General features: G+C 46.5%; 1 protein-coding gene across 3 annotated transcripts; it reads right to left on the bottom strand.

Annotated features, from left to right (window-relative positions):
- Positions 1–30,372: 30,372 nt before the first annotated feature.
- Positions 30,373–136,968, bottom strand: TACC1 (transforming acidic coiled-coil containing protein 1). 3 transcript variants are annotated; one of them, XM_066593375.1, is made up of 12 exons: positions 136,828–136,968; positions 83,809–83,885; positions 62,613–63,420; positions 53,936–53,996; positions 51,588–51,741; positions 50,820–50,866; positions 39,492–39,568; positions 39,365–39,408; positions 38,925–39,085; positions 38,726–38,832; positions 37,778–37,898; positions 30,373–33,691 (listed from the first exon to the last, which is right to left on the bottom strand). In XM_066593375.1, the coding sequence occupies exons 1-12, from the start codon at positions 136,890–136,892 to the stop codon at positions 33,623–33,625; spliced, it is 1,791 nt and encodes a 596-aa protein (XP_066449472.1). In that variant the 5' UTR covers positions 136,893–136,968; the 3' UTR covers positions 30,373–33,622. The 3 variants fall into 3 exon arrangements, with proteins under 3 accessions (XP_066449472.1, XP_066449470.1, XP_066449473.1); XM_066593373.1 differs by lacking the exon at positions 136,828–136,968 and adding an exon at positions 93,341–93,784; XM_066593376.1 differs by lacking the exons at positions 83,809–83,885; positions 136,828–136,968 and adding an exon at positions 93,341–93,784.
- Positions 136,969–144,179: the final 7,211 nt, after the last annotated feature.

Genomic DNA, 144,179 nt, shown 5'->3' with positions numbered 1-144,179 from the left:
TCATGCCACACCACGCTCATGTCTATTTAGAATTGCGTCTGCCATGACGAGGGACCGCAGGCACACACTGCAGAGGTTGGCACGGCTAGGCAGCGACCCTCTTTAAAAGTGGCGGAGCGATAGCCCACAATGCTGTACAGAAGCAATGAGAAATAGAATCCTGTGCCACCGCCATCAGGAGCTGCACACGTGGGCATAGCAATGGGGAACCTATGTGCCACACACTATTCATTCTGTCAAGGTGTCTGCATGCCCCAGTCAGACCGGGCTTTTTAATTCATAGACACAGGCAGGTACAACTCCCTATTGTGAAGTCCCTGTCGACCCACAGCATGGGTGGCTCCCTGGAACCCACCGGCGGTACACAGAAATATCCCATTGCATTGCCCAACACAGCTGAGGTAGTAATGTCGTGCGTAATACAGGTGGGCTTCGGCCCACACTGCATGCCCCAGTCAGACGGGTTCTTTAGAAGTGTACAGATGTATTAAAAACTCAGTGTGCACCTACAGCATGGGTGGCTCCCTGGAACCCACCGGCGGTACATAAAAATATCCCATTGCATTGCCCAACACAGCTGAGGTTACGTCAGCTGTAATGCAGGTGGCCTAAAAATTAATTTGATTACACTGTAGGCGAGGGCCCACAAAAATTGCTGTATCAACAGTACTAATGTACATCCCAAAAATTGGCCATGGCCAGCCAAGAGGGCAGGTGAAACCCATTAATCGCTTTGGTTAATGTGGCTTAAGTGGTAACTAGGCCTGGAGGCAGCCCAGTGTAACGAAAAATTGGTTCAAGTTAAAGTTCCAATGCTTTTAAGCGCATTGAAACTTATAAAAATTGTTCTGAAAAATTATTTGAGTGAGCCTTGTGGCCCTAAGAAAAATTGCCCGTTCAGCGTGATTACGTGAGGTTTCACGAGGAGGAGCAGGAGGAGGAGGAGGAGGAATATTAGACACAGATTGATGAAGCAGAAATGTCCCCGTTTTGGATGGTGAGAGAGAACGTAGCTTCCATCCGCGGGTGCAGCCTACGTATTGCTTAGGTATCGCTGCTGTCCGCTGGTGGAGAACAGAAGTCTGGGGAAATCCAGGCTTTGTTCATCTTGATGAGTGTTAGCCTGTTGGCACTGTCGGTTGACAGGTGGGTACGCTTATCTGTGATGATTCCCCCAGCCGCACTAAACACCCTCTCCGACAACACGCTAGCCGCAGGACAAGCAAGCACCTCCAGGGCATACAGCGCTAGTTCAGGCCACATGTCCAGCTTCGACACCCAGTAGTTGTAGGGGGCAGAGGCGTCACCAAGGATGGTCGTGCGATCCGCTACGTACTCCCTCACCATCCTTTTACAGTGCTCCCGCCGACTCAGCCGTGACTGGGGAGCGGTGACACAGTCTTGGTGGGGAGCCATAAAGCTGGCCAGGCCCTTAAAGACTGTTGCACTGCCTGGGATGTACATGCTGCTCGATCTACGCACATCCCCTGCTACCTTGCCCTCGGTACTGCGCCTTCTGCCACTAGCGCTGTCGGCTGGGAATTTTACCATCAGCTTGTCCGCAAGGGTCCTGTGGTATAGCAACACTCTCGAACCCCTTTCCTCTTCGGGAATCAGAGTGGGCAGGTTCTCCTTATACCGTGGATCGAGCAGTGTGTACACCCAGTAATCCGTAGTGGCCAGAATGCGTGCAACGCGAGGGTCACGAGAAAGGCATCCTAACATGAAGTCAGCCATGTGTGCCAGGGTACCTGTACGCAACACATGGCTGTCTTCACTAGGAAGATCACTTTCAGGATCCTCCTCCTCCTCCTCCTCCTCCTCCTCCTCCTCCTCCTCAGGCCATACACGCTGAAAGGATGACAGGCAATCAGCCGGTGTACCGTCAGCAGCGGCCCAAGCTGTCTCTTCCCCCTCCTCCTCATCCTCCTCATGCTCCTCCTCCTCCTCCTGTACGCGCTGAGAAATAGACAGGAGGGTGCCCTGACTATCCAGCGGCATACTGTCTTCCCCCGCCCCCGTTTCCGAGCGCAAAGCAGCTGCCTTTATGGTTTGCAGGGAATTTCTCAAGATGCATAGCAGAGGAATGGTGACGCTAATGATTGTAGCATCGCCGCTCACCACCTGGGTAGACTCCTCAAAATTACCAAGGACATGGCAGATGTCTGCCAACCAGTCCCACTCTTCTGAAAGGAATTGAGGAGGCTGACTCCCACTGCGCCGCCCATGTTGGAGTTGGTATTCGACTATAGCTCTACGTTGTTCATAGAGCCTGGCCAACATGTGGAGCGTAGAGTTCCACCGTGTGGGCACGTCGCACAGCAGTCGGTGCACTGGCAGCTTAAAGTGATGTTGCAGGGTGCGCAGGGTGGCAGCGTCCGTGTGGGACTTGCGGAAATGTGCGCAGAGCCGGCGCGCCTTTACGAGCAGGTCTGACAAGCGTGGGTAGCTTTTCAGAAACCGCTGAACCACCAAATTAAAGATGTGGGCCAGGCATGGCACGTGCGTGAGGCTGCCAAGCTGCAGAGCCGCCACCAGGTTACGCCCGTTGTCACACACGACCATGCCCGGTTGGAGGCTCAGCGGCGCAAGCCAGCGGTCGGTCTGCTCTGTCAGACCCTGCAGCAGTTCGTGGGCCGTGTGCCTCTTATCGCCTAAGCTGAGTAGTTTCAGCACGGCCTGCTGACGCTTGCCCACCGCTGTGCTGCCACACCGCGCGACACCGACTGCTGGCGACATGCTGCTGCTAACACATCTTGATTGCGAGACAGAGGAGGAGGAGGAGGAGGAGGGTGCTTTAGTGGAGGAAGCATACACCTCCGCAGATACCAGCACCGAGCTGGGGCCCGCAATTCTGGGGGTGGGTAGGACGTGAGCGGTCCCAGGCTCTGACTCTGTCCCAGCCTCCACTAAATTCACCCAATGTGCCGTCAGGGAGATGTAGTGGCCCTGCCCGCCTGTGCTTGTCCACGTGTCCGTAGTTAAGTGGACCGTGGCAGTAACCGCGTTGGTGAGGGCGCGCACAATGTTGCGGGAGACGTGGTCGTGCAGGGCTGGGACGGCACATCGGGAAAAGTAGTGGCGACTGGGAGCTGAGTAGCGCGGGGCCGCCGCCTCCATGATACTTTTGAAGGACTCAGTTTCCACAACCCTATACGGCAGCATCTCAAGGCTGATGAATTTTGCTATGCGGACGGTTAACGTTTGAGCGTGCGGGTGCGTGGCGGCGTACTTGCGCTTGCGCTCGAACACTTGCGCAAGCGACGGCTGAACGGTGCGCTGAACTACACTGCTGGATGGGGCCGAGGACAGCGGAGATGAGGGTGTGGGTGCAGGCCATGAGGCGGTAGTGCCTGTGTCCTGAGAGGGGGGTTGCATCTCAGTGGCAGGTTGGGGCACAGGGGGAGAGGCAGGGGTGCAAACCGGAGGCGGTGAACGGCCTTCGTCCCACCTTGTGGGGTGCTTGGCCATCATATGTCTGCGCATGGTGGTGGTGGTGAGGCTGTTGGTGTTGGCTCCCCGGCTGAGCTTTGCGCAACAAAGGTTGCACACCACTGTTCGTCGGTCGTCAGGCGTCTCTGTGAAAAACTGCCAGACCTTAGAGCACCTCGGCCTCTGCAGGGTGGCATGGCGCGAGGGGGCGCTTTGGGAAACACTTGGTGGATTATTCGGTCTGGCCCTGCCTCTACCCCTGGCCCTGGCCACCGCACTGCCTCTTGCAACCTGCCCTGCTGATGCCCTTGACTCCCCCTCTGAAGACCTGTCCTCCTGAGTAAGCGTTGCACACCAGGTGGGGTCAGTCACCTCATCGTCCTGCTGCTCTTCCTCCGAATCCTCTGTGCGCTGCTCCCTTGGACTTACTGCCCTTACTACTACCTCACTGCAAGACAACTGTGTCTGATCGTCATCGTCCTCCTCACCCACAGAAAGTTGTTGAGACAGTTGGCGGAAGTCCCCAGCCTCTTCCCTCGGACCCCGGGAACTTTCGAATGGTTGGGCATCAGTGACGATAAACTCCTCTGGTGGGAGAGGAACCGCTGCTGCCCAATCTAAGCAGGGGCCCGAGAACAGTTCCTGGGAGTGTTCCCGCTCCTGAGCAGGTGTCATTGTAGTGGAGTGAGGAGGCTGGGAGGAAGGAGGAGCAGCAGACAGAGGATTCGGATTTGCAGCAGTGGACGGCGCAGAACTGCGTGTTGACGATAGGTTGCTCGAAGCACTTTCTGCCATCCAGGACAGGACCTGCTCACACTGCTCATTTTCTAATAACCGTCTCCCGCGTGGACCCATTAATTGGGCGATGAATGTGGGGACGCCAGAAACGTGCCTCTCTCCTAATAGCGCAGCAGTCGGCTGCGACACACCGGGATCAGGAGCTCGGCCTGTGCCCACACCCTGACTTGGCCCTCCGCGTCCTCGGCCGCGTCCACGTCCTCTAGGCCTACCCCTACCCCTCAGCATGCTGTATTACCAGTGATTTGATTTCACAGGCAGGAAATAAATTGGCGCAAGACTGCAGGCCAAATATAATTTTTTCCCTTTTTGGAAAACGAAAGGCCCCACTGCCTCTAGTGAATGAATAATCTAAGTTTAATAACTGTGCTGTGTCCCTGCTAATGTGTCACAGAACGTGAGGGTAGCAGAGTTATTATAACTCTGGCAGAGCAGGTATTTTTTTTCCCAATTAAGGAAAGCAAATGGCGAAGCCAGCAGTAAAGCGTAGCTGGGTGCGTATGATTTAGCAATGTTTTTCACGCAGCTCACACGTGTCCACCGCCCGTAAGGACGGACAGAGGCTGGACAAATAGATTTGTTTTCACTTGTTTTTCCACCAAAAGGCAGCACTGCGTATATTCTATGAATAATAACTGTGTTGTGGCCCTGCCTATACAATTCTTTCCCTGCAGTATCAATGGAGGGTGGAATGCTCTGCAGAGGCGATTTTGAGAAGCCCAAAAAAAATGCAGCACAGCTAACAGCAGCCTGGACAGTACTGCACACGGATAAATATGGCCCTAGAAAGGACCGTTGAGGTTCTTGAAGGCTACACTCACTCCTAACACTCTCCCTGCCTATGCAGCACTTCTGTCCCTAATGCCAGGTGCAACGCTCTGCAGAGCCGATTTTGAGAAAAAAAAAATGCCACTGCTAACAGCAGCCAACACACAGCTATCAGTGGCCCTAATAAGGACCTTTGGGGGGTCTTGAAGCCTACACTAACTACCAATTCTTTCCCTACAGCAGCTCCGGTATAAACAGCACTGTCCCTCATCTAACTCACCAGGCATCTGAGGCGAGCCGCGGGAGGGGCCGACTTTTATATTAGGCGAACACCTGATCTCGCCAGCCACTCACAGCAGGGGGGTGGTATAGGGCTTAAACGTTGCAGGGGGAAGTTGTAATGCCTTCCCTGTCTTTCAATTGGCCAGAAAAGCGCGCTAACGTCTCAGGGAAGGAAGTGAAAGTAACCAGAACACCGCATGGTGTTCGTTACGAATAACGAACATCCCGAACACCCTAATATTCGCACGAATATCAAGCTCGGACGAACGCGTTCGCTCATCTCTAATAATAATCCATTGGCTGTAGGCGGCGGCTTAAAGGGAAACTCCAACAGACTCATAAAATGAATTCTACCGTACTACCCCTTGAACTTACCCTCATTATAATTCTGTTCTTCTATACCCCAGCCCCACCCCAGGCCATCTCTAACTTGCTTTGTAGAGAAGAATGATCTAGCTTCCTCCATGGTCATTGTAAGAGCTCTGATAACGTCATATATCCATCCGAAGTTATAGATATACATTACTTCAAATTGTGAGCAGGATGCTGGAGAGCCCTTTACAGATGCAGGAAGATGCCCAGGAGAGGCTGCAGACTGTGCTTGTACAGGAACATGCATGTCGCAGGCAGCGGTGCCTTTCTTACCCCCTCCTCTCAGAGCACAACCATTGGCATCTTACTTCTACTGCTTTCCCATCCCCAGCGAATTCTGACGCTTCCTGAAATATTTAAGGCACTCTGCCCTTCTCTTGAGGGCTGCCTGAGTAACAAGGATCCAAGTAAAGGTGCTCTGTATCTGCATGATTCTCACAGCAACCCAAAATAAACTCCCAAAGTGGAGCCATTCTCAGATCTTCGGAGGACCCAATAGCAGGATCTAGCACCTGGAGTGGGACCTTTTGCCTATGTAATCTGCTTTCCTGAATTCTGCTTGTCCTGACCTCAGCCCGATTCTTGACTACAATTTGTCCGATTGCTGCTTGCCTTGGCCCTCTGCCTGTTTACCGAATGCTCAGCCACCACTCAATTCAAGCTAAGCTCCTCCATATTGTGGGGGGTGCAGTGAGAAGGAGAGGGGGACATGGAACACATGTTGGTTGTCTGTTGTGAGACTCCACCGATCAGCCATTTATTACCAGGGGCTTAAAGGCTCATGACCCTGGGCGTGAAAGTTCAGTTTAAGCCCCCCCTCCCTCCCCATCCCCTTACCCCACACACACGCACAAAGAAAGCGGTGCTGTTCTCAGATCCTCGGAGGACCCAATGGCAGGATAAGTAGTGGGAGCCGAATTTTGTGATAGTACGCCACCTCTAGCATGCATTATGTATATAGAGCATCGTTATGCAAATGTAAAGGTGGAACAATACCTCTATAGCGCAACCTATTAGAAGGCCGCATTCCTGTAAGTCAATGTCACACCTTTCAACAAGCCTTGTAACAATGACTGGGAATATAAGCCAAAACCAGAGTTTTCTCCAGAAGGAAAAGACAGCCATGTACAGACAGAGAGTTTCAGGGTTTTTGCCCCTCATCAGTGTACAGTAGGTTGCTAGCTTGGCTTGGTGAAAAGCCTATAGATGTGGGTCAGGAGGGGTATTGTTTCTCCTTATGGAGACCACCTAGAAGGTGTGAGCAGACTTATAAGGCCATCTATGCTCCTCTGGGAAATTTATGCAAATTTGAAGGTGGAACAATGCCTCTATAGCGCCACCTATTGGAAGGAAGCATTCTTGCAAGGGAATATCAGACCTTTTAAGAAGCCATGAAGAGATAGAGCACAAAGATTCTCAGCAGTCCACTGTGTGATACATTTATTAGTCGGATACAGTGAGCAGCCACACTCAGCAGGCCTCCTCTGTACCGACAGGGTTGTCATGGACATAAAAACGTGAATTACAAAATCTCAATCATTTACGTATTTTATAAGTTACATATTCTGCATACATATACATAGCACTATACATATTACACCAGACCATAAGCTACAAGCAGCAAAAAACAGCCTAAAGGCTCTGCTGACCGCCAGTTCAGAAGAAGACAGGAAGAGGAAACCTGGCACACTGTAATGTACATGCAGCTGGCGGCGTTGTCTCACCGGGCTCTAGGGATCCACATTATTAAGAAATGTTTTTTTAAGGGGGGGGGGGGGGGGGGGGGGAACCTTAGGTTTGAATGAATAATATGTGTCCAGATGTAGCAAAGCGATATTGTCATTTGGCACAACTCATTGCAATATATTATCTCTGGTTTTACCTACAACTGCGAGCAAGCATCGTCTTATCACGATGCACTAAAAATGCAACCCCAAAGAGTTCAATGACAAATTCAACTCTGCTACATCTGTATAGGTATACTTCACATTCTTACACACATGATTCAATACACAGTGCATTATATATATGGTGCTTTAGACTTTTAACGCATCCCCGGTGTAGTTCCGCAAAATCTGTTGGTTGCAGGGTGTAATTCTCAGTGAGCTTCATAGCAGGTGGACATTATATGGCTTGACTATTTCCATATTCAATCACAGGGGTCTCATGAGCAGCAATGCCGAGAAAAAGAGGACGGGGGGTATTGCAGGGCAACTGGCAGAATTTTTCAGGCCGGCACTGTTGCCTTTGGGCGGTCCATTGCAGTCATCGGAGAAACAGCATTCGATTGTAGCACCGTTCCCATTCTGCCGAGCGTGGTCACAGAATGACTTGTAGGAGCAGGACTTGATGATACTGTCTGCAAAGAGAGGACAAGTCATAATTACACATTTTCAGGCATAACCTTTGGATACCTTTACACGGTGCCCAAGTGATCGCTCAAAAGAGCGATTATGGGTGGCTTTCATGCTGTGTAAACATACGACCTGCCAGGGCAAGTGATTGAGAATCACTCATTTGTCGGAATCACTTGCTTTTTAGCTTACCGAAAGACCAAGCGGCCCTTGTAAACAGGCAGTCATTCATCCATGAACAACTGCCTGTTCACAGTGGATGGAGGTGGGCAGGAGGAAGAGATCTCCAGCGCTCTCAGCCTCCATTCAATGAGCGATCATTGTTCCTGTATGAAAGTACAGGAGTGATAAATGGTGGCACGGTTAAGCGCCCAACAGTTGTCCCATGTAAAAGTACCCTAAGTCACATATAAAGCGGCAAGTCGATGATGATATAAGCTAAAGAAGGATGACAAAAGGTGTGAAAGATATCTAATAAGATATTATACATGTTCCCTACAGGTTTCCTGGAGTATGGAGGAGAGTGTTTATCTGAAAACTTTTGGATGGGACATTTCTAAGAAGCCGTTCATATACATATTTGGTTTCAGTTTTTAGATCCTGGGTTTAATGACTATTGGTTTGGTCAGGGGCATAACTAAAGGCTCAGGGGCCCGGGTGCAAAAGTTCAGCTGGTGCCACCCACCCTCCCTCCATCTGTACCCATACGGTTTCATGGCTTATGGGTATCTTTTTGGCCACATACATACTCATGATCTACAATATGATATGATTTACGCTAAACCTTATAAGTGGGTCAAAAGTTTTAGAGGGAGTTTTAGAGTACTAAACTCTAGGCATATGACAACGCCTAGCCTTGAGACAAAAAGGAAAGGTCTGATGAGCACAACAGGCATCCACTGATATCAAGAGCTGTCCCACCCCTGCATGTATCATTTTACAATTGGTGTCCTAGAATACTGAGATATGACTTTTTCCTATGTGGTTCACAATCCCTGTATTTTAGGCTTCATGGCAAATTCTGATTTAGCAGAAGGAACGGCAAAGTTTGTTGGGCACCAGTGGAAGACGCCATAAGTTGGATCTGGCACAGCTTTGAGAATTTTGTTAGAAAATGAAGGACACAAGTGTGAATAAAGACTAAGTTTAATATTTCATAAAAGGCCATCTTATTAAGGGCAGTTTGTTACAAATAACCCCTTTAAAGACTATGGACACCTTTTGGGAGGCAATTTTTTTCCATTTAAATGTATGTATTTTGAGCTGACGATCGTTTTTGCAATAGCGTTTAATTACAAATTTTGCAGTGTTTATCTTCTGCAGCTTCTATGTATCACTGTATATACAATACATTTGAAAAGTAGAGATAAGCAAACGTGCTCGTTCAGGACAATTACTCGATCGAGCATCACTTTTTTCGAGTAACTGCCTACTCGGGCAAAAAGATTCGGGGGGCGCCAGGGGGCGGGGGGCGGTGGGGTGGAGCGAGGGGTAGCAGGGGGGAACAGGGGGGAGCTTTCTCTCTTTCTCCCCCCCCCACTCCCCACCGCAACCCCCCGCTCACCCCCGGCGCCCCCCGAATCTTTTCCCAGTTACTCGAAAAAAGCGATGCTTGATCGAGTAATTGCTCTAAACGAGCATGTTCACTCATCTCTATTGAAAAGTCTTCAGACCCTTTAACTATTTTTACATTTTGTTATGTAGTGACTTTGTGCAAATTTAAAAAATTTCAAGTCCTTCCCCATCATTCTGCACTCAATGCTCCACAATGATAAAGTGTAACAGAATGCTAGAAATCTTTTTTTTTTTTAAATTGACATAAGTATTCACGCCCTAAACTCAGTACTTAGCTGAAGGACCTTTGTCAGCCAATACAGCCTCCAGTCTTCTTGGGTATGATGCCACAAGGTTTGCACACCTGGATTTGGGGATTTTCTGCCATTCTTCTCTGCAGATCCTCTAAAGCTCTGTCAGGTTGGATGAGGGCCATCTGTGGAGCCATTTTCAGGTCTCTCTAGAGATGTTCGATTGGGTACAAGTCAGGACTCTTGCTGGGCCAATTAAGAACCTTCACAGAGTTGTCCCTAAGCCCCTCCTGTGTTGTCTTGGCTGTGTGTTTAGGGTCATTGTCTTGTTGGAAGGTGAACCTTCTGCCCAGTCTGACATCCCTTGGACTCTAGCTCAGATCTTCATTAAGAATATCTCTGTACTTTGCTCCATTCAGCCTATCAGCAACTCTGACCGGTCTGCCTGTCTGGGCCACTGAACAACACCCCCAAAGCATGATGCTGCCACCACCATGCTTCACTGTAGGGATGGTATTGGTTAGGTGGGTGAGCCAGGTCTAGGAAGACTTATAGTTGTTCCAAACTTCTTCCATTTAAAGGGGTTTTTCCCAGGGAAAATACTATTGATGACCTATCCTCAATAGTTGATCAGCCAGGGTCCATCACTTGGGACCCGATCGATCAACTGATTGTACGCCCACTGACAGCCCCGCAATTACACAGGGGGCGGAGCAGCGAAACTCTCTGCACCGATCTGTGTGAAGTGCCCAGTGCTTGTAACTGCAGACATGGCTCGCGTTGATTTCAACCCCTGTGTAATTGCGGCGCTGTCAGCAAAAGCACAATCAGCTGATCAGTCGGGGTCCCGAGTGACAGACCTCTGCCAATTAACTATTGAGGATAGGTCATCAATAGTATTCTCCTTAGGAAAACCCCCTTAAGAATAACGGAGGCAACTTGGCTCTTGGAAACTTTCAGTGCAGTAGAATTTCTTTTTGTAGCCTTCTCCAGATCTGTGCCTGCACGCAATTCTGTCTCTGAGCTCACAGGCAGTTCTGTCCTCCTCGTGGCCTGGTTTTGGCTTTGAAATGCATTGTGAGCTGTAAGACCTTATATAGACAGTGGGGGGTGGGGTGGGGGGTTCTTTTAAAATAATGTCCAATCAACTAAATTTCACACAGATGGACTCCAATCAAGGTGTAAAAACATCTCAAAGATGATCAAGAGAAACTGAAGGCCCCCAGTGATAAATTTCAAGCGTCAAATCAATGGGTCTGAATACTTATGTCAATGCAAAATGTTAGTTTTTCATTTTTAAAAATTTATAAAGATATCAAAAACATTTTATCTTCACTTTGTCATTATGAGGTATGGAGCGCAGAATGATGGGGAAATTATTTTTTAATTTGCACAAGGCCATAACATAACAAAATATAAAAAAGTGCAAGGGTCTAAAGACTTTCTCAGTCGGAGATCTGTCAGTGAGGCTGGACTGAGTGCTTGGTTTCCCTCTGCTCTCTTCTCTCCTCAATGATTTTAAATGCTAATTTATGATGAGAACAAAGTTTATATATTTGATGTGATCATTAATTAGCAGATAAGAAGGTGCAGGCAAGGAAAGGGCAGAGGGAAACTAAGCAGTCAGTCCAGCTCACTGACAGATCTCCTACTGAGACATAGACTGCAGTGGATATGTGAGGGTACACAAGTTGACTGGGCTCAGGATACCCTCAGCAGGCTACCAGTAGAGAGGATCGTCTGATGATCCAAAAAGCACGAGCAGAGCCAACTGTTTAGTTGTCCACTATTCAGAGACAGGTGGTGCCATCGTTACACCCTTGTGTCTGTTGGAACCATTTCCAGGCACTTGGCTGAAGGACATTTAGTCTCATGGCTTCCATTACATGTATGGCCTTTACCACCCACCATCGCCTCAATTTGCAGTGGTGTCATGAACAACGAAACTGGGTGCTACTGAGTGGAACCGGGTTGTCATCAGTGATGAAACCAGGTTTAGTTTGGGCACTGATGATGGCTGGTACATGTCTGGAGACATGGGTGAGCGCCTCAATCCTGTCTTTGCTGCAGAGCGGCACACTGCCCCCTGCTGGTGTGATTGTCTTGGGGGGCCTTCGAATACAACAGACGATCACCCCTAGTAGTGGTATGAGGGACAATGACAGCTCAGCGATATGTTCAGGACATCCTGCAGCCACATGTGTTCCTCTCATGGCGGCTTCCAAGAGGCATTTTCCAGCAGGATAATGCTCGGCCGCACACACAAGGGGGTCACAGGAATGTCCCCTCAACAATGTCACATATCCGTGACTGCCCGGTCACCAGATTTATCACGAAAAGACAACGTATGAGATCATCTGGGTTTCCGACTTTGACAGTATACAAATTTACACGACCTTGAGGCTCAGTTCCAATAAATGTGGACTGTTATGGCACAGGATACCATGCAGAACTTGAATGCCTCCATGCCCGCCCATATCACACCTTGTAGCCAAGCTACCATGTTTCCCCCAAAATAAGACACTGTTTTATATTCATTTTTGCCCCAAAAGAGGCACAGTGTCTTATTTTCATGGGGAAAGCAGGGGTCTTGTAATACTCACCTAGTAGCCGGCATTCGGGTCCCTCGCGCTGGTCTTTGGCGCTGCTGCAAGCTTCTGTGTAGTCCTCAGTGGTGGCAGAGCATTTCTTCCTGGTAGCAGGACTTGAATACTTCGCCTCCAGCAAGCGATTGCTCTGATTGGTTCAGCTGATCAGATCTGTTGCTCGATTAACCAATCACAGCCATTCATTGAATTACATCATTGAATGGCTGTGATTGGTTAATCGAGCGCGGATGAGACGCTCTATGAACCAAATAAAGCAATTGCTACCTGGAGGCGAGGTATTCAAGCCCCGCTACCAGGAAGAAATGCTGTGTCACCGCCAAAGACTACACAGAAGCCTGCAGCAGTGCTGCAGCCCAGAGCGAGGGACCCAAACGTTGGCTACTGGGTGAGGATTGCTTTTTTTCTGTGGTGTAGCTAGGGCTTATTTTCAGGGGAGGGCTTATATTTCCATGACCACCCTGGCCACATCTGGTATTTAAGCTAGAGGTGGTACAGCAGGGTACTAGATCCTCTATGCCCACCTGTATTGCATTTTGCATCCAAGCTAGAGCCGGTACAACAGGGTACTAGAGCCTCCATGTCCACCCGTATCACATCTTGTATCCAAGCTAGAGGTGGTATGACAGGGTACTAGAGCCTCCATGTCCACCCATATCAGATCTTGTATCCAAGTTAGAGGCGCAACAACAGGGTACTAGAGCCTCCATGCCCATCCGTATCTCAGCTTGTATCTCAGCTAGAGGCGGTACAACAGGGTATTAGAACCTCAATGCCCACCCATATCACATCTTGTATCCAAGCTAGAGGCGGTACAACGGGCACTAGAGCCTCCATGCCCACCTGTAACACATCCTGTATCCAAGCTAGAGGTGGTACAAGAGGGTACTAGAGCCTCCATGCCGGTCCATATCACATCTTCCATTCAAGCTAGAGGCAGTACAACAGGGTACTAGAGCCTCCATGCCCGCCTGTATCACATCTTGTATCCAAGCTAGAGGCAGTACAACAGGGTACTAGAGCCTCCATGCCCACGCGTATCACATCTTGTATCCATGCTAGAGGCAGTACAACAGGGTACTAGAGCCTCCATGCCCACGCGTATCACATCTTGTATCCATGCTAGAGGCAGTACAACAGGGAACTAGAGCTTCCATGCCCATCCGTATCACATCCTGTATCCAAGCTAGAGGTGGTACAACAGGGTACTAGAGCTTCCATGCCCACCCATATCACATCTTGTATCCAAGCTAGAGGTGGTACAACGGGCACTAGAGCCTCCATGCCCACCTGTATCACATCCTGTATCCAAGCTAGAGGTGGTACAAGAGGGTACTAGAGCCTCCATGCCGGTCCATATCACATCTTCCATTCAAGCTAGAGGCAGTACAACAGGGTACTAGAGCCTCCATGCCCGCCTGTATCACATCTTGTATCCAAGCTAGAGGCAGTACAACAGGGTACTAGAGCCTTCATGCCCACGCGTATCACATCTTGTATCCATGCTAGAGGCAGTACAACAGGGTACTAGAGCCTCCATGCCCACGCGTATCACATCTTGTATCCATGCTAGAGGCAGTACAACAGGGAACTAGAGCTTCCATGCCCATCCGTATCACATCCTGTATCCAAGCTAGAGGTGGTACAACAGGGTACTAGAGCTTCCATGCCCACCCATATCACATCTTGTATCCAAGCTAGAGGTGGTACAACGGGCACTAGAGCCTCCATGCCCACCTGTATCACATCCTGTATCCAAGCTAGAGGTGGTACAAGAGGGTACTAGAGCCTCCATGCCGGTCCATATCACATCTTCCATTCAAGCTAGAGGCAGTACAACAGGGTACTAGAGCCTCCATGCCCGCCTGTATCACATCTTGTATCCAAGCTAGAGGCAGTACAACAGGGTACTAGAGCCTTCATGCCCACGCGTATCACATCTTGTATCCATGCTAGAGGCAGTACAACAGGGTACTAGAGCCTCCATGCCCACGCGTATCACATCTTGTATCCATGCTAGAGGCAGTACAACAGGGTACTAGAGCTTCCATGCCCATCCGTATCACATCCTGTATCCAAGCTAGAGGTGGTACAACAGAGTACTTGAGCCTGCCTTCTATGGTTCAGCTTTCTGCAATAAATAACCCTTTTGCTCTGACATTGCAGTCATTTACTTACATCAATGTTACAATCACACATAGAAAGTTATATTTGAGTCCGACAACGTCTTCTAGGGGACGGATTGTTTTTTTTACAATAAGTGTATTTAGGAAAACGGTTGATTTAATGAAAGGATTGTGAACTGTCCAGTCACATTCTCCACCGCCAGGCTCACAAATTTGGAAACATCACTTACACGTACTTCATTATCAGCTGAGCTTCATACATCTTATGGTGGGTCTAAAAATAATCTGCAAGTGGCTCCGTCATTAGGAATGTAGGGAATTTCTGAGATAAAGTCACTTTGTACATCATGTGTCAATAGCAGAAAGTAAAAGAACTTTCATTTTTCACTGTATTTAACTCCACTGGACTGCGGCTGATTTAAAAGGGTGGCAAACTGAGAAATTGGCCAGTGCCCACATTTCCTTGAGGGCTCCCAAGAACTGGACCTACTGGAACAAGCTCAAAGTCTAAATCCTTACTGCCTTGGACCACCTGGCTTTTTACCCTAAGCTCCTCCACAATTTAAGCATTGTATGGCGGTATTATTTATTGGCACTTTATGGTAATAGGATGTGGAAAATATATGGCCATATTATGTGGCCACTATATTGTAGTATTATTTTTATGCTCTATGAGGGTATATTTAGGCACTACATGGTGGTATTATTTGGGTATTAAAGGGTGGTATTTTCAGGAAGCTGTATGGAAGTATTATTTGACATTGCATTGTGGTACTACTTAGGCACTGAAAGGAAATTGTCTGCTAAATATATGGTGGCGCTATGTGGTCACTATATAGTAATGTCATTTGTATACTGTATAGATGTAATATTTGGACATTATACACTAAAATTATTTGGGTAATGAATGGTGAGATTTTATGGCAGTATTATTTAGGTACTAAATAGAGACATTGTATGGTGGTATTATCTGGCATTTTATGATACCATTATTTAGGTTTCGAATGATGGCATTGCATGGCAGTATTATCTGGCATTGTATGGTGGTAATATTTAGGTACTGCAAAGAGACATTGTATGGCAATATTATTTGCCATTACATGGCAGTATTATTTAGGTACTCAATTATGGCATTGTATGAAGGTGCTATTTGGCATTGTGGGTTGGTAATATGATAATACTTAGTTATTGAATAGTGGAATTAAATATTTCTGTTATTATATATTAGCTTCCATTCCAGAATATGTGTTAAATCTTTCAAAACCCAACAGATTGGACTTTGTTGGAGTATTCATTCAATTTAGGTGACACTCAAGGGGTATAATAGCCTTATCAACCGGGTTTGCCTAATATTATATGCAATGCATTGGAGAAGAACACAGTGAGAAACACTCAAGTGATGTTTCCAAGCTCTTTCGAAGCACAGCAGTGATAATAATTGTCGTACTATCATACGTAACATAAGTGCAGGATTTTTCTCCAGCAGTTTGTTGCAAATCACAAACAAGGTCTTTTATGATGTCTGTATACATTAGTTTGTTTTACCCCCCACAAGTTGGTTGTAGCAGCCTGTTCTGCTTTTGACCACTTTCATGAGTCTTTTATATTAACTATGTTAACCATGAGAGAAAATGTGCAGAAACAATTAGTAGGTTACTTTTACAGACTTACTTGGTGCCATGATGGTGGAGCAGACTTCTGCATACTGTGGACACACATGGGTACCCTGTTTGTAGCATTCCTCCTCATCGGACGCCACACAGCTGTAACATCTCAAGGTTTTACCTTTACAGAAGGAACATGAGAAAACAACTACTTTAACCTTACAGCATTTTCTTGTGTTTGAGTCATTACACTGGTTATACAGTCCATTGTTAGTGATCAGTCTACCATAGAGGTCCGCCTATGGCTACTTCTCAATGTGCATTATATAAACCTTGTATAGCCCTCACTGGTGATCACATGAAAGGGTTACAGTATTTCTGAATTATTCCCAAAGTTCAAAATAAACATCCAATGTTCTGCAAATGCCAAAGAGTGTGGATTCTTCGGCACCGTTCCTAGAGAGCATTCTTGGTCAGACAACAACCATGGATTTCTAGATACTGGATCTTCTGCTTTCAAAGGGGATGTCTGCTAAAGACATTTTCAAACACTTAATTACGATGTTCTAAGTCATTGGGGATCATCATCAATTACCCAGAATAGCAGTATTGCTGTTTTTGTTCCGTTCCCCTCAAAACAACTCTCTTAATTTATTCTCCGCAGGGATGTGATGGTTGCCTCATCAGGAAGGGTGGAGGAACCCCCTTTCTCCAACTAGGTTCAGGTCCCAGAGGGGGGATCTGCATTTATAAGACATTTATGGCATATCCTGCCCACAATGTTAGAGGTGAAATAATCACCTCCTACTAGCACAGACACATAATCCAAAGGGGATCAATGACTGTAAACATGGCTGTTTACACGCCTATATATATACAACAGTCTTTCTGGACACATATGCATTAACCACAGGGGCTTAAGGTGGTTTCACATCTACGTTGGAACCTCCAGTTGTAGGATCCGTCGCAGATTCGGCACAAAATATAGGAAGAAGCTGAGCAGCAGAGCAGAAAGTGAATGCACCCCATTATAGTCAATGGGGTCTATTAAGCGCTCTTCACTTCTGTCCTAAAACGGAGCCGTTTGGTCACTGGGATTCTTCTTCTCTTCTCCCTGAATGGAGCAGGAAAGCAGGAGCGCAGATGTGAAACCACCCTAAACCAGTTAAGAAGCAAGTGCTGTAAATATATGGCACTTGATCCTGGGCTTTAATACCACACTATAGTAAAAATATGGGATGGGATTAAAGCTTCTGCACTAAAGGGGGGAATGTTTTCCCTTGTAACTGGGGCTCCTTCCGTGGATGCCCCAGCTACAGTGGAAGGGCTTATTCAGACGGGCGTATATCGGTCGGGTTTTCACACCCAGCAGATATACGCTATCCCTCTCTGCAAGAGAAGGTAGGACGAAACGGGAGCTAGTGCACTGAGCTCCCGCCCCCTCTCTGCCCCTCACCACCGTTTGCAATGGGAGGGGGCGGAACTTAGTTCCGCCTCATCCCGCCCCTCCCATTGCAAGCAGTGGGGGGGGGAGAGGGGGCTGGAGCTCAGTGTCCCGCCTCCTCCCCTTGCAGAGAGGGGCAGCGTATATCGGCCAGGCGTAAAAACCCAACCGATATACGCCCATCTGAATAAGCTCGAAAACTGTGGAAAAGTATAAATGTCCCCAAGAGATCTTACATGGCATATAAAAAAATACAAACATATAGTAAGAAAACTACAAAAAAAACCTAAAATCTATACAAATCACCCTACCACTCTATGCCATCCTAAAACGTTGTCATATCCACTCTACTTAATCTACAGAAACTCTATATCAAAACATCGGAAACAAAATGGGGAAGCCGTTCCTAGACTTTATTTAAATATAAATATTATAATTTTAGAAATAAAGAACTATAAATTTAATTTATCTTTTTTACTTTTTGTACACATTACCTCTAAAAAAAAAGCAAAAAACAAATCTGTGAAAAGGTGTTAGAAACAGCCCACGATAAAAAAAAACACAGCAAAAATGATTTTGGCATGCAAGGCAAAAAATAAGACCATAAAACCACCACATGGGTAAAATCACTAAAAAGTGTCTGGTTCTTCAGGACCCAAACACTCTGGTCTTTAAGGGGTTAAAGGTATAACGTGCATATTTTTACCCATTCGTTTTTGGATATATGATAAGAGTGATCATTGCAAATACATGATGTGAACAGAATGCTCCGCTTTTATAGAAATGCTTAAACTCAAGTAAGTTTCCAACTATTGTTTATAGCGCCCCCTAGTGGAAACAAAGATAATGGCACTGTATTCTAGTTTATAGATGATTTCTGTGCATGCAGATCGCACGTAAGAGGGAGTTATCCAATGGAAACATTGCCGTCTATATAAACGCTTCCCATTTCTCACTATATAATGCATTTCGGGGAGAAATTTATAAAGAATTAATCTCTGCAAAAGTTTTAGGCAAGTGTGAAAAAAATTCTGCAAAGTAGGAACGCTTTCAAAAGTAGACGTGTTAATAAATATTTTTGTCAATGAAATGCAAAGTGAATGAACAAAAGAAAATTGTAAATGACATCAATATTTGGTGTGATCACCCTTTACCTTCACAACAACATCAGTTCTTCTAGCTACACTTGCACATGGTTTTTGAAGGAACTCGACATGGAGGTTGTTCAAAACATCCTGGAGAAGTAATCTCGGATGTTCTGTGAATCTCTGCTTGCTAAAGTAAGCATGACGTGACTTTCACCTGCTGCACTAAGTTTCCTTGGCTGATCACTACATCTACAATGTTGCCAGTACCTTTGTGTTTCTTCAAAACCGCTTGAACATCACATTTAAAAATCTCAGTCTGCCTTGAAATCTTTGACTGGGAGAGTGCTTCTTGATGAAGTTTAACTACCTTGTGGTGCTTAGGCTTGCCATAGTGTATAACTAGTGACATGAAACTGTCTTCCACAACCTCACCTTTGTAGCAGAGTTTGGCTGTTCCTCACCCAGTTTTAAGCTTTCTATACAGCTGTTTCTGTTTCAGTTAATGATTATGTTTCAACCTACAAATGAAAATGATGCTCATTATCACCTGCTTTGGATAATTTGCTAATCACACACCTGAATATAAGGCCTCCTGCACACAGGCAGGTCGGACCCCACATGCAGGATTCCTGCAGCAGAGTTCGACCTGGTGCCCCCTGCATACCAGTCTGGTCTCTTCTGTTCAGAGCTGTGGATGTGTTGGCCGGCACTTCGTCGGGCATGCGCAGTAGCCTCCGGTGCCCTGCGCTGACACGGATTCCGTGATACTTCCTCAGTGCTCACTGCAGAAGTGTCGTGGGACGGATGGTCAGCTTCCATTGACTTCAATGGAAACCGGCCATGCATAGCCCGCACAACATCGCAGCATGCTGCGATTTCTCACCCTCAAGTGGAAAATTGCAATCGATTTCCGCTTGTGGGCAGGAAGTCATGGATTGTCATTGCATGTTATGGGCTGGATTTGCTGCAGAATCTGGAGTAGGAATCCCGCTCTGGATTTCGCAATGCAAATCCGCCCGTGTGCAGGAGGCCTAATCCTACAAAATCCATGACTCAGTGCAAGTGTAACTGGAAAAACGGATGCCGTTTGGAACGCAAAGTGCAGTCATACAAATATTGATGTGATTTTCATTTCTCTTCATGTTCATTCACTTTGCATTTTGTTAATGGACAAAAACTATTAACACTTCTATTTTTGAAAGCATTCTTACTTTGCTGCATTTTTTCCATACCCGCCTAAAACTTTTGTCCAGTACTGTAAACATATAAGGGCACAGACAAGGTGTGATGAATTGCATATAAAACAGTAAATGCAAATACAATTAATCGCACCATGTCTGTGCCCCTTCTTCAAATATTTCCTATTACAGCCAAGAAGTTTCAAAAACTCACTGTAACATAATTTATTTTTTAATCAAAAATTAATCGCACAAAGGGATACGTTGAGGACTATAGGGGAATTTCTGGATGTGGTCTTGGACACCATGGACCAACCTAGTCCTTAGACGTGCAGTATTGTGTGGTGGTCTTTGTATCTGAATGTAGCACAATTACTGAACCTCATATTAGGGTTATAGACATCACACACCCCATTAAGTATAACCCCCTCAGCCCTCAAAGATGCCATCTACAGCCTAACTATACACATTCCAATGCGAATGATCATCCCAGATATAATTACATCAATTGCAGCTCAGGGATATTTTGCAAAATTCCGAATGACTGCAACTTCTTATCATTCATAATCTCCTACGCAAGAATTCTTTGTGCATTTGTCCAATAGCAGCTGGATAATTTTTAAGCAGCTGTACCAAATCGTTTGTCACCAAATGTAGTGACAGTGCATGCTGGGAGTTGTAGTTTCACAACATGTGGAGAGCCACTGGTTGCAATCTAGGTACACCGATCAACCATAACAGTAAAACCACCTGTCTAATATTGTATAGGTCTGCTTAGATAGCTCTGACCCATCAAGGCCTGGACTCCACAAAACGTCTCAACGTGTCCTGTGAGAACTACTACCAGGATGTCAGCAGCAGAGTCTTGTTGTGCAGCTCCATGGATCGTACTTGTTTCTCTTGATCGGATTGCGATTTGGTGAATTTGGAGGACAATTAATCACTCAAGGAAATCCTGCTGCCATGAAAGGGGTGCTTGTCTGTACAATGGTTAGGTAGGTTGTCCGTGTCCTGAATGCCAGGAAGCAAGCACCCAGCAGAGCATCCAACTGCCTCCGCCGACTTGTCTTCTTCCTCTAGTGCATCCTGGTGTCATCTTTCCCAGGTGACGCACACAGACCCAGCCATCCATATGATTCATCAGACCAGGCCGCCTTCTTCCATGGTCCAGTTCGGATACTTTTGTGCCTATTGTAGGATACTTCAGAATGTAGACAAAAGTCAGCGTGGACACCGTGACCAATCTGTGGCTAAGCAGATCCATACACAGTGTGCTGCAATGTTCTGGCATCTTTCTATCATCGTCAGCAGCAATATTTTCACTTACGAGTAGCTTTTCTGCAGGATCGGACCAGACGCTCTTGCCTTCACACATCAACGAGCCTTGAACACCCATGACTTTGTCACCTGCTGTCCTCCCTTGGACCACTTTTAGTAGTTTACTAACCATCGGGAACACTCCACAAGACCTGCCACTTTGTAGAAGCTCTGACCCGGTTGTCTAGTTATCGAATTCACCCATTTTCCCGTCTTCCAACACATCAATTTTAACAACTGATGGTTCACTTGCTACCTGGTATATCCCACCCCTCAACATATGCCATTGCCAGTGTTATTCACTTCGCCTCTCAGTGCCTTTACTGTTACAGCGGATCGGTGTACATACAGCCAACTTACCAGTGTAGCCAAATTTGCCATCATTTAGTCCACAGTGGGTGCAGATAAACCTATGTATTATCCCTTCTGTCATCTCCTGCAGCAAGAACATGCATTGTAAGGGCTTCCATGAGAGCTAATCCAGGGATCTTCTTATATAGGAGCCAATTCCTTGGTGACTACAGACATTTGCCTGTGGTTATGGCTCCAAAAATCTGAAAAGAGCATAAAAATACTTCACTTACTTTCCAAAGGTAGCATGAGGACCAGGGTGAGGAGGAAGAGGGCCTTCATAGTGTCCGCTGACTGGCACAGGACGTTCTAGGAGAGGAGCTGGAAGCCAGAATCCTGGTGTTAATGTCTCGTTATAGGATTAGACATCTGACCATGACACGATTACATGATAATACCAGCACTAAGAGAAGGACGGAGCTGCGGCCAGCTGTGAGCTCAGAGGGGCAGAGTCTCCAGCACCGAGGACCTTCATCCTTATTAAGAAAAATTACGTCCGTAGTATGATAGCAAGCTGAGAATTCTGATTGGATCTTCATGATATAATATTAACCAGAGTCTAAAGAGTGTTTCACCTATATACTTTACATACTATGGGTCCTACATATGTCACTATAGCGAAGTATATGTACAGTATGTAGAAAATGTGTAAATGGACACAGTATAATCTTTTGTCCTAGAGATCTCGTCCAAAAGACTGAATTAAAACACTATGACCACGTGTCGCGATGCAAGTTCAGGATACGGTGCAGCAGACGGAGTTACAAAAGTACACACTAATGAAGGAGAATACTGTTCTAACAACAAAATGGGCAATGTGACTTTTAACTACAGCTAACTCACTCCAAGGATTAATAACAATGTATTCCATACGAAGTAATACATGCGAAGTAGTGTCAATGATGCAGTGCAAACATCAGTACAGCAACCTATGTAACATAATGCAGTTCATACTGCACGGATAAGCACTTCAATCCCGGCATTCCAGTAAATCACTAATGCGATTTACACAGATTCCGATAACCGTGTCTCTAAGAACCAGAGTTGACTCTTTTTAAGGCCACTAACTCAGTTCATGCTCTTGTATTCAAGCTAGAACTTGCAGCAACTGTTCGAATACCACAAATTCGTCCGCTCACTCACAATTGTGAATTTGACTGATCTGCCTCCCCTCTACTGAACTGCTGTGCAATCTTTCATTTAATGTAATAATCTGTGTGCAATGGTATGTTCCACTGCTTCATATTAACTGAATTGACTGTATTTGTTACCACATGTAACTTTCCCCTATCACCTCCCCCAATAGCATTTCCCCTCTTCTCTGTCTCATCTTAGTGTTTGCTGGGCACATTTTGTTTATTTAAATATGGCAATTAACCTCTTCATTCACCCCCATTCTATCTTGTTCACTAGCCATGCAAAGATGGGGCCAGCTGGTTGACTAGTGAATTGTAACTAGCCACTCCTAGCTGTAGTCTTGAAGCCAGAACTTTAAAGCTAACGATAGCCTCATTGCCACGCATGTGGTGGCACGCATGGGTGTCTTGGACTAAGTGTCTGGAAACAAGTGTCTGATGCAGTCGAATGATGCAGTTTTACAGCGCAGTTCAACAGAGCAAGAGACAGGTAAAATTCACAATCACCCATAGGCTAGAGAAAAATGCTCTCCTCTTTGCACTAACTGCCATCACTATTTTCCTTTTAAGCCTTAACATTTTCTTCCTACGCCCAGCCCCAACACACTCCAACCACATCAGCCCCCCTCCTCTCCTCAGCCATGCACTTTTCACCTTCCTCAGACACCTCCAACCACCCATACCACCAAGAAACACCTCAGCCACCCACACAAATCCCCTAACCATGTGCTCACCCTCGCTACCTGCTACTCCTAGCCATAGGGGACATATCCCCCAACCCAGGCCCACCCCATACTGCTCTCTACCAAAATGCGCCCTATGGACACCCAATCCGCATGCAACAAACACCCAACTATCCACGACCTCTTCACCACCAAACATTTCAATCTGCTCGCCCCCACCGAAACCTGGATACAGCAATCTGATTCTACCTCCTCCACTGCATTGTCCTATGATGGCCTGAAGTTCTCCCACACACCCAGATCAGACAACAGGTGCAGCAGAGGAGTAGGCGTCATCCTCTCACCGAACTGTACCTTTCAGGTCATTCCCTCAGCTCCCTCACTTACCTTCCACTCCTTCGAAGTCCACACTCTGAGACTCTTCCGCCCACTGTCCCTGTGTGTAGCAGTTATTTACTGGCCCCCAGGTCCCACTCACCTGTTCCTAGACCACTTTGCAGCCTGGCTCACCCATTTCCTATCCTGTGAAATCCCAACCCTCATCCTTGGTGATTTCAACATCCCTACTAGCTACCTTAGCTCCTCATCTGCCTCCCGACTTTTAACGCTTACCTCCTCCCTCGGCCTATCACAAATCTCTGACTCCCCCATTCGCAGAGACGGCAACACTCTCGATTTAATCTTCCTCTGTCTCTGCTCTGCCTCTCACTTTACTAACTCCCCTATTCCACTCTCAGACCACAACCCCCTCTCTTTCTGCATTATGCATCTTAGCATCTCCTGTGACCCTCCTATCTATCACACCTCTAGGAACCACCTCCAGAATGTCTGCACCAAACAGTTCACTGAGACCATCTAGTCCTCTCTGTCCCCTATCTCTTTCCTATCCTGCCCTAACCTGGCAGCCGTACACTACCACACCACCCTTAGCTGTGCCCTGGATGAAGCGGCACTGCCCATGACCCAAGCGGTCAACCGCAGATCAGGGCAACCTTGGCTCACATCCCAAACGCGCTTCATCCTGGCAGTGCTCTAGGTGCGCCGAGCGGCTGTGGGGAAAATCAAAGCTGCCCTCCACTTCCTCCACTTCAAATTCATGCTTAAAAATTATAACCTAGCCCTTCACCACACCAAACAAGTTTACTTTACCTCCCTTGTCTCCTCACTATCCCACAACCCCAAACGACTCTTCGACACCTTCCACTCCATCCTCAGCCCCAAAGAACAGCCGCTCGTGACGGATCTCAGTACTGGAGAACTAGTCGCCTATTTCAAAGAAAAAAAAAAAAAAAAATCGACATCATCTGAAAAGAAATCTCCAAAAACTGCATGACTAGCCCCGATCCCAGTCTCCTGAGCACTGCATCCAGCACCCACTCACTTTCTATGTTAGAACCAATGACAGAGAAATAAGCATCCAGGCCGCTTTCTGCTGCTCGCCCCACCGACTGCGCTAGCAACCCTCTCACCTCCTCCTGCCCCTTTGCCAGTGTCTGGCACCATCATAACGCCCAGACAGCATGCCCGCTGCCTTGGGGTTACACTGGACTCTGACCTCTCCTTTACCCCCCACATCCAATCTCTGGTCCAAACATGCCACATGCACCTCAGAAATATTGCTAAAATCCGGCTGTTCCTCACCACGGACACGCTAAAGACCCTTGTGGTCGCCCTCATCCACTCCCGACTCAACTACTGCAACTTGCTATTCATTGGCCTTCCCTGCATCAGACTCGATCCACTCCAATCCATACTAAATGCAGCAGCTAGGCTCATTTTCCTATCCAGCCGTTACTCAGACGCCTCTGCACTATGCCAGTCGCTGCATTGGCTGCCCATCCACTGCAGAACTAAATTTAAACTCCTCAACATCACCCACAAAGCTCCGCATAGCGCCGCGCCACCATACATCGCCTCCCTCCTGGCAGTACACCACCCAGCGCGCTCACTCTGATCCGCTAACACACTCAGATTAAATACCTCTCACATGCTCGCCTCCAGGACTTCACCAGAGCAGCACCCATCCTGTGGAACAATCTACCCCAAGGCATCCGGACAATTCCCGATACACGAAATGTCAGATGAGCCTTAAAACTTCACCTCTTCAGGGAGGCATACCAAATTCCCTGACGTAGTGCCCCTGCCCCTCCCTTTGGCTCCCCACACCTTCCACCCTGCCCATCGTACACAACCTCAACCTCTGCACCTCCTTACCACCCCAACCCCATTTGCTTCCTAATAACTGATTTCCACATGTAATTCTTGTATTGCCTGTGTTCCCCCATGCCTCATCTCCCCCTTGTAGCTCCTGTACCGCCCCCACCCCACTTGTTTCAAACTGATTATATATCACATGTAATTGTTGTATTGTCTGTGTTTCTCCCATGCTTGAAAGCGCTGCGGAATAAGTTGGCGCTACACAAATGAAGATTATTATTATTTAATTGTCTCTGCCCTAACTCGTAGCAGGCCTGCTAGCTAACTCTTTTGGTCCCTCACGGTGTGCACACCTATCAGATGGAGGTTGGCCCCAACAACACAGGAGGATAAAAAGGCTGGACTAGATGGACATTGTCTTCATTCGGCCTTACGAACTATGTTACTATGTTACTTTTAATTCATTGGTGGGAGGTACAATCTCTACTGACTCGAGGCCACAGTCTATAGCAGGGGTGGGCAATTAATTTTCCCATGGGGCCACATGAGAAATTGGAATGGTTTTAGAGGGCCAGACCAACATACGAAGGCTCCATGCACATTGCCTTAATGGGGCCGTATTCCAGCCGCCCGATTTGCGGCCAGAATACGGCCGCCATTGAAAATGAATGGCGCTGTAATACGGCGCGGTGAACACCCGGTGTTTCACCCCGTTTTACGGCGCGGCCCCCGTGTCTGCCAATGGAGAGGGGAGCGGTAAGGAGCACTCCCATCTCCACTCAGAAGTTACAGTGGCATCACTAAGGCCTCATGTCCACGGGGAAAATCGGGCCCGCTACGGATTCTACATGTAGAATCTGCAGCGGGTCCCTCCTGCCCCGGGAACATGAGCGCTGAAAATAACAATAAATAAGAATAAACTTACCTCCCATCCGCTCCGTTTCTTCTCTTCGCGGCGGCGTCATCTTCTCTCGTCGCAGCCGGATCTTCATTCTTCGGCTCGGCGGATGTGCATGATGACGTCGGTGACGTGCCCCGCGCATGCGCCGGGCCGAAGCAAAATGATCCGGCCGCGGCTGAGAGAGGATGGCGCGGCGCCGAAGAGAAGAACCGGAGCGGGTAAGTAAAATGTGATTTTTGTGTCCCGCGGATCCGGACGGCTTCCATAGGCTTCAATAGAAGCCTGCGGGAGCCGTCCCCGCGGGAGACCCGCATAAAAATGGAGCATGGTCCAGATTTTTTCATGCTCCATTTTTTTTAAAATCACTTTTATTGACGATCCGCGGGTATTTATCTACCCGCGGGTGGTCAATGCATCCCTATGGGGTGCGGATCCGCGTGCAGGAGAAGAGTTAAAATCCGCTGCGGATTTTAATTCTTATGTCCACGGGCAAAATGAGATTTAAAATCTGCAGCGGATCTCCCGCGCGCGGATCCGCACCCCATAGGGATGCATTGACCACCCGCGGGTAGATAAATACCCGCGGATCGTCAATAAAAGGGATTTAAAAAAAAATGGAGCATGAAAAAATCTGGACCATGCTCCATTTTCGTGCGGGTCTCCCGCGGGGTCGGCTCCCGCGGGCTTCTATTGAAGCCTATGGAAGCCGTCCGGATCCGCGGGAGACCTAAAATAGGAATTTCAAGGATTTACTCACCCGCAGCGGGCCGCGAAGCTCTTCTCTTCCTCACGGCCGCATCTCCCTTGCTTCGGCTCGGCGGATGTGCCCGGCGCATGCGCGCGGCACGTCGACGACGTGCCGGCGACGTGCCGCCGGCGTAAGGAATTCATCCGCCGGCCGAAAAAGAAGATCCGGCCGTGAGGAAGAGCAGAGCTTCGCCGCCCGCTACGGATAGGTAAATTCCTTTTTATTGTTATTTTCAGCGCTCACGTCCGCGGGGCAGGAGGGACCCGCTGCAGATTCTACATGTAGAATCCGTAGCGGGCCCGATTTTCCCCGTGGACATGAGCCCTTAGTTTCGCTGCTTCCCGTTGCTGACACCGGACTCATTGGTGAGTCACCAGGACACTCTTTGCGGGCCGGTCCGAGCTATTCAGTGGGCCGGATGTGGCCCGCGGGCCGTGCTTTGCCCAGGTCTGGTCTATAGTCTTAGTGCTTTCTGCAGCTTGCCATCCCTCCTCAAACAGTTCTGTTCTTCCAGTCTGGGGCGCCTTCTCTGCGGGTTGAATCATGTTCAGTCTAGATCTATAGTATACCCGTCTTTTTCATATGTGCTGCTTAGCCCAATTCCTCCCATTCTGTATGTGCTTTTTTCATTTTTCTTGCCCAGATGTAGGACTTTGCATTTCTCCTTGTTAAATACCATTCTGTTAGTCGCCGCCCCCTGTTCAGGCTTTTCTAGATATTTTTGAATCCTCTCTCTCTCCTCTAGTGTTAGCTATCCCTCCAAGCTTTGTGTCGTCAGCAAATTTGATCAGTTTCTCATCAATTCCCTCCTCCAGATCATTTATAAAAATGTTGAACAACACTGGGCCTAGGACAGAGCCTTGTGGTCCCCACTTGATACATTCTTCCACTTGGATGTGCAGCCATTTATGACCACTCTTTGAATACACTCACTCAGCCCGTTGTGAATCCACCTAACAGTTGCCTTGTCAATCCCATATTTGGTCATGGTTTTTAATAAGTATGGTATGAGATACTTTGTCAAATGCTTTTTCTAAAGTCAAGATATACTATATTCAACGCATTTCCCTGATCAACCCAGTCGGTGATTCTGTCATAGAAGGGAATTAGATTTGTCTGGCATGACTTGTTTGTTACAAACCCATGCTGGCTCTGGTTAATTACTCCATTTATATCCAAGTACTTGCATACGTGCTATTTAATAATTCGTTCAAAGATCTTTCCCAGTATAGAAGTCAGGCTCACAGGCTTATAGTTTCCTGGATCCACCTTCTTCCTTTTTTTGAAGATAGGGACAACATTTGCCCTTTTCTAATCTTTTGGGACTTCTCCTGTTCTCCAGGAATTTTCAAAGATTATGGCGAGTGGTTCAGCAATTACCTCCGCTGCTTCCTTTAGTATCCTAGGATGTAATTCATTTGGAACTTGAGACTTGAATTCATTTAAGTTAGCTAAGTGTTCCCTCACCATCTCTCTGCTTACAGATAGCCTGCATTCTTTTATTCCCCCCATAGCACAGGGAAGATCAGTTGATGTTCCATCTACTTTCTGAGAGAAAACAGATGCAAAATAGGAATTTAAAAGTTCAGTCTTCTCAATCGGTTTGAATTTTGCAATTGTAGATTTTGCCACTGATCTGCAACAATACAGGTCATTGCTGAGTTTGACTTCTGGAAATCTGCAGCATGAATTGACATGATATGGCTTTAAATATCTGTAGATCAATTTCCATTTCTGCTGAAAATTGCCACAGCATGTAGATTAGTTAAAGGGGTTATTTTGGGATTTAAAAAATTGTTCAGTCACAGCTGAAGGTTTTTAGTGGAGATTGGCTTTAAAGGGGGTGTTCCCATCTGAGACTTTCAAGGCATATCCACAAGATATGTCATGAAAGCCTGGATGATGAGGGTACCACCTCTGGGGCCTGCACCTATCCATAGTTCTGGCCCCCAATTCACAGTCATCGCTGAATGCGATGGCTTAGATATACAGAACTACAGTTTCCGTGATACCCACATAAGTCAATATGAGTTATAGAGACAGCATAGCACAGCAAGCCACACTGTTTCAATAATTTAGGAACTCCAAAATTGGCTTAACGTGCTGTACTCCACGCTTTCCGTAACTCCGATAGACTTCTATAGGAGTTACAAAACAGTGTAGAATCAGAATCTTAGAGTTGAAAGGGACCACCAAAGTGATCAGGTCCAACCCCCTGCTCAATGCTGGATCACCAAATCATCTCAGACAGATGTCTGTCCAGCCTGTTCTAAGACTTCCATTGAAGGAGAACTCACCACCTCCCGTGGCAACCTGTTCCACTCATTGATTATCTTGTCAGAAAGTTTTTTCTAATATCTAATTTGTGTCTCCGTTTCATCCCATTGCTTCTAGTTTTTCAGATAAGAATAGGGCTGATCCCTGTACTTTGACGGCCCTTCAGATATTTGTAGATAGCTATTAAGTCTCCTCTCAGCCTTCTTTTTTGCAAGCTCAACATTTCCCGATTCTTTAACCGTTTCTCATAGGACTTGAGTTGCAGACCGCTCACCATCCTGGTACCTTTTCTCAGAACTTGCTTCAGGTTGTCGATGTCTTTTTAAAATGGGGTGCCCAGAACTGGACACAGTATTCCAGATGAGGTCTGACTAAGGAAGAGTAGAGGAGGAGAATTACCTCACATGATCTAGACTCTATGCTTCTCTTAATACATCCCAGAATTGTGTTTGCCTTTTTTGCTGCTGCACCACATTGTTGACTTATATCCAGTTTGTGATCTATTAGTATAACATAGAAGCATGCTTACCCATTTCCATTTGGTTTTGACCCCAACCACCCCTGGCCAGTATATGTAGCAAATGCAGGGGGTGGTGAAAATCAGAACTACAAACAGGTGCAGGTCCCAGGGGGTAGGACCATCATCTAGCAGATTTTCCTGAAAGCGCATTAAAAAGACATTTGTCCCTTGCTCGTATCGATGAGTGACTAGCGTACTTTGCACCAGTGTTAGCCCACAGAAATGATGCCCATCCTTGATAAATATGCCCCATGTCAGCACCTTTCTTAAGTCTACCAACTTTTCAAAGGGTCTTCGGAGGGGTAGAGGGCCAAAAACATAACTTTGGTGCCCGCCCGAAACAACTTTTTTGGCTTATTAAATTTCCCCCAGTCCATTTCTGATTTTTTTGCGGTTTTAAAGAACGCAAAAATAAATACCCGAAGTCAGATTTGAAACACCTTTTATACATACACAACAAACAAGGAAGGAAAAAAATATACATATATATATATAATGTCTTCATATATTAGTCAACACTTTTCGTCTGTGTGAGAAGTCACTTATCTGCACATATAAAAAAGATTTGCTGCATATAAAATAGACTGCGGTTAAATATATATGTTTATGAAGCCAGATGCTTTTATTCCGGAACAGACTAGACCTTGCAAAAAGTAAACGGTTACTTGGCTTCCACTTCTGGAAAAATATATCCTTTAATATATAATTAATTTTTGCAAACAAGGATAGCAGCAGAAAACTCATGACCCTTAAAGATCATCGTCATTCTTGACGTAAGGCTGGTAGGAGGGGGGCTTAAAAAGAGATGTACAGCTTTAGAAAAAGCCCTCATCCAGAGTCTGTATCTGGTATTGCAGCTCAGCCCTAATGCTTTGAATAGGGATGACTTGCAATACCAAGTACAACCTGTGGATGTGAGTGGCGCTGTTTCTGGGAGAAAACAAAATGATGGCAAGATAGATGGAACGTGGATACAGCTAAATGCTATTGTCTAAACTAGAAAGGCAAAAAAGGATATGAAAAGTCCTTTCCAGGTCGGGTCTATTCACATGCGTTTGCAGTGTACATGGGAGGTATACGGATGCTTCCAACATCAGGACAGTGTACAAGCATACACCTCTATAAGCCCAATGTTTCAAAAAAAAAAAAAAAAAAAATATGCAGTATATGTTTTGTTTGTTTTTTTAGTGGATGAAATCACATAGTAGGCTATTGTATTCCATATGGTCAAGTGAATAAGACCCTATGGATATGTTTAATGTATAGGCCAGGCGCCTTCTTGGAGCATACACCAAAATGGACACTGCAAACCCAATGTAAAAAGGAGCTACATAGAAATAATAAATTAAAGGGGTTTTCCCGCAACTTAAAACTGCCTCACAACTTTGTATTTCCTGGTGGCTGCTGACCAGGTCATGTGACTGCTGCAGCCAAGTGATCATAGCCAGTGATTGGCTGCAGCAGTCACATGTCATGGTCAGCAGCCACCAGGAAGGACAGAGTGGTTGCAAGGCAGTTTTAAAAGTCAGGGGAAAAACCCTTTAAGGATGCATTCATACGTTGTGGAAACGCTGTGGCTTTGTTGCGGAATTTACGCAGCGGATCCGTAACCAATCCGCGGATTAGAGGTACAGTAGAAAATCTGCAGCGTCTTTGTCCTCTACATGTGAGTAAGATGTGCTTTAACCCCATTCACTTTGACAGTAAACTCTTCTACTGTGACTTCTCCGCAGCGTTTCTGCAACGTGTGAACGCCCCCTAAAGGAGGAAAAGTGGGCAAAATAAAATTTAGTGCAAAGTCCAATTTCCAAGCAACAAATCTTAATTAACAAACCTTTCCATCTGCCCTAGTAGATCATCATAGCGAAGGAACCACCACGTTGGACCCCTTGTATTAGTCACAGTGAAAACACGACTCACAGAAGAGCATCTCTCACTCTGGTGGGTCCGGCCAATCCATGTATTGCAATTTCAGGCCATTCATTCAAATGTCTGCCATGTAATAAATTTCCCCAACAGTGCCTGCTGTAGGCGAAATTTAAGGACAACCACAGCTCACCCCGATAGTGGATCACATGGGGTCTCTGAAGTTGGACTTGTAGCCATCAGATGATCAGTGGTCTAAAATGTGGTTCATCTTTAAGAGACAACCCTTATGAAGAGGCCCTGTAAAGGTTTGTAAACATTTTGGAGGGTCTTCTGGTTGAGGACAACATTCGACCCTGCATAAAGATGGTGATTCAGTCCATCCTAGAATAGGTAACAAATATTCCTTTCATAGATGATGGATCAAGATAATAGCAATATTCCATGGATGGCGTGACTGAAGAAAGTAGGCTATGAAAATCCATAAGACCTAAACAGGTTTATTTTTCCTTTTTATTTTTTTTTGGAGGGAGGGTGGGTGTGTGGGGGAGGGGGGGGGGGGGTGATTATCAAGCCCAACTGTCAAAGTAAAAAAAAAACTAACAAATTTTAAGACTCATGAAGACCATGCCATGTGACATTTGGCCTTTTTCTGTGCAAATCATACCCCTTACAATATAAGTGTTTGGCTCTTAAAGGGGTTCTCAACTTCTGAACTTTCCCTGCTGTTTAAGTTCAAAAAGCATCAGTATAATTGGATTCCCTCATTATGGGGCAAACAAATCAGCCCTGCGTTGGCAAAAACAATCCATGGAGTTAGCCCATTTTGGCCCCTTTCCTCTGTGGTCTTGGATACTGTAGGCCTACTGTATAAACTAAATTGTACTTTGGGCAACTCATTACTAGACTCAGAACTTCTTAGTTCAGTCAAGTAATAGTAAGGAGGACCTACAGTTGGTACAAAGTGTCCCAATCCCAACTTTAAAGGAAAACATGACGTTTTCCTTCAAAAAAGCTTTTACATGTTTCTTGTCTTCAAGTTCAAAGTCTGCACGTTCCGAGATCTTCGATGAGCCCCTAAGATTTCTCTTCAAGTTATCTATTGGACCAGCCAATATTGCATAAACGTCATTGTGTTAGCACTACTAAATCCTGCCCAATCCTCTTAGATGATGCCGGGTGAAAAGTGTACAGTGATGTCGAAATTTACATTAACCCCTTGATGATTGAAGGATCAAAGAAAATGGCCTTGCATGGACCCCTGCCCTGATTCTGTAGGTTTTCTTATATTACCAGGACTCTGTGGGATGATAACTTTATATTATAAAGGTCCCTATTAGCATTGCAGATATGCTTTACAGCATAGTAAAAGCTTTACGATGTAGATCATGTTAATGCTGCTGCTTGAGAGGCTGACAAAATCTTATACCCCATCAATTGGATATCAGGAATTGCTCATAATAGGGGCATCTAATGGGCTCCATGCTAGCACCATACTGCAAGTATACCTGGGTTATTGACAAGCACAGTTCCAGAAGCACCCATCATATTGATGCCAACATAAGGATAATAGTGGCACGCCTGGTACGTTGGCAACACACCAGAACAAGGAGGGTCTATTAGTTACTGAAGAAATAACACCAAGGGTGTTGGTCCTGCTGGAATCAAATGTCAGGAACATTTAGTACACGACTCATATGGGAGGAAGGAGGAGTGTTCACAGTCTCAAAGTTACAGGGCTCAAGCAGTTTGTGAGCCATGTGACAAATAGTGGACGAGGAAAGTCATCATGAAGTGGTGGTAGGGACGTTAGTCACTCTTTCCCATCTTGGCGATTAGCTCATCACAGATCTTCGTCAGTTCTTCTATCTCTTGGTTCTGCAAGATAGAAAAAAAACAAAAAACGTTCAGTTCAAGTGTTTAGAATTAACATTGTCAACCTGGACAGCAAAGATGGAAAGGGATAGGCAGTAATTAGCTCAGAGTGGGGGTTATTTCATTACATCACATAACAGTAAGGAAGACCCATCAACCATGTGACATTTTAGGTGAAACTCCAAGGAATTGTTCATACACTATCCTACCATTATTTCATACACTATTATCCTACCACTATCCACCAAGTATTTGGACATCCCTGTCAGTAGAATGGATCGTGTCTTACTAGCATGTCAGGTGTTCTAAACCATGCTAGATGAGCTGTAGACCCTTGGAGGTGTCAGCCATAGTTTGTGACGGGAAATGCGTGCTATTGTATATACGGGCTATGCTGCTGAACACAAGCTGTCCATCATGAAACACAATGTGTCAGCTGTCTACAACGGTGCAAGAAGCGTCATCGTTGGACAGTTGAGAAATAGAAGAACGTTCCATTGAATGATAAATCTTACTACTCCATCTTCACATCAGATGTACCTTGGAGGATGATGGGGAACTCCTTCTGCCTGAGTGTGTTGTGCCAACAGTTAGGTACAGCGGAGGTCCCGTTATGGTCTGGGAATGGTTTACGTGGCATGGTCTCGGTCAATTGGTCATAGTGACAAGAACCATGAACACAGAGGTGTACCCTGACATTCCGGACAATAATGCGCTGCCGCCAATGTGGTAATACTCTGGGAACGGTCAGCCATACTTCCAACAAGACAAAGCGCCTTATCACACATCCAACACTGTTTTACATTGGTTTCAGGGTATGGATGTTCCACGATTGGACTGGCTGCAGAGTCCCGACCTGAACGTCTTTGGGATGAAACGTCAGGGTTAGGAAATATGAACAGCATCTATCATCTTTGGTGCAGCATGCTAGACATTTGCAGGATGACTGGAGGGAAATACCAGCTGAATTGTATCAAACATTACTAGAAAGTATGCCACAGAGAGTATCTGATGTCATTAGGGCCAAAGGAGCCCCACTAACTAGTAACACATGGAAATAAATACAGCTACTAAATCTTGCTTAGTTGTCAACTTACATAGTAACATACTATGTAAGGCCGAATGAAGACAATGTCCATCTAGTTCAGCCTGTTTATCCTCCTATGTTGTTTATCCAGAGGAAGGCAAAAAACCCCAAGAGGCAGGAGCCAATTAGCCCTTTTGGGGGGAAAAATTCCTTCCCCACTCCCTAATGACAATCAGACTAATCCCTGGATCAACCCCTAATATTTCCTACCTGCCTGTATACCCGGATTAGCAATTAAGATTTATATCCTGTAATATCCTTCCTCTCCAGAAAGACATCAAGTCCCCTTTTAAACTCCTCTATGGATTTTGCCATCACCACATCCTCAGACAGAGAGTTCCACAGTCTAACTGCTTTTACAGTAAAGAACCCTTTTCTGTGTCGGTGATGAAACCTAGAAAAGGGTTCTTTTGGTAGGATAGTGTAGTTAGTAAAATGGAGCTACAGGGATTATGTGGCATACAAGGACCATTAACTCTTTCACTCAGGTGTCAAAGGCAAGTTTTCCAGGTGCACTGTACACTATAGGTCATGCTCAGGAAAGGACAACTACAGCTGCTGGGCTGCACTGTAGACATTGCCAAGAATACTTCCCCTTCCCTGACATCACTTCCTGCTCGGCAGCTACTGGTTTCCAGACTTCTTGATGTGCCTGTAGTCTGTATGGTATACTGATAACACGGAAAGCTCATCTCCATTTCTGATAAATCTCCCTAGTTTATGGCCCAAATGCAGGAGGAAGCAGCAATTTGTCAGTATGCTGGAGAAGGGGGTGGTGTTTTGCAAACTGTCATGTCACTGTATTGTGTTTAGTTCTGTCTATGGTGGTAAGAACTATAGTGTGCAGAATACATTAGAGAATTGCTTTTGATGGACCAGTGAGAAAAATATTAATTCCCCCGGTGTTACTGTACATGACCCTTATAACTTCATTCTACTAGATCTGAAAATTTGCATGTTACGTTACAGACCCCAAGCCTAAGGGCTGCACTTGTAATGGGGCTCCAAGAGGTTTATTTAACCTGTTCGATCAAGTTCAAACAAAGTACCCCTGTACTACTGGTGTGTTATATTTGTGGTTCTTCAAAGACAGGTCACGTGTGTATGAGGAGATGTTGGCGATTCCCACTAGAGGATCTGCTTGACACACCGAATATAAAAAACCTGGTATTAGCGTTAGGACTAGAGATAGCACATTACTCGAGCGATTAGTGCCTTTGCCGAGTATATCCCCGCTCGTCTCTAAAGATTCGGGGGCTGGCGGGGGGGAATAGAAGGGAGGAACGGAGGGGAGATCTCTCTCTCCCTCTCTCCCCTCCGCTCCCCGTCGCAACTCACCTGTCACCCCCGGCGGCCCCCGAATCTTTAGATTACTCACTTGAGTAATGTGCCTTAGCAAGTATACTCGCTCATCTCTAGTTAGGACCCATCTGACAGCTTGGTCACCTGGACGTTGGTAGATGGGCCAATGTAATTTGATCAAATTATATACCAAGATCCTTGCATTAGTTAATGTGGTTAGAGTATGGATTATAGGTATGTATACCTCTGATAGTAAATTTATTTTGCGTGCTGCTGCCATTTTAGATTTCTGCTTCTGGAATATAAAAAGCTTGGCAGCTGCGCCACTAGGGGAGACACAGAAGTTTTATTAAATGGTTCTGACAGAGAGCTGTGTGATTGTTAGGCTGCACACTGAGCGACAAATCAACACAGAGCAAGTTGGCTAATATAGCCCTGGCTACTGGTGCAGGAGCCCAAGGAGAGTCCTCCATCATGACAAAGCACTCACAACTTACCAGGACTAATTTTTTTTTGTGGCTGTTAATCAAGAAGTCCCGAGCATGCCGTGAGCGAGTGCTTCTTATCAGCAGTTCCCTAGATACATAGTGAGTGCTCATAATGAAATCGGCACCCGCTAATATTGGCATTCGGGCAACCCAGAGGCTGCCATGAGTACTACCACCGACCAACCCTGTGAAAGGTATACCCACGTCTACGAGTGCAGATAGCCCTTCTGAGCATAACCCGGACCAAGCAAGCCTCCCTTCAGCTGCCTCCATGGACCCAAGGCTTATTTACACAGAGTGATGATCGCTTAAAAGAAAAATCGCTCAGAACAACAGTTTGAGTGACAGTTTTGATCGATCATCTTTGCATAACTAAGGAGCTAATTAGCTACCTTTGAGCTATGCAGGTGAAGCGGGATACAGCTGCGATAGCTCAGAGAACAATGTAGCTGTTTTGAATATGCAAACAGCTGCATTATTCTCAAAGCTTTCAGCTTCTGTCCCGCTGAGAACTGCCAACGGGATACCAGCTGAAAGAATGCTATCAGCACCGCCCGCTGAGATAGCGGGCGGCGAAGATAAGGCTCATCGCTAATTTCTAGTTGGCTAGAAAGGAGCGATGAACGAACAGTGCACAATGGCTGCGCGTTTAGACGCAACGATTATCGCTCAAAAGACGGCTTTTGAGCGATAATTGTTGCGCCTAAATGGGCCTTTAGATATTACTGAGAGATTCCGATAACATGTCCACTTCTGATTTCTATCAGTGCAGTGTTATCATAGAGCCCACTTATAGGTCCAAAATACCAAATACACTGATGCCCCCACCTATGCACAGATCATTACAATTAGGAAGTCAAATTGTATATATTAACGTAATTCGTGATCCAACCAGGTTTTCGGTTCTCCTTTAAAAATACTATAAAAGGGTTGTGCCAAGATGTACAGCCAAAGGTTAGGGAAATCAGCTGATCGCCGGAGTCCCACTCTCGGCATCCCCAGGAAATATCTGATTTTGCTGGGGAAAGCCACGGTCAGCCAGATGTTTCACCTGCAATGGCCGTGGCAGGACAGCAGAGGATCCGCCAGAGCGGAAGCTGCTCTTTAACCAGCTCGCTGTTCTAAAACGAAGAGGGTCTGAACGAGGGACCGTACTCTGATGTTGGTATACCAATTAGGCAGAACCCCTTTAATTATACATTGGACATAAACCTTCTGTTGCAGCGCTCTCTCCAGGGACTCTACTTTCATCTGCTCTTTCCTCAGTCCTGCCGTCAAAGCTGCACTCTCTGCTTTGGCCTTGGTGCGAACCTGTGCAATCTCCTCGTTGGCTCTGAAAGAACAAGCAGAATCCAAATGAAGCTCTGGACTTGAGCAAGATCTTAAGATATCCAGACAAAAACACAAATCAGAACACAACCATAAAAACATCAGGTAGAAGAAAAGGTAGAAGTAAAGTGTACCACTCTAATCTAAGAAGGCGTCACTTGTGATCACTGGAGGTAACTGGACTGTAATCACCATCACTGTGTAGAGCTTCTAGCTGTCTAAATAATGCAGTTGACAGATAATAGAAATATACTATATATTGTACTGAGCCTGTACTATGGTGTAGAGTGTTAAGGCAGCAGAGTGCAGTCCTAAGCTCTCGCTCATGACCTGAAGGTTTGGGAGTTCAATCCCCGCATGGTTCAGATAGAGGCTGACTAAGCAGTTCATCCTTCCGAGGTCGGTTAAATGAGTACTCAGCTTGGTGGGAGGGTAATAAATAAATTACTTGAAAGCGCTACAGAATAAGTGGGCGCTATACAAACCACAAGATTGATTTACATATACATTTTTCAGGGTAAAGAGGCATAACGTATCTTGGGGCTTGTGCCACTAATCTAGACCATAACAATGCCCCTGCTCAAGGAGTACTGCAAATGGGAATTTGCAGTCTCTTTTAGCTGAAACTCCTACAACAGTGTCTTTATTTTCCTCTAAAGGGATGGGTAACCTTGGGGGTTTTTGGATAGTTTTTGTATCCGATCAAGTCATAATGGACCAAAAATGAATGCCAATATTCATGGATGGCACAGAGAAGCTTACTATAATTGAGGCATCCAGTACCGGTTTTGTATGTAGGCAAGTCACTTACAGGGTTGGAGGATCACTCACTTGTTCAGTTTCTCTTCTGCATGGACTTTCAGGGCCTGGTACCTCTGCTCTTCTTGCTTCACTCTTGCCAAGTAATCTTGTGCACATTTCTTCAGAGCCTCTTCATTCTAGAGAAGTAAATTGATACCATCTTTGTTATAAACTTAAGTCAAACGATACAATAACTAAGTGGAAAGTCATAAAAGCCAAAAGGAGTCACCTTTTTGAAGCCTTCTAGGACACCTTTGAGGTTCTCGTATCTCCTGAAGAGGTCAGACAGGGATCTCTCTACTGAGTTTAGGTCAGCGAGGGCTTGTTCCTTCTCTAGGGTAACTTGTTGTAGACTCTTCTGGGAAGTCATCTTACCCTTCTGCTCATCTTCTGCTCGAGAACAGCAGAACATTAGAGAGAGAATGAGACAGAGGCATTTGTACAGAAACACAAAGGGTCAACCTTGTTGGGTGCCAAGAGCTCTGGAGTTTGGGAGGGACTGTATACTGTGCCTAAAGATATAGCCAACACTACTGCCTCTTTTTGATATTTTGCATCCCGTCTAGGTGATGATGGTGGGGATAACCACCATAAAATCCCTTCTTCACAACCAACCAGGCTATACCTCCCTTTTGTAGCGAGGGGTTACCAGTATATTCCATTACTCACCGATCATCTGTGCAATCGTTTTCTCATATTCAGCAACGATTTTCCTGCAAAAACACAAGGAGACCAATGAACACAATGACATATCACCAGTCACATCCCATAGAATACATGTGGACAGTGAGATTACCTCATCTCCAGCACCTCTCCATGGCTCTGCTCATACCTATCCTGCCAGTCCTTGGCTTCAATCTCCTTCATAATGATCTTTAGACAGAGAGATAGGAGCATTATCACCAGGTCAGACGAATATAGAGACATACAACAGTCATATAATGAACTAAGCAGCAATTCCACATATTAGAGTGATATACCCTGAACGGCCACTTTATTAGAGACCCCGGCCCTTTCACAATTTGAACTTCCCTGCATGGAAATTAGACCCGTGACCCCGCAGTGCAGCATGAAAAAAATATCATGTGACAGATTTTCTGTGGATCAGTTTCAGTGTGAAAGCACATTAGATGGGAAAATCCAACAATCTTAGCAAAAGGGGATCCTGTGGACGGAAACAACTTGTCAATGAAAGGGGTCAGAGGAGGAGGTCAAGAATTACTGACGAATGGGTGGTGCACAGGCAAGCAAACTGCAGCCGAATACAGCGCTGCTGCTCTGTGTCCGAATATACAACCCATTGTTCCTTAGCACAAATAGTCTATAACAGCAGGTGACCAGTTCCAGCGCCATTACTGTCGAAGAGAAATAGAAAGACAAGACTCCAGTGGGCAAAAAAGCTCAGATTGAATCACAGATCACTGAAAAAACATCACCAGGTCAGATGAACCCAGATTTCTGTTACACCATGCTGATGGAAGAGTCAGAGTTTGCACAAGCAGCATGAATCAATGAACCCTTCCTGTTGGGCGTCAACAGTTTAGGCTGGAGGAGGTGGAGTAATGGTGTGCTGAATGATTTCTTGGCATACCTTGGGTCCTCCAATTCCTGTAGGTGGACCCAAGGATGAAATGTTGTGCCTCTGAAGGCCAAAAGGAGGTCCAATCTGTTACTAGGTGAAGGTCTCCATGAAAGTGGCCATTTTTTACACTGTGAATCAGTACTTGGAGGGTTCTGCTTTCCAGGGTGACCTTTACAAATAGTGATCTTACCAAATTTTGGAATTGCTGATTAGATAATACGGTCTGTAACAACATGATCATATATGGGTCAATTAGAAGCATGGTAAGTGCATGTGCACAGACAACATGACACACGCATGATCAATGGCTGAAACTACTACAATTAACTGAAATGCTAATTATATTAAGAGAACATCAATAATCATGACCTGAAGGACATACGGATGTGAAGCATGGAGGCCATGAGGGAATGTGGGGGACCACCATCTATGGAGTACCAGTTGTAGGTCCCCATTATGTTTTCTACTGTAGTAACACATGACTGCAGAATACAGAAGCAGCAGATAGTAAGGAGTAACACATAACTTCAGGACCCGGCTGTACAGGGGGTGTGCTTGTAGACTAAAACTAGTGCAACATTGGTGTGCATAGGGGCTGTATACATAAAACGAGTGATCTGTTGCTTCACTTTATTTTTTCCTCTGGATGCTGCGAGGCACAGCTGTACACAACACATGTAGAGTCCCAGGGTTAGAATGAAGCAAATACAGCAAAAGCGATCACATGACTATGACAATACTACAATCGCCATATTCCTGCAGGATGGTGTGCTGGCAATAAAGCCCACATTCTGACCAATGACGGTAATGACGCCTCTATGGATGGACGCTGAATGATAACAGAAATGGGTCCATGTAGTCCTAGATGGAAGTTACCTCCTCTCGGATCAGAGCAAGCACCGCAGCTCGGTCACTCAGGTAGAAGGCGTCCAAGGGATTTTGAGTCCCTAAACTGAGCGAGCTGCTGCACTGCAGAAGACAGAAAACCCCAGGTTCACTCCCTCGGCTCATCAAGACTTCATTTAGAAGGGATTTTCCAGTATCAGATGTTCTGCTACTTTCCAATGTATCTTGTATTTTAGTTCTACACCATTTTCAAGATCTCTGCTTGCTGGCAGTGGTCATCAAGAGCCTTAAAATTTCTACAGACTTAATGCTAAGTGTATCTGTTCTATGCAAATCTTTGCAGGAACCCTCTAGTTTTAGGACAAAATTGTGTCCCAGGACAGGAGGGGGTATGTTACCTGCAGTTCTTTACCCTCCGATAAGCCAGTTTAAAGTGATGTTTTTGGCCATCCAGGACAGCCAACACAATTTTCAGACTACCTAATGCCTCACATTGCTTTGTTAGATTACTAATGCACTATACCTACTCTATGATTGGCCAGAGTTGCTCTTATGATCAGCATTGTCCAATCAGAGACCAGTTCACTGTTTACATTAGGTAGTCAGAAAACGGTTCCAGTTATCTCAGACAGTCAAAAGCAGGATCTGGAACTGGTATATTGGAGGGGCGGCAGGGAACAGCTGCAGGTAACATACCTCTTCCGTGCCCCGATTTGGGACAGAATTTTGTACTGAAACTGGAGAGTTGCTTTGAGAAATACGTATACTCATTGCCAAAAAAAAAAAAAAGAATTCCCTCCCTAGAAGTTTTTGGAATGGAATGAAAATGTTGATCTAAGTAAGGATAATTTATTGTGGAGAACTGACCCCTTGAAGGGAGGCTCTAGTACCCTGCTGTACCACCTCTAGCTTAGATACAAGATGTGATACGGGTGGGCATGGAGGCTCTAGTACCCTGCTGTACCACCTCTAGCTTGGATACAAGATGTGATACAGGCAGGGAGGCTCTAGTACACTGCTGTACCGCCTCTAGCTCGGATACAAGATGTGATACTGGCAGGCATGGAGGCTCTAGTACCCTGTTGTACCGCCTCTAGCTTGGCTACAAGATATGATACAACCATCCAGCTTCTCACATCCCAATAATGCGCCCCTCTTAGACTCTGGTAACGGGGTGCAATCTCTTCTCTGCGTTGCAGAGGCGTCTAGTGGTCAACAAGCTCTACACAAGCGGAAGAAGAGCTCACTACACACAAGGAGCCTCCGAGAGCCTCTTATAGGCCAAGGGGGGAACCACTTTTATGGCCTCCAGTGACAAGACCGTCCATCTAATCACCACAACTCTCATCATTTACAGATCTGCATGAGATGTAACTGCAGGATGAGTTTTGCAGCAAAGCGACAACTTCTTCTAGGGGCGGGATTGTGTTTTGACAAGGAGTGTAGTTTGTAACAATATATCCTTGTAAGTATAATGCATCACACTGGAGTCCAGAGGGTTAACTCAGCAACTGTTGCCTAGACGGGATACAATGATGGCAAGCTCTCAGAATTGGGTTTGTAGAGATTTATATCATCTGGATGCAATTAAAAATTTCTTTCACTGGCAGATAACGGAGATCTTGTTAATTTGCTACAGTGTATCAGGGCATGTAAAATGTTATCAGCCGTTTAGGACTGTTTAGACTGGATGTATCAGAGCGAACCCTCCAGCACCTCCTCTGTGGGTCTGCAATTTACTGACAGCAAGCAGAAATCGTCAAAAATAGAATAGTATAGCAGAAGGTTTATTGTTATACTACGAATCAATAGCATTTATATAACATGGCAAAGTCCTTTATATTACAGTGCATCATGTACTGCAGCAGGTTTAGGTCCCCTGTCCACGGGTGGTAAATCGCCGGCGAATCATGCTGTGTGAAGTTTTCCATAGCGTTGCTATGGAAAGCGCCGGCCCCCTGTCCACGAGCCGAGAATCATTGCGATTCTCCGCAGTCAGTCTATCAGATAGATCCGTTTGCTCCCGGCCGGTGGCGATTCGCCGCGGGATACCGCAACGCCCGTGGACAGGGAGCCTAAGTCTTTCCTTTTAAAGGTGGTGTTCAGCATTAGAAAAACATGGCTGCTTTCTTCCAAAAATAGCGCCACTCCTGCCCATAGGTTGTGACTGGTATTGCAGCTCAGCACCATTGAAGTGAATGGGACTAAGCTGCAATACTATATACCACCCATAGACAGGTGTAGCGCTGTTTCTGGTACAAAGCAGCCAAAGGTTTCTAATCCTGAACAACTCCTTTAAAGGATCGGGTTCGCACATGGCCTGTTTTAAGATATTTATACATAGGATTGTTTAAATACAGTGTAAATTACATGTTGGCTGTCAGTGAATAGAAAAATATTAATCTCCATTCACATATACAGTCTGTTCAAAGTGCAACTGTCTCAACCTGGCACGTATTCCCCATGGTTAGGAACATTTATATGGGCGTGTTAAAGTGTATTTAATTTTGTGCGGATTGTCTGCGGAAGAAATTTTGCACCACAATCCACATCAAAATCCATAGGATTTGTTGAGGATCTGCGCCAAAATCTGCCACGTGTTACCGTATCTATAAACACACAGGGTGGATTCCACCTCTACAAACCACAGCAAGAAGCCCAGCTGAGCTGAGGATTTCTGCCATGGCTATGTAAATAACTGGCTGCAGATCGACATGCGGCTTTAGCCCTTTTCAACGGGCAAATCTGCGTAGGGAATTCCAGAAGTAGATTCTGCATGGAAACGGCGCAGAATCTGCGTCAAGAAGTGATACGTGTCACTTTTTTTCCATGGCACGGATTTTAAATATGCGATGAGCATTTCCCATAGATATCAACATAATGCATGGCTTTGGTCTTGGATCCCACTCTAAAAATCGGCCATCTGACTATACCCTTAGTTCACATTTAGCAGACGTACTCTGATCTGCACCAATATCAATTGACTTTGTGAAGCCTGCTGCGGATCCGCATTGGCATGGATTTGGGTATTGTGGAAAATCTACATTAAATCCGTTATGTGTGAACGCCCCCAAACATGTGGTTCTCAGCCCCCTCCCTATCTGAACCTGGCCTGAGATAACTACCATGAGGAGCAGAATTTATGCCAATAGTTTCAAACTTGCAGCTCTTTGTTAGAAAACTACAACTGCAAGGCATGCTGGGAGTTGTAGTTTTGCACAGGCTGGACACTACTGTGCTTAAAAAGTCAACACAAAATTCATTGGAACTAAAAATTAAACAAAAAACTAAAGCAACCGAAGGTCCAACAGGTGACGGATATCCATCATTACTAATACTACATGGCGGTGACTCTCAGGCTGCGGAATAAGCTCCGTCCCCTATCGACCTTGAAGGGATTATCCTGTTTAAACGTGTCACTGAGAATGCTGAGTCTTCTAATTTGTCCTAATCTGCAGCCCTAAGAAGCATACGGTATATATACAATGTGATGGAGCAGCGATCCAGAGACATAAACCGAACCTGGACTGGATTCTCTGGCAGCCGCTGCATGGCAGAACATTGCTCCTGATCCCATGGGTGGTCTAGTATTACATGACGCTGATCACTAAAGCCGCGGAAGCATAGAAAGGCGTTGCTTCACCCTGGGCAAAGATTCGGTTTGTTACCCTAGTTCTGTAAGCCAACCAAGGCCGGACAACATATTGGCGCACAGCGCTGCCACGAGAAATCGTGAAAAAGTGATCACACTATTGCAAACTTTGTTTGAACACATGGCTGTTTATAGGATTGTGTAGTTTCTATATGTCCTGCTGGGGAAACAGATGTCCTAAAGGCAGGCGCAGGGTCCGCTCCGGCATGGGTTACCCTGCATTAGGTCTTCCTTTAAAATAGTATCTCTCAGCCCATCACTTTTCATGGAGGGGCTGAATGTTACCACGATTCTCCTGCAGAGGAAGTGTGCATGGACCTGTGCAAAAGGTTGGTATTAGTCACCAATTCTGAGGGACCTCCCATGATCAGCTCGACAGGGGATCGGTAAAGAGGAGACAGGTTATCCAAAGTGAGCATTGGGTACAATCATCTACCGAACCCTGCATCTGGCACAATGCCCCCCTGAAGCCAGGATGTAGATACTATTGAAGTCAATGGCAACCGTGCGACCCGCAGCGTATCTGCAATTGACATTGCAGAATGACGCGGGTACCCGCTTCATCAGCCAGTGACAAGGCAGGAAAAACAAAGATTAAAAATAAATAAATAAATTAAAAAAAGTTATATATCTGTACTGCGCATAACTGACGGCGAGCATCTGCGGTTATCTGCAATACAGAAAAACGAAGGTACGCAGGGTCGCCGGCCGGGAGTCAGAGCCGGATTCTGCTGCTGGCTCTCGTCACACTGTAAAAGTAAGTTTGTATAACACATGGCGGGAGGGGAGGGAGTTAAATGTGATGGATAGCGGTGAGGACAGGTCCCCTTTAACCCTTTCCAATCCACTGTCTGACCTCTGAATACATTATGATTTAAGGCTGTACAGCTCTGATGTTGGAAGACGTCCGTCAGGGTTCTCTTACTGTATATTGCCAGCCTCTCTGCTGTCGGAGCCTATCCAACGTGTCACCTCATGCAGTACTGGCTTTAGCCAGCAGATAGCGCCGTTGTATAACAGCAGATAAAGAGTAAGCCCCCTAGGAAAACCAGGATACAAATTGAAGTGGAAAGGGTTAAATGCTGCATATGCACCCAGTGGTGTAACTTGCGACTGTTGTACCCCATTACAAGATCTGTAGCGGGGCCCCCAAATATAATATTGTAGTGCTGGTCCCCTTATAGGAAGAGGCGAGTCCTTATGGGCAGTAGCATATGGGGACCAGATGGGGCGCCATAGCAAAAACTTAAAGGATTTCCCCAACAGAGTGGTTTTGCCACGCTGGACAGGAGAACCCGCTGGTTGCTTCCTGGTTTATCCACTTTAAAATGACCCGTTGGGCCAATATTCCCCGCCATGTTCCTTTTTGGAGGATGGTCCTCCATCTGCTCTCACTACCCAGTAGAAAAAGGGATGGTGTAATCAGAGCTGGGGCCCCTTCTCTCCAAGAGCCCCATAGCAGCTGTATGGTCTGCCCTCTGGTACATATGTCATTATTCTAGTACCATCTGTAATGGTGGGATTGTGGTTGGCATCATTTTGCCCCCACTGGGTACAATAGTTCGAGAGTCTAGCAAACAATGTCGCATGCGTATACAAAGGTATATTGGCGATTTCCATTTTTGCCCTTCTCCTTTGGTTGCTATGGGTCTTTGTTACCCATAGCAACCAATCACAGCGCAGCTTCCTCATAGCGCTGAGGTAAAATGAAAGCTGCGCTGTGATTGGTTGATGTGGGTTATAAGGACAGCTTTCATAGGAGTGTGATAACAGCCTACTTTTCCGTGGCCCACCCTGTAGAATATATGTGAAAGGAGCAAATTTCAGAGTATCCTGTAGATTTTCATATCTGCAACCTACGTGATGCATCATGGATTCCCCTTTTTGTAGATTTCACCCTTTACAATGCAAAGGGTTAAATCTGTGAATCTACAGCAGCTGCTCCAGTGCATCAAATACTGAAACACATCGCTGCTGCCACCTACTGTTGGATCATGGGATAACAGCACAATGTATAACAGGCACCTTTAGGCCACGGCCGCACTTGGAATGTCGGTGGAGGACATTCCGCAGCGGAAAACCTGCATCAAATTCTGCACCTTTTAGTGTGGAATTTGAAGCTGAACTTAACGTGGAATTAGGATATTTTCACATGGATTGCGCATCTAAAACCCGCGACTTTTTGATACGGGTTTTGTGTGAATCTGTCAATGGGCAAAAGACGCATGTGGAGTTTCGAAGCAAAAACAACGCGGAAACTAAAAACAACCGACATGTCAGGTCTTGATGCTGATTGGTTTCTCCTAAGGCCACTTTCACATGACCGAAAAAATCGTGCGAAGTTTGTGACGAGACGCACAAATATTAACCACATTCTTTTGAATGGAGTCATATACCTGAGCAATGTGGAGGGCAGAGAAAAAAAAAAAAAAAAGAAGATTGCAACATGTCGTATCTTAGGGAGTCTCCTTGGAACGCCTGGGCCCATTGTTTTGAATGGGGCCGGCAAAAACATTGCAGGGCGTGCGAGGCGCATGCGATACGAGGTTTCCCAGCTGAAAGCCACGCCAGAAGATCACTACTTTCCTGAAGTGACACAAAGACAGCTAGCATCTGTGGGGAAAGTGCACGTTGGTGAGCGCAATATCAGGCATGATACCACACTCGCCCATGGAAAGTTAGCCTTAGGGAGAGCACCTAGAAGTAGTGAGGAGACTTATAAGGCCATGCATGCGCCTCTGAGCTATAGCCTTCCCAATCCAGGCTACAGGCCTCTCGCTAGCCAAGCCGGTAACCTACTGCACACGGATGAGGGCAACCCCCACTCCAAAAAAAAAATAAAATAAAAAAATTCTGTCTGTAGAAGACATTGGCTCATATACCCAGTCATTGTTACAAGGCTTCTTAAAAAGGTCAGACACTGACTTGCAGAAATGCTGCCTTCCCATAGGTGGCGCCATAGTAGCACTGTTCTATCCTCCCATTTACTTGATGCAGAAACACCGAGAAACTACATTTTCCGCGTCGAAATTCTGCATGTGTATCTTGCCACTGACAGTGCAAACAGTGTGGATCAAGTGACGATACACACCAAGAAGCTTTGATGGAGGAGGACTTCAGTGTGGAATGTTTGCTAGAATTCATATGTTGCGGATTTGAATTCCGCGCCGTGTGTCAAATTTCCGATTTTTTCCGCAGCATGTGGACAAGATTTTGAAAATCTCATCACTTCGCTTCAACTGTAAATGCTGCAGACTTTCAGTGCAAAGGGCCCACACGAAAAATCCACAGCAAATCCGTCCCGTGTGCCCATGCGTCTACACGGGGCGACTGCGTGGTACATCTGTGCTCATAGCCGTTCCACCAAGTATCGCTCCGGTGTAAAACATAGTCGTTCAGAGAATGGAGGCAGAGCGGACCCGCGAATGCTTCTCCAGCCACTCGCCTCCATTCACTGCACGCAGAAGTTCATTGATTGGGCGGCTCCCGATGACACGACTATTGCCCAGATTCGCCGTTTCCAGTAGTAATCGCCCCATGTAGGGGTACCGCAAGTGGTGGAAAAACTAAAATAACTAAGAGGGAAATTTATTAAGACCGGTGTTTCGTACGCCAGTCTTCATACTATCCTCGCCGGCGTACAATGCGCCTAATATATGAAGAGGGGCTGGTTTGTTCAGGAGCTCGGGATCTTAACCCCTATGTTTCAAGAGTTGAAGTCCGCAGCAATAATAATATGCATGCGGCGGATGCAGGGAGGAAATTTTACACTCCCCGTTAAGAAGATTTTTGAAGTCTCACCCGTGCGGTTTGTACTACAAAGGCTGCGAAATTACGTATCAAGTTCTACAGCAGGTATTCTGCAACATTTATGCCGTGTGTGAAAGCTGTCTACTTATGTACATAAGGGGGTAGTGTTCAACAGCGCTCCTCCTTACCCTACCTGGCATGCTGACGGTGTCGGAATCGGATGATGGCCGTGGCGTGTAGTAGCGCCTTCTCCCATCTGAGATGCAGCCAGGAGGGGAAGCGGAGAGAGAAGACTGGCGGCTCGCTCGTCACCGCCAGAAGACCTGGTCCATTGATAGGGAAATAGTGCAGGCTAGGCGGAATGTATATGCGGATAACTGAATGCGGATGTGTAAGGGTGCGGCGCAGGAGAGTAGAGTTGTAACAAGGATTTAAGTAATACGTCACACGGGGACTGCATCGCCATTAATGACGCAACGACCTCTGGATATGGAAGGGACCTCTACAATGGGTTCTGTAGCTAAGGAAGCTGCTCCTATGGGGTATTTGAGGTTGGGGTCTACGGCCATAAAGATGATTATGTATGCAGAGGTTATACCGCAGATCAAGAGATGCCAAAAGTTAATAGGAAGTATACCTATCCCTTACTGCTGCCAAGGAGAGATATGATGGGGATGTTGGCGAGAGATGCCAAGTGATGAGAAGTATTGTGTGGCAGTTAATACTGAGAGTTAATGCCAAGTTAATATGCCCCGTCAAAGTATACGAACCCCCCCCCCCCCTATGGAGCGTAAATCACGTTATTATGCTAAGGTTACTAGACTCTCTCACTATCTCTTAGCACCCCTATTAGAGGGCACCCCAATATAGTGATATGTCTGCTGTGTGGATCTGTGAAGTAGTTGGGAGAAACTTGCCTTTTATCAGTAGCAGCACATGCATAGAGGAAGCAGTCCTGGGTATTAATAAGCTTCAGGCTAGCTACACCCACTCCGCCCTCCAGCTACTGATTGACCGCCTGTGCATAGAGGAAGCTGCCAACTAGTGGCTGGGGGATGTCAGCCAGCCTGCAGCTCATTAGTATGCAGGACTAATGCTATGTCTGGCTGCTAATAATTAAGTGTAAGTTTCCCCAATATGCAGCCAAAGATATACATATTACACACACGCTACAAGTATAGTAATTCTTTTGATCTCCTACAGTAGAGTGCAGCCTGAGAATAATCAGTCTACGGTCATCATCACAAGGGTGCTTTTAGACAGAGCAAGGAATAGTTCGCACAAGTGAAGGAGATCAAAGTTTGCTCATTCGCTCGGGTGGGAGTTTAAACGCAAAGATAAATAATTAAAAAAAATTTTTTTTTTTTACAGGATCGGTCAGTTCTCTGTATGGGTGAATGAGACGGACCACACGACCGCTGTTTAAACCGAACAATTAGCCAACAATGATTTTCACTTTTGCATGAAATGAACGATAACGATACATCGTTCAATTGTTGGTCGTGTTTACACGGAACAATTGTCATTCAAATCTGAACGATCCAGCGATTTTTTTTGAACGATAATCGTTCTGTGTAAGGGCACCCCATCCACGGACGTTGTGAAGTCCCACGGCAGATCTCCGCCACGGGAGCAGGAGCCGCACACGAATCTCCGCCGGTCAGCCTAATCTGATAGTTAGGCTGACCATGGAGAATCGGGGCAATTCGCAGCATGCTGCGAATTGCCCGCCACGAGCGGAGAATCGCAATGATTCTCCACTCGTGGACACGGGGCCGGCGCTTTCCATAGCAACGCTATGGAAAGCTTCGGCCAGCATGATTAGTTGGCGGTTTACCACCGGCGAATACACGTCTGTGGACAGGAGATCTAAAGTATATAGTGTATCAGATTGGACGCACGTGCTCCAATAGAGAATAGAGCAAAGAGCAAGGTGTTCTTATGACTATCACCAAGGAGGGACAGGAGATTTCAGCGCTGATGTAATTATGAACAAAGTACAATAAGTACAAAACAGAACGTGACATTTTGAAATGTCAGAAGGTGAAAAAAAAAAATCTAAAAATAAATGGAACTACTAAAGTTTCCACCAGGGGGCAGCAAACACATTTAACATCTCTGCATTGTGTAAAATTCATATGAAAGATCGAGGCGCTAACATATATTCATCCACAGTAACATCATGATCTGCACTGTGCAAATAGCAGTCAGAATGAGCGCGGAGTGTACAGGCACGGCATTATGGGGACCCGAATCATTGCACTTAAAGGGATAGATACTCCATAGATACTCACTTGTGGTGAACCTTCAGAGACCTCCAGAGATGATTGCTTTCCTAATCCTGAAGGCAGACAGAGAGGTGAGTATATTAGCAAATGAAGAACTAATGCAACTACACCTCAGCTAAAGTGTAAAAGTACTCTCAAAAAGTTTTTGACACATCAAAAGTTTTGATTAGTGTGGTTCCAGGTGCCAAGACAATACCGATTGCTACAACGGAGCAGTATAAAGGCTCATCCGAGTACGCTCTCTGCTTGCTAGCTGTATACGGGCTCGCATGCTATCCAATGAGCCAGTCTTTTCATCTGACGAGCAGACAGCACTCAGATGACAACTTCTGCTACTGCTTTCTAGCAGTCGGGGGTTCTCACTACCCAGGCCCACACTGATTCAAAAACTTTTGATATATTTCAAAGTACAGTTACATTTTAAAGGCAACCTGTCACCAGCTATGAGCACTATAATCCAAGCTATGGTGCTCATATAACAGGTTCCCAGAAGCCTGGGGATTGTAGCCCTTATACTTGCCCGCCTCCCAGTCCCAAAATTTGAAACACGGACCGTGCGGCAGACTCAAAACCGCAGACTGTGTTCTTGCACTCCTATGGAGATCAATGGGAGTGTACGTGCACGGCCCGAAGCTCTGAGTCCAATGCATGGCACAGCGAGGCAGGCAAGTATAAGAGAAAATACCTTCCTAGGCTCCTGGCCTATGGGCTCCATAACTTAGAATAGGATGGTCATACCTGGTGACAGGTTCCCTTTAAGTCTATTGTAAATACCTGAATCATTGGGGCACTCGAAAAACTCCAGTTCATCCTCTTGTTGACTTTTGGCTCCAGTGCCGGTGGTCTTAGGTGCCGGAACAGATGCCAGCTTCTCCTCATCTGTTGCATGACCTTCTCTCTTCTCTATGCTGGGAGAATCATCTTCTTGCTAAGAATAAAAGTAACATTTCAGTATACAACGGATTTCCAGGGCAATATTCCATTTGAGTAACAGGTTTTTAATCAAACTAAAATTGTATTTGCTTTTGCAGCATCTGCCTGGCACTGAGCACTTCTGATGAACTTACTGGTACACACTTTCTCTAGCTCATTATCACTAGTTATGTTCCACTTAAAGTGGACCTGTCACTTGTTGTTAAACTTTTGATTGGCGAATTGCCACCATTCGCTAAAACAAAGTAGCAGAAGCTCTTAGTTGAGCTGTGGGGCTGTTCCTTTCCGATTGGCTCTGCTTGGCTGTCCTTGGAGATCTCGATTGAGTGGTGTGCGGATCACAGACCTTCATCGGACCCGTACACCACTTGATCTTCTCAAGAGCTGAACAGAAGTAATGGGGCACAACGCTCAGACTAGCGCTTCTGCCTCTTTGGAGGGGGTCTCAGCACTCAGATCATCGCTGATCAAAACTTCTAATTTATCACTACAACATGTCAAAAAAATGACAGGTCCGCTAATGTATAAACATATTAAAGATGGTTATACCCAATCCCATGAAGACTGCAATCACATCTGGAATTCCAGGTTTTCAATGAAGCTCGTTAGCCTTTAAAATCCCATTTTATTCTGTTGGGTAACCTGCTTGGGACCAAGCAAAGTGAATATGGCGCTTGGTCCTGGGCTTTGCAACCGATTTTGGATTCAGGGTTTCCTAGGGGGCTTTCTCATTCTGCCGTTATACAATGGTGCCGTCTGCTGGCTAGAGCCAGTACTGCGGTATGAGACATGCTGGAGAGGCCCCCCGACAACAGAGCAGCCAGTAATATACAGTAAGAATACCCTGCCGGACGTCTTCCGACATCGGAGCTGTACAGCCTTCAATCAGAAGGTCTTCAGATGTCACAGTGGATTGGAAAGGGTTAATTCAGGCTGATATTAGAAAAATATGGTGCGGCATTAAAGGAGTATTCCAGCGATTCAAAATGAAAGTTACATGCTTCGTAAGGTGAAAAAAAAAAATGTAATTTTGCAATATAATGTGTTATACAAAGCTGCAGAGATATTGCCTGTCCTGCAGTCTCCCTCCCAGCTTAGTTCTCCATTGGTTATGCCCTGTAGGCTCCGCTATTTTACCGGTCAGACATGCTCGGTGCCTTCAAATTCTGTAATGACCACACAATTTGTGCAGTTGTGAATGTGCACTCGCCAGTAACTGGCAATGGGGCATTATGGGAGATTTTTGTAGTTTTTGCACTTCCTGGTGCCCATTTTAAATAACAATATGGAAGTTTGAACGCAGCCCTGGCACAGATCAGCAAAAAAAGGGTACGGTTTGAGGATTCAGATAGATGTGTGGACTAACAGCAATAAGTATAAACGTGTTAGGGAAATTTTGAGAATTTTGCCTTGTCTCCGGAATACCCCTTAAAAAGCCCCTGAGTAGCTGGGGTGCTCAACTCTTAGAGGCAACAGGGGACTTGGAGGAGAAGACAAGCGGTATCCTGTCCTCCACTTGGTGATCGGTGGGGGTCTCACCACTGATACCGAGTACAGGGGTCCAGTGACTCTCGCTTTTGGGTTGTTTCACCCCCTGCAGTGAAGGAAGAATGAATGGACTGCTAGTTAAGCTTCCATAGCTGACACTCATTCATGTCAATGAGGCTGACAGAAATACTCAAGTGCTTGCAGCTCGGCGATCTCTGGGCAGCCCCCTTGAAAATGAATGGAGAAGCACTACATATGTGTGACCAGTGCTCCATTCATATTAACATCCCAGTAAGGAGGATGGGGCAAACTGGGTCCCCTCCCCTTTCTTGGGATCAATGGGGGTCTCAGTAGTCATACCCCACCGATCAGTAAGTTATTCCCTATTCTGTGGATAGGGGATAACTTTGTGAGCCTCGTACAGCCCCTTTAAAGGGATTCTATCATGAGATTCTTGTTGCCCAGACCACAGCAGCATGAACCCAATACAGAGATGTCAATTACCGCACAAGTATGCTGCAGCATTTCACAATGGGTACACTTTGAAGTTTGACTTGGTGGATAGAAGTCTTCAATAAAGAACTTGAGAGCTTGTACTAAGTAGACATATAATGTCAAGGAACAACATGTGAGCAGATTTCAGTGCTGGTAAGTCATACAATAAATTCCATCACTGAGCTCTAGGAGATAGAATGACCCACCTGAGTGCAAACATCTAAGACCAAACTTGAGCCTTCATAGCTTTGTACTTTACAGCTGTTCCTAAAAACAACAAGAGAGATTTGTTAGTGAAGATTTGTGGTCTTCGGGAAACATTAGCCAACTGGTGGACCCAACTATGGCCATGCATGTACTTATAGACATCCTGCCATGCTTGGAGATAAAAGGTTTAGTACCATTGGGAAAACGATGGAAGGTTTATTTAGGAGAACATGGCTCACCAGGATGGAAAGTAATACACAATGGTTATGTAATAGTACACATGGTTACAAGGCGGTACATGGGTTATACAGTAGGGTCGGCACATACAAAGAGCATCTTGATTGGTTTTGGATTTAAGTACAGAGCAAGGGGGAGTTCAAGGAAAGCAGATTCATGCTGGTCTGTTGTAAAACTCATGCATTCTCTGCTAGGTGCTCTCCCGGCTATGCACCAGAGCCCCAGTGCTGATCTATATGTCCTGGTCTTAAAACCCTTGATGTACCGTTTCCTCATATTTCCTTCATGTTTAAGCTCAACATTCAGCTATTCTTTACAGCCATGGCAGACATCAAGCAGTAGAAGTCACATGGAAAAGGTGAGAGAGCAAAAAAAATATAGCAAGGCCTTTCAACATCTGGGTTATCACTAATGAAACTATCCACAAAGAAAAACATCTCAATGTCAGGCAGCAGCTAGAAAGTTCAAGAAAATCATCTTACAGTAGGACAAGAGGTTATGGAGGCAAAAAGAATATACAATCCACATTTGAAACGTGTGTAATAATGGAGAAAAGTGGAAAAAAAATCTTTTTAATGACTGAAGACGGAAAAAACTTCTGTGAGATTGATTGGTCTGAAAAAGAAGAATGAAGGAAAAGCCTTCAAAGAACGAAGATTTAGAAAGCGCCAATCAAGATTTGGATTTCTAAAAGAACTTTCACTTTCAACAGATTAAAGGCTTCCCGGGAGAAGTTTAGAAGATTAGGTGCGGTTGATTTGTGGAATTCATTATCTGCGAGAGATAAGCAATCCATTAGGTAGATACTTCATATCCTTTTCTTGTGGTAATTGGAAGTCTACAAATTCCTTTGCTTGGAGTGAACTCTAAAGAGAATGTGTAGAAGTCATCCCCCATGGAAATGAAGATTGCAGATCGAAGATCTACAAGATGTAACAAAAATATAATACAATGGAAAATACACATGGCCATAATGACTTGAGAATCAACCCAGACACTGAATGCATTTTCCTTATATCGGAGAAGGGTAGGAAAAAGGAAGGTCTATAATACATCTCCAAACACTTCACATTGCTTGAAACGGTTTGTTGGCAGGAGGCCTACAAATAAGGACAATGGAGAAGAAGGAACCAGAAGGCATAAATAACATAGTAGCCTCAAGAGCGCCCACCAAGAATGCAAGGCATTTAGCATCATGTAGACATATAGGGGCAGATTTACTAAAATGGTTTTATCAGACGGTGCAAACTCAGACTAGACAGTCTTATAACGTGCCAGATTGTTTACAGCGCCTCTACTGTCCACTCTAACTTTATACTATCTGTGAGTTGGCTTAGTGTACTACAGAAATTGTGCCATTTTTTAGAGCAATTTTTGGTACACTGTCACATTTAGGCCACACTCCCTTTTCTATAAAAACACATCCCACTGTAAGACATTGTGTTAGCACTATTCCCTTGCAGCAATGGGGTCCTGAGTTCAAATCCGACCAAGGGCAACATGGAGTTTCCACTCACACTCCAAAAACACACTAATAGGTGAACTTAGGGTGGTTTTACACCTGCATGGGGTCCATTTTTCTGCTGTGTTCGAGGAGCAGGAAAGGGAAATCCCATGGCTGAATAGCTCTGTCTTAGGATGGAACCGAACAACGCTGAACGGACCACATTAACTATAATAGGGTCTGTTCGCTTTCCACTCAGGTGCCCAGCTTATAGACATGCAGTGCCTTTTCTTCTGGAATTTTGTGCCAAATGTGAAACCAGCCTTAGGCCCAATGCCCATGGGCGGACTTGATGTGCGCAGCACGTCTGTTGGCGAGCCAGGCGCATCCGTCGCGCAGAAGAAAGATCCGGCTGGGATGGAGACGACCTGCACCACAGCCAGATAGGTAAGAAAACGTCCTAAAACATCCATGGTTGTGGGATTCCACACTTGGAATCCGTGCGTGTCTGTGAACATGAGGCCTTAGGCTGAGTCCCAAAGGCCGCAGAACCAAATATCAAGTAATGTACAGCGCTACGGACTATGTAAGCACTATATAAATGAATAAAATAAATACAACACTTTCACATCAATGAACCCCTGTAAAGGGGTATTTACATTTCAGCCAATTATGGCCTGAATGGCAATACTCTTTGTATGACGCAGCTAGGTTGGTCAGGAGTTACGGAAACTGTGTAGCTCCCAGTTTTGAGGGGTCATTCGGTTGTTTCCATAAACCCTATGCAGTAAGCGCCATCTAGTGCAGTTCTGTAACTCTGGACCACTGTAATCATCTCAACTGGGATAGGGGCCAGTACTTGAGACAGGTGCAGGTCCCAGAGCCAAGACCCACAGCTATTAGACTTTTACGGCATATCCTGGAAATCCCACCCCTTTGAGTTCCCCAGGATCCTCATCTCTTGGTCAGAGAGTAGTTACAATAAGCATCTCTCGCTCTGGATGACCTGCCCTGACCTGCATTACACAGACAACCCATTGATGTGAATGGTGTAATGCTTACTTTTTCCTGTGGGAGTGCTGCAGGGAAATTGAACACTTGCTTCCAGTTTTGTCCCACAGATTACAGTTGATCACTGGGGCTCCTAGCAGAGGCACACTTTATGATCAGCTTATTGCAAAATGAGTAGGGATTGGCCAAAAACAGAGAAACCCATAAAGTTTCATTTATCCCCTTTAGCTGGAAACACACACTGGTTAAGTCACAGTTCCCACACATACAGAGAATGGGAACCCTTATTGTTGATATGGTTCGGTCAGAGTACAATGGTCCTATGTAATCCTATAGGAAGAGAACTTTGATGTGGGATCAATATACAAAACAAGTCGCTGGAATGTCTGGCATTTTAATCACATGAGCTTCCCGTAGGGGAATGTGAAATGTCACAGGCAAGAAGGTCAAGTCTCCTGGCTACATTTATGCTTTATTTTAAAGGGAGTTACAAATTTTCAAAAATTGTGAAAAATGTGGATAATTCTGGATGATTTTGAAACTGATACCTCAAATAAACCTGTTCTACGTGAGAAGAGTTTGCATCTGTTTCACAAGTGTGGACCAAGTCACATGCTCCGTTTTTTCTGTACCTTTTCCTTTAAGTTATACCATTGCTACTGACAGCTTTCTTGGCGTGTTGATTTTTTTACCATTAGGTGGCACTGCTGTGTTTTAGATATTCAGACACGGGTTACATATTGTCAGACAGCATCTTGCAGGCCATGAAAACCGATTATTATAGATTACAAATCAGAAATGTAAAACGTAAAGATGCTTTGTGCCTTTTACAATTATTAGCATGCCAATCAGGCTTGGTACCGCACAGATGAGTGCAGTCTACCATGCAAAACAGCTTGGTCAGCATGCTAATCTGTTCTCTGGTTCCACATTTGTAATGTCTGACAGCAGGAAGCGTTGGCGTAGTTTATGGCGCGGCACGGAAGCTGCTTTGCATGCAGTAAGTACACAGAGCTTGAGCAAAAAAAAGGGGAAATGGCAGAACTGATCTTAGACCACTGAATGACCCGACCGTGCACATGGGTGACATCCTTATACAGAGAAGCTGGTGTAAGAACTGATCTCATAGTTGTTTTATGGGACAGATCAAGTTATCGGGCGCATCACTTTTGCGATGCAGCGTTTTTCTACGCCGCTATATTCGACTATGAACGCTGGATCGCTGCAAAAAGTACGCCAAAGTTATCGGTAGCGTCCGGCTCCAGTGAGAAGACAGGCCAGACACAACCGATGGAAATTCAGCCTAAAGATTAGGTTAAATGGGGCAATTACTGCCCGAATTCGCTGTTTCCAGATAATTGGCCTCTGTACACACAGTCAGCAGGACACCGACGCTCACTTGTTACAGTCACTTGGTTTTTAGCAAAAGCGACTGTAAACAGGACCCATTAAATGTTTGAGCGACTCCTATTTAGACTAATTTCCCACAGGGGAGAGTACGACAACGGGCCATGAAACTTGTGTCAAAAACGTCTCGCATCACTTTGGGGAACTAGCTATCCTCTGGCGTGGCCGATAGCAGCGGAGGCGGATCGCAGAGTGTTTCCCATTGTTTTCAATGGGAAACCATGCATTGTACTCATGTGCACCTAGCATGAGGTGCGCTGCTGCCGCCGGCCCCATTGGAAACGATGGGCGATGCGTTTCGGGGTAACGCCCAAAGATAGGACATGCCGCAATTATTTTCACTGTAAATGTGAGAAAGCTGCTGGCAGACTCCTCTGGCGGAGGCTTATCACCTCAAGGCTAAAGGCTCGTTCACACGAGCATATTTGTGCAACGTATTAAATGCGTAATACGCAGTGAAAAGAACCCATTGATTTCAATGGGTTCATTCACATGTGCGTATGTTTTCACGTGATGTTCAGTCGTGCGAAAACACCCTGTTTCCCTGAAAATAAGACATAGCATGATTTTCCTGAATTTTTGAGGATGCAAAAGGATTTTTCAGGCTTTTTGAGGATGCTTGAAATATAAGCCCTGCTCCAAAATTAAGCCCTGCTAACAGTTAATTAAAAAAAAGTCAATTTAAATAGTGTCCAGGCAGCTATACATGTAAAAATGTTAAACCTTTTTGAACAAAAATTAATATAAGGCACTGTCTTATTTTCGGAGAAACAGGGTAAACACAGCAGGTCCTATTTTGGTGTGTATTATAGGCCATTGAAGTGAAAGGGCAGTGCAAATACGCAGTGGATAGGCAGGAAACCTGTATATTTGCACAGCAAATCAATGGCCCTCCTGCATTCTTTTTTGTGTTTATACATAGCGTATTTACGTGTGTAAAAAACAGTAACAACGCTGTATCTGTGCGACGAAAACCCGCATATGCCTGTGTGAACGAGAACTAAAGGGAGTCGGCAGTTGAAATCCAAATATAGGAAGGGAGTCAGGGGTGCCCAATACATGTTAAACAATTGGCCGGACCCACCAACATTCACAGGTCTGGCCGATATACATGTAGGGTTTGTGGCCACCATAAAAGGGATTTTCCCACTAAAATGTATTTATCACTTATCCACAGGATAGGTAATAAATGTAGGATTGCTGGGGTCCTTTGGAAATCATGCAAACAGCAGATGAGAACCACCCCAAGGAATGGAGCAGTGGTGCCCATGCGGTTTATGGAAGCAGCTGAACGCTGCCCTCGGCTATCTCCATCAGTTCTGTAGAAATGAATGGTGATGCTCATATATGCTCACCACTGCTCCAAACAATAGGGGACTTGAATGCCTGCCGGACCCCCAGTGATCATACATTTATCACCCATACTACGGAGAGGTGAATAATGTATTTAGTGGGAAAAATCCCTTTAGGAACTAGCTAATACAAGTAGTATACCTCATAACTGTACAGGGTCCCTAGTCTGACATGATGGGTCCACCTACACATACCACAGAGATTGTATGCAACGTAAAAGGCAAAGTTCACACATGGTGGATTTTCTGTGGATTTTCTGCAGCAAATCCGTACCAAAATCCACTCCATTTGGTGCAGATCCGCGGCAGATTTCACCCCTTCAGTGTGAATTCGACTGAAAAAAGGTAAAGTCTGCTGCAGATGCAGGTCAAAATTTGTTCTAACTGCTACAGAGTTTGGTATGGATTTCTGCGGCTCTTTCCATCTGCGGAAAATCTGCAGGAAATCAGCTCCCTGTAAAGGCACCCTTAGGCCAGGTTCACATAGGGTGGATTTACGGCGGGTAAAATCTGCTATAAAAATCCACGATCACAGTTGCAGATTTCACTGCAGATTATCTGAGTATTTCAAGTCTGCTGCAGAAATCATCTCTTCAAATCAGCAGCTACTATTGCAGATTTGCTGATGGAGTACAGCCTATCCATTGAAGTCTATGGCAGAAATCCACTTCTAAGACAGTCTTGCTGTGGATTTAAATTCCGGACAAACGGTCAATTTCTGCACCGATTTAGCGTGCATTTTTCTGCAGCATGTGAATGAGGCTTTGAAAAATTTCATCCACGGAAAATCCGCCCTGTGTGAACATGGCCTAACCCATCCTATTACTCTATACAACTCCTACTACTAATACCCTATGTACCTTCTCTCCTATTAAACACTTTATCATAGGACTTCTCACATGAAGCCACGAGCCCTCCTATTATTCAGTATAACCTCACCCTGTAATGCCTTCTTGCCTTCTGCTACTTCATACAACCTCTTCCAACCATATTCCTCTGACACCATATTGCCTTTTCCTAGGCCACCGATAGCCATGGACTAGAAAAGAGCCTATCTGGAACATGCTTTATATACAAGTCTAAAAAAATACTACAATCTCATCACAAGACACATAGAATACTTACAACAGAAAACAGAGAAATTTCACTTGCTCAGAAGTCCTGAGGCAAATAAGGAAAGAAAAGAGAGGATAGTTGAACCAGTAGGGACTGAAGAATGGGGACATAGCAAATCACCCGCTCAGTGTCTTAGATATGAATATGGGTCAGATATTAGTCGATGGGGTAATAGTGGATATAGGTGGTTATATGGCATCTTGAATAGTGATGAGCGAGCATACTCGCTAAGGGCAATTGCTCGAGTGAGCATTGCCCTTAGTGAGTACCTGCCCGCTTGAGAGAAAAGGTTCGGGTGTCGGCGGCGGGCAGGGAGCTGCGGGGGAGAGCGGGGAGATCTCTCCCTCTCTCCCCCCTGCTTAGTGCTGCTACTTACCGCTCCCCCGCGCCGGCACCCGAACCTTTTCTCTCGAGCGGGCAGGTACTCGCTAAGGGCAATGCTCGCTCGAGCGAGCATTGCCCTTAGCGAGTATGCTCGCTCATCTCTAATCTTGAACAATGGGATCCGTGAACAGGAGACCTTAAACTGCACACTAAGTATACACAATGGAGGCTGCAATATTGTATGCTGAGCAACTTTCTATAGTCTTTTTACATTGGCCTATTATTAGGCCCAAACTTTCTCTTGCCCGATAATCAGCATGTCCGAACATTCTGCCGATCATCTGACGAAAGAGTAAGTGGTCGTTTATTGGCCGATCACATCTTTTATGCGCAACATAAAAATCCATCGTCGACAGCACATTCCCCCATGTAAACGGGGGGTGTGCTGCCATCAATGATGATACTCTATGGGGACTAACGATTCTATGAACGATCACTTGTCCTCTAATAGAGTCTAAATAAGTCTATATGAAAGGCCAAGCAGACGACCGCGGATCTCATTCATCCGGTCTCGACAATGGTAGCGCATTGCTTCATGTAAAAAGGACCCTTTAAAAAGAGTTGTACCAAGATCACAAGTTATCTCCTATCCCCCCATGTCTTCTTTTCTCTGTCACTGCATTGTTGCTTCTGACCCCCGCAGTGACGCCAGAATTAATGGAGCGCTGGCCAAGTATGCACGTTAGGCCCTCCATTCATTTTAGTGGGGCTGATGAAAATACCCAAGCGCTTGCAGCTCGGCTATCTCATTGAAAGGGAATGGATTGTCAGCGTGCTTCCGGATGGGCTCTCCATTCAATCTCCTCCTTAATGCGAGGGTTCAATAAACCCACAGCAAGGGGGATGGGAAACAAGGGATTCCCCACTGATCAGCAAGTTATTCCCTATCCTGTGGATGGGGGATAACTTGTGAGCTTGGTACTACTACTTTAAGTTACAGTGTTCAACCTTCAACATGGATGCCTCTATCGGTGTTACTATCAGGGCAGTTACTAGGTAGAAAAAAAAATACCAAGAAGATGATATGTAGAGCAAAGGAAGAAATTCTATAATGTGCTACAAGGAATCAGACAAGGAATTACAAAATCATATGGTGTTATAGAGAGGTTATATGAAGTAACACAAGGGAGTAAACAAAGGAATCTGCATGAAAAAGCAGTGAAGAATACAATTATTACACATATAGGGACTAGGACTACAGAGCTGAAACAGTCCTACAATGTGGACCATTAAAGAGATAGCACCGAATTGGAAGAACATGGCCAATTTATTCCAAAAACAGCGCCACACCGTCCACATGTTGTATGTGGTATTGCAGTTAAGTTCTACTGAAGTGAGTGGAGCTTAACTACAAAACCAGACACAACCTGTGAAGAGGGGTGGCACCGTTTCTGAAAAGTCATAGCCATGTTTTTCTAATACCGTGCAACCCCATTAATTCTATTTTGTAGTGAGGTCCCTATACCAAAAAATTTGCAGCACTAATCTGATTAACTTACTAATTGCTGGGATACCTTAATTTTTCCTGAAACCTAAAATACTCCACTAAACAAAAATAGACAGGATATGAAAAGTTCTCAAGCAACACATTTAACAGTGGACATGTTTTCTACAACAATGTGTCCAAGGTTCCAAAAGTTACAGATTTTAGTCTATCGGTTTGAAGCAGTTCATCACAAATAATTTCAGAGATGGCATCAAAAAGGTACACAGATCGATACGTACGTGATCAGTCGTGATCTTCCCAACTTTGGAGATGATTGGGCGCTTCCAGTTCCTTTCCTTGGATTAGATTCTTGGGAAAGATCAGTTTCAGAGCTGGACAAGTTGCATGGCTTATGATGATCCAGTGAGTTATCATCCAAGTCTTTGCTAAATCCAGTTGGTGCCCTAGTGACAGTAGGAGAAGGAGGCAAGTCAGACTTTCCACCAAATGGGTTGAAGTTGGGGTCATCCCATTGGCTGGGGTCAAAATTATAAGACGATTTGGAAAGAGGGACATTCTCTGGGTTGGTAGTGGGATCTCCGCCCTTGCTTGTCTTCTTCTCTTTTGGTATCTTTGATGGAAGTTTACTGACAGATTTCCGGACTTTGGTGGGTGGATCTTTTTGGACCTTTGCAGGAGATTCCATTGAGGAGTCCTGGTCAACATCTCTCTCAGAAGAATCTGCTGCTAAACCATTCTCGTTCTGTACACCATTATTATTATTGAACCGATCATCGTCTTCGCCATCTACCATTTTTTGCTGAGGATCATTGTCATTTGATGGAAAAAGACATTTAATTACAGATGGATCTTCTGGTGGTTGCACTGCAGTGTCATCAGGAATGGATTCTTGCACGGTTTTACTTGATGGCTTAATGGTATTACCATCGCAGAAAACATCAGGTTTACTTGTAACTCTGTCGGGAACTGTGTCCACCTTGGTCTCAAAGTCTAGTTCTGAGGTTCCATTACTTGATATATTGTTGTTTTCATTAAGCGACAATTGGGATAGGAGTTTGGTGACCTCTTTCTTTGTTTCTGTCAAACCTGAAACACAGGAGAACAAATAATATACATATATCAATGAAGTAGAAAAAAAAATGCAGTCTATGTTGATGTATTAAGAACAAAACCTTAAAAAAGGTAAATTTAAATGTAAAAAAGTGGTCATAGCACAACTCTGAAGCTTCCATTCCTAAAGTGGGTTTTCTGAAAGTGGGATATCAATGACCTACAGGTATCCTTGTGATTGGATATTGATAACCTATCGGTGGGGATCCACCTCCCTGGATCTCTAGCGTCAGCTGTTTGAAGAAGCATCGTGGTCTCTTCTCAGGCTAGTAACATTACAATCATTCACCACATGGCCTTTCATCAGCTCAGTTCCATTCAAGTGAAAGGGATTGAGCGGGTATACCAGATAAAGGCCGCGACCTCTTCAAATAGATGGTCGTCAAAGGGGAACCACAGATCTATTTCAAAGACAGGTCATTAATATCAGGTCATAAATACCTGTTTCTCTAGGTGCACAACTAAGCAAGTCTACAAGGCTACATCTGTTCACCCCCAGCATTACTGAAGACGACGGTTGGGTCTCGAAAAACACAACTTGTTTGCAGGTTTAAATCAAAAATTTAAAAAAAGTCAGGTTGAACATCTTTGCTTCTGTGCTTCTCTTCACACCTGAAAGGTTGCACCAACCAACAGTTTTCTTATCTTATCCTCCAGATCGCTTCACATTCAATATTTTCAGTTATGGCATCTATCTGGACTGGCAGCACCCCGGATATTCAAAGCCAACTTTCATTTTACCTCCATGGAACTACCACATCTCTGCGGGCCATATGTACATTCTGACACGGTGGCTCCATCTTTTTGCTTCCTTGCACCAGTCCTATCAATATCAATAGTCGGTCACAGAAAACCCCATTAAAGAGAGGTTTTCTGGTTTAGAAAATCCATTTCCATATGAACAATTAGGAAATTCTAGATAGGGTTACCCTGTTGAGTTCCCTCAATTTTATGACAGAGCAGAGATTGCCTGCAAGAAAGGTCTCTTGCTCTGTAGGTCTCAGTGTAGGGAGGGTACTGTTTCTCTAGTTTTAATTGTTCTGTGTGATGCAATAGAACTGTAGCTTTAACAAGGAGTGAGAAGAAGGAGCAAGCAAGTCTCTAAATCGGGAAGAATTAGCTTGAAGTCAGTGTGTGTGTAGCTACGCTGTGGTGGGAATATAGGGTCACCCTCCATAATGTCATACATGTCATGTCTTATGTTGGTGCGCTGTGCAAATCTGTCTAATCATTCTGTTATGTGTATTGCACAGCTGCAGCGTGTGATGGGTTAAGTATTTGCAAGAGCCTGTAGATTGCCTGTGAATGTATTAATTTATATCCTGTCACGTGGTATGAGTGAGGCTATAAATCAGAGTGTCTGAGAGCAAGAAGGGCTGTCCATGTCTTCTGGGTTCCTGACAAAGAGTGCCAGCTACAGGGGGGTACCTTTAACCCTCATTTAGTAAAGAATGGAAGAGGAGGAGCAGTTCCCTCGATTGCCTGATCTAGAATGAGAGAGGAGTGAGCCCAAATTGAAGAGAGAGCATGAGGGAGAAGTAAGTGGAGTTTTTCCCAAGGCCCAGTGCAGAGGTACTCTTATCAATTGTTCACACTCGAGCGTTCTGAAGTCTGGGACCGCCGAGTGGTGGTACTCTTCTTCACTTGTTCAAGCCCAAGCGTCCTGAAGTCTGGGACCGCTAGGTGGAGGTACGAGTCTTCAATTGTTCACACACGGGCGTCCTGAAGCCTGGGATCGCCATGTGGAGGTACTCCTAATCAAGTCTGTCTAAATGCCTGCACTTGGAAGATTGTCTACTTTGCCTTGCACTGCTGAAGTTTGTTTAAGTAAAGTTGTTCCAGGCCCTGACAATGCCTAGGGACCTGAGGTACATTATATCTGTCTGCGGCTCATTTATTCTCCACGGAAGGTCATTCCGGTGTGTATCGTAACGGTGGCATCACCCCTGACAACTATTATCCTGTTCTACTGTTTATTGGGCATCAGTCTCCTGGGGGTGTTCGGAAGAGGCCCAGTGCTGCCCTGGTTGTGGCTATGTGCACCCCTCCAGGAGGGAGTGTGGCAAGTGCCACCGTGACAAGCCAGTATCTTGCCCCCCCCCCCCTACTCCTCAACATATGCCCTGTGTCCGGGGTCACCCTACGGGATGCTGCAAGAGGAGCTTGAGGTCATCTCTGCGAGATACTGCAGAAAAGCAGTAATCACTCTATGGGCACGGTCTCCCCAGCAAAAAAAAAAAAAAGGACATTGGCAAAAGCAGGCCCCAGGGACATATGCCTCCTAGTTTTCCTCCCTCCCATGTTAGTTCGTAACCAGGTAAGGACTTTGTTGATCCCAATAAATGGAAGTTACTTTAGGACTCAGACCGCTAACGTTGATCCACCAGATTTGTCAATCCACACAAGGATTTATTTGATCCTGGCACTGAGACCTACAGTAAATGTATTCATATCTTTACTTAAAGTTTGTTGTTGCGAGCAAATAATTCATCTCCTGAGCCATGCTTTAGTCATCAGTGAAGTCTCCACACAATGGCCACTAGCAGAGTCTAACTTCCAGACTCGCGCCTCTCCTGAACCGGTAGGGCCATAGCCAGGGCATGAGTCCTTACTAACACCTCTGCCTTCTCATGAGGATAAGGGGACAATGGTATTCCTGAAAGCCTTGGGTTTGGCACTCCCAGGCCAGGAACCCAGTCTGCTGGATACCCGTAAAGCCAAACCAGATACATAGGTCCTCTCCCACCAGCACATCCATGCATTACATTAACAGCCTATTGATTTAAACTACAACGCTGTAATGTTTCACTCCACCAGTGGTGGCGCTATAGGGGAATTGATACCAGGTTCACTAATCGCTGTGGGTTAAGGCACCTTTACAGGAGTTAACTATCGGCTTAATAAAGAGCAAATTTGAAACAGTTGTTTAGGGTAAACATGGCCACTGACAATGAAATGAGCAATAAGTCGCTAGTCAATTTGGCTTACCAGAAAAATAGTCGCTGATTTGATCAAAAGTAGTGTGATCAAAAAAGGAATTTCATAAATTATTTTCTGGAACACTTGAAGAAATCACCTTTTAGAAGTTACGTAAACATTGGGTAAAACTTTCAGGCAGACATTCAAATCGAAGATGAAAAAGTTTTACCAAACTTTTATGAGAGAGGACAGGTATGCCAGACATATTTGTGACAGATTCTGCCAAGATCATCAATTTGGGAGGTTACTAGAGCATTTCTTGAGGTGGCCATTGGCTAAAGACTCAAAAGAGCAAAACAAAAAAGAAAAGCTATATTCATATGGTCGCAACAAGTCAATCCCACCGGCATCCCATAACAAATATTAATACATCTAAGCATGCTGCCTAGTGCCAAGTGACCAGATGTTCCTCAAGCTGGAGATCCATCATTTCAGGTCTCAGCACATTATCCCATATAGAAGGATCTTGTGTATTGGAAGCATATGAAAAAGGTAATTATTAGAGATGAGCGAACGCGTTCGTCCGAGCTTGATATTCGTGCGAATATTAGGGTGTTCGGGATGTTCGTTATTCGTGACGAACACCATGCGGTGTTCTGGTTACTTTCACTTCCTTCCCTGAGACGTTAGCGCGCTTTTCTGGCCAATTGAAAGACAGGGAAGGCATTACAACTTCCCCCTGCAACGTTTAAGCCCTATACCACCCCCCTGCTGTGAGTGGCTGGCGAGATCAGGTGTTCGCCTAATATAAAAGTCGGCCCCTCCCGCGGCTCGCCTCAGATGCGGTGTGAGTTAGATGAGGGACAGTGCTGTTTATACCGGAGCTGCTGTAGGGAAAGAATTGGTAGTTAGTGTAGGCTTCAAGACCCCCCAAAGGTCCTTATTAGGGCCACTGATAGCTGTGTGTTGGCTGCTGTTAGCAGTGGGATTTTTTTTTTTTTCTCAAAATCGCCTCTGCAGACCGTTGCACCTGGCATTAGGGACAGAAGTGCTGCATAGGCAGGGAGAGTGTTAGGAGTGAGTGTAGCCTTCAAGAACCTCAACGGTCCTTTCTAGGGCCATATTTATCCGTGTGCAGTACTGTCCAGGCTGCTGTTGGCTGTGCTGCATTTTTTTTGGGCTTCTCAAAATCGCCTCTGCAGAGCATTGCACCCTCCATTGATACTGCAGGGAAAGAATTGTATAGGCAGGGCCACAACACAGTTATTATTCATAGAATATACGCAGTGCTGCCTGTTGGTGGGAAAAAACTGAAAACAAATCTATTTGTCCAGCCTGTGTCCGTCCTTACGCCTGTGTAGACGTGTGAGCTGCGTGAAAAACATTGCTAAATCATACGCAGCCAGCTACGCTTTACTGCTGGGTTCGCCATTTGCTTTCCTTAATTGGGAAAAAAAAATACCTGCTCTCCAAGAGTTATAATAACTCTGCTACCCTCACGTTCTGTGACACATAAGCAGGGACACAGCGCAGTTATTAAACTTCGCAGGTTCATTGAATATACGCAGTGCTGCCTGTTGGTGGGAAAAAACTGAAAACAAATCTATTTGTCCAGCCTGTGTCCGTCCTTACGCCTGTGTAGACGTGTGAGCTGCGTGAAAAACATTGCTAAATCATACGCAGCCAGCTACGCTTTACTGCTGGGTTCGCCATTTGCTTTCCTTAATTGGGAAAAAAAAATACCTGCTCTCCAAGAGTTATAATAACTCTGCTACCCTCACGTTCTGTGACACATAAGCAGGGACACAGCGCAGTTATTAAACTTCGCAGGTTCATTGAATATACGCAGTGCTGCCTGTTGGTGGGAAAAAACTGAAAACAAATCTATTTGTCCAGCCTGTGTCCGTCCTTACGCCTGTGTAGACGTGTGAGCTGCGTGAAAAACATTGCTAAATCATACGCAGCCAGCTACGCTTTACTGCTGGGTTCGCCATTTGCTTTCCTTAATTGGGAAAAAAAAATACCTGCTCTCCAAGAGTTATAATAACTCTGCTACCCTCACGTTCTGTGACACATAAGCAGGGACACAGCACAGTTATTAAACTTCGCAGGTTCATTGAATATACGCAGTGCTGCCTGTTGGTGGGAAAAAACTGAAAACAAATCTATTTGTCCAGCCTGTGTCCGTCCTTACGCCTGTGTAGACGTGTGAGCTGCGTGAAAAACATTGCTAAATCATACGCAGCCAGCTACGCTTTACTGCTGGGTTCGCCATTTGCTTTCCTTAATTGGGAAAAAAAAATACCTGCTCTCCAAGAGTTATAATAACTCTGCTACCCTCACGTTCTGTGACACATAAGCAGGGACACAGCGCAGTTATTAAACTTCGCAGGTTCATTGAATATACGCAGTGCTGCCTGTTGGTGGGAAAAAACTGAAAACAAATCTATTTGTCCAGCCTGTGTCCGTCCTTACGCCTGTGTAGACGTGTGAGCTGCGTGAAAAACATTGCTAAATCATACGCAGCCAGCTACGCTTTACTGCTGGGTTCGCCATTTGCTTTCCTTAATTGGGAAAAAAAAATACCTGCTCTCCAAGAGTTATAATAACTCTGCTACCCTCACGTTCTGTGACACATAAGCAGGGACACAGCGCAGTTATTAAACTTCGCAGGTTCATTGAATATACGCAGTGCTGCCTGTTGGTGGGAAAAAACTGAAAACAAATCTATTTGTCCAGCCTGTGTCCGTCCTTACGCCTGTGTAGACGTGTGAGCTGCGTGAAAAACATTGCTAAATCATACGCAGCCAGCTACGCTTTACTGCTGGGTTCGCCATTTGCTTTCCTTAATTGGGAAAAAAAAATACCTGCTCTCCAAGAGTTATAATAACTCTGCTACCCTCACGTTCTGTGACACATAAGCAGGGACACAGCACAGTTATTAAACTTAGATAATTCATTCACTAGAGGCAGTGGGGCCTTTCGTTTTCCAAAAAGGGCAAAAATTATATTTGGCCTGCAGTCTTGCGCCAATTTATTTCCTGCCTGGGAAATCTAATCACTGGTAATACAGCATGCTGAGGGGTAGGGGTAAGCCTAGAGGACGTGGACGTGGACGTGGCCGAGGACGCGGAGGGCCAAGTGAGGGTGTGGGCACAGGCCAAGCTCCTGATCCAGGTGTGTCGCAGCTGTCTGCTGCGCGATTAGGAGAGAGGCACGTTTCTGGCGTCCCCACATTCATCGCCCAATTAATGGGTCCACGCGGGAGACGGTTATTAGAAAATGAGCAGTGTGAGCAGGTCCTGTCCTGGATGGCAGAAAGTGCTTCGAGCAACCTATCGTCTACCCGCAGTTCTGCGCCGTCCACTGCTGCCAATCCGAATCCTCTGTCTGCTGCTCCTCCTTCCTCCCAGCCTCCTCAGTCCACTACAATGACACCTGCTCAGGAGCGGGAACACTCCCAGGAACTGTTCTCGGGCCCCTGCTTAGATTGGGCAGCAGCGGTTCCTCTCCCACCAGAGGAGTTTATCGTCACTGATGCCCAACCATTCGAAAGTTCCCGGGGTCCGGGGGAAGAGGCTGGGGACTTCCGCCAACTGTCTCAACAACTTTCTGTGGGTGAGGAGGACGATGACGATCAGACACAGTTGTCTTGCAGTGAGGTAGTAGTAAGGGCAGTAAGTCCCAGGGAGCAGCGCACAGAGGATTCGGAGGAAGAGCAGCAGGACGATGAGGTGACTGACCCCACCTGGTGTGCAACGCTTACTCAGGAGGACAGGTCTTCAGAGGGGGAGTCAAGGGCATCAGCAGGGCAGGTTGCAAGAGGCAGTGCGGTGGCCAGGGGTAGAGGCAGGGCCAGACCGAATAATCCACCAAGTGTTTCCCAAAGCGCCCCCTCGCGCCATGCCACCCTGCGTAGGCCGAGGTGCTCTAAGGTCTGGCAGTTTTTCACAGAGACGCCTGACGACCGACGAACAGTGGTGTGCAACCTTTGTCGCGCAAAGCTCAGCCGGGGAGCCAACACCAACAGCCTCACCACCACCACCATGCGCAGACATATGATGGCCAAGCACCCCGCAAGGTGGGACAAAGGCCGTTCACCGTCTCCGGTTTGCACCCCTGCCTCTCCCCCTGTGCCCCAACCTGCCACTGAGATGCAACCCCCCTCTCAGGACACAGGCACTACCGCCTCATGGCCTGCACCCACACCCTCATCTCCGCTGTCCTCGGCCCCATCCAGCAGTGTAGTTCAGCGCACCGTTCAGCCGTCGCTTGCGCAAGTGTTCGAGCGCAAGCGCAAGTACGCCGCCACGCACCCGCACGCTCAAACGTTAACCGTCCGCATCGCAAAATTCATCAGCCTTGAGATGCTGCCGTATAGGGTTGTGGAAACGGAGTCCTTCAAAAGTATCATGGAGGCGGCGGCCCCGCGCTACTCAGTTCCCAGTCGCCACTACTTTTCCCGATGTGCCGTCCCAGCCCTGCACGACCACGTCTCCCGCAACATTGTGCGCGCCCTCACCAACGCGGTTACTGCCACGGTCCACTTAACTACGGACACGTGGACAAGCACAGGCGGGCAGGGCCACTACATCTCCCTGACGGCACATTGGGTGAATTTAGTGGAGGCTGGGACAGAGTCAGAGCCTGGGACCGCTCACGTCCTACCCACCCCCAGAATTGCGGGCCCCAGCTCGGTGCTGGTATCTGCGGAGGTGTATGCTTCCTCCACTAAAGCACCCTCCTCCTCCTCCTCCTCCTCTGTCTCACAATCAAGATGTGTTAGCAGCAGCATGTCGCCAGCAGTCGGTGTCGCGCGGTGTGGCAGCACAGCGGTGGGCAAGCGTCAGCAGGCCGTGCTGAAACTACTCAGCTTAGGCGATAAGAGGCACACGGCCCACGAACTGCTGCAGGGTCTGACACAGCAGACCGACCGCTGGCTTGCGCCGCTGAGCCTCCAACCGGGCATGGTCGTGTGTGACAACGGCCGTAACCTGGTGGCGGCTCTGCAGCTTGGCAGCCTCACGCACGTGCCATGCCTGGCCCACGTCTTTAATTTGGTGGTTCAGCGGTTTCTGAAAAGCTACCCACGCTTGTCAGACCTGCTCGTAAAGGCGCGCCGGCTCTGCGCACATTTCCGCAAGTCCCACACGGACGCTGCCACCCTGCGCACCCTGCAACATCACTTTAAGCTGCCAGTGCACCGACTGCTGTGCGACGTGCCCACACGGTGGAACTCTACGCTCCACATGTTGGCCAGGCTCTATGAACAACGGAGAGCTATAGTCGAATACCAACTCCAACATGGGCGGCGCAGTGGGAGTCAGCCTCCTCAATTCCTTTCAGAAGAGTGGGCCTGGTTGGCAGACATCTGCCATGTCCTTGGTAATTTTGAGGAGTCTACCCAGGTGGTGAGCGGCGATGCTACAATCATTAGCGTCACCATTCCTCTGCTATGCATCTTGAGAAATTCCCTGCAAACCATAAAGGCAGCTGCTTTGCGCTCGGAAACGGGGGCGGGGGAAGACAGTATGCCGCTGGATAGTCAGGGCACCCTCCTGTCTATTTCTCAGCGCGTACAGGAGGAGGAGGAGGAGCATGAGGAGGAGGGGGAAGAGACAGCTTGGCCCGCTGCTGACGGTACACCGGCTGATTGCCTGTCATCCTTTCAGCGTGTATGGCCTGAGGAGGAGGAGGAGGAGGAGGATCCTGAAAGTGATCTTCCTAGTGAAGACAGCCATGTGTTGCGTACAGGTACCCTGGCACACATGGCTGACTTCATGTTAGGATGCCTTTCTCGTGACCCTCGCGTTGCACGCATTCTGGCCACTACGGATTACTGGGTGTACACACTGCTCGATCCACGGTATAAGGAGAACCTGCCCACTCTCATTCCCGAAGAGGAAAGGGGTTCGAGAGTGTTGCTATACCACAGGACCCTTGCGGACAAGCTGATGGTAAAATTCCCAGCCGACAGCGCTAGTGGCAGAAGGCGCAGTTCCGAGGGCCATGTTGCAGGGGATGTGCGTAGATCGAGCAGCATGTACATCCCAGGCAGTGCAACAGTCTTTAAGGGCCTGGCCAGCTTTATGGCTCCCCACCAAGACTGTGTCACCGCTCCCCAGTCACGGCTGAGTCGGCGGGAGCACTGCAAAAGGATGGTGAGGGAGTACGTAGCGGATCGCACGACCATCCTTGGTGACGCCTCTGCCCCCTACAACTACTGGGTGTCGAAGCTGGACACGTGGCCTGAACTAGCCCTGTATGCCCTTGAGGTGCTTGCTTGTCCTGCGGCTAGCGTGTTGTCGGAGAGGGTGTTTAGTGCGGCTGGGGGAATCATCACAGATAAGCGTAGCCGCTTGTCAACCGACAGTGCCGACAGGCTAACACTCATCAAGATGAACAAAGGCTGGATTTCGCCAGACTTCTGTTCTCCACCAGCGGACAGCAGCGATACGTAAGCAATACGTAGGCTGCACCCGCGGATGGAAGCTACGTTCTCTCTCACCATCCAAAACGGGGACATTTCTGCTTCATCAATCTGTGTCTAATATTCCTCCTCCTCCTCCTCCTGCTCCTCCTCCTGAAACCTCACGTAATCACGCTGAACGGGCAATTTTTCTTAGGGCCACAAGGCTCACTCAAATAATTTTTCTGAACAATTTTTATAAATTTCAATGCGCTTAAAAGCATTGGAACTTTAACTTGAACCAATTTTTCGTTACACTGGGCTGCCTCCAGGCCTAGTTACCACTTAAGCCACATTAACCAAAGCGATTAATGGGTTTCACCTGCCCTCTTGGCTGGCCATGGCCAATTTTTGGGATGTACATTAGTACTGTTGATACAGCAATTTTTGTGGGCCCTCGCCTACAGTGTAATCAAATTAATTTTTAGCCCACCTGCATTACAGCTGACGTTACCTCAGCTGTGTTGGGCAATGCAATGGGATATTTTTGTGTACCGCCGGTGGGTTCCAGGGAGCCACCCATGCTGTAGGTGCACACTGAGTTTTTAATACTTCTGTACACTTCTAAAGAACCCGTCTGACTGGGGCATGCAGTGTGGGCCGAAGCCCACCTGTATTACGCACGACATTACTACCTCAGCTGTGTTGGGCAATGCAATGGGATATTTCTATGTACCGCCGGTGGCTTCCTGGCACCCACCCAGGCAGTGGGTCCACAGGGAGTTAAACCTACATGTGTCCACTTGTAAAGAACCCCAGTCTGACTGGGGCATGCAGTGTGGGCCGAAGCCCACCTGCATTACGCACGACATTACTACCTCAGCTGTGTTGGGCAATGCAATGGGATATTTTTGTGTACCGCCGGTGGGTTCCAGGGAGCCACCCATGCTGTAGGTGCACACTGAGTTTTTAATACTTCTGTACACTTCTAAAGAACCCGTCTGACTGGGGCATGCAGTGTGGGCCGAAGCCCACCTGTATTACGCACGACATTACTACCTCAGCTGTGTTGGGCAATGCAATGGGATATTTCTATGTACCGCCGGTGGCTTCCTGGCACCCACCCAGGCAGTGGGTCCACAGGGAGTTAAACCTACATGTGTCCACTTGTAAAGAACCCCAGTCTGACTGGGGCATGCAGTGTGGGCCGAAGCCCACCTGCATTAACCCTTTCCAGTCCACTGTGTGACCTGTGAAGACATTAGGGTTTAAGGCTGTACAGCTCCGTTGTTGGTAGACGTCCGTCGGGGTTCTCTTACTGTATATTGCCAGCCTCTCTGCTGTCGGAGCCTATCCTACGTGTCAGCTCATGCAGTACTGGCTTTAGCCAGCATATAGCGCCGTTGTATAACAGCAGAAAAAGAGTAAGCCCCCTAGGAAAACCATATACAAATTGGATTGGAAAGGGTTAAGCACAACATTACTACCTCAGCTGTGTTGGGCAATGCAATGGGATATTTCTATGTACCGCCGGTGGCTTCCTGGCACCCACCCATGCTGTAGGTGCACACGGAGTTTTTACTACATCTGTACACTTATAAAGAACCCCAGTCAGACTGGGGCATGCAGTGTGGGCCGAAGCCCACCTGCATTAAGCACGACATTACTACCTCAGCTGTGTTGGGCAATGCAATGGGATATTTCTGTGTACCGCCAGTGGGTTCCAGGGAGCCACCCATGCTGTGGGTCGACAGGGACTTCACAATAGGGAGTTGTACCTGCCTGTGTCTATGAATTAAAAAGCCCGGTCTGACTGGGGCATGCAGACACCTTGACAGAATGAATAGTGTGTGGCACATAGGTTCCCCATTGCTATGCCCACGTGTGCAGCTCCTGATGGCGGTGGCACAGGATTCTATTTCTCATTGCTTCTGTACAGCATTGTGGGCTATCGCTCCGCCACTTTTAAAGAGGGTCGCTGCCTAGCCGTGCCAACCTCTGCAGTGTGTGCCTGCGGTCCCTCGTCATGGCAGACGCAATTCTAAATAGACATGAGCGTGGTGTGGCATGAGGGCAGCTGAAGGCTGCGCAGGGACACTTTGGTGTGCGCTGTGGGGGGGAGGGGGGGCGGTTGGGCAGCATGTAACCCAGGAGAAGTGTCAGTGGAGTGTCATGCAGGCAGTGATTGTGCTTTGTTGGAGGTAGTGTGGTGCTTAGCAAAGGTATGCCATGCTAATGAGGGCTTTTCAGAAGTAAAAGTTGTTGGGAGGGGGGGGGCCCACTCTTGCCGGTATTGTGGCTTAATAGTGGGACCTGGGAACTTGAGATGCAGCCCAACATGTAGCCCCTCGCCTGCCCTATCCGTCACTGTGTCATTCCCATCACTTTCCTGAATTGCCCAGATTTTCACACATGAAAACCTTAGCGAGCATCGGCGAAATACAAAAATGTTCTGGTCGCCCATTGACTTCAATGGGGTTCGTTGTTCGAAACGAACCCTCGAGCATCACGGGAAGTTCGTTACGAATAACGAACACCCGAACATTTTGGTGTTCGCTCATCTCTAGTAATTATCCTAAAAGCAAAAGGTACATAAAAAGGGATAACATGGGGTCTCGAATCATAATTCATGTTTCCTTAGGAGATCTTAATCCCATATCTGTAATATATTAAAATAACTCTTCTCCTTCCAAACACACAACACAAGCGCTCTGTTATGATGACTCCAGGGAACAGCCTGTAATTACATTACAAATACGTTTCTTTCATACCTAGCCAAAAAAATTGGATCATTAGACGTAAAAACTGTAATTACAGCAATTAAATATAAAAAAAGGTAATAAATACCTTTAATCCTGCTGTCCAAGGTAAAACCAAGTATTCTGCTCCCCCACCTACCATGTGCCATTTATAATATTGGTGTCTTATGTAGAAGAAGGGAATTTGGTCCCCCTTAAAGTAACCCTCTCGTTTCCGGACAAACTTCTATCTGTAGTAACTTACTGGTACTTTAGCTTCTCTTCTTCTGGTTCCACATGTTTGGTTCTTTCTAATTTCGGGCAGCCAGGATGGCTGCCACCATCTAATAGACACTATGAACTCCTCTATATTTGGCAAGCACTGATCATGTGAGCAGCTACAGTGCATTGGTAGTCCTAACACTACATCCTGGCCGCCTGAAAAGTGAGCTGGAACCAGCAGAACAAAAAGTCAGAAAGAAAAGTAAGTGCCGGTAAGATACCCCTCCACTCTCCGGTCCCAGGGCAGAATTTTGTCCCGAAACTGAATGGTTGCTTTAAAAGGCTTGTTCCCAAAAGTCAAGGAAAGGGTGGAGGAACTACTATTAGTGATGTGATCTAAATAGTAAAAGTAGTTTTTGTGAGTTAGTAGGGTGCTGGCAGTTCACTTACTGCCACCGTGGGCAACAGATGAAAGTGCTAGTCACGAAAGAAAGTAAATAATGGACCGTAGGCGCAACCCTTATAATATAAGGCACATTTAGACAAAGGGATTACCCCAATCGGGTTAATCCGTTTTTTTAAGTATGCCTTATATTATAAGGGTTGCACCCATTATTTTATTCCCAAAATTGACTTTCTTACCCATCCATATGATAAGGGATAAAATTCAGATTGGTGGAGGTCCCTTCTAGTCACTGCAGGCTTGCTGAACCCACCCACAGTAATGTGGAGATTGAATGGAGTGGCGGTTGCACATGTATGGCGTTGCACCTTTCATTTTAATCAGACCAATGGAAATAGAGTACAAGCACTCGACTGCCTCCAGCAGTTCCATTGAAGAGGAATGAAACGACACTGCCCTTCCGACAGCCCCTCCATCCAGCTTCCACTTCACTGCGAGGTGGGTACAGCGAGCCCACAGAGAGGAGGAGGAGATACAGGACCCCCATTTTCTGGATTGACAGGGGTCTCACTATTGAGATCCTCACTGATGAGGATCACCAGTTTTCCTATGGAAGGGGATAGGGGTCAATTTTGGAATAACCTCTAAGTACCAGGGCCCAGGTGCAACTGCTGCCACTATAGCTATGACCTTGTTAACGTCCATCTTTCGTAGAAGAGAAAAGGCGGCTTCATCGTAGTTCAACCCTTTTTAGTGGAGAGGGGGAAGCCATGCACAGGTTTAATTATATCCATGGGCAAGAGGTGTTCGAACTAGCCTGGGCCTGAGATGACTTCTTCACAGATGACATAGCAGTCATTACATGCAGCAGCAGGAGGCGGCCCACATGGGTTTGTACAGCTTCATAGAATATGGCTTTGTTGCAAAAAAATATCTCCTTTCTTCTTAAATCAGCACCTTGCCTAGGCACAAGTTGTATATGGTAGCGCAGTTCCATTCACTCGAAGAAAGCGAATACTGAACACAACTCATGACAGGTATGGTGCTGAAGAAAGCAGCCACGTTTCACAAAGGGTGGCTTCACACCTGTTTTGGGAATTCCGCTTTTCTGCTCCATCTGGCAAGCAGAGAAGGAAAATCCCTGCAGCCGAGCAGCGTCGGATAGACCCCGCTGGCTATAATGGGGTCCAATGGCTTTCCGCCAAGCTGCGTGGCTTTTGGATGGAAGAAAAAGCTCTGGATGCAGCGCTTTTGCTCCCTATGCTTTGAGATGAATCGGTGACGGAACCTACAGTCGGAGGTTCCAATGCAGATGTGAAACCAGCCTAACCCTGGATCACCCCATCAAATAAACTTGTGCCTCGTAAATTACAACCTCCGCTAAAGGGGTACCACAGTCATCCTTATGTGATGCCTACACATTATGTAGGAAAGGTACTACTGCTTCTCAGAAGCCTTAGTGATGGGTTCTGTAGAAAGTTGTAGTTGAGACTAATTTGGGACTAAGGGCTTTGTCTTTACCGGTGAGGATTTTCCCTTGCCCCACCCATGTTTTTTCTTTCTTTACGTGACTACTTGCATTGTTCATACTTCCTTTATGAACTGGTTTCCTTACCTCAAGTCACCCAGAATCTTCAATGCAGCCAACAAGCTAGAGTCATAATTTCCCATAAAAATGTAATTTAGAAAATTGATTGTACCAATTTTTACTCCCAAACAAAATTTATTCAACATGACTGCTTTTAAAAAAGGAAATGCAGAATCAATATTGGAGATGCTAATTAGGGAAATTCTTCATGTTGGCAGCCAACTTAAAAAGAAGTTAAAAGGGATTTTCTGGGGCTATGAAGAAATATAAATGGGCAAGAAGGGGTGTAATTTAAAAAATAAGCCATGCTCAACTTCCTAAATGGTCTTCTGGTCTCCTCTGCTTCGATCATAGAAGAAGCTGCAGCGGTCACATGTTATTCATTCTATGTGTGACTGATCAGCCTATCACAGGCTTCAGTGTTCATGTGCCATGCCATTAATTGATTGGCTGAACAGTCACATGTATATAAAAAAAAACAAAAAACTGCAAGTGACATCTGCAGCTTCTTCTGTGATCGGAGCAGCGGGGTTTGGGGCTCCTGTGCAGGACTGGGGGCCCATTTAAGGAGGAGAGTATATATTTTTCTCTACACCATTTCCGTCCAGTTAGATTTTTGAATTCTTAAAAGATCCCTTTAAGAAAAACCTATATTCAAATATCCTGTTCTGAGATAGTATGGGGAAGAGTCACAGTTTAGGATCCCAGTCTATTAGCTGCAGCAAAAAATGGCTATAAAGTGTGTTTTTTACTCTGGAGGATCAAACCTATTAACAATGGTGTAATGCTCAATTTCCCCTGCGGGGTTGCTGCAGGGATTATGAACAGCTGCTAAGGGTCCTTTGGCAAAAATTCAAATCATGGCAATATGCATACAATGTATTGTGAGCCATGCCAATGTAGTTTCATCAGTACCAGCTCGAGATAACAAACGCCTTTTTTTTTGTCATCTTCTTATATGCATCTATGGTGTATGAAAAGTTACATTTTGAATGGATTTTTCACTTTAAGAAGTGTTAACCCTTTCCAATCCACTGTCTGACCTCTGAAGACATTATGATTTAAGGCTGTACAGCTCCGATGTTGGAAGACGTCCGTCTGGGTTCTCTTACTGTATATTGCCAGCCTCTCTGCTGTCGGAGCCTATCCAACGTGTCACCTCATGCAGTACTGGCTTTAGCCAGCAGATAGCACCGTTGTATAACGGCAGAAAAAGAGTAAGCCCCCTAGGAAAACTGGGATACAAATTGGATTGGAAATGGTTAATGACAGAAAAGGTCTCATACACAACTTATTTTATATGCTACAGCACAGACTTTTGGTGGAACCCACCCCCTGCACTACATGGATGTTGTTTTCTTGCATCCTTAGAAGTGGACTACAAAAAGGTACAATTCTGCTTTAAAGGGCCAATCCGGAAAAACCATTTTTCATCACTGTACCATTCACCCGATTGTCTGTTGCACTATAGAGGTCTCATATGTATATCGTTGTCACTTCCATGCAGCATAGCCTCCTGTCTGATATTTGATTTTTAAGAGTTTCTCAGGCCTTCTCTTTCTGTATGCTTTGCTAGCAATCCCATGATACCTCAGCACACGATCACATGACCAGCTAGAACCAGTACCATCTCTGTCTGCTGGGAGGACAGTGTGATTATCATTACCCTCTATAGTCTCCTAAATAAGCTAAAGTATAAAGTATGGGAAGATGAATCGTCATCTCCCTCATTCTGTGTGACAGGAGCCTACAATCATCAGCTACAAGTGTGACAACAGTTTCCGTTCCCCCCTCCCCCCGTGAAGAGCCTGTGTGGTACAGTCCATACTGAAGTATTGATTCCTGGGGAGAACAGGATTACTAAAAATGCAAAAAACCTGTTGCGCTCTTAATGTGGTGAAAGATAATGCAATGCTGGGGATCAAACAAGTTGCTGATGATTCAAAAATAGTTATTAAGTTGTTTTAATATAGTATAAACATGCTATAAAATACACTACAGAGCAAGTATAAGATATGCAACGCATTTCAGCGTATAGTACGCCTTTATCAAGCATAGGTTATACTTGTTCTGTAGTTTTTTTTAGCATGTTTATGCAATATTAAAAAGCAGCCTAATAACTATTTTTGAATCATCAGCAACTTCAAGTAATCTTGATTTACATTCCCCATTTCTTGGAGAGACATTTGCCCATGTGCTGCTCTCCATGCTTCATGGATACTTTGTGGGAGTAAAGAACTTTCTTTCTGGACCTGCCAGGACTTCGGGTGCCAGAGGGGGAAGAGTTTCTCTTTCATGTATTCACCATATCTTATTGCTGTAATTATCAAGGTGCTGTCCAGTTTACACCATTGTTTCTGGGGAGAACAGAGAGACAAGTAATTCTCAGAAGATCACAATAAGATGAAGGGAGGAGATTTGTTTTTTGTATAGCGCCAACTTATTTTGCAGCGCTTTAGGGTAATTTATTTATTGTCCCCCAGCAAGCTGGGCACTCATTTTACTGATCTCAGAAGGATGAGTCAACCTTGAGCCGGCTACCTGAAGCATGCAGGGACTGAACTCGCAACCTTCAGGTCGTGAGCGAGAGCTTAGGACTGCATACTGCTGCCTTAACACTCTGCACCACAGGAGGCTCCCAAAAAGAAGAGAAGGACTCCTGGAACTTCCACATAGAAAGGAATGATAAAATACTAGTTGACTTCTGTATACACTGGGAGCTAATTACATACTGAATACGGACACTTTTCACTGGAGTGGCCCTTTGATTAGTGTCCATTAATTACTTATACTAATAAGAATCCATGCTGCTATTTTTCAGGGCCGTTTTAAAAAGTTAAAGCAGATCAAGGATCTTTTCATCCGCGACTACAGATCACATATCTGCTCTATAGAGGTATTGCACATTTGAGCGAAGAAGGGTTAAATGGCCCGATGCCTCGTGAGGCAGCCATAGAAAAATGCCAGGAATCCCTCAAGTGGAGACCGTTCCTGACATTTATTTCCAGTGTGGGCTGCTATGTAGTCTGAGGACACACCGAATATTCAATGTAAACAAGTCAGAAATAGGGCCGGATCATAAAGAAACGTGTAAGCCTGGCCAGAACCGCACAGGAACCCGCCGGCATGGAGGCGTAGATACAGTGCAGCCACGGGGAGATATATGGGGTAACAGGAGGACATCTAGGGGGAGGTTAGAAAGCCATTTAGATGTAATGGCAGGGGGCATTATATAAACAGTATATATGTGTGTGAGGTTTGGAGCCATTGTGCAGAATATATTTAGATTTCGGCTCCTATGAGTCACTCGCCCACATACTGCGCATCTGAATCATAAACCCCGCAAAACAAGCTGTCAGGAAGCAAGAAAGCTGCTAAATTCTGGAGATGAGCTGATCAGTCACGATATGGGGAACGGTGCATGAAAACGTTATATCACGGGCTTACGATGAGGACCGTGCATGCGGCCACATGGACGTAGACTAGCGGAGGGCTGGAGGATATAGGAGGGGCTTCCAGAAGTGCATTCATACCCCGGCCCAATGTATCGTACCATGCTGACTAGTTGGGTGGTCCTTTTGCATTGGCAACCATGCAATGACTGAAATTGATACAGAGTATTAACCCTTTATAGCTCCAGCACCAGGATCAGGATAGGGGAATCTCCGCAGATGAACAGCTCAGTCTCAGGATGGAACCGAATAGCCCCGAACGGACCCCATTGACTATAATGGAGTCCGTTTTGTTTCCGCTCAGGTGCCCCCCCTTTTGGACAGAAAAAAAAAAGCGCTGCTTTTGTTCCGATATTTTGAGTTGGACCTGCGACGGAATTTTCACCTAGGGGTTTCAACGCACATTTCACGTTTTGTGAATCCGGCCTAACATGGAAACTTCTGGTGCAGCTCCAGGTGCAATAACATCCAACAGAGCTGCGCTATTTTATCATTTGCACTACCGCCAGCGAGAGCGTCAGATTTTAAGCGCCTGCCTGTCTAACAAGGGTCGATTGACAAAAAGTGTGTGGATCGGCACTCGCTACTGTCCGCAGAGCAGGGGTGTAGCTAAAGGCTCATGGGACCGGTTGCAAAAGTTTATCTTGGGGCCCCCAACTTCTCTTAACCCCTCAGAGGATTGGTATTAGGAGGATGAATGATTGTTATTGAGATCTTCCATCCTCATACAAATAGCAGTGTGTCCTCTGTTTACACGGGAAGATGTGCCAACATGATGACGAACAAGGGTTTGCTCATTCAACGGCTGATTACTGGCATAGTCAGATGGGCAGATAATCAGGGAAACTACTGCATGTGCCCGACCAATAGCTTCTGTAAAGGGGTCCTAGTGTCCAAGGACGCTGCAGGGTGGCTGTGTTGCCCAGACTCCCATCTCCAGGGTCTTCCACCAAACCTCCATCCACTCACTGATGAATTGCAGGTCGCCATATTTTAGTTGATGCTGATGGTTACCCTTGGAGTGCGATGAGGGTAGAATACAGTTTTAGGCTACATTCATACAGGCGAGCGTGATATCGGGAAACTCACGAACGTATGATTTTGACGGTGATGCAAAACGTCTGAAAATTTGGTTTTCACACGTGTGATGGAATCGCAAGTGTTTTTCATTGACTTCAATGGGAAACATTGCATATTCACGTGAGTTCTGTGCGCACCGTATCGCACAAAACCAGCGCGAGAATATTGCTGGTGTGAATAAGTCCTTAATAGGCTAAAAATAAACTTCAAAGAGGTCTCCCATCTGTATGTACATATAGTCTGTGTGTATCTATTTTAGAACCATTTTGAAGATCTCTGCTTTCTGTCAGTGACTAGAAACAATCTTGTTTGCATCCTAAGGCTTTATACTCTTCACAGCTGAAGGCTTCCTACATTGGTTTCCAGCCTGTGATCAAACAAAGTAGCAGAAAAGAAAAATAGCGCACACACACACACACACACACACACACACACACACGATTGTCTAGTTTGGGTTCAGCTGTAGCAAATCCTCAACTGTGAGAGGTGATACATTTGTACAGGTTGTAAAACAACAAAGTTTCCATTCACTTAGAGCAATCAGAGATCTTGAAGTTGGTGAAATTATCACTGAATCCAGTAATGTTGTATTGCAAGTGCTACATCTGAAGTCTTCAGTGAGTGAAATCGCTCATAGACACCCAAGTTGTTAAGGGGCCTAACCAGTACCATTCAAAATGAAGCACCCATGGCACACGGCCAATTTGACTGGAGGACAGCGTGACCAACCAGAATGGTGGCATTACATGTAATACAAGGATGTCATTGGTTCAAGTCCTGCTGAACTGGAGCCAGTTATTAGTTCTAGCCATTGCAGCCTTAATCACATGCAACCTGTGTGATTGCAAAGGGTGCTGCCCACCAGCTTTTAGGTAAAAGTGGGTCCAATAGTGGTGCAGGGCAGAGAATGCCATCAGATCTGGTGCTGTATTTGTCAGGAGCTTGGTTCTGGTGCTGTCTTTATGCTAGGAGTTTGGTTCTCTTGCTGTATTCATATTAGGATATGAGCTTGGTTCTGGTACTGTCTTTAGGTTATGAGTTTGGTTCTGTTGCTGTATTGTTATGATATGAGCTTAGTTCTGGTACTATATTCACTCAGCTTGGTACTGGGATTGTACTTATCTACTGAGCTATTGTTGTATGGTAATATCTGGCGGCATGCACAAGCAGAATACATGTAGACAATCAGTGTACGATAGATATTATACATAAACTTTTTCCCTTATGACAGGTGGGGAGGAAAAAAAAAAAGGTGCCATCTAACCCGAGTCCGACCCTGGTTCAGACTCAGAGGGGATGCCAAGCAAGGCTGGTTCCTTACAGCCTAATAGGGTATTTGGATGTGGGTTGGCTCCATAAGATAGTCTCTAACACAGCGGAACCAGGATGACCTTACATTTGAACGGATACAGACATGCCCATATATCCAGAGGAGTGGGTACACCCCCAGTCCCAGCAGCTGATTTCACGGGCACCAAGCTTGCCGAGACAAGCCGCAGTAGAACTCGCACAACGAGGCGGTGTACCAGAATCACATCCGCTTGGCCGGTTACCTCGAGTTTGCTCTTTGACAGGTGACGGGATCGGAGTATCTGCTTCAGGCGTGTCAAAGTTTCCCTCCGAATCTGAGCTGCGGGAAAACAGAAACCAGTTCTGTTAGATTCTTGCCATTGTTTCTTAAGAGATAAACATCTTTGTCTAATGAACTATCTGAGAGAACATCCCCCAAAATGGCTAAAAAGTTCCTAGCTGAGAGTAAACTTTTAGATCACCAGTTTACAGAAGTCCCGGAGTCATTGTCCTCTGTCAAGTGGTGAAAACATCTGTCCAAGTCTCTGGGAAAGTTGGGTGCCAAGCAATAAGACTATCATTACAGTTCACATTGGGGTCCCATCCAACTTTCCCAGAGTGCTGTATGAACCATTTAGCCAACTGTCTCCGAAGCATGTGTCACTTAGGAATGACTAAGACCAAGTCACAGTGAGATAGTCGCATGACAAAAGGGATTGTCAGTAGAGATAAGCGAGCATACTCGCTAAGGACAATTACTTGATCGAGCATTGTCCTTAGCGAGTACCTGCCTGCCCGCTCGGAAGAAAAGGTTCGGCTGCCGGCGCGGGTGAGAGGCGAGTTGCGGCAGTGAGCAGGGGTGGGCGGGGAAGAGGGAGAGAGAGTTCTCCCCACCGCTCTCTCCCGCCGCTCCCCGCCCCCCGAATCTTTTCTTCCGAGCGGGCTGGTACTCGCTAAGGACAATGCTCGCTCGAGTAATTGCCCTTAGCGAGTATGCTCGCTCATCTCTAATTGTCACCCAGTGTTCCCATGCTGGTCATTAAAGGGATATGCCTTTATTTTGCTGATCAGATCATCCAGAGCTGAAATATAGCATTTATTGCATGGCATGCAAGTTCATGGTATACTGATGGGTGGTTGACCTCCCCTACTCATCCGGGCTCCCACTCTATCTTTTAGTATAACATGCCCATTGGTTCTATTGATATCTCAGAGATGATATGTTTCAGATCTCTGCCCTGGACGGTGCATGCGCTGTTACATTGGCCCCTAGTGGTTGAGCAGATATGGAACACACACCATTTCCGTGTGCTTGAGCGGGAGACATCAATCCAGCTATTGGGCATGTCTTATTAAGGCCTAATGCCCACGGCTGTATGTGCACTGCGGGATCCGGAGGGAGCGTTCGCTTCTGGATCCCGCAGCAAGAACTCCCCATAGGACATGCAAGGAAAACGGTTTTCCATGCCCATGAGCGGAAATCAACTGCAATTTTTCGCTTGTGGGGGAAAATTGCAGCATGTCCTATTCTGGTGCGAGGCTCGCACGGACAGCTTTCATTGCAGTCAATGGAAGCAGTCCGTCCCACTGTGAGTTGCGGCAGATCCATATCACCCCCGGCGTGACTCTCTGCACTGCGCATGTGCAGCGGCGATCCAACCAGCACATCCGCAGCGCAGAGAGAAGACACTGAACAGGTAAGCCACGGGTCACCGCTGGAGCACAGGGTCTGATTCCACTGCGAGATTTCGCAGTCAAAATCCGAATCGGCCGTGGGCATGAGGCCTAAAAGAAAGAAAAAGTTTCTACATCAACATAGAAGAGGTTCTTTGCTGTAAAAGCAGTGAGACTGAGGAACTCTCTGCCTGAGGACATGGTGATGGCAATTTGATAAGAGTTAGAGATGCCTGGACGCCTTTCTTGAATGTAATATATTACATGTTTTAATCATTAATAACTATTTTTCAGCAATGAAGGATCTGGTCAGTAAAGTAACAGTACGGTCCGTTCCACCATACAGGACGCCGTAAATTTTATAGCAGTAGTTTATACTCTGGTGAAAAACTTCCCTTTAACCCTTTTCAATCCAATTTGTATTCTGGTTTTTCTAGGGGGTTTACTTTTTTTCTGCTCTTATACAACGGCGCTATCTGCTGGCTAAAGCCAGTACTGCATGAGGTAACACATTGGATAGGCTGGCAATATACAGTAAGAGAACCCCGATAGACGTCTTCCAACATTGGAGCTGTACAGCCTTAAAGGGGTTGTCCAGCGAAAGCAAGTGGGGGTATACACTTCTGTATGGCCATATTAATGCACTTTGTAATGTACATCGTGCATTAATTATGAGCCATACCGAAGTTATTCACTTACCTGCTCCGTTGCTAGCGTCCTCGTCTCCATGGTGCCGTCTAATTTCAGCGTCTAATCTCCCGATTAGACGCGCTTGCGCAGTCCGGTCTTCTCCCTTCTGAATGGGGCCGCTCGTGCCGGAGAGCTGCTCCTCGTAGCTCCGCCCCGTCACGTGTGCCGATTCCAGCCAATCAGGAGGCTGGAATCGGCAATGGAACGCACAGAGCCCACGGTGCACCATGGGAGAAGACCTGCGGTCCACCGTGGGTGAAGATCCCGGCGGCCATCTTCGCAAGGTAAGTAAGAAGTCACCGGAGCTTGGGGATTCGGGTAAGTACTATCCGTTTTTTTTTTTTTAAACCCCTGCATCGGGTTTGTCTCGCGCCGAACGGGGGGGCTATTGAAAAAAAAACAAAAAACGTTTCGGCGCGGGACAACCCCTTTAAATCATAATGTCTTCAGACGTCAGACAGTGGATTGGAAAGTGTTAAAGCAGCAATCCGGTCCTGGACAAAAAGATGGCCGCACGGCTTCTCTGACTACCTGATATGCATTGTGCAATAATCAGCATCGGTAGCCTAAGGCACTACAGGCTGCTCTGACCGGTTGGCATGGCTCACGTGGGCAGCACTGGTTAATCAGAGCAGGTGGAGTGTTTGTCCAGGACCAGGGGGTCACTGTAATGCCGCAATTTACTGTGAATTTTCTCAGAAAATGTGCAATTCACAGTAAAACTGGGCAACAAGGAGTGGGATTGCAATGTCTCCTCAGGAACATGTAGCGCTAAAGGCTTATTTCGGTCTGTGAAATATACAGCGTTTTCACACACCGAAACTATGCGTATTCCCTGCTTTTTGCATTTTTCACGTGTGCACGTGAAAAAAAGCAAAAAATAGGTCTGCATACCCCAGTGTATAATAATAATACAAACTGATTGAAATGGCTTATTAGTCTAATGAGTTCAAAGTGTTCTTTTTTTCTGCACAATTTCGCAGAGTTTTACGCCTCTCAGCGTATTTAATGCTCATTTGCATAACCCTATTGACTTCTATGGAGATTTTTGGTGCGCAAATGTGTGGAAAAATAAAGCATTTTTTGCGTGACCGAAATGCAGACAAAATACTCACATGTGAACGAACGCCTTGAAATTAATGGATTCTACTCACTGCGTATTGCGCACGCAAATACACTTGTATGAATCTGAGCGAAGGAAACAAACACTTCTTATAGAACCTCTAATATTACATAATTCTGCAAAATCTATGTGACAACCAATATGGCCGCCGGTACAATCCCCACATGGGCGGTCACCCAGCTTTCCTAGTGTCCTGAATAACAAGTCTGACCATGGTAGTGGATGGTAGATGCGCTACTACATAATTAGGGAGAATTGCCATCTGGTGTCTGATAAAGCTGGGTGGCATAGGAGCTGTAATGGCGGCCATATTGTTTGTCTCTAGGTTAGGCGACGAGACTAACAAGTTAGAAAGAACTGCGGAGAATAGATTTTCCATTTCGCTGCAGTTACACTGTAACCATATGGCTCTAGTAATACAGCGCAGTACGTAGTAACCCCGTAAACCGGGCCAAGGTCCATCACAGAAGTCATACACCACGCCCCACATCAGAATGCCCCAGGGTACCATGATTAAAGGGATGTGGATTAGCAGGATATTTGAGCCCACCCGTGGCTGATGCCACCCTTCCAGCTCTTGGATGGCAGCTGTTGTTTGACCTGCCCTCGCCCTATTGTCAGCACTACACAGCCAACGACCGCACGCCTCAGGAGACTGACGGCGAAACACAAGTGTCACCGCTCTCCATTACCATGATGAAAAAAAGAAGCTCTAGACGTGTTAATATACTTTCTACATACATTTTTCACCATTTTCAACATCTCTGCTTGCTGTCAGGAACTGATACTGTCTTCTGGTCATCCTAAGGCTGGATTCACACAGGGCGGATTTGCCGCGGTTTTGCCGCAGCAGATCCACCCGCGGCCGCTAATCTCGGGATTAGCCAGCCATGTGGATTAGATTTCTCAGAAATCTCGTCCACACGAAACGGCTAATCCGCTGCGGTAAGTCCGGTTGAAACCACAGCCGCGGTTTCAAAAGATGCAGCATGTCTATTTACTTTTTTTTTGTGTTTTTACATCGCGGCCGCGCTCTTCTCTATGGGAGCGCCGGCCGCAACAGAAAGGCATGCGGCCGAGCCGCTTCAAAGCCGCCGCGGCTTAAACCGCAGTGGTTTTCCCGGCGGAAATTGCGCAGTTTTTGCTGCGGCCAAACCGCGAGATTTCCGACGGGAATCCGCCCTGTGTGAATGCAGCCTAAAGCTCCTTTTATGGAAGCGAATGACATAATCGCTGGCTCATTCGCTCTCGCTCAGCCTGTTTAGACAGCAAGCTCATCGCTGGCTCGTTCGGTTCTTCTCATTCGTGTCTACGGCGAATGTGAAAGACTAAACGCGCGCCATTTAAAGTGAACGACTAGTGAACGAGCTAACTTTTCTGCCCGCATAAACTGAACTACAAGCGAAAAGCGAATGATTTTAGTTCACCGTTCAGCCGTTGGCTTGTGTCTACGCTGAACGATGATCGTTCACTTTCGCACATTTGAACGCTAGTCGTTCCATCTAAAAGCACCATGAGCCGGCAAACCAGAACGATCCAATCAAGTTCACCCAGCTGAGTGTTTGCTACAATGCATTACCTAGACAATTCCGTGTGAGTGAGGCCGGGGTCACACCAACGTACTTGCATGGCGTATTACGCGGTTAATGGCGCCAATGAAAGTACATTGTTCCTCTAAAACCTGCGTATATTTATAATGTATTTTACGTGCGGAAAAAAAGAGAACGCAGCATGTTCTATTTTACCTTTCGAAACGCAGTGATGCGCAATTAAAAGGCGTATGCACGGCATTTTTTTTTTTTTTTTTTTTTAATGCAGGGGTACACAGTTCACTACGCCAATTTTTACGCGGCGAATTACTATGTAGTCACATGAACCCGGCCCGTTACAGTTTGGACACTAGATGGATAGATATACATGCAGCCGGGCCCCAGGTTTAGGCGGCAGGACAGAGCGCAATTCCTCCTCCGGGCAGACGCTCTCCGGTTCACATACTTGTGGTCGGTTTTCCTTCGCTATAAGATTTGCCAAAAAAACAAGAACAGATCTTGGCAGAATATAAAACATACGGAGAGAATGCGAACCACAAATATGACGGTGGAAAGAAGCGCTGTGTGTGCGCCTACCGCTGGGACTGGCTGAACATGACGCTACCTTCTGCTGGGCAAATCTATGTATCATGGACAGTCCATTCACTGACAGCAAGCAGAGCAAAACTTTTTTCTTTTAGACAGGATGACCTGTGTATGTTGCAGATTGATTGTTGGATATGGAACATGGATCACCCTTTGGCCAAAATGATGCGCATCGTGATATCAGCTGTGATTGCCAGCCGCATTCCCGCATGGATCTCGCAGCCAGAAGAGCTTGAATCGGGCTGCCATGTAAGATGGCATTCACGCTGATATCAAGCATACTTAAAATTGTGTTGAACTGGGTTTTTTTGGTATACGCGATTTGGATATCATTGCTATAATTTCAGCGCCATTTTGTGTGATGGCACAGTATTGGGGGTTCCCGCCAAACCAGGATGGCCCCAGTGATGTACAAGACCCCACATAGGAGTGGGAAAGATAGCGCAGTTATACAGCGAGTGAGGAGAAACGCAAAAAAGCAGAAGGGAGGGAGAAGTTGAGTGCGACCGCGAAGAGGGTTCTGAAAGCTACTGTGTTGAGAAAGAGGCAGCAATGAGAAAAGCGCCACCATCCGCCATTGTGAACTCCCCTTGTATCATCTGGGCTGTGAATACCTGAATGGTACCCCTGCTGTCCCTCCATACCGACCCACTACACCGACAGCAATAACCCTAATATTCCTCCACCCCACGGATGGACTAAGGCAGTTTTTAGATGAACCGATTCTCGTTTGAACGGGCGAGTGACATCATCATGAGCTCGTTGGCTCTCGTACAGCCTGTTTATACAGCAGATACATCGTTGGCTCGTTCAGTTCCAACAAGCATCGTTCAGTCTTCCACATTCGCCATATAAGCAGACATGAAAGCCTAAACGAGCCAACGATGATTTTCACGTCTTTTGCTCTGATATTGTAATCACTTACGTATATGAACGTTACCATCACACAGAGAAAGTGTCATTCCATCCGACAACTTCTAGGGGAGGGATTGCTTTTGACAGTGAGTGTACTAATGGCATCGATCCCATTCATAAAGCCAGCAGCTCCAAAAGTAGGGAAATATTAGGGACCTGCTGTAGGACCCTACAAGGTACAGAACTGATCACAGTATGTGGTCCCTATAACTATGATCATTGTGATCTGCTCATGGGGACAGACTGCGTTCATAAGGGGAATCCTCTCATCTTGTACTGCAGCTCTAGAGCTTGAAGGTTTTACAATAGAGCCGTTAGCGGTTAGTGACATTTCCTTCCTATTTGCTTGAGTACGTCTGTCTCAGCCTTTCTGCAAGTGCTGCAAATTCTTCTTCCCTCTCACTATTTAACAGCGATGGCGACATTCTGAAAATAATAATGCAGATCAGCGGCATGCCTCATGCCGGGAGATATACTCATATGTATGTATATAAGCAGGGGGTCGCAGAAGACAGGGAAGCAATAATCAAAACGGGCCTATAATTTGGATACAAGGTTTTACCGCCAACAGATGGGTCTGCTGTTTAATGCTTCACACCCTTATTATCTGCAGTTCTCTTGGAGAGGGAAGTCATGATCTGCGAACCCCAAAGGAGATCAGACTGTATGGGTCCCCTTTCTCCAAAGGCCCCCAAAACTGCAGCATGCTCTATATCTATGGTATATATGTCCTTGTATGTAAAGGTCACCAATATGCACTGAAGTGACTGATACCTAAAATGAACCCATTTCAGGTGCAACTCTCATAGCATGCAGTAGGCTCATGCGCAACTTGCATTAGATAGCATGCAGACACTAGTCCGTGTGCTGTCTAATTACACACGGACGATACACATTGACATGCATTGGAATGTCCTATTCCACATCTATGACATGGACTAGGATATATGAACCATCAGTCAGTATGAAAAACCTCCATGTCTTCATAGGCCTAGAATGAGGCCAATGTGCCATCCATGGATTAACACTAACAGCACGCAGCTCCAAATACGATATAGGCCTCCAGGGCACTCTTACAATGCCATTAAAATGATATACAAGAATTAGGAAACTTGCGACACATTTATCCACTGTATTGCGCCTTTTCCCAAAAGCCTCGACCGTCTGGTTAAAAAAAAAACAACTCAATATGGTGGGAGCTATATGGCAACATCACAGCAGTTTCCTCAAGAGGTTGTCCAACATCTAATAAAACATGCCTGCTTTCTTTCACAAACAGTGCCACTCTTGTCTACAGGTTGTGTGTGGTATTGCAGCCCAACTACATTAACTTCAATGGAGCTGAGCCTCAATATCAGACACAAGGGCAGGTGTGGCAATGTTAATGAGAGACATTAGCTAAGTTTACTTTAATCCTGGAACCCACTTCTTAGAAGGAAGCCGCCGGGTAATATAATTACTGAGGGAAGCCATGTGTAGCCGCTCATTTCGCTTCGGGGGAAATTAATGAATGTAGTATTATATGGCAGCCATTCAGATGAATGTAATATGTGGTCACATTAAGTAGGCCAGAGCAGGAGACACTCTTTGTAATGATACTTTGTTGCTGCTCATAAAGGTAAGTCCTGTGCACGCTAGATCCCCTATATAATGCCCGATCAGGGTATATAGAAAGGGGTTCCCCAGATGGGCAAGTCCCTTTATAGGGTGCATTTACAGAGGCTTGATTTTTGTGCGTTGCAAGATGCACCGAACTCGCATGTTAAAATAACTCATTTTAAATGGGTCAATCCTTCTCTTGTAGCGATGCTGCGAGATTGAAAAATCACTGCAGGTCCTATTTTTGGGCGATTTCTACTCACCCACATTATATTCTATGGGATCGCTTAAAAAAAAAAAAATTGCATCATATTCGCATTCTGTACAGTTTCCGTGCTAGTATGGTGCGATTTTTAACAATTGAGGCCCTTGCAAGCTTTTTACGCACGTAGATGCAATGCGTTTTAGATAAAAACGCATCGTACTCACATTCAAAATTCACAGTTTTAAGAGTGTCATATTGTTCCAACGATTTTCGTTTCGTGTAAAAGCTCCTAAATAGATAGAGGAAACATAGTGATCTATCAATATAAGGCATGAACTCATTCTGTGCTGGGCCGGACTGCAAAATGCACATGGCCGCATGTAAACAATACAATTATTGGTCATATGGCATCTGACTGGCGGGCGTACATAACCAGTGACCATGGCCGATGTGATCACATGACCTCATATAGAAATCTGACTATATGGTAGCATATATATTTTCATACTCCGGTAAAACCCCTTCATGGCAAGTAATAGAGGAGGTTCCCAACTTGGTGTCCCCCTGTAGTGTCCAGTACAGCCCCCAGGTCTGACGGATCCCTGACACCAATAAAACCAAAATCGGCACCCTATGTCATCCCCTCTGTAGTACCACTATGAGGAAAACTAAGGCCGTGTCACATGGACACATTTGCGCAAAACTTTTTTGCACGCGCAGAAAATAGAACCATTGATGTCAATGGGTTCGTTCACAAAAAGACAACCCAGCATGCTCTATTTTCCTTGAACTTAAACCAATTGGCTATTTCAGTGGCTGAGGGCATCAGTGTACTTTTTTTGCGCATGCAGTTACAAGACATGCAAGCGCAATAACTGCAGTAGAAGAAAAAAAGAGAACACTTTTGCGCATGCAAATACACAACGTCCGATGCAAAAAAAACCCCACAGTACAAATATGTATACACTTGTGCGAGAGAGCCCTAAGACAAACATGATACTGGGGGTTTCCGCACCGCCTGCGGTCAGCCGCATTGTGGGGGTAGACACCCCTATAATTTCCATCCGTTGCACCATGTAATTTCAGTATGGAAAATACAGACACACAGGCAAGTATTAGCGGAGATCAAATGACCTACAGTAGTCATATCCGTGGTTTTCGGATATCTAGAAACCAGATTATATCTGACGACCGTTTTTAACCCCTTCATACATACCAGTAGGTAGAACCAGACCGTATACATAATAGTAGCATACAATGTATCGTTTTCAGGTGCTATTTACAAACACAATGTTCACTGCCAAAATAGAAGCCTACACAGTGATACAAATGTAGCAGAGCTAAGTCTGTGCTTTATCTCATCATGATAACTCCACTGCCCTATGTAAACCCATCAGCTGTAGACACAGCTCTGCTACATAGTGATAAATGTGGGGGTTCTGCATCCTACTCACCCAGAATCCTGTTCCTCCTCATCCTCCGGTGTCTCCCCTCCAGAACCTCTCACCGCTGACCATGTCCATTTTGCCCACTGGACTGGTGACAGCATCTGCCAAGGGCTGAATGCCATCTTGCAGCTGGCAGCTTAGGTCCAGATACCACACTGAAGCAATGCACCGCTGTCTTGGCAGCACCGCTCAATGCTGGAGGTACATGCCAAATATTCCAAAATCTAAGTCCTAGGAGAATGTGAGCCTCTCTGGTCTTGCAAGGAGGATGCCTCTCCCCTGTTCTGCCTGTGTAGCTGGGAATCAGCTGTCTGGCATGTCTCTGCTATCCCTCCCCCTACAGACTGTACTACTGCACTTATGCAGGGAGGATCAAAGCCCACACAGATCTGCAAACCCAAAGTGCACTGCAGCTCCCATCCTCAGTGGATTCTCCTATCGCCCAATAGAACCAATGTTTGCATGTGCCATCCTTGCCCTATATATCGGTGGCATCCGGCTATTTACAGATAGCCTTATTCTTGCAACCACCCAACAGGTTGCATTCCTGCATTAAACTAACCTACATTGTATCAGGCATCGTATATAAAAAAACACAAGCCTTAACCCTTAATGGTCGTGCATATGTAAAAAAAAATTACTGCACCCCATCTGTGGTGTGTACGGTTATTGAATAGAAGGAAATAGCAGATTAGAAGAATTCAGGGCAGTTTGGCATCCCCCCTTTAGAGTTGAATGGTTCAGTCCCAAATTGTAGGGGAATTAGAGGAACAAAAAAAAAGTGATGGGAAACCTGCAAAGTAAAGTGTATTGTATGTTGCAGCTGTTCAGAGAGAGCTTCCTGCCCACACAGCTCCTGGGCACAGGCAGGGGAAGTGCGCCCAGCTGTGGCTCACTTGTCAGATCTGCGCTGGGGTTACATTGTGTGCTTTTTTTTTTTTTGCTTTGGAAGAGTTTTTGTTATTTCCTTTCTTTCTGATTTGCAACACAATGAGAAATATTGCGGAGAATCCTGGGAATGTGGAGAGCCCGGAGCCGCGGGGTGGAGGGTGGGAAAGTTAGATTGTGATGCTCTGGGAAGTCTATGGTGTGGGCTGGATTCATCTATCATCAATCATTTGGTTTCTGGTCTGTAGGTGGCTTTAAGCTGGTGTCACGCGGCGTATTTGTGCACCCAGAATTTGCACGCACAATACACAGGGAATAGAAGCCATTAATTCTGCATATTTCGGTTGCCAAAAAAACCCCGCAGCATGCTCTTACTTTCCTGCACACCAAAGGTCCCCATAGAAGTCAATGGGGCTAGCATTATTCCACTGGAAAAAGAACACATATGGAACTCAGACTTATTATCGGTGCATTTGTTTTGCCACGCGCAAATGAACATGTCTTGCGGAAGCAAAATGTACAGTAAAATACGCCGATGCGCTCGCAAAAAAGCATGGTTAATTTCACAAAAATGCTACTCTTTATCGCACACAAATACATATATGCCTCTGTGATACCAGCCTACAGGGGATAACGTTTACCCACATAGTTGTTTGATACCCTGTTTCCTTGAAAATAAGACCTACCCCGAAAATAAGACCTAGCATGATTTTTCAGGATTTTTGAGGATGCAGAATGATTTTTCAGGGTTTTTGAGAATGCTTGAACTATAAGCCCTACTCCAAAATTAAGCCCTAGTTACAGTTAATTTAAAAAGTCAACGTAAATAGTGTCCAGGCAGCTATACATGTAAAAAAGTGAAATCTTTTAGAGAAAAAATTAATATAAGACCCTGTCTTATTTTCGGGGAAACACGGTAGAGCGACGGTTGTTCCATGTAAACATGGTGACCAACAGGGTGATGAGCAACAATTCGATTACTAGTTGCTCACCTAAAAATAGTCACTGGTTCATTATCATCTGGTGTGAACCGATAACCGTCTTTTAACAACTAGCCAACAACTCTACAGGAGGTGTGTGCTTTTTTGGCGTGCACCTACCCTGGATTGTTGATTGGTTCTACCATTTTTTGAAGATTTGCCCTCCCACATTGAAAGTGACTGCACTTCTTATGTAGACATCTACGTATGTGTCCATCTTCAGGTACCTGGAGGAGCTGACAGACAGCTGAAGGGGCCCAGTACTTGGGTGAGTGTTGCTGCCCCCTCATTTTAGCGATCAGCGGGGTGGTGGGTCTTAGCAGTGTAAAGCCCCGCTGTTCAAAACTTTTGACATGTCAAAAATTTGTAAAAAGTGCAGCTACTCTTTGAGGGCTTATTTAGACGACCATATATCGGCTGAGTTTTCACGCCCGGCCGATATACGGTGTGCTTGTCTGCAGGGGGGGGGGGGGGTAAGGAACAGCCAGGAGCAGGAACTGAGCTCCCGCCCCTCTCCACTATTTGCAATGGGAGGGGCGGGATGGGGACGGAGCTAAGCGGCATTTCTTAGCTCCGCCCCTGTCTCGCCCCCTCCTATTGCAAATAGTGGCAGGGGGCGGGAGCTCAGTTCCTGCTCCTGGCTCTTCCATCCTCCTCCCCCTGCAGACAAGGACACCATATATCGGCCGGGCGTGAAAACCCAGCCGATATATGGTCGTCTAAATAAGCCCTAAGGGCGCATTCAGACGACCGTATATCGGCTGGGTTTTCACGCCCAGACGATATACGACGTCTCTCTCTGCAGGGGGTGGAGGCTGGAAGAGCCGGGAGCAGTGCTCTGAGCTCCTGCCCCCTCTCCGCCCCTCTGCACTATTTGCAATGAGAGGAGGTGGAACGGGGCGGGGCTAAGTTCTCGGAACTAGCTCTGCCGCCGTCCCGCCTCTCCTCATTAAAAATAGTGCAGAGGGGTGGAGAGGGGGCAGGAGCTCAGAGCACTGCTCCTGGCTCTTCCAGCCTCCTCCCCCTGCAGAAAGAAATGCCGTATATTGGCTGGGCGTGAAAACCGAGCTGATATACGGTCGTGTGAATGCACACTAACACTCATTGGTTCCCGAAAACACATTGATATGTGCGAATGACACTCAACTCAACAGTCTCTGCTGCTCATCAAAGATACACTCACTGCTGTGGTCTCTTGCTGGTCTGGCCTTTGATTTAAAACTCAGTGCTGCAGCCTCTCGAAGACCATTCTCAGGTATTTATGTGGATTCAGTGAATTCAATAACCAATAAGCATGCATTGTGGAGGGAGCAAAATTTCAAACATGTATCCACCAAAGAACCTCATACGGGGGGTTTCCAGGTGGTGGACCTCTTGCTGATCTATGAGTAATAGCTGAGCCTGAGGATAAGCCATCAATAGTATAAAAGTGGGCAACCCAGTTTAACCTTCATGCTGGCTAAAATGATGGCACTTTTTCTATGTTGGAGGCTGAGGAGTAAAAAATGTTACGGCCATGCAGTAAGCCATTCCTACTTTTCACTCCACTTTAAGAAAATGATCTACGTGATGCAAATGGTCAATGAATGTCGCACAGCATAAAAGACGCTATTTTAGAGTGAAATGCACCAAGTAACACCAGTGGTTCAAAATTTTGTCATCCACTTGCAAAACCCGGAGAGAAACCCAATCCGTGGATTCAGTGTTGAAAGCAGAATAAGGGAAATCTCTGAGGCATCGAGCTAATTGTGACCACTGTCATGAAGAAATGTTCATTAGCTGGTTTCATCTCTCCAATAAGGACATAGGGGAACAATATTTCTCCTTGTGCAGATTGCCAAATTGGCTTATGGAGTTTTATAGGCCAGACAATGCCCCCTGGCTGTAACTAATAAGCTCTCATTCAGGGGGAAGAAAGTTAGCTCTCTAGGGCCACCTATTGGATAGTAACTCTATACAACCGTGTTTTCATCCATAACATGAGGGGCGACTATGCAATAAGGGGCACCGCAGAGCTACCTTGCTTCCTCTTGGATGACAGCTTATTTGTAACCCTTCAATAAATGCCACTGAACCAAGACGGCATATATAATGAGTTGTAATCATCTGTCAATGATCCATATAGAAGTACCATGGAGGTAGGCCTTGTAGATGCTGTCAGGTCCCTGAAGAGTGGGCATCTCATTTCTGCTAGTCCAACCCATTTTTCATGAGCAATTTACAGTCATTAAGGGACATGTCATCCTGGACTTACAAAAAGGCACAAATAGGCATTGGGCCATACTGCATGGTGGTATGAACCAGCAGCAAGAGTAGGCCTGAGCCTCGTGTGGTGCAGAGTGTTAATGCAGCAGAAATGTAGTTCTAAGCTCTCGCTCATGACCTGAAGGTTGCAAATGCAATGTCCGCGTGGTCCAGGTAGCCGCCTCAAATGTAGTCCTAAGCTCTCACTCATGACCTGAAGGTTGCAAGTTCAATTCCCGCTTGGTTCAGGTAGCCAGCTCAAGGTTGACTCAGCCTTTCATCCGTCCAAGGTTGGTAAAATGATGGAGATAATAAATAAAAAATTTACCCGAAAGCGCTGCGGAATAAGTTGGCGCTATACAAATAAGATTCATTTATTTTAGGCAGTAATTTGGTGGTATTGCTATACTATATATATGTTAAAGGATGGGCAAAAATATCACTAATGCAGAGGTTGCAGTAAACTGTTTCCTTACTGTGTAATATGCAAAAAATACAGCAATGGAGTAGCTATATAGGGTGCAGCAGTCACAGTTGCAACTGGTCCCCTAAGCTTGGAGGCTCAAAGGCCTCCTGCACCACAATAGTAGAAGCCACAGCTGCCCGTGTCCCCCGCCCTTGAAACTCTGGACATCACATAAGGGACAAACTATCCTTCTCACGCGTTGGCTGACAGCACACACACGGTGCAGCTCAATGTATTCTATAGCCCCCCCCCCATCTCTAGATCTCAGTATAGTAAGTTTGGGGGGCATAGAGGAAGGCACTATTGCTTTGTGAAGCACAAAAAGGGTCACCATTAATATGGGGAGACACTGAGAGGAGGATGTAGCAGATGCATGGGGAGAAAGTGTGCAGAGCCGAGTCATGGCTGGAAATCTTCATGGTGGTCTGGGCCTAGATAAAAAAAAGGGAAAGTGAATGAAACCAGTCAGAAGAGACATTATTTGTGAGCACTGGAGGTAACTGCATCTTAATCACTCTCACTGTGCAGAGCTGGTATCTATCATGTGGTGACTGCATTAGAGTTGTACTAGAGCTGAGCTGCTGTATCTGAGCCTGCCATATTATAAAAGTTGTCTTATAGATTTGCCATCTTTATTTTAATTTTGTTTTGGAGGGGATGTGGTGGGGTGGAAAATCATATGTATTGGGGTTTGAAACCATGCGATGCAGTCTCAGGAGGACCATGCCTATCAGCCGTGAAGGATAGTTGAGGGTGTGGGCACAAAATGAACTTTTGTACCTGGGGCAAATGAGTGTTTAGCTATGTCCCTGGCAATTGTGTAGGAGCTGGCATGGGTTAAAGTCCAGTTCACCAAGATTGCCATTGTCAAGCGGCTGGTTTAGTCTTTGAGGGTACCTGAGCTTTTGTCACTGAGATCCTCCAGCTGGAAATCCAGCTCTACTTCCTCTGGCCAGCGAAGGCCCCATGGCACCAGGGACACATTTGCCATCCTGCTGCCCAATACTTCCAACTGGTTTATCTTCCGGTTCTTAGCACTATCTATGGACATGTTGAGATGACCAGAGCCACAGTCCATGATTGCAGGAATAAAATTTATTGATGCAAGTGGACTTCTCTTTCCCCCTGGGTGCTGGGGAGCAGCGCTCTCTCACAGCCAGAGGCTCAATACCATGCCCTCAGCACCAGACACTTCACAGACCACTTTCATTTTCGTTCCCCTCTGTCTCTTATTCCAGGCGCAGAGCAGAGACCGCTCTATTATAACCAACTCTGGTTACCAGGGTGATGTTGGAAAATGGCACATTATGCCAGGCAAGGGTTGCCCTTACCAGCACTCAATGGGCACAAACCTAAACCATTTAATAATAACAGCACAATCGTTTTAAAAGGAACAGTAACAGTCATCATTAATATGCACCCCCTTACAACTGGTAGAGTAGTAAGGATAATATTAGTTGAATACAGATAGAATGTAATAGTCTCTGAATACTGGCAATATTACGATAAGGCAATAGTCTCTAGTAAGGTTTGGCGAATCGAAAGAAATCTCCATATCAGTCTCTGTCCTGCCTTCCATTAGACTCTGTTTCTTCTTACACCAGGTGCCTTTATTCTGTTAGACTCATGTTGATTTCTATCACTGTTGAAATCTCCAGACAACCTTCTCTTGGGCTACTGCTCTGATATGCATAACGTTTTTCTGACTCTGTACCACCACTCCAGATCCCCTTTTGAGTCACAGCTTCTGTACTACTCCCTGAATACTGCGATGGTTAGTGGATGAATTACTCCACAAGTGAGACTCCAGCTGTCATGGCTACAGAATTCTTCATGTGAGAATATGCTGTCATGACAAAACCACTTCCTCTTCCTGCTTGAGCCAAAACCTGGTCGTCTTGACCAAGTCTCTGCTGTGGGGTAAGGATACACCCGATTTCGATGATCGAAATCTGTGCCTCTATACAAGCTTGTCTCAAATACTATCTAAACCTATGTTTGCTTTGTAAGATTCCTAGAAATCTCTATCACTTCATCCATATGACATCAGCATTCTTCCTTAATAATGTCATTGTAAGTACTTACATCAAGTGTAAGACACTGAGAAAGTATGGAAACCCAATACACAATGTTAACCGGATATGAAATTCCATGTGAAGGACCAACAACAGCTGCCATACTGGCGAATGTGTCATCCCGAGCGCTGGTCATCCTCATCTTCTCTCATTGCCCCTCCAGCTGTCTCTCGGTTATTTGTTAACATTCACATATAATGAAATCTTTAGCAAGATTAAGCTTCTCCTCAGGACTTGCTGAGACAGACTGAGCTGCTGGCATACACAAACGAGTTTAGGGCAGCGCTACGAGAATGTGAATATATTACAACAATAGATTTATAAAAAGATAGGACTCACCGGTGCGGACAGCCCATCACGGACAGGCTGCCACACCGCTGGTCCTAGTTCACCTTGTCTACTTCGCCACTAGATCCCTGTAGGGGTCCACATAGACCAGAGGAGCTTCTGGGGGATGTCCAGGAGAAAATGGTCACCTTATCATGTACGGGCACACTGGTCCGGAAGTGGAAGGTCATTAATAGTCGCAATTTCATGCGCATGCTCTGTTCATACTGAATCTATCCAAGTAGCGTGTACGAATAAAGCATGCGCATGACATTGGGACTAGGAATAACCTTCCACTTCCAGACCAGGATTTGTCCATACATGGTTCAACAGACATTTTCTTATGGCCGCGTGCTCTTTTGCACGTCCGTGCGCGCGCCAATTTATAAATAGTATCTTACACTATTAGCATGTCTTTATGTCATATACTTGAAAATGGAACCCAATTTGTCGGTAATACCTCCGAAACGCATTGCATTTCCTGTATCGTACTAATGTCTCCTATGCTCATGGAGTATCTACTCTCCAAAGACACCTGGATAATCTGTGATCATTTAGAACCCAACCCAGATTTTTTATTTTGATTTGTGTCCACGAACCCCTCAGTCAAGCAAGTACATCATAATACATATAATCTCTACCGAGCACGCACTTACACACTTGGAGCGCAGGGTTTTTTATGCCCCTCTGGAAGGTGCAGTGTGAATGGCACTTTGAGTCTTTTCTTCCATAATAAGTTTGAAGCGGAGGACGAGAATGATTGTTCTATCTTATGCACATCTCCTAACTTACCTGGATTTTGGTGACTGTACTACTGTTCTGAGAGGTAAGAGACATGTCATAATTTTTGCTCCCCCACTGCTGTGGTACCCCCATCACTCACTTTTGGGTAGCCCTAGCATTTCATCACTGCAGCCAATCTGCGGTAAAAGAGGTGGAGGGAGCATGCGGGAGCACTATTGCTGAGGGGGACATATTAGGGGTATGATTATTGAGAGGGGCATGTGGAGGCATTATTACTGAGGGGGGCATACAGGGGCACTATTACTAAGGAAGGCATGTGGGGGCATAAGGGGACATCAATACTGTGAATGGTCATGCAATGGTATTACTAAGCAGGGACATGAGAGGGCACTATTACTGTGAGGACACTAACGGACGCTGTGAGTGGACACAAGTTTCCACACTATATACGCCGCAAGACTTGTCCCTCTTCTCTTTATTCCACAGTTGGGTGAGTAGTTTGTTCATGTGAGAATGGACCAGTCTTGAGGGCATAGCATTCCTCATGTGAGTATGGTGGGCAAATGTTATAAAAGGAGCTTAGTTCCCATCAGTTTGCTATTGTCTAGTACGTAAGGTGTGAGTCTGTGAACCAGTAGTATTTATGAGTGGGCCAAGCCAGGGTCCAGTAAGGCGGCTGTAGAATTGGAACAATGGGTTGAGTGTACATTGGGTCTTCTCACTAGAGTTGGAGTTTGGCTGGTTGAACGTGCCTGGGGCCTTCCCGTTAGAGACAGAGTGGCAAGCATGTGGACTGCGAGCGAGACTCAATGCTGGATAACAGCCCGCTCTTTGTAGAGACTGTGTCAGAGACTATGATTGATAAGCGCCTCTATATCCGGGAGGAGTAGGATTTACATTATATACCAAGGAAAAGCCCCATTACCCTATGGCAACCAGAGAATTGTATTAAAGTTACACAAGTTTTTGAAAAATAGCTGTGCCTCTGGTCTGTGAGAAGTTACTGTGTGTATTTCCCTGTCTGATCGTCTACTCAAACTCGTCTGGTTCGGTAAAGACTGTTACCTCTTCCACCTTTCATTTATTGCTTGACCATATTCGGGCGCCTAGGCTCGAGCCACTACAGCCCTAGGCATGTTTTTTAATTAATTAAGATCTAATGAGATAAAAGTCAAAGAAGTGGAAAAGTGATAACTGTTTCCTGAGCCTGAAATAAGTAAAACAAAGTGATGGCAGGAGGGGGCAGACTGGCACGGATACAGCAAGTGGTAGACTGCCAGCTAGTGGATGGGAAATGGAAATCTACAATCTAGCAATGAGCAGCAGAGAGGTGCTGACTGAGACCAAGGTATTCCGAGGCGGCAAATGAAAATAGAAAGTCAGACCAGGGCCAAGGTCTCAGAAATACAGGATTCAGGAAATGCAAGGACTAAGATTTAGGACTAAAAATTTTGGAAAGGGAACAGGTCTGCTTTAAATATACTGCCTGTTTCATATAAGTTGTAAGTAGTGGTCAGACCATCAGGTCCATGGTTGGGAGTGGAAGAATGCAATGGGTATCATGAATGTCACAATGGATTTGTATTTTCAAGGGTATGAAACCTTTAACTTCTTATGTCCTTTTCTGTGTTTGTGCAAGGCAAAGATCTCTTAATTTTTTTTAGATCACTCTTTTGACTTGGGGTCCTTTTGCATGGGACAATTGTTGGGCGTGTATGTGCTTGACAGCCATCCCAGTGATAAATTGCTCCTGTGCTTTTACATTGTAGTTTGTGTTTTATCTCAAGCATACCTGATGTAACTAATGAAGCCCTTGAATAGTTGCAGCAGGTGTGCTTGAGACAACATCTGCTATCTGTGCTGCTATGAAGAATTCAATTTAGGGGGTTGAATAATTCTGAGACTGTATTAGTTATTAAGAGGGAATTTAGTGTAGAATTTGGAGAAATTGCTTGTTATTTTAGTTCTGTCAAGCTATTTAAATTGTTCTTGTTTTTTTTTCTCAAACAACTGAGAAGTTCGTAAATTTGGCAAATAAAGCTTATTTGCAATAGGAGAGAGGAGAGTTTGAACAATATTGGTCGCAACTGTATATATTGAGTGACTAGAGAGTAAGATTGCATTGGTGGGAGTTATTGAATTGTGACATCCCCCCACCCACAGTGATCATAAAAAATAAAAGGCTGCGGTGATCTAATAATGAATAGTAATGGGACTATGATGTGTATGCTGCGTGGTTCCTTCACTCTTGTAATCACCACTTACTGTTCCTCCACCAATATTATTTTTGGACATGTCTTAATGACAATACAATTAGTAGCTGCACTTAGGCAGCAATTAGAAAGGATTCCCAGCTTATGATTCACCCCATCCTGAATCTGCCTCTACATACTAGTTACTGGACTTGAGGGGGCAGTGATCCAAATACAGATAGCACATAGAACAGCAGCCTATCCTGAAAAATCAGTTTATACTGCCACACAGTGACTATAAGTGGTACTACATAGCATGATTTTCCAGAATTTTTGAGGATGCAAAATGATTTTTCAGGTTTTTTGAGGATGCTTGAAATATAAGCCCTACTCCAAAATTAAGCCCTGCTAACAGTGAATTTAAAAAGTCAATTTAAATAGTGTCCAGGCAGCTATACATGTAAAAAAGTTAAACCTTTTTGAACAAAAATTAATATAAGACACTGTCTTATTTTAGGGGAAACACGGTAGTAGCATCCCAGAAAATAAACCTATCACAGGGTGTGATATTACTGGAACTCCCAGTGATCAGCTATGATCTGGGATGGAACCTGGCAGCAAATGTTTATCTTACAGGATTTAATGAAGCATTACACTGTGCCAACTGAGATGAGATGGGTTCCCTAGTCTTTGTAGCTGCTTTGTTTCGGGCAATTGTTGGAGGTCCTCATTGAGGGTCTCCCCTCCATTAATTCGGAATGTCCTAATAGGATATTTGCCAATGCTACAGTATTCTAAAGCAGACGTCTTGAAGTAGGGCAGATTTATTAATGCACTTCTGCTACTTTCACCTGTAATTGCACTGAGGAATATGTCATTTGGACTTTATGGAAAACGAGTACAAGACTGAATGGAGAGAGACCAATTTACTAATGTTCTGGAGCACACTGGATTTACAACCTGGCACAGTGCCAGACTGGGCGCCAGTCTTTGTAAATCTACCCCGGTATAGTTGTATACTTTCTAGAATATTTTTGCTCAGGAGGAATTCCAAGCATCCTCCATACAAGAAGTCCACATTAATGCAAGAGAAGGCTCGGGAGAGAAAACAGACAAACGTGCGCAGCGACTAGAGATGAGCGAACGTACTCGTCCAAGCTTGATACTCGTTCGAGTATTAGCGTGTTCGAGATGCTCGTTACTAGAGGCGAGCACCACGCGATGTTCGAGTTACTTTCACTTTCATCTCTGAGACGTTAGCGCGCTTTTCTGGCCAATAGAAAGACAGGGAAGGCATTACAACTTCCCCCTGCGACGTTCAAGCCCTATACCACCCCCCTGCAGTGAGTGGCTGGCGAGATCAGGTGTCACCCGAGTGTATAAATCGGCCCCTCCCACGGCTCGCCACAGATGCATTCTGACAGAGATCAGGGAAAGTGCTGCTGATGCCGGAGCTGCTATAGGGAGAGCGTTAGGAGTGATTTTAGGCTTCAAGAACCCCAACAGTCCTTCTTAGGGCCACATCTAACAGTGTGCAGTAGTGTGGAGGCTGCTTTTTGCAGTATTGCACTTCTTTTTTTTTTGTATATCGGGCGTGCAGAGCATTGCGTCCTCAGTCTGCAGTCATTGTACAGAGTATAGGGCCAGTACTGGTGAGGCAGGGAAAGAGATATTCAGGCTATATAGGCAGTGGTCTTTTTCCAAAAAATTGGGGAAAAATACTATATTTGGGCTGCCTGTGACCGTCTTCAGTTTACTGCGTGTCTGCTGGGGGTAGTAGTCCTAATTAATACGAAGCTAAGTGTTACAGCAGGCTTGCGCAAAATTGTTTCCTGGATCTACTGTCTCTGTTACATCAGCGCCGTCATCCAGCCAGAGGGAAACAGTATACATAATATTATACACTGCCTACAGTATCTATCTGCTGGGGGTAGTAGTCCTAATTAATACGCAGCTAAGCGTTACAGCAGGCTGGCGCAAAATTGTTTCCTGGATCTGCTATCTCTGTTACATCAGCGCCGTCATCTCGCCAGTGGGAAACAGTATACATAATATTATACGCTGCCTACAGTATCTATCTGCTGGGGGTAGTAGTCCTAATTAATACGCAGCTAAGCGTTACAGCAGGCTGGCGCAAAATTGTTTCCTGGATCTGCTGTCTCTGTTACATCAGCGCCGTCATCCCGCCAGAGGGAAACAGTATACATAATATTATACACTGCCTACAGTATCTATCTGCTGGGGATAGTAGTCCTAATTAATACGCAGCTAAGCGTTACAGCAGGCTGGCACAAAATTGTTTCATGGATCTGCTGTCTCTGTTACATCAGCGCCGTCATCCCGCCAGAGGGAAACAGTATACATAATATTATATGCTGCCTACAGTATCTATCTGCTGGGGGTAGTAGTCCTAATTAATACGCAGCTAAGCGTTACAGCAGGCTGGCGCAAAATTGTTTCCTGGATCTGCTGTGCGTTCCATAAGGGAAGTCAGCCTCCAACCACAGGCCAATAAGCGGCACATTTAATTACAGCGTTCTGTTTCTGCACTACTGGTAATAGAGCATGCTGAGGGGTAGGGGTAGGCTTAGAGGACGTGAACGCGGGCGAGGACGCAGAGGCCCAAGTTAGGGTGCGGGCACAGGCCGAGCTCCTGATCCAGGTGTATCGCAGCCGACTGCTGCGGGATTAGGAGAGAGGCACGTTTCTGGCGTCCCCACATTCATCTCACAATTAATGGGTCCACGCGGTAGACCTTTATTGGAAAATAAGCAGTGTGAGCAGGTCCTGTCGTGGATGGCAGAAAGTGCATCCAGCAATCTATCGACCACCCAGAATTCTGTGCTGTCCACTGCTGCAACTCTGAATCCTCTGGCTGCTGCTCCTCCTTCCTCCCAGCCTCCTCACTCCATTACAATGACACATTCTGAGGAGCAGGCAGACTCCCAGGAACTGTTCTCGGGCCCCTGCCCAGAATGGGCAGCAATGGTTCCGAATCCTCTCCCACTGGAGGAGTTTGTCGTGACCGATGCCCAACCTTTGGAAAGTTCCCGGGGTCCGGGGGATGAGGCTGGGGACTTCTGGCAACTGTCTCAAGAGCTTTCAGTGGGTGAGGAGGACGATGAGACACAGTTGTCTATCACTCAGGTAGTAGTAATTGGAGCAAGTCCGAGGGAGGAGCGCACAGAGGATTCGGAGGAAGAGCAGCAGGACGATGAGGTGACTGACGCCACCTGGTTTGCTACGCCTACTGAGGACAGGTCTTCAGAGGGGGAGGCAAGTGCAGCAGCAGGGCAGATTGGAAGAGGCAGTGCGGTGGCCAGGGGTAGAGGCAGGGCCAGACCGAATAATCCACCAACTGTTTCCCAAAGCGCCCCCTCGCGCCATGCCACCCTGCAGAGGCCGAGGTGCTCAAAGGTCTGGCAGTTTTTCACTGAAAGTGCAGACGACCGACGAACAGTGGTGTGCAACCTTTGTCGCGCCAAGATCAGCCGGGGAGCCACCACCACCAGTCTCACCACCACCAGCATGCGCAGACATATGATGGCCAAGCACCCCACAAGGTGGGACGAAGGCCGTTCACCGCCTCCGGTTTGCACCGCTGCCTCTCCCCCTGTGCCCCAACCTGCCACTGAGATCCAACCCCCCTCTCAGGACACAGGCACTACCGTCTCCTGGCCTGCACCCACACCCTCACCTCCGCTGTGCTCGGCCCCATCCACCAATGTCTCTCAGCGCACCGTCCAGCCGTCGCTAGCGCAAGTGTTGGAGCGCAAGCGCAAGTACGCCGCCACGCACCCGCACGCTCAAGCGTTAAATGTGCACATAGCCAAATTTATCAGCCTGGAGATGGTGCCGTATAGGGTTGTGGAAATGGAGGCTTTCAAAGGTATGATGGCGGCCGCGGCCCCGCGCTACTCAGTTCCCAGTCGCCACTACTTTTCCCGATGTGCTGTCCCAGCCCTGCACGACCACGTCTCCCGCAACATTGTACGCGCCCTCACCAACGCGGTTACTGGCAAGGTCCACTTAACAACGGACACGTGGACAAGCACAGGCGGACAGGGCCACTATATCTCCCTGACGGCATATTGGGTGAATTTAGTGGAGGCTGGGACAGAGTCAGAGCCTGGGACCGCTCACGTCCTACCCACCCCCAGAATTGCGGGCCCCAGCTCGGTGGTGGTATCTGCGGCGGTCTATGCTTCCTTTCAGCCTGTATGGCCTGAGGAGGAGGAGGAGGAGGATCCTGAAAGTGATCTTCCTAGTGAGGACAGCCATGTGTTGCGTACAGGTACCCTGCAACACATGGCTGACTTCATGTTAGGATGCCTTTCTCGTGACCCTCACGTTACACGCATTCTGGCCACTACGGATTACTGGGTGTACACACTGCTCGACCCATGGTATAAGGAGAACCTTTCCACTCTCATACCCGAAGAGGAAAGGGGTTTGAGAGTGATGCTATACCACAGGACCCTGGCGGACAAACTGATGGTAAACTTCCCATCCGACAGCGCTAGTGGCCGAAGGCGCAGTTCCGAGGGCCAGGTAGCAGGGGAGGCGCAGAGATCAGGCAGCATGTACAGCACAGGCAGGGGAACACTCTCTAAGGCCTTTGACAGCTTTCTGGCTCCCCAGCAAGACTGTGTCACCGCTCCCCAGTCAAGGCTGAGTCGGCGGGAGCACTGTAAAAGGATGGTGAGGGAGTACGTAGCCGATCGCACGACCGTCCTCCGTGACGCCTCTGCCACCTACAACTACTGGGTGTCGAAGCTGGACACGTGGCCTGAACTCGCGCTGCATGCCCTGGAGGTGCTTGCTTGTCCTGCGGCTAGCGTCTTGTCAGAGAGGGTGTTTAGTGCGACTGGGGGAATCATCACAGATAAGCGTACCCGCCTGTCAACCGACAGTGCCGACAGGCTTACACTCATCAAGATGAACAAAGCCTGGATTTCCCCAGACTTCTCTTCTCCACCAGCGGACAGCAGCGATACCTAAACAATACGTAGGCTGCACCCGCGGATGGAAGCATCGTTCTCTATCCCCATCAAAAACGGGGACCTTTTAGCTTTATCAATCTGTGTATAATATTCAACCTCCTCCTCCTGAAACCTGATGTAATCACGCCGAACGGGCAATTTTTCTTAGGCCCACAAGGCTCAGTCATATAATTTTTGTAAACAATTTTTATACGTTTCAATGCTCATTAAAGCGTTGAAACTTGCACCTGAACCAATTTTTATTTTAACTGGGCTGCCTCCAGGCCTAGTTACAAATTAAGCCACATTAACCAAAGCGATTAATGGGTTTCACCTGCCCTCTTGGTTGGGCATGGGCAATTTTTCTCAGGTACATTAGTACTGTTGGTACACCAATTTTTTGGGGCCCTCGCCTACAGTGTAATCCAATTAATTTTTTGCTCACCTGCATTAAAGCTGACGTTACATCAGCTGTGATGGGCACTGCAATGGGATACATTTATGTACAGCCGGTGGGTTCCAGGGAGCCACCCATGCTGTCGGTCCACACGGAGTTGTAACTGCATGTGTCCACTTCTAAAGAACCCCAGTCTGACTGGGGCATGCAGTGTGGGCCGAAGCCCACCTGCATTTAATCTGACGTTACCTCAGCTGTGATGGGCACTGCAATGGGATACATTTATGTACAGCCGGTGGGTTCCAGGGAGCCACCCATGCTGTGGGTGCACACGGAATTCCCATTGCGGAGTTGTACCTGCCTGTGACTATTTATAAAAAAACGCGGTCTGACTGGGGCATGCAGACACCTTGACAGAATGAATAGTGTGTGGCACATAGGTTCCCCATTGCTATGCCCACGTGTGCAGCTCCTGATGGCGGTGGCACAGGATTATATTTCTCATTGCTTCTGTACAGCATTGTGGGCTATCGCTCCGCCCCTTTTAAAGAGGGTCGCTGCCTAGCCGTGCCAACCCTCTGCAGTGTGTGCCTGCGGTTCCTCCTCATGGCAGACGCACTCATAAATAGACATGAGGGTGGTGTGGCATGAGTGCAGCTGAAGGCTGCGCAGGGACACTTTGGTGTGCGCTATGGACACTGGGTCGTGCGGGGGGGGGGGGGGGGGGGTTGGGCAGCATGTAACCCAGGAGAAGTGGCAGCGGAGTGTCATGCAGGCAGTGATTGTGCTTTGTTGGAGGTAGTGTGGTGCTTAGCTAAGGTATGCATTGCTAATGAGGGCTTTTCAGAAGTAAAAGTTGTTGGGAGGGGAAGGGGGGGCCCACTCTTTCCGCTATTGTGGCTTAATAGTGGGACCTGGGAACTTGAGATGCAGCCCAACATGTAGCCCCTCGCCTGCCCTATCTGTTGCTGTGTCGTTCCCATCACTTTCTTGAATTGCCCAGATTTTCACAAATGGAAACCGTAGCGAGCATCGGCGATATACAAAAATGCTCGGGTCGCCCATTGACTTCAATGGGGTTCGTTACTCGAAACGAACACTCGAGCATCGCGAAAATTTCATCCCGAGTAACGAGCACCCGAGCATTTTGGTGCTCGCTCATCTCTAGCAGCGACGCATAAAAACATAAAAGTCCTATTCCCCTCAGTGAAGCCCCCAAATCTCCTGTTCGGGGGGTGCCCTGCTGCACTCTTCTCCCGCACCAGTGATGACATCCTGTTACAGAGCCAACTGCAGCAAATTACAGGCTGATCCTGAGTTACATAGAGTAATAATGACCATACATTATAATGTTATGTGTTAACTACTGAGCCACCGTAGACCTCAGTGTATATTAGATATTAATACACAACTATAATAGACCTCCATGAATAATGGATCTCAGTATTGATTCCTAGACCACCAGCAATATTAAGCATTAACCACTAAGCCACTCTAGGTCACCAGGGATATTTCAGGGTTATTACAATTGATCTTCTAAATTTGAACCCCTCATAACTCCATGTAATGACACTTAGATACAGAAATCCGATATCAATGGGAACAGAAACTCAAAACGTCTTTTTGCACAACATTAAAAATGTTTTCCCCATCACAGGTGATCAGTGTGGCCCCCTTTGCCACTGGACACACATTGAGCCTGTAGTCCGGTTCCTACCATGCACGTTGTAGGCATCATGACTGACGGATGCAATGGCTTCTTCTGTCATAACGCTGATCATACATGGTGGGTGGTCAGGGGGCATGTAGACTCTAACACCCCCCAGAGGAAAATATCACAAGGTGTAAGGTCCGGAAAGAGGAGGGCAAGGAAGAAGTTCACTATCATTCATGACCTGCATGACCAATCCATCTATTTGGTAGTCGCCTACTGAGCTCACTGTGATAATGGGTGGGGGTGACCCGTCCTGTTGGAAGATGGAACCTGGGATTTCCTGTTCCAGCTGCGGCAGAAGCCATATCTGTAGCGTCTAGGTAAGAAATCTCCGGGATTGTTCCCTCATGGAAAAAGAAGGGTCAGTCCACTGTCTTACAGATTATAGCGTAAAACACAGTCGTGCATACACTCCACGTAGACTGGTGTGCTCTCCGTTCCCCTGGATTTGTTACCCAAAAGGTGGAAGGCGGCTTCATCACTAAAGACTCTATGAAACCATTGCTTTGTATTAGGCTGGGTTCACACGGGGTGGATTTGTCGCGGAAATTGCTGCGGAAAAATCCGCCTGCGGTCGCTAATCTCAGGATTAGCCAGCCATGTGGACGAGATTTCTCAGAAATCTCATCTACACGGGACGGCGAATCCGCCGCGGCAAAGCTGGCAGAAGCCGGCGCTGCAGGGTAGATTTGCCGGCTGCAGCATGTTCATTTTTTTCTTCTTCCGCTGCGGCCGCGCTCTCCTCTATGGGAGCGCCGGCCTCAGCGGAAGAGCGAGTGGCCAGGCCGCTTAAAAAGCCGCAGTGAACTGCTGCGGGTTTTGAAGCAGCGCTTCTCCCGGGGGAAATCTCACGGTTTTTCGCTGCGGCCAAACCCCGAGATTTCCGCTGGAAATCCGGCCCGTGTGAACCATGCCTTGGAGTTTGCATGCTCTCGCAAAAAGAATGTCTCCTCACTTTGTTGTCTGGTTTGAGGGTCGGTAACAATTGCAGTTTGTAGGGATAACGTTGCAAGCGCTTGCACAGAATCTACCACACAGCTGGCTGCGGGACGTCCAATTCTCTGCTTCCTTTCATAGTGGATTTCTGAGAACTTCACATGAAGCTTGCCCGGGCGCGCTCCGCTGTTTCCACGCTTACTGGTGGACGGACGGATGATTTTCACTTAGAGATGCAACCTTTTTCCTTAACCCTTTCCAATCCACTGTCTGACCTCTGAAGACATTATGATTTAAGGCTGTAAAGCTCAAATGTTGGAAGACGTCTGTCGGGGTTCTCTTATTGTATATTGCCAGCCTCTCTGCTGTCGGAGCCTATCCAACGTGTCACCTCATGCAGTACTGGCTTTAGCCAGCAGATAGCGCCATTGTATATCACAGAAAAAGAGTAAGCCCCCTAGGAAAACCAGGATACAAATTGGATTGGAAAGGGTTAAAATTGGAGTATCGCTTACAAACTGTGCGCCCGACGGGGGGAGCTTCACCAAACTTTGTTTGAACATGACGTTGCACACTAACAACAGACGGGTAGACATTAAAATTAAGGAAATAGAACGTCTCCTGCCTTTGTCATTTTGTCTCCCCTAACAACGACTACAGCAGAATAAAAATGCTGGGTCTTATTTGGCAAAACTATCGAACAGTAAGATGTCCTTTGTGTCCTTAGCAACCAATCACAGCGCAGCTTTCATGTTACCTCAGCAGCTTGAGAAGTGAAAACTGCACTGTGATTGGTTGCTATGGACAACAAGGACATCTTACTGTTAGACAGTTTTGCTGAATTAAAATTTTTGAGTTTCTGTTTCCAATCATATCAAATTTGTATATCCGAGTGTCATTAAATGTGAATTATGAGGGGTTTAAATCGGGAAGATCATTTGTAATAACCCCGTACAAGATCACTACCCCTAAATAGCTTTGTGTGCTGTAAAAATGCAGCAAAATTTAACCCAATGCTGATAACTTACTGTAACAAGTTATCTTATCTTAAAGCAACCCTCCAGTTTCAGGACAAAATTCCATCCTGTGACCGTGAGGGTGGTGAGATATCTGGTACCGGAGGTAAGGGGTGGTGACATAATACAGCTGTCCAAAAACTGAGTAACGCCCCCAGCTTCTGATTGGCTGGGGGCAGAGGACAGCGGCGAGGCTGAGAGCGCCGTCGCCAGCAGAGAGAACAGCGGTGAGAGCTGTTCGGAGACTGCCGGAGGACAGCGCCGAGGCTGGGAGCAGCGCCACCAGAGGCTCAGTTGGCAAAGGCAGACGCGCCGGAGGAGAGCGCCGAGGCTGCGAGCGCCGGCGTCTCAAATCCTCCAAGTGCCGTTTTGACACATCAGGAGGAGAGAGCAGCAAAAGTGGGAGCGTCGGTGGCAGTGGGACAGCGGAGGAGAAGATTGAGCGACGACATTGGCGGGCGTAAGTCAACACAGAGCCGCCACAGAGCACACACCCACCAGCAGCCAAGGACCACACAGGCGGCAGCAGGCCGGGCCACAGCGAGCTCTGAGTGACAGCTGCAGCATCTGAATGTATATTTGCCTATCGTGACCGGTTAGGGTGAGGATTAGTTTTCCTGTTAGGCTTAGCTTATTCGCTGTAAATGCTGCCATGTTACTGGTGTAACATGGCAGCATTTACTATTAATAATCTAAGGCTAAGAAGAAAACTAATCTTCCCCCTAACCGGCTTGTCCAACAAGCAAGAGCAGCTCAAACTGTTTAGTTGTCCACAATCCAGAGACAGGTGGCACCATCGTTACATGCCCATGTGTCTGTTGTTACCATTCTCAGGCACTTGGCTGAAGGACATTTGATCTCATGGCCCCAATTACACGTACTGCCTTTGATGCCCACTGTCACCTCCGTTTGCAGTGGTGTCGTGAACGATGAAACTGGACTGCTGCGTTGTGGAACCGGGTTGTCTTCAGCAATTAATCCAGGTTTAGTTTGGGCATTGATGGTGGCTGTGTTCATGTCTGGAGACCTAGGGTTGAGCTCCTTAATCGGGCCTTTGCTGCAGAGCAGCTCACTGCCCCCAATGCTGATGTGATGGTCTGGGGACCATCGCATACAACAGTCGGTCACCCCTAGTAGTGGTATTCCATCCGGCAAATTCTGCAGGTGGATCTGCGCAAAAATCCATATAAAAAAGACAGATCCTAAAGGTGGAATTCACATGGAATTTTTCCACGGTGGATTCCGTTGTGTGACCATACCCTAAGGATATGGTTTTGAATGAAGGTTCATCAGTACAGATGAATGTAATATTTTTCTGAGGAAGCTACAGGTCTACCACAAAATCATGCGTGCTCCATTCCACCTTCACTCTTATTAGGGTGCGGCGGAAATTTATACCATGTGTTCCAATGGGTGGAAAATAAATCCACAGTAAATACATGGTTTAAATTTGTGTGTGGCATTTACTGCATAAATTCATAAGACGATCCTATGTGAAATTCCACACCACAATCCACAAATATACAAAAAAATTACCGATCTTGCTTGTGGATTTTGCTGCAAAAGCACTATCGCTAAATTCTGTGGCATATGTTAGTTCAACGTGTGAAGTTAGCCATTATTTAGTACAGTTACACATCTAGTAAATGAAAAATTCCAATGCAAGGCCTGACAAAGTTCTGAAAACTTTTTGGAGGCCTGGCACATAGAAATCCCAATGCCCAATATGCCATCCAGTGATGAGAAGCGGTATTACAGTCCCCTTCAAGTGAGCTGTATTCCATTCTGATGACAAATGAATGGCGTTCAGCCAATGTACCATAAAGGACCATTTATTCCTATCTCATTAGTCACATTTCCCAGCATTGGGTATTTCTTGCATCAGTTTGCCAATTTAACGGTTCTAGGGCTGAATCACATGACATTTCTCTATAGAGTTAAGGCTACTGTAGATGATGAGAGCGTCCCTATGTTGTATGATGCTCCAGCTCATGTGATATATTGATTGTGAAAGAAGCCGCTATGGTGCAATGATTGCAAAGTGTTGCCTAGTAATAAAAGTTTTCATAAAATGCTTAATTAATGCGCAACACACAGGCATAAAAATCATCGTTGTTGTCTCGTTCGCTTATCATTCGGTTTGAACAGCAATGGTTCAGTCCTTCTCATTGACTTATACGATTTATCTGCCTATATAAACAGGCTGCACGAGAGCGAATGAGTTAGCAGTGATGTTATTTTGGCTTTTGTGAAAAAGGTAAAAAAAGAGCGGCCTTACTGTACGCTGGAGGGTGCCCCCCAGTAACCAGATGATATCTGGTTATACCATGTCTCATTGTAAGTGCCGATTCTGGGGTTCTCTGGTGGATGCCAATCAAGCTGCATGGTGCTGGGCTGTGACCACAGGTCCCACTACAGGATATCGGTCCTTCATGCCACCTCGAGTCTGTGTATGACAGTCTGGTCAGAAACGGGCAGATCAGAAGCCCCTGGAGGTCATTTTATAGGGCTCTAGCGCCCCTCCTGTTCCTCCGATCCTTATACTGAGTCAATGGCCTTCTACGGCTTTGTCCTGCTCTCCTCGTGTAACCAGGTAGTCAAATGGGGGGCTGGCAGCGGGAATACTGTCGTCATCAGGGAACTTGGAAGAAAGCTGTTGAAACATGCCTTTGACTCAGGTGTGCTGCTCAAACTCAACTTTTATTGTAACTTTAGAATTTAAACATAGACTATATGTTGAACTGATGGATGAGCAGAGCCAGGTGATACTGTACAGCGATGTTTGACTATGGCAGCCAGGTGGCAGAAGACTACAGGCCAGAACTGGGGTAGTCCACAATATACGCCAGTTGCAGTGCCACCTACACAATAGCCTGAAGGGCATTATCCAATCTGACTTCTGGAGAGCACTCTTCCTTCTCTCTGCTCCAAGTTGCATCACTTGACCTCCCTTGAGTAGATGCATTTAGACCCCACACGATGTGCCCATGCTGGTCAGTCACCCGGTCCTACCCATCCAGTCAGCTGGCTCAACAATTAAACATTTAACGTTACAAGAAGAAAAAAAAGAACATATTAAAACATACATGTCCATAAAGTGGTTGGTCTTCCTCACTAATATTTCATAATGGGAGAATACACAGTAGGGGCTATTCCTCTACATAACAGCCTGTGCCCTGGTATCTGCCCATGTGCTTGCGAATGTGCTGGGAGACAGCAAATCTAGCATCGACATGTACGGATGTGACATCCTGGAAGAGGAGGGCTACCTGTACAACCTGGTTGTGCTGCAGGTAGCACCTCGTGTACCAGTAGTGACAAGGACACCAGCAAAACTAGAGAAGAATCAGTCAGGAAGGAGAAGGAGAAGTGAAGTATCTCTGTTCCTTTTTTGGGATGTCTTCCTGTTCCTCTTCGGTGCTTTTGTTGTCACTTTCATTGGCACCAATGCAGGTGAAGTGGATTCAAAATCTCTTCCTGACTGGACAGTGTGATATCCCTGGAGTCAGAGGCGTAACTTGAAGCTCCAGGGCCCCAATGCAAAACCTGTAACAGGGCCCCAACTATAATTCTTTATTCATACTATTAGGCTTACTATATGGGGAAGAGAGGCCTTATGGGCCCCCTAAGGATCCTGGGCCCGGGTGCAGCCACATTCCCTGCATCCTCTATAGTTACGCCCCTACCTTGAGTGTAAGTGGGTCAGAAATGCTATCTTTTCTCCTTAGGGAGAGCACATAGAAGGTGAGTGAGGAGACTTATAAAGCCATTCATGCTCCTCTGGGTAATATGCAAATAAGGGAGATGGAGCAATACTGCTGCAGCGCCACCTATTGGAAGCGTTCCTGACCCACGTCACAGGCCTCTCACTAGCCAAGCCAGAAATACATACACCCCGAAACAGCTGTCTGTGTATGGATTCTGGCTTGGCTTTCAATTCCCAGTCATTGTTACAAGGATTGTATAAAGAGTCTAACATTGACTCATAGGAATGTTGCCTTCCAATAGGTGGCGCTGCAGAGGTATTGTTTGATCTCCCTTATTTGAAGTGTAAGTGACCTGTGGTTACACTGTGTTACCTAAATGTTTTTGAGCACTGTAACACTGCCATATAGTGCTCAGATAATACCACCATACAGTGACCAAACAACATCTCTATACCTTGGTAATCTAGTAAGAGTGCTTAGTAATATCTCCGACACCCCCTTAGGCACAGGTCACATACCCCTAAGGTTAGCCCTGCATCCCTATTACAGGCTGGCATTTCCTTTAGTATTACATCATCTCAGCCATGCGGCTGAGACCTGTCGGGAATCCCTTGTTACATTTGACACACTTTGAGATGTGGGATCTTGCTGGAAACACGTGTTGTAGAGGTGCAGCAGAGTAAAGTGCTCGCGCTCATAAAGTTCATGTGCTCCTAATACACGGTGAATGGATCCAATGAAAGTACATTGATTTTCACGGATCCATTCACATTTACGTATATTCATTGCGTATAATATGCGCATAAAAAACGAACACAATGTTCTATTTTACTGCATATTACATGCAATACAGCCCTATTGTTCTTTATGGATGAAATGAACGCCGTATATACGCAATTACATTGCGTATATGCAACGTTTTTACGCACAATCGCTAAGCGGCAGAACAGGAAATAAAAAAAAAATAAACCGGGAAGACTGCGCATGACAGCGTGTGTGAGATACGCTGTCATGTGCAGTCCAAAATCCCTGCCATACGCAGCAAAACGCCAGGTCACTCTGCGGTAAAACGCTTCGTTATATACACAGCGTTTGACGCATACGCTCATGAGAGCCTGCCCTCCGTGATACATAGTGGTCCAATATCCATGTGACACACTTGTGTGATGAAGCCTTATATACACATGGTAGGACCGTTGTCAGCAAAGTCCTGTCTGTCATCTGATGTCAGCCAATCAGCACTGCAGTAAGTGACGGCCTGCAGTTTGCAATGCTCCTCCCAAATGTTTTTTACAACTGCATGCTAAGCAGAGGGGTAACTTGAAGCTCCTGGGCCCCAATGCAAAACCTGTAACGGGGCCCCCAACTATAATGGTTTATTCATAGTACTGGGTTCCCTATATGGAGAAGAGAGGCCTTATGGGCCCCCCAAGGCTCCTGGGCCCGGGTGCAACCGCATCCCCTGCATCCTCTATAGTTACGCCCCTGATGCTAAGCACAGTATACAACCCCGAGGCTCGTCTTCCATTGTGTTGAGTGCAAAGGTTTTAGGCAGGTGTGGAAAAATGTTGCAAAGTAGGAATCTGTTTTAAAAAGGGGAAGGCGTCTGACTACAAATGTATTCTGCAGGATAAAAGGACGACTACCTGAAACATAAGGCCTATTTAGACACAACGATTATCGCTCAAAAGACATCGTTGTGTGCATTTACACGGCAAGATGATCACTCAAAATTCGCTCAAACGGCAGTTTGATTGGCAGTTTTGAGCGTTCTTTGCATAAGTGTGTAAATGAAGGCTCACGCTGTATACAGAAGACAAGCGGGCCTGCTATCTTCTGCATATAGCTGTTGTCTTTTCGGAGCGCTCAGCTGGAGTGCTGTCTTCTGCATACTCCTCTTGTGGTATCTAGCTGAGCGCTCCGAGCGGGGTATACAAGAGACAAGCAGAGCCGCTTGTCTTCTGTATACAGCTATTTTCTTCTCAGAGAACACAGCTGTTGTACAGCTCAGCTCTCCGAGCGGGGTATGCAGAAGACAAGCGGGGCCGCTAGTCTTCTGTATACAGCTGTGTTCTTCTCGGAGCACTCAGCTGTTATACAGCTGAGCACTCCAAGCAGGGTATGTGGAAGACAAGCGGATTGTCTTCTGAATACAGCTGTTTTCTTCTCAGTGCTCAGCTGTTATACAGCTGAGTGCTCCGAGAGGGGTATGCAGAACACAGCTGGAGTGCTGTATTCTGCATACTCCTACTGTGTTCACAGAGCACACAGCTGGTATACAGCTGAGTGCTCTGGGCAGGGTATGCAGAACACAGCTGGAGCGCTGTCCTCTTCATGCTCCAGCTGTGTTCTGCGAGTGGGATACCAGCTGAAACAATAGTATCAGCGGTATCCTGCTGAGAACTCAGTGCGCGGCACTGATAAGGCTTATCGTGTTCTTCCGGCTTGCTGAAAGACAACGATGAGCTAATCGTTAACGAAAACTGCATGATGTCCGTGCAGTTAGACCCAACGATTCTCGCTCATAAGACAGCTTTGAGCGATTTTTGAGTGAGAATCGTTGGGTCTCAATGGGCCTATAGAGCCAATATCATTAGTAACTATATTCAGTGTGAAGAAGAACAAGGAGTCCTGGAAGTGATGATTTGGCCCCACAGAGCCCTGATCTCACATCATCCAGTCTGTCTGGGATTACATGAAGAGACAGAAGGATTGGAGCGAGCCGACATCCACAGAATATATGCAGTCAGTTCTCTGAGATGTCTGAAACAACAGAGTTCCTTCAAAAATTATGTGCAAGTGTCCCTAGAAGAACTGATGCGGTTTTGAAGGTAAAGGACGATCACACCAAATATAGATGCGATTTACATTTCTCTTCTTGTTCAGTCACTTCACATCTTGTTAATTGACCAAAAACTATGAACGCTGCCATGTCTGAAAGCATTACTTTGCAGCATTTTTTCCACCCGTGTTTACAACTTTCACCCTGTACTGTGTTTATGTATGTGTAATATATATAGAATAAAATTTGTATACCTTTTTCTCTTTTAAAAGAAAAATACAGGATTTTGGGGACTTTTGCTACTGATGACCCGTCCTCAGGATAGGTCACCAACAGGTAGTCGCAATAGACCGCCAGATCTCCGCCAATCAGCTGATTCCCACCAGCACCACTGTCAGTACCGACAGAGCTGGCAGCAGATAGCACTATCCATAGTGCAGCCGTTGGTAATGCAGGTATTGAATTCAATGGGAGGTGTGACTGCATTACCAACGCAGGCCACTACACTATGGAGAGCGCAATCTGCTTCCTGCACTGTCCATACTGAGAGTGGTGCTAGGAATCAACTGATCAGCAGTGTTTTTTCTCTCGGCAAAAAGCTGGGCAGCTGAGCGGAAGCGAACGGACCCCATTGTAGTCAATGAGGTGCTTTTAGCGCTATGCGGTTCCATCATAAGACTGAGCTATTTGGCCGGGGGATTCCCCTATCCTGCTCCCCAAGCGAAGCAGGAAAGGGGAACCCCAAGCGCAGATGTAAAACCACCCCAACGCAGGTGCATAGTTTACAATCCCCATCTTCATGTAGGAGCAGCAGGGTATTCAGCCACTCACTGTCAATACCAGCTCTGTGTATGGGAGGGTCAGGAGTTGCTGGCTGTGTTTGTGGATTACCTGGTAGCCCATACACATAATAAATAAGCGTACGGTATAATAAGAGAATGTGTGGGAACAGATCAGGAGAGCGACCGCACCCAGCGACCTGGAACTGTCACCAACTGTCAATAGAGAAGCACAGAAGGTGTACGGACAGGTGTACATCCTGCTCAGGGCGCGGCCATACATGGAAACTTACAGCAGCTGCTTTACAAACACCAGCAGTCCAGCCGTAACCCTTTATTGTACAGGACTTAACAAAAATAAGTCTGTACCCAATATTAGACCGGGATACATCGGGCTTTGGTGTCTACTCTGCTGAATGTCATGAAAAAGGGGAGACCTCCTGAAAGAGCAGAGAAGTCTCCCAGGCGCTAGTGTTCACTATCCTACCCAAAGTAATTGGACACCCGAGCAAGAATCAAAAGTAGTATTTATTTCCATATGTTACTACTTAGTGAAACTCCTTTGGTGCTAATGACATTGGATATTCTGTGACATGCTTTCTACTAACACCTGATACACTTCAGCTGGCATTTCCCTCCATTCATCCTGCAAACATCTGTTGAGTTCTCTCAAGGAGGATGCATTGTCCCATCTGTAGTGGTGGAAGGAGCATAGTCATTGGATAGTTGAGCAATAGAAGAATGTTCTATGGAGTGATGAATTGTGCTACTCCATCTTCAAATCAGATGGAGATACTTTTCCCTGAGTGTGTTGTGCCAACAGTTAAGTACAGCGACACTCCGTTAGGGTCTTGGGATGTTTTACGTGGCATGGTCTTGGTCCATTGGTTACAGTGACAACCATGAACACGAAGGTGTAACCTGACATTCTAGACAATAATGTGCTGCTGACAATGTCAAAATACTCAGGGAATGGTCGGCCATACTTCCGATGAGACAACGCGCCTTGTCACAAATCCAACTCTCTCTCTCCCCCCCCCCCCCCTCCCCCGAGCACGCTCGGACCAGTAAGCAGTTGCTCGCTCGAGTAACTGCTTTATCCGAGCGCGCTTGCTCATCTCTAATGCTGATGTTTCTTGATTCGACTAGCCTGCACAGAGTCCCAGTCTGAGCCCTATTTTACATCTTTGGGACGAACTGGAATGTCGGGTCAGGAAATATGAACAGCATCCATCTCGAAAGAACTTGACAGACATTTACAGGATGAATGGTGGGAAATACCAGCTGAAGTGTATCAGACGTTAGTAGAAAGTATACCATGGAGACTATCCGATGTTAGTAGGGCCAAAAGAGGCCCGATTAATATTACTTTTGACTCTTGCTCACATGTCTATTTTTGGTAGCATAGTGTATGTGACTTTTCAAAGTTTTCCTGATTTCACTTCTCAAAAGTAGGCAAGTATGGACTCGGGTCTACCAGGAAAGAATATGCCCACTTCAGCTGCACTATCGTTTTACATATGGGTCATATAATCAGTGAGGTCCAATAGGTTATGAAATAATCCAAAATTGGTGTAACCCCTGCAGCTAGTGACCCACTGCATTGGCTGTGTAAGATGGTATTGTACTCTACTGGATTGCATTCCTATTGGGGTTGGGAGTCCACATTCTGTAAAACGCGGGACAATGGGAGCATGCTTTGATGGATCAGTCTGTTGGCCTCAATGCAAATAAAAGTAGACATGAATATGGTCTGTACAGAATTGTTCACTCTGGTGGGCCTAAGGAATCCCAGCTTTTTTTAAACGGAATTTACAGATAAATGTAATAATATTAGAGTATGGGTTGTTATGGATGTGCCGATACCAATTATAGGTAGTTTTTTTTCAATATTTAAAGCCTTGCGTAAGGGGAAAAAGATATATATATATATATATATTTTTTTTTTTAAAGATTCCATGGTCAGTAATTACTGCAGCCAAAATTCTCACAGTGGTATCACCAACAGCACTCTGTGTATGAAAGGATACAACAGGACCAGGGGCGTAACTATAGAGGGTGCAGGGGATGCGGTTGCACCCGGGCCCAGGAGCCTTAGGGGGCCCATAAGGCCTCTCTTCTCTATATAGTAAGCCTATTAGTATGAATAAAGCATTATAGTTGGGGGCCCTGTTACAGGTTTTGCATTGGGGAACAGAAGCTTTAAGTTATGCCTCTGTGCAGCATGGTTTGGGTATTGGTATGGGTACAGATACAGATAGGAGGGGAGGGGGGGCAGCTCACCTTTTGCATCAGGGCCCCTGAGCCTTTAGTTACGCCCCTGAACAGGACATCCAAGTCCAAATGCAGCAGCACTAATACGAGTCAGAGCCTATGACTCACAGTACTTATCTCCAATATACATAACGTCCGTGACCGCATATAAGGTGCAAATACAATTCTCTCTTTATTCCTCCATATAAGCGACGTTTCGACCCTTATGGGTCTTTATCAAGCAGCGTCTGTGGTGTAGAGGCATGATTACAAGTCCTCATCATTTCACTCTTTTTCTATGAAAAAAAGATCCCCATATGTGACAATCAGGGTGTAAATATGCTCTCTGATTGACAACTTCAACAAAAATTCCGGAGCTATAACTGTTTAAAATAGAATGAGCTCTGTTCATCCAAAACAGTAATGTCCTTTTCCTGAGAACAAACAGAGCTCCACCTGAACTGATGAGGTTGTGAAGGTATAAATATGAACAGTAGCAGTGATGAGGCTTGATATTACAGGCAAAGTTCCCATTCAATTCACTGGAAACTTGGCTTCCTGCAAAAATCAGCTCAGTATAGAAGTGCATCAGCCCAGCGAGCAGCTGATTAGCAGGATTAGTTCCAGGCGGCAGACCCCTGCCGATCTTCTATGGAAGGCCTACAAGTGGACAACCCCTTTAACTGTTTTACTGTAATAATATCACTAAATGAATCTTTATTGTATGTTGTTTGTCTTTATTTCTAGGCTGTTTTATTGTGATGATGTCAGTCTTTATTCCTTGGCTTTTGTACTCTAGAATGATGTCGCAACAATGTTTGTCTTTATTGCTAAACTCTGCTTCAGGCGGCTGTCACATGGGCAACAAAATTGCACGATCTTCTTGTAATGCAACAAGTGCCACAAATCGCATGTATGTGAAGCCCATGCTTTCCCATGAGTTCCTTCACATTAGCGATGTTTTGTTTGATGCCATGTAAAATCGTAGTATGCTCTATACTGCTGCGATTTGCGATGTTTTGTAGCCCCTGTTTTCCCTTGGGGCCTCCTTTTTTATTGCATTGCATCTCACGAACTAGCGATTTTCGTGAGATGTGATACACTTCCCTACCCCTAAAACAAGCCCTATCTGCATTCATCCTTCTAAAAAAGGAATACCTACCTAGCGGTCCGGGTCTTCTGGCTGCTGTCCGGAGCTCCGCCGTGCGTCCTCCAGTCCTCGTTCGCCCACAGAAGATCACTTCCTGGTTGCAGAATTCAAAATTCCTGCCTCCAGGAAGCGATGGTTCTGATTGGCTCATCAAGTGCTACTCAGCTTATCAATACAGCGCTCGATGAACTGATGTGAGGGCTGTGATTGGTTCATTCAACTCTGCAATGATTGGCTGAGCAGAGTTTGAAAAACAAATTACGTTGTGGAGGCGGGATTTATGAATGGGCCAATCAATGCTGCTGCTCAGCCAATTCATAAATCAGGCTTAGAGCATCATTGCATGTTTTTTGCACGGGCAATTGCGCACTACTTGCGTATGTAAAAATTTAAATGCGTCAAAACACAAGCAAAAACGCATAGCAAATACTCTTATGCTCATGTGAATCTGGCCTTAGGATATATGTCAACACATGGTGGAATATTCTGCCACGGAAATCTGCACCAAAAATCCACATGGGGATTTTAAGGCAGATTTGTGGCAAAGTTTAGCCATTTGTAAATCCAAGTCAAAATCCACTAAAAATGCAAATTTGGTGCAGATTTAGACGTGCAACGGAATATTCCGCTGCAAGCTGTGGAAGATTCAGCCATGTGTGAAAGCACCCTTAGGGTGGATTCAGACGATCGTTTATCGGCTTGGTTTTCACGCCGAGCCGATATACGGTGTCCTCATCTACAGGGGGGGAGGATGGAAGAGTCATGAGCAGGAACTGAGCTCCCGCCCCCTCTCTGCCCCTCTGCACTATTTGCAATAAAAGGAGGCGGGATGGGGCGGGGCTACGTTTCGTGAATTAGCCCCGCCCCATCTCTCCTCATTGCAAATAGTGCAGAGGGGCGGAGAGGAGGCAGAGAGGGGGCGGGAGCTCAGAGCACTGCTCCCGGCTCTTCCAGCCTCCTCCCCCTGCAGAGAGAGACGATGTATATCGGCCGGCATGAATACCTAGCCGATATACGATCATCTGAATGCAGCCTAAGGGTGAAGTCACACGAACGTATATCGGCTCGGTTTTCACGCCGAGCCGATATACGTTGTCCTCGTGTGCAGGGGGGGTGGATGGAAGAGCCAAGTGCAGGAACTGAGCTCCCGCCCCCCTCTCTGCCTCCTCTCCGCCCCTCTGCACTATTTGCAATGGGGAGAGGTGGGGCAGGGGCGGGGCTAATTCTCGGAACTTAGCCCCGCCCCGCCTCTTCCCATTACAAATAGTGCAGAGGGGGTGGAGAGGAGGCAGAGAGGGGGGCGGGAGCTCAGTTCCTGCACTTGGCTCTTCCATCCCCCCCCTGCACACGAGGACAACGTATATTGGCTCGGCGTGAAAACCGAGCCGATATACGTTCGTGTGACTTCACCCCTAGACTGAATTTACACGCCCAATATGTAGGGAATAGAACCCATTGATTTCAATGGGTTCATTCACAAGTATATTTATTGCGTGCGCAATTCTGTGGCACAGAAAAATACGCAGCATGTTCTCTTTTCACATTCGCAGAGGGAAATAGAACATATAAAACTAATTAGGCTTATTAGCCATTTCGATGTACGGGACTGTGGCTGCAGGTTTTTTTGCGGGGGATTCGCAAAAAGTACAGTAAAAAACACAGCAAATACATGCAAATACACAATGCCCAGTGCGCAAAAATGCGGCGCACGCAAATACACATGCGCTTGTGTGAATCCAGCCCTAGACCAGAGCTACTCAGAGATATGTGTCGCATACTGCATTATGTCTGTTTGTCAATGAAGTTGCGTTACAACTAGAGATGAGCGAGTATACTCGCTAGGGCACATTACTTGAGCGAGTGGTGCCTTAGCCGAGCATCTCCCCACTCGTCTCTAAAGATTCGGGGGCCGGGGAGGAACGGAGGGGAGATCTTTCTCTCCTTCTCCCCCCCCCCCCCCCCCGCTCCCCCCTGCTCCCCGCCGCAACTCACCTGTCACCGGCGCCGGCCCCGGAATCTTTAGAGACGAGCTGGGAGATACTACGCTAAGGCACTACTCGCTCGAGTAATGTGCCTTAGCGAGTATACTCTCTCATCTCTAGTTACAACTTGTGACCTAGAGCAAGTGTGATGTCATGTGATTGCGACTTTCCTGAGATTTTGGCCATTTTGATGGCAGCTCTAAAACAGTCACACAACTTGCTGTTGTAATACACATGTAGGAACACCTCCTATTGACAAAGGGAATTGGTAATAGCCAGTTATCTATCTAGTCATACGCTTACAGGAGTGCTAATGGCTTTATTAGTATCATGTGTAGATAATTCAGCCTTGTCTGGTTGAGGGAAGAAGCTGCTTCCTCCGAATCCTGACCTACAACTTCCCCTTTGGTAACCACCCTATGTCCATAGCACATGCAAATATGGCCTCATAACAAAACAAAAGGAGAGTTATAATTCATAGAACAAAGCCAGAATCCAAATATGTCCCATCATATTCCCCTAAACATGGCTACCATGACTGTCTCTGCCACAAGCTCAGAGCCAGATTATAGAGAGGACTAAAGTGAGAAATGTCCTGAAGACTCCACAATTCATAGCAGGATCCAACTACAAGCAGGGATGAAAAATGTGGTGGGGTCTCCTATGTTACCTCTTGGACCTGGACCTCACCTATCCTTCTAAGCAGCCACCTCTGGCTACCATATGTACAGAGCCCTCGTCAGTGATGTCCATGGGAGGTATGGAGGCAGCCAAGCAAAGCACTCAAGCCACGAAGACATGACCACCTCTCTACTTCTTCAGAGGTCACCAGTTGGCCCTCAGGGGTAAAGGGTGGTGGAGGTCCACTAAGTCCCCAGGATAGTAACCCTAGTTGGCGCTGTGACAATCAAATCTATAATGATGCTACTGTATCGTTAAAGGACTAGAAGAATTTGTGTCAGAAAGTCATTCATAGTTTCCCAGCCTTCCCAGAAGCATATAAAGCTAAAGATATTAGCAGATAGAATTTTTAGGAACTGCTTTTGGATGGAATGATTATCGTTCAAAAAATTGTTCTAACGAGCGAAAGTGATTGCTAATTGTTCAGTCTAAATGCGAGCCAAGGACTTAAAGGGGTTGGCATTAAAAAAACAAACAATACTTACCTATTCCTCCCCGTCAGTCTTCTTACCGCATCTTCTGGCTCCTGCAGTCCCCTTGGGTCACCTCACCTCCAGCCGCCCGATTCTTCTTCTTCCGGTGACGAAGCGTCCAGTATTGTCCAGCGAACGTAAAAGACCGAATGAGACTGAACGATGCTGTTTTCAATAAGCCAAAGATGTCTAAACAGTCTGAACGAAATGACGATTCGCTCAAACGAGAATTGGCTTGTCGAAAAGTACCCTCAGGCTGGGTCCCCACGGGGGCTGAGCGGAATGTTCCAGATCAGCAGTGGAAAGCCTGCCTCCGAACTTGCACCATTTGGGTTTTATTGCAGATTCCTGTGCGAAATTTACCCCCTCATGGAGAGGAGGCGAACTCCACAGCGGATATGATGATAACATTGACATGCTGCAGGATTGAATTCCGCACCGCAAGTCCATTTTCTTACGGGTTTTGTGCAGGTTATTTTTGCAAATTGCGGGCGAGATTTTCAAAATCCCATCCATTTTGCTGCTACTGCACATGTTGCGGAATTTCTGTGCGGAGAGTCAGGTAAAAAAAAAAAAATTCGCTGCATGTCTTATTTTTTCGTATCCCTCAGAACGTATCACCCATTGTTTTTAATGGGGCCGTCAAACACATCGTACGCAGTGCGATGTAATGTTTCTTTTGAAGTCACTGGGAAACACTTGGCGATCCTCCGCCACGCATTAAACACACATCAGAGGATCGGAATTTCCCAGAAGTGATGTGAGGTGTCTTTGCATCAAAAACGCCTCACATCCACGGATAAAGTGCACGTTGACAAGCGCGATATTGGTCTGGGGTTCTCGGCCCTATATCATGCTCGTCTAAATGTCGCCAAGGATGTAAACTTGAAGGATTTTTATTTTCTCTTACATAGCATGTTCACCTTAATGGGTAATAAAGGGTTAAGTCACAGCCATGACTGACGCGCATATAGGCGTGCTTTGCGGTTTTGCTGGTCGCTAGCCTTTTCTGCGCTCCAGGCTTGTACTTGTACATATCATTGTCCTCACAAAGCGGGTGGAGCTATTATGTCCTGTATCAGTGACCTCAATAGCTCCACATGAATTCAGTCATTGTCCAGTAAGATCTAGTATTCCCGCGCAATTTCTGTAATTGGAATAAATGCAGCATTCAGAATGATTCTGCCATGAAAGAGTCCCATACTGTAATATAAGGAGGGATTAAAGGGGAAATCCGTAAATAATGACATATTAGTCACGTCGGTTGCTGAGGGGTCACCACAATATATTCAGGGTATTTCCATTAACAGGGTGTGACTGCTGGGTGACAAGCAGAATCTCCATGGTCTTGTAAACATCGAGTAGTGTTACAGTACATATAGCGTACGTATTTCTCGCCCAGATACGTTTAGAATACGCGTCCAATTGATTTTTAATGGGAAACCGTGTCTGTCTTGATGACCCGTTTTTTTCTTGACATGTATTTAAAATCCGCGTTGCATAAACAAAACAGTAGTAACATGCCAATCACAGCCATCGCTTCGTACATTTACTGTATGCACTCAGCCAATCACAGCCATCGCTTCGTACATTTACTGTATGCACTCAGCCAATCACAGGCATCGCTTCGTACATTTACTGTATGCACTCAGCCAATCACAGCCATCGCTTCGTACATTTACTGTATGCACTCAGCCAATCACAGGCATCGCTTTGTACATTTACTGTATGCACTCAGCCAATCACAGCCATCGCTTCGTACATTTACTGTATGCACTCAGCCAATCACAGCCATCGCTTCGTACATTTACTGTATGCACTCAGCCAATCACAGGCATCGCTTCGTACATTTACTGTATGCACTCAGCCAATCACAGCCATCGCTTCGTACATTTACTGTATGCACTCAGCCAATCACAGCCATCGCTTCGTACATTTACTGTATGCACTCAGCCAATCACAGCCATCGCTTCGTACATTTACTGTATGCACTCAGCCAATCACAGCCATCGCTTCGTACATTTACTGTATGCACTCAGCCAATCACAGGCATCGCTTCGTACATTTACTGTATGCACTCAGCCAATCACAGGCATCGCTGTGTAGTGGAGGGACTTCTGAATTGGCTGAGCCGTAGCCATCACTCACCGCCGCCCAGCCAATTCATGCAATCATTGGATAAAGTGATGGCTGTGATTGGCTGACCGCCCGCACTCAGCCAATCACAGCCATCGCTGTGTGAGGGAGGGATTTTTGAATTGACTGAGGCCATCGCTCACTGCCATTCAGCCAATTCATACAGTAAATGCAGAAAGTGATGGCTGTGATTACAGCCATCACTTCCTGGAGGCGGGATTTACGAATCCCATCACCAGAAAGTTATATTCTATGAGCTCCATGGACTACGGAAACCATGCAGACCTCCGGAGAGCAGCAGAAGGGACGAGCCTTCTAGTTATTGTATTACTTTTTTATGTAGTGTTGCAGAGGTTTATTTTTGGGTTAGGGCTTATATTTCAACCCCCCCCCCCCAAAAAAAAATCGGGGTAGGGCTTATTATCAGGGTAGGTCTTACTTTCGGGGGAACGCAGTAGCTGTTTTAAGACAGCTCCGTACATTGTGTAGTGGCCAAGGTTGGTACTGCAGGCTGAATCCTATTGAAGTGAATGCAATACCAACCTGGGCCACTGCGCAATGTACAGAGCTGTCTGAACACATCTAGAAGTGGGACAATCCCTTTAAATTAGGGAACTGCTGTGGGATTCTCCTTTAACTCAGTGGTTGCTTATTAGTGATTGCTCCAGACCTTTAGCAAATGAATAAAGTTCCACGTCGCTATTTCATTGTCACTCTCATTCCATTTATTCAGTCATCAATGTCCAAAAGGCAACAGAGAAAACAAAGGCAACTTGTCTTTTTCCACATGTGACATTTTCAAAGGCCGGAGTCCTGAGAGCCGCCTGTGACGGTGCAATGAGAGGAGAACTTGCCTAGAGGAACAGGGCACAAGACAGGGCATCTATGGAGGAGCGTTATCAGAGACGGGATTGTATATTTATTACATTACTCTGATACTTCCGCACTGCAGATTATAATGCCGCATTGTCCAACGTCAAGGGCAGCTACAGTTACACTCATCCCAAAATAACCTTTATATATACCTTGTGACTAAAAGTAGCCACCTCAGCTGGTCGGTCACATTCCTGACATATTCCCTATACTCTGAGAAGTGACTCGTCTGTATATATAAGGAAGACATGGAAAAGGAGTGAAAAATACCCCAAGAACGGGGTCAGATAAGCAATATTTACCCTCCAACATGAGCGGGTGGCATTCTGGCCAGATCCCAGGTTGTTGTACCAGGGAATAGGAGAACCTGGATTACATATAAATAGTTCTTTTAATGATAGATGACAGAACCACAACTCAGCAATCCCCTTTTCAGCCTGCAGAACGGGAATAATAACATTGGATTCACTTAGGCCGTATTCAGACCCTCCTGTTCTTTCTCTCTGCTTGTTATCTAACCTGTATCTCAAAAACCAGGAGGAAACAGCAAAAACTTTTATTGTTGCGCTGATCTATTCTCACCTTGACTACTGTAACTATCTACTGATCCTAAGTACTGTAGCCAGGCTAATCTTTCTGTCCAATCAATGCCTCCACCCTGTGCCAATCATTTCACAGTTGGCTCCACCCTGTGCCAATCACTACATGGGGTTGCCCGTCCACTATAGAATGCAATTTATACTCCTCCCTCTCATCCATAAAGCTCTCCCCAGTGCTGCCCCACCCTATATCTCCTCCCTCATCTCAGTCTACGATCCTACCCATTCTCTCTGTCCCGCTAATGATCTTGGGCTAAGTTCCTCCATCACTTTAACCTCCTGCTCCCATCTCTTTTTCCTAAGCTGCACTAGTTATCTGTAGTGTGCTACCTCAGTCAATCGGGTTAAATCCCAACACCCACCTTAGAACTTGAATCATTCATCCCATTATATCCCCCATATCCCATATCCCCTAATGCACTTCACATCTGAACATACACAGATACCAGCTGGTGACTGGCTCATACAGCCTTACGTATACTACCCTATGTATATAAAAGATGGATGGATCATTGTACTTCTTGTGTCACCGTTATTTCCTCCCAGACTGTAAGCTCTTGTGAACAGGGACCTCACTCCTTAATACTAAATAAGACATTACAAACAGTAACATAGTATGTAAGGCTCAAAAAAAAAACATATGTCCATCCAGTTCAGCCTATTGTCCTGCAATGTTGATCCAGAGGAAGGCAAAGCCCTCAAGAGTTGGAAGCCAATTTGCCTCATTTTAAGTAAAAAAAACTTCCTTTGTAACTCCAATTGGAATAATCCCCGGATCACCGACCCTTCTGAAGTAATCAGTGATATAACATGTAATATTGTAGCGCTCAAGAAAGGCGTCCAGCCCCCTCTTGTACTCTTATCGAATTTGCCATCACCACGTCCTCAGGCAGAGAGTTCCATAGTTTCACTGCTCTTACAGTAAAGAACCCCCTTCTATGTTGCATAGAAACCTCCTTCCTCTAGACGTAGAGGCGCTCCCTTGTTACACTCACAGTCCTGGGTATAACTAGATGATGGGAGAGATCTCTGTATTGTCCCCTGATATATTTCTACTGTACATAGTTATTAGGTCGCCCCTCATTCTTTTTTTTTTTAAACTAAGCAACCTCTCTGAGTATTGTAGTCCACTTATCCGGAGGATAGGTCATCAATAGTATTTGCACGTACAACCCCTTTAAGTAGCTGTGGGACAGTAAATTATTCATCATTTTCTCCAGTAGCCACATCTCTGTGAGCCACCTCCCTCCTCCCATCTGCTCTCTATAGACTCCTATGGGCAGCATAAGACATTATCCTCTTCCTCTATCTTGTTATCGCAGTAACTAGAGACAGAGCTAACATTACAATAGGCGTATAGCACAATAGAAGGAGAGGTGATACCTGGCGGCCTGCACTTTAGGGCATTTTTTCAGTACAAAAAAAGTAACTTAAGGCTGGGTTCACACAGGGCGGAATTTCTGTGCGGATCGTCCGAACAGCAATTCCGCCCGTGGCTCCTAATCCCGGGATCAGCCAGCAAAGTGGATGAGATTTTGCAAAAATCTCGTCCTTATGCTGCGCCAATCCATTGCGGCCAAGCCGTTCAGAGACGGACATGCGGCATGGAATTCAATTCTGCAGCATGTCAATTCTTTTCTTCTTTACGCAGCAGAATGCCGACGGCTAAACCGCTCCAAAACTTGCAACTAAAGGCCGCAGGTTTTGAAGCTGCACTTATCCTGCGGAAATCTCACGGTTTTTCGGGGTGGCCATTCTGCGAGAATTCTGCTGAAATTCTGTCCCATGTGACCCCAGCCTAATGGTAAATAAACTGATTTGCTAGTTATTATATTGACTATCACAGAACCCCAAATTATTTGATCATTTAACCCCTTCAGTGGCAGGTTTAGGTAGTCTTCAGCACATTTCAACACAGATTTTTAGGAGATTTTCCGGGCGTGCCACTGAAGGGGTTAAAGCTAAAGTTTTCTGGAAACAAATGACTCAAAAGTACATTAAAGAAGTAAAATACAGAATATTGTTATGAGGATACATTAAAAGCAAAATTAATTATGTCTCAAGGGATGGTCCCTAGATATACAGATACAGGGCACTGGTATATAGCAATGTATAGAAAGTCACTGGCATCCGATGACAAAGGTTTTTTGGGGGGTAAATACTATTGATGACCTAAGGATAGATCATCAATAATTGACCGGCTGGGGGCCACCGTTTGGGGACCCTGATCAATCAGCTGATTGGGCACCCACTGTCAGCACCACAACACACAGGGGGTACTCACCAGCATTTAATTTTGCCAGCCAGCTCTGCCTTGGCGGGTATTATGCACGCATGCACATCAAAATAGTGAAAAAGATTGGTGGCATGTCGCTGCGTACTTGCTGCATGCTGGCACGTGACACTCTTGCACATCGGCTCACATGGTCATGTGATCCCGGCCGCATTCAGATGAAAGATATTTTATGCACGCTTAACCCTTACCAATCCACTGTCTGACCTCTGAAGACATTATGATTTAAGGCTGTACAGCTACGATGTTTGAAGACGTCCATCGGGGTTCTCCTACTGTATATTGCCAGCCTCCCTGCTGCCAGAGCCTATCCAACGTGTCACCTCATGCACTACTGGCTTTAGCCAGCAGATAGCGCCGTTGTATAATGACAGAAAAGGAGTAAGCCCCCTAGGAAAGCCAGGATACAAATTGGATTGGAAAGGGTTAAACTTTCTTTGAAAGAATGTTCCCAAAAAGATGTTGCCCGCTGTCATGGAACACGTACGGTCAGGACTGGGATGGCCAATATAGACCAAAGTCTGTGAAATGATCAGCAGCTGTTCAGCCCCCTTGTATCTCTTGTGCATGGCCGGCGTTAGATACATTATGTTACAATGTGTTTCCAAGCTTTTTAAAACAAGCCATAAACAAATGCAGCAGAGCTGAGGTTGTCACTTGGTTGAAATGTTGTGGCATCCCAATGTCAGAGGCTTCTTACAGGGTCGGAGCTTCCCCTTGTCAGCATGGGTTATCATGATGGCAAACGAAAAACAAAACTGTCCACATGGACGCATTTGCGCACAATATGCAGAGAATGGAACCCATTGATTTCAATGGGTTCATTCACATGTCCATATTTTGCATGCACGTTTCAGTCGCACAAAAAAAAAAAAGCAGAACATGCTCTATTTTTCTGCGTATTTGGGCATCAAAGGTCCTCATATAAATGAATAGGTGATGCGCAAATGCGCGCACAATAAGCATGGAGATGCATGAAACACTGCTGAACACATCTGGAACTAAGTAGCCATTTAAACCGCTGCGTCTGTTTGAATGAATATGCCTTGCGGGGGCAAAAAGTATAGTAAAATACGCTGATGCGCGCGCAAAAAATCATGGTTCATTCCGTAAATACGCTTACGCTCGCATGAAGCCGACCTAAAATGATAAACTCAGTTCTGCTCCATCTGTGTGGTGTGCCCTCCTGCACTGACAGCAGATTGTACAGGGCGATGCTTACAGATATACTTATCTGCTAGACTTCGACCCGACGACTGGTTCTACTACTATATGTAGCTTGGATCATCGTAGGGATCTATAGTAATCTACTGTCAGTCCTATTCCACAGATCTGCGGCTGCCTGGGTCATAGGTGGAGAGCTGACCGCTTGCCCAACCACCCATCACACAGTTAGCAGAAGTCATATGGAAGTTATTGGGTGTTACATTCCTTTCCCAATCATTGTTACAAGTCTTGTATAAAGAGTCTAACATTGACTTGCAGGAATGCTGCCTTCCCACAGGTGGCGCTGCAGAGGTATTGTTCAATCTCTCTTATTGGCAAATGTGTCAAACTCAAGGCCTGCAGGCTGTATCCGGCCCACCACGTCATTTTATGTGGCTCATAACGAGGTCCGCAAGCAGAAGAACTGACTTTCCACCTTTTCTGGAGGATGCAGCCAGCGCTTGGCAGAGGGGGCAGCGCCAGCACAGGGAGCGGCCGCCATCTTGGATTCTTAGCTTCAGTACACCTCCACACTGCTCTGTTCAGCAGCTCACAGGCGGTGGCTCAGCTCTGCCAGCCTCACCCGGCACCCTTGCCACCTCTAAGGGAGGGAGATAGGTGCTAAAGAGGTGGAAGAGGAGAAACCCCATCATAGTGCAGAGAGCGCCACAGCCGTGTAAGGAGGAGTTACATTTAGCGCTCAGTCACAGGGGTGGAGGACGTTTCGGTCCATGAAACATGCAGCGTTTACAAGGACTAAAAAAGGCGTATTTACGGAGTATGTGGACCTTCTTGCACGCCTATTTCAGATGCACAAAAACCACAAAGGTCTCCTAGATTTCTCCTGCCTACATGCATAAATATCCAGTGGATCCGCATATATTGCGCATATTCACTGCATAGCTACGTCATCTCATGGAGTTTATTGGGCAATTTCATTCTGTAATACGAACCAAATTAGGACAAGCTGGGATTTTTTCCACATGCGTGAAATACATGTCTGCGTATCGCAATGCAAATCAGTGGGGTTAAGCTGCCCGTATCACGTGTAACGTGGGTCGTAAAACCACGTCCGTGTGAATGAGCCCTTATAAACGGCCCTTTGAAGACAACCATAATGCTGGAGTGGCCCTTGATGAAAAGGAGTTTGACACCCGCGCCTGAGGTGATTACACAGGGTGCTTCTCGTTGGGAAACCCAAATCTTCCTCTGTAATTTCTGCCCGGTTCCCTATAAAAATTGATCTGAACTGAGATTATAATGCAGATTTATGAAAACTGTCTAAAAAAAAAAGCTGTCTAGTTGTTACCCAAATCACAGTGGATGAGAGCCGAGCTATGACTGTTACCCATAGCAACCAATCACAGTGCAGCTTTCATGTTACCTCAGCACTATGAGAAATGAGAACAGAGCCGTGACTGTTACCCATAGCAACCAATCACAGTGCAGCTTTCATGTTACCTCAGCACTATGATAAATGAGAACAGAGCCGTGACTGTTACCCATAGCAACCAATCACAGTGCAGCTTTCATGTTACCACAGCAGTATGAGGAATGAGAGCCGAGCTGTGACTGTTACCCATAGCAACCAATCACAGCGCAGCTTTCATGTTACCTCAGAGCTGTGAGCAATGAGAGCCGAGCTGTAACTGTTACCCATAGCAACCAATCACAACGCAGTTTTCATGTTACCTCAGAGCTGTGAGGAATGAGAGCCGAGCTGTGACTGTTACCCATAGCAACCAATCACAGCCCAGCTTTCATGTTACCTCAGAGCTATGAGGAATAAGAGCCGAGCTGTGACCGTTACCCATAGCAACCAATCACAGCGCAGCTTTCATGTTACATCAGCACTATGAGGAATGAAAGCCGAGCTGTGACTGTTACCCATAGCAACCAATCACAGCGCAGCTTTCATGTTACCTCAGAGCTATGAGGAAAAAGAGCCGAGCTGTGACCGTTACTCATAGCAACCAATCACAGTGCAGCTTTCATGTTACCTCAGAGCTATGAGGAATAAGAGCCGAGCTGTGACTGTTACTCATAGCAACCAATCATAGTGCAGCTTTCATGTTACCTCAGCACTATGAGAAATGAGAGCAGAGCCGTGACTGTTACCCATAGCAACCAATCACAGCGTAGCTTTCATCTTACCTCAGCACTATGAGGAATAAGAGCTGAGCCGTGACAGTTACCCATAGCAACCAATCACAGCGCAGCTTTCATGTTACCTCTGCACTATGAGGAATGAGTGCCGAGCTGTGACTGCAGACACCCTTATCCGTGTACAATGTGCGAGCCGCTGCACGCTGCAAGTCCTATTGTCTCTCAAGAATCACACAAAACTAGGGTTATTACAATGAGCGAGTTTGTGCATCTCACGGTTGCACAAAAATTGCGCGTTTGTCATGGCTGTGTGCGTACGGCTATAATGACAAAGTGCATTTTGGAATGAGTGCAGTGAAGCTAGTGAGTGACAAAATACTGGAGTCACAAATTGGGGAAAAAAAGTGTTACTTTCAACTGAGGGCGGATTCACACGGACGCGTCAGTACAATGTATTTGCGCCTTGCACGAGTCTTTTTTACGTGGGTATCAGCATATTTCACAGCACGCCCGTGTAAAGCCGCCCCGAGGGAGACAAAGGTATTTCACTGACCTGACGCCACCTGATTTCTTCCTGCGGGGTTTACTGAAGGCCGTATATAGGGCAATAAGCAGTGAATAATTGACGCCATCAAAGTCGCGATATGCGGTAGTCTTGTGGCCATTTACAATATCACATTAGTGGATGTCTTCACCGATGTCCAGACTCGCATACAGATGTACTTGGATGTCGGAGGCGACATTTACAGCAGATGCTCCAGGCAACATACAAGGAAAATACAGATCAATTCTCATAGGGAGCCCGATGGAAATTACTGAGGTATTGGGGAAAGTTTGTGATTCCTAGCGAGGAATCGCCCCGTATTACCGCCCAGCAATCCCACCGTGGGGGTCATTCACACCAAACTTATATTCCAACTTCTCCCAACCGGGGGTGAGCGGGGGGTTGCAGAGGGGAGTGGGGGGGAAGGGTGAGAGTGAGCTCCCCCTGTTCCCCACAGCTACCCCCCGCTCCACCACGCCGCCCCCCGAATCTTTTCGTCTGAGTAGTCAGTTACTCGGAAAAAGCGGTGCTCGAGTCCAAAAACACCCGAACCAAGTACGCTCGCTCATCTCTAATATAGATAGATATATAGATAGATAGACATGTACATATAATATATATGTGCACACACCTCCGGCATCCTTATATATATATATATATATATATATATAGACACACACACATATACATATATATATATATCGCCTGCGAACACAGCATGGCATAGTTGTGCGCTGATCTTGAATATGTCTTCTGAGTCCTATTCTAATACTTTGATTATACTTTATAATATTATATATGTGTGTGTATATATATATATAATAGCATTGTGATATGACTCAGCAGAGATATTCTGTATCCGCACACAGCTATGCCATGATGTGTTTGTATTCACTCGTACACAAGTCCATGACTCTGCATATAGCAGTGTACAGATGTAGGAGAATATAGGGGAGGCTCTTACTCACCCATTACCGGGCTGCTGGGGTGTCTCAGGCTGCTCCTTCTTCTTCTGGGACAGTACTCCCCCCATAGTGATGTCCCGGGGTCTTCCCAGCCTGTAATTCCCTGGAGCTCTCCCGGAGGAGTTATGAGCTGCAGTGATGATGTCGCTGCATTGCAGGGCGGGTGAACAGAGGTGCTGCCAGCTACAGTCATCTACCAATGACAAGGCTCCCTGCCCTAACCTGGCAGCTTAACCCCTGGTGCCCTTACGTGTCCTCCCTCAGGTGTGCTGTCACCGTGCCCGCTGTCTCACCTGTATACAGGCATCACCTGGAAGGTTCTTTTTAGTATTTCCACCTGTAAGACATACTTTAAAAAAAGCAAGTGCACAAAAGTCCTATCTGAGAGAAAAATGACGGAAGACCACCGGCGAGCAGACTTACCGATGATCATTGAAAAATAACGACCGAACGTGAGCGACAATTGTTGCGTCTAAACCATGGTGGCGCGGCATCGTTGCATGAGGGTCTCTGGATCCTCATTCTCTGAATAGGCGAGTCTCAGAACCTTCACCCGGCGGGGATTTAATGGTTCAGCTAAAAAAGACTGAAATGAGAATCCCCCTTTAAAACAGTTTAAAGGTGAAAGAGAAAAAAAGTACGTGGGTGCGACGCAACTTTTTGAATATGGAGAGAAGCATGGAAACAGGAATTTAAACCTGACTCTTGGTTTAAGGTCATAATAGTTTAACCCCTTAACCCTTTCCAATCCACTGTCTGACGTCTGAAGACATTCTGATTAAGGGCTGTAAAGCTCCGATGTCGGAAGACGTCCGGCAGGGTATTCTTACTGTAGATTACTGGCAGCTCTGTTGTTAGGGGCCTCTCCAGCATGTCACATACCACAGTACTGGCTCTAGCCAACAGATGGCACCATTGTATAATGGCAGAAAGAGAAAGCCCCCTAGGAAACCCCGAATCCAAAATTGGATTGCAAAGGGTTAAAAGGACGCAGCATTCCCCCCCCCCCCCCATTTTCGTTTTTTCCATCCCACTTTTAAAGATTTAAAAGATCCTAACTCTTTTATTTATCCGTCAACGCAGGTATCCGAGGGCTTCATTTTTGTGGAACGAGTTCAATGGTGCTATTTAGAAATGAGCGAACGTCCTCGTTTAGAGCAATTACTCGATCGAGCATCACTTTTTTCGAGTACCTGCCTACTCGTGTGAAAAGATTCGGGGGGCGGCGGGGTGGAGCAGGGGGTAGCGGGTGGAAACAGGGGGGGAGATCTCTCTCTCTCCCCTCCGCAACCCCCCGCTCACCCCCGAATCTTTTCACATGAGTAGGCAGGTACTCGAAAAAGCAATGCTTGTTCGAGTAATTGCTCTAAACGAGCATGCTCGCTCACCTATAGTGCTATTTAATGTACCGTATAATGTACTTTCAAAAAATTCTAAGTGAAGTGAAATTGAATTTTAAAAAATCACGGGGGGAGAGGGTCCCGTGATTCTACAGTAATATGGACAGTGCTGCTATCTCCTGTACATGATTACACACTTTACACAGTTACAAAATGTTTTTTTGTTTTTTTTTAAAGAACCCAATGCAGGTTTTTCAGGCATGCATTGTTAACATCCACACACGGTTTATAATCATGTGTGCAGTTTCTTAAAATCTCACACAGTTTTTGAATTTGTTTATATCTCTTTTTTTTCTTCAAAAAATGCAACAAAAGACATGAACGCAGCCTAAAGCCCCTCTCACGCATGCGTTCGGTTAAATGCGTCTGCGAACAGTGGCAATTTTACCGCAATTCCGAGTGACGTTTTTGAACGCATGTCACGGCGTTTGACAGGGCTTTTTAACACACCATTATTGTGATGGGTGATGGGTAGAGATGAGCGAACGTACTCGTCCGAGCTTGATATTCGTTCGAGTATTAGCGTGTTCCAGATGCTCATTACTCTTAACGAGTACCACACGGTGTTCTGGTTACTTTCAGTTTCCTCTCTGAGACGTTAGCGCGCTTTTCTGGCCAATTGAAAGACAGGGAAGGCATTACAACTTCCCCCTGTGACTTTAAAGCCCTATACCACCCCCCTGCTATGAGTGGCTGGGGAGATCAGGTGTCACCCGAGTATAAAAGTCGGCCCCTCCCGCGGCTCGCCACAGATGCGTTGTGAGTTAGCTGAGGGACAGTGCTGCTGGTGCCGGAGCTGCTGTAGGGAGAGTGTTAGTAGTGAGTGTAGGCTTCAAGAACCCCAACGGTCCTTCTTAGGGCCACATCTATCCGTGTGGAGGCTGCTGTTAGCAGTGTTGCTCATTTTGTTGTTTTTCAAAATCGTCTGTCTGCAGAGCATTGCGCCCTGCAGTAATAGTCCAGGGACAGAAGTGGTGGTTAGGCAGGGAGAGTGTTAGGAGTGAGTGTAGGCTTCAAGAACCCCAACGGTCCTTCTCAGGGCCACATTTAACCGTGTGCAGAACTGTGCAGGCTGCTGTTAGCAGTGTTGCATATTTTTTTTTTTTTTTTTTAAATCGGCTGTGCAGAGCATTGCGCCCTGCAGTAATACTACAGGGACAGAATTGTGTAGGCAGGGCCAGAAGACATATATTACTGATTGAATATACGCAGTGGGCCTTTTCTTTACCAAAAAAAGGGAAACATTCTATTTGGCCTGCCTCTGACAGTCCTCAGCGTTCTGGGTACGTGTGTGGTGGGTGCAGAACGTAAACAGAGATCATACGCAGCCAGCTACATTTAACAGCAGGCTTGCGCATATTTCTTTCCTGCCTGGGAAAAATCACCGCTCTGCTGTAGTTAATAACTCTGCAACCCTGCAGTTCTGTGACACATTTGCAGGGCCAGAAGACATATATTATTGATTGAATATACGCAGTGGGCCTTTTCTTTACCAAAAAAAGGGAAACATTCTATTTTGCCTGCCTCTGACAGTCCTCAGCGTTCTAGGTACGTGTGTGGTGGGTGCAGAACGTAAACAGAAATCATACGCAGCCAGCTACATTTAACAGCAGGCTTGCGCATATTTCTTTCCTGCCTGGGAAATCAAATCACTGGTAATACACCATGCTGAGGGGTAGGGGTAGGCCTATAGGACGTGGACGCGGGCGAGGGCGCGGAGGCCCAAGTCAGGGTGTGGGCACAGACCGAGCCAGTGCGGTGACCAGGGGTAGAGGCAGAGCCAGACCGAATAATCCACCAACTGTTTCCCAAAGCGCCCCCTCGCGCCATGCCACCCTGCAGAGGTCAAGGTGCTCTACGGTGTGGCAGTTTTTCACAGAGACGCCTGACGACCGACGAACAGTGCTGTGCAACCTTTGTCGCGCCAAGATCAGCTGGGGAGGCATCACCAACAGCATGCGCAGGCATATGATGGCCAAGCACCCCACAAGGTGGGACGATGCCCGTTCACCGCCTCCGGTTTCCACCCCTGCCTCTCCCCCTGTGCCCCAACCTGCCACTGAGATCCAACCCCCCTCTGAGGACACAGGCACTACCGTCTCCTGGCCTGCACCCACACCCTCACCTCCGCTGTCCTCGGCCCCATCCAGCAATGTCTCTCAGCGTAGCGTCCAGACGTCGCTAGCGCCACAGTTTGAGCGCAAGCGCAAGTACGACGCCACGCACCCGCACGCTCAAGCGTTAAACGTGCACATTGCAAAATTGATCAGCCTAGAGATGCTGCCGTATAGGCTTGTGGAAACGGAGGCTTTCAAAAGCATGATGGCGGCGGCGGCCCCGCGCTACTCAGTTCCCAGTCGCCACTACTTTTCCCGATGTGCCGTCCCAGGCCTGCACGACTACGTCTCCCGCAACATTGTACGCGCCCTCACCAACGCGGTTACTGCCAAGGTCCACTTAACAACAGACACGTGGACAAGCACAGGCGGGCAGGGCCACTATATCTCCCTGACGGCACATTGAGTGAATTTAGTGGAGGCTGGGACAGAGTCAGAGCCTGGGACCGCTCACGTCCTACCCACCCCCCGAATTGCGTGCCCCAGCTCGGTGGCGGTATCTGCGACGGTGTATGCTTCCTCCACTAAACCACCCTCCTCCTCCTCCTACACAACCTCTGTCTCGCAATCAAGATGTGTCAGCAGCAGCACGTCGCCAGCAGTCGGTGTCACGCGGCGTGGCAGCACAGCGGTGGGCAAGCGTCAGCAGGCCGTGCTGAAACTACTCAGCTTAGGAGATAAGAGGCACACGGCCCACGAACTGCTGCAGGGTCTGACAGAGCAGACCGACCGCTGGCTTGCGCCGCTGAGCCTCCAACCGGGCATGGTCATGTGTGACAACGGCCGTAAGCTGGTGGCAGCTCTGCAGCTCTGCAGCCTCACGCACGTGCCATGCCTGGCCCATGTGTTTAATTTGGTGGTTCAGCGCTTTCTGAAAAGCTACCCCCACTTGTCATACCTGCTCGGAAAGGTGCGCCAGCTCTGCGCACATTTCCGCAAATCACACGCACGCTGCCACCCTGCGGACCCTGCAACATCGGTTTAATCTGCCAGTGCACCGACTGCTGTGCGACGTGCCCACACAGTGGAACTCTACGCTCCACATGTTGGCCAGACTCTATGAGCAGCGTAGAGCTATAGTGGAATACCAACTCCAACTTGCGCGGCGCAGTGGGAGTCAGCCTCCTCAATTATTTACAGAAGAGTGGGCCTGGTTGGCAGCCATCTGCCAGGTCCTTGGAAAATTTGAGGAGTCTACCCAGATGGTGAGCGGCGATGCTGCAATCATTAGCGTCACCATTCCTCTGCTATGCATCTTGAGAAGTTCCCTGCAAAGCATAAAGGCAGACGCTTTGCGCTCGGAAACAGAGCCGGGGGAAGACAGTATGTCGCTGGATAGTCAGAGCACCCTCATGTCTATATCTCAGCGCATTCAGGAGGAGGAGGAGGAGGAGGGGGAAGAGACAGCTTGGCCCACTGCTGACGGTACCCATGCTGCTTGCCTGTCATCCTTTCAGCGTGTATGGCCTGAGGAGGAGGAGGAGGATCCTGAAAGTGATCTTCCTAGTGAAGACAGCCATGTGTTGCGTACAGGTACCCTGGCACACATGGCTGACTTCATGTTAGGATGCCTTTCTCGTGACCCTCGCGTTACACGCATTCTGGCCACTACGGATTACTGGGTGTACACACTGCTCGATCCACGGTATAAGGAGAGCCTTTGCACTCTCATTCCCGAAGAGGAAAGGGGTTCGAGAATGATGCTATACCACAGGGCGCTGGTGGACAAACTGATGGTAAACTTCCCATCCGACAGCGCTAGTGGCAGAAGGCGCAGTTCCGAGGGCCAGGTAGCAGGGGAGGCGCAGAGATCAGGCAGCATGTACAGCGCAGGCAGGGGAACATTCTCCAAGGCCTTTGCCAGCTTTCTAGCTCCCCAGCAAGACTGTGTCACCGGTCCTCAGTCAAGGCTGAGTTGGCGGGAGCACTGTAAAAGGATGGTGAGGGAGTACGTAGCCGATTGCAGCACCGTCCTCGGTGACGCCTCTGCCCCCTACAACTACTGGGTGTTGAAGCTGGACACGTGGCCTGAACTCGCGCTGTATGCCCTGGAGGTGCTTGCTTGTCCTGCGGCTAGCGTCTTGTCGGAGAGGGTGTTTAGTGCGGCTGGGGGAATCATCACGGATAAGCGTACCCACCTGTCAACCGACAGTGTCGACAGGCTTACACTCATCAAGATGAACAAAGCCTGGATTTCCCCAGACTTCTCTTCTCCACCAGCGGACAGCAGCGATACCTAAGCAATACGTAGGCTGCACCCGCGGATGGAAGCATCGTTCTCTATCACCATCAAAAACGGGGACATTTCTGCTTCATCAATCTGTGTATAATATTCCTCCTCCTCCTCCTCGTGCTCCTCCTCCTGAAACCTCACGTAATGACGCCGAACGGGCAATTTTTCTTAGGGCCACAAGGCTCACTCATATAATTTTTCTTAAAATTTTGTATACGTTTCAATGCTCTTAAAAGCGTTGAAACTTTAACTTGAACCAATTTTTCGTTAAACTGGGCTGCCTCCAGGCCTAGTTACCACTTAAGCCACATTAACCAAAGCGATTAATGGGTTTCACCTGCCCTCTTGGTTGGCCATGGCCAATTTTTCTGATGTACATTAGTACTGTTGATACAGCAATTTTTGGGGGCCCTCGCCTACAGTGTAATCAAATTAATTTTTAGCCCACCTGCATTACAGCTGACGTTACATCCGCTGTGTTGGGCAATGCAATGGGATATTTCTATGTACCGCCGGTGGGTTCTAGGGAGCCACCCATGCTGTAGGTGCACAGAGAATTCTAAATGCATCGGTTTCCACTTCTAAAGAACCCCAGTCTGACTGGGGCATACAGTGTGGGCCGAAGCCCACCTGCATTAAGCACGACATTACTACCTCAGCTGTGTTGGGCAATGCAATGGGATATTTTTATGTACCGCCGGTGGGTTCCAGGGAGCCACCCATGCTGTCTGTCCACAGGGACTTCACAATAGGGAGTTGTACCTGCCTGTGTCTATGAATTAAAAAACGCGGTCTGACTGGGGCATGCAGACACCTTGACAGAATGAATAGTGTGTGGACATAGGTTCCCCATTGCTATGCCCACGTGTGCAGCTCCTGATGGCGGTGGCACAGGATTCTATTTCTCATTGCTTCTGTACAGCATTGTGGGCTATCGCCCCGCCCCTTTTAAAGAGGGTCGCTGCCTAGCCGTGCCAACCCTCTGCAGTGTGTGCCTGCGGTTCCTCGTCATGGCAGACGCACTTATAAATAGACATGAGGGTGGTGTGGCATGAGGGCAGCTGAAGGCTGCGCAGGGACACTTTGGTGTGCGCTGTGGGGGGGAGGGGGGGGCGGTTGGGCAGCATGTAACCCAGGAGAAGTGGCAGCGGAGTGTCATGCAGGCAGTGATTGTGCTTTGTTGTAGCTAGTGTGGTGCTTAGCAAAGGTATGCATTGCTAATGAGGGCTTTTCAGAAGTAAAAGTTGTTGGGAGGGGGGGGGGCCCACTCTTGCCGGTATTGTGGCTTAATAGTGGGACCTGTGAACTTGAGATGCAGCCCAACATGTAGCCCCTCGCCTGCCCTATCCGTTGCTGTGTCGTTGGCATCACTTTCTTGAATTGCCCAGATTTTCACAAATGAAAACCTTAGCGAGCATCGGCGAAATACAAAAATGCTCGGGTCGCCCATTGACTTCAATGGGGTTCGTTACTCGAAACGAACCCTTGAGCATCGCGATAATTTCGTCCCGAGTAACGAGCACCCGAGCATTTTGGTGCTCGCTCATCTCTAGTGATGGAGTGCATTAAAAAATGTGAAAACGTTAAAAATAGAATAGACAGCGC

Source organism: Eleutherodactylus coqui, chromosome 2 (genome assembly GCF_035609145.1).
Source record: "Eleutherodactylus coqui strain aEleCoq1 chromosome 2, aEleCoq1.hap1, whole genome shotgun sequence".
Lineage (NCBI taxonomy): Eukaryota > Metazoa > Chordata > Amphibia > Anura > Eleutherodactylidae > Eleutherodactylus > Eleutherodactylus coqui.
This window is presented reverse-complemented; position numbering and strand designations above follow the sequence as displayed.

What these genes read in the sequence shown, in the direction of transcription:
- TACC1 (XM_066593373.1), bottom strand. Translation starts at nt 93,456, where the DNA reads ATGGCATTCAGCCCTTGGCAGATGCTGTCACCAGTCCAGTGGGCAAAA. An exon ending in TCTCTGAAGGTTCACCACAA is followed by an intron (nt 39,569 to 50,819) that starts GTGAGTATCTAT and finishes CTCTGTCTAAAG; the next exon opens with ATCATTATGAAGGAGATTGA. An exon ending in AGAGAGCGCTGCAACAGAAG is followed by an intron (nt 33,692 to 37,777) that starts GTTTATGTCCAA and finishes TCTATCTTGCAG; the next exon opens with AACCAAGAGATAGAAGAACT.